This window comes from Schistocerca cancellata, chromosome 6 (assembly GCF_023864275.1).
Source record: "Schistocerca cancellata isolate TAMUIC-IGC-003103 chromosome 6, iqSchCanc2.1, whole genome shotgun sequence".
Classification (NCBI taxonomy): Eukaryota; Metazoa; Arthropoda; class Insecta; order Orthoptera; family Acrididae; genus Schistocerca; species Schistocerca cancellata.
Window position 1 is genome coordinate 335143190 of NC_064631.1, and position 144179 is coordinate 335287368.

The window sequence follows — 144179 nt, forward strand, 5'->3', positions numbered from 1 at the left end:
AACAGCACAAAGAATTTATAACTGACAAACATGTCACTATATGCCACTGACGATGGGATATAAATACCCGAATACAAGTTTATCTATTAAACATTTTAACTGCAGCTCATGGTGTTTAGAATATGTCCTTTACCGAATATCGTTTGTCTGCTCGTAGACGTGAGATTTGTAAGCGATCTGTAGAGTATGTAGAATTCTATATAGTTTCAGTCACGAGACATTGGCTGTTAGACGTGTACAGATATGTAGTGCAGTAATACAATGGCTGGCGAGGTTTCGAGTCGCTCAGTAATGAATACGCAGATTGCGCAGTACACGATGAATAGAAGTTTAGAATCGAATTTCGATGAGAGGAATTGCGATGCACGCACTGCAACAGCAAGAGTGTTGTAATAAGTATAATGAATGAAGCGTGTGGAGTGGTATTGGCGAGTAACGGTTCGCGTAAGTAATAATCAGCCACGATGCGAACGGTTACTTAAGTTCTGAGTACGCTGCAAAATTAGTAATGAGTTTCTGCGAACGATAACTGCGAAACTTTGTGCAGACACGCAGTAGATAATTACCACGACATTTCGGTTTATTTAATGGTGTACTGACCGAACTGAACTGCCGTTGTAACCTGTTAATCTTTCTGTGGAAGACCGTCTGCGGTTTAATCGGAAACTAGTCAAAACGTGAACGTTGAAGTGTGAACAGTGCAGTTAAACATTGCTTCTTTGATATCACTACGAAGAGCAGTTTCTTTCCGAGCTGTGTATGTTTTATTAACTTTCCCTTGCCGGTGTCTGTTCTAGAAATTTGTTCCTAGCAGAAGCAAAATCGAGCAGGTACAGAGAGCTGGCTAAAGCCGGAAATAAGTTGAGCCGAAATTTTTTCAAACGATCTAACAGTGTTCAGAAAGGATAGATTAAATACAGTTGGTGGTGGAGTATTTATTGCTGTCAGAGGTAGTTTACAGTGCAGCGAAATCGAAGTAGACAGTTCGCGTGAAATAGTATGGGTAGAGGTTATACCTGACAATCGGACAATTGGATCGTTTTACCGACCTCGCGACTCAGAATATAAAGTTGCTGAACAGTTCAAAGAAAACTTGAGTCATATTTCAAGTAAGTACCCTGCTCATACAATTATAGTCGGTGGTGACTTCAATCTATCCTCGATATGCTGGAAAAATTATACGTTTAAAGCCGGCGGCAGGCATAAAACTTCATCCGAAATATCTGTACAGTGCGAAAAGTGGCAATTGACCCTGAATAAAGAAAAGTGTGAAGTTATTCGCATGAGTACTGAAAGAAATCAGCTAAATTTCGATTACTCGATAAGTCACACAAATCTGAAGGCTGTAAATTCAGCTAAATACTTAGGGATTACAATTACAAATAACCTAAATTGGAACTATCACGTAGATAATATTGTGGGTAGAGCAAACCAAAGACTGCGATTCATTGGCAGAACGCCGGCCGGTGTGGCCAAGCGGTTCTAGGCGCTACAGTCTGGAACTGCGCGACCGCTACGGTCGCAGGTTCGAATCCTGCCTCGGGCATGGATGTGTGTGATGTCCTTAAGTTAGTTAGGTTTAAGTAGTTCTAAGTTCTAGGGGACTGATGACCACTGCGGTTAAGTCCCATAATGCTCAGAGCCATTTGAACCATTTGAACCATTGGAAGAACACTTAGAAGGTGCAAGAGGTCTACTAAAGACATTGGTTACACCACGCTTGTCCACCCTATTCTGGTGTACTGCTGTGCGGTGTAGGATCCGCATTAGGTGGGACTGACGGATGACATCGAAAAAGTACAAAGAAGGGCAGCTCGTTTTGTTTGATCGCGAAATAGGAGAGATAGGGTTACAGACATGATACGTGAATTGGAGTGGCAATCATTAAAACAAGGCGTTTTTCATTGCGACAGGATCTTCTCATGAAATTTCAATCACTAGTTTTCTGCTCCGATTGCGAAAACATTCTGTTGGCACCCACCTACGTAGGGAGAAATGATCATCATGATAAAATAAGAGAAATCGGGACTCGCACAGAAAAATTTAAGTGCTCGTTTTTCCCGTGTGCTGTTCAAGAGTCGAACGGTAGAGAGACAGCTTGAAGGTGGTTCATTGAACCCTCTGTCAGGCACTTTATTGTGAATAGCAGAGTAATCACGTAGATGTAGATGTAGATTACAGGAAGAAGAAATAGCTGACAGTAAATACGGCCAAATTATTATAGGTATAGGTCGCAGAAATCTATCGATACCCGCTTGTAGAACAATTAGGTCAGAATAGAAAAATAGCAACGAACAACAGATCCTGTCCCGTTCCGAGCAGCGGCAGCTTACACACCTACTTCCAGAATAAGCATATCAAGAAATATGAGTGTATTTCCCGAAATACACTCATAGCTAATTAGCTAAAGATTGAGGTAAGGCTTAATCAGAGACATTTTATGTAGAGTAGTGTCCAAGAATGTGATCCCAAAAATTATGAAACAGAAGATAAACGTTTCAAAAATAGTAACGAAGCCGGAAGACAGCTTGATCAGAACAACTATTCAGCAGGAGCCACGGTTTCTCTAGGTCGCTCGCATCTTCAGCAGTGACGTGGTGTGTGCTCTAGGTGGTGGTTCCAGAACGCTAGGGGCGGCAGATCCCTTTCCTGAGAAGCGGCTGTGTGAGAATCTGGAAGAGTACTTATGTGGAGCTTCCAGGCTGCACTTCGTGTCCTCACTGCGCCTCAAATCTCAGACGTGTTCCACATATTTCAGATCAGAAGTACCAGCATCAGTAAGAAATTCATCCCCCACTGAAGATATATGTGGACCGGCTTCTTTGTTTTCGGGCTCATTGTTGTCTCATGGGTTTTATGCGAACCACCTGTCCGTCCCGGTAGCTGAGTGGTCAGCCGGCACGGTAGCTCAGCGTGTTCGGTCAGAGGGCTGCGTGCTCTCTGCAATAAAAAAAAAACTGAGTAAAGGAACCAACGATCAATTTGAACGGATGTCTTGTGACGTTGTGATGTCCGCCCCGACCAAACGCAACGAACTATATCGAACAAAATGAGAAAAAAAAAAGCTCAGGTACTGGGTGTTGTATTGTCCTAATCATCATTTCATCCCCATCGACGCGCAAGTCGCCGACGTGGCGTCAAATCGAAAGACTTGCACACGGCGAACGGTCTACCCGATGGGAGGCCCTAGTCACACGACATTATTATTATTATTATATGCGAACCACCACGAATCCCTCTCTTGCGTCAACCTCTTCATTTCACAGTAGCTCTTACACTCAGCGTCTTCAATTACTCTTTGTGTATAACCTAACACACCGTGTTTAGGAGTAAAATGTCCTCGGTCTCAAGTTCGATTTTTTTTTTCTTTATTGATTTTCAATTCCCCCCGAAGGGGGCGGGCCGGCAGCAGCTTACTACGCTGCTCTACAGCCTACAGACGTTTTGTAAATAAAGGAAGAAGAAAGAAACAAGGAAAAACAGGCGATAAAATGGCGATTTAAAGTGAAAAATGGCGTAAAATTGCGGAAAGTTAAAACAGAAAGCAAAGGGGGTTGGCAATGTAGATAAAAGACACAGGAATCAGACAAGTAACACAGTAGACACACATTTAAAAAACATGGCGACAGTCTGGTTTCTGTTCGCAAGTAATAAAAAGCACACCCAGCGACAGTATGATGGCTGTTCGCTACACTTCCCAAAAGACACAACACGGAGCACGCACTGGAAAAACACACTGGAAAACACTGCACGAAAAGGCGGCACAAAGATGGCACTCCTGACCCAAGGCAGATGGGGGGGGGGACCTGGAGTAGGGGGAAAAACAAGGAGGGAGGAGAGGAAAAAACGAAAAGGGGGGGGGGAACCAAGGACTAATAAAGGGGGAGAAGGGCAGACGCTAGAGGGAATGAGAGGAGGCAGAGGAGGGAAATGTAAAAGGACGCGGGGCAGAGAAGGGGGCAAAGAGAGGGGAGGTGGGGAAGAAAGAGGATGGAAGGGGGGGAGAGGGAGCCCGGTAATAGGACAGAGGAAAGGAGGGGGAGTGAGGATCAGAGTTGATAGGACGGATAAATGGAGGGAGAGAGGGCGTCATCCGGGAGGGGGAGTTGATGGAAGCCACCTTGGGAAAGGAGATGTAAGGTGTAGAGATGGAGGGTAGGGGGGACACAACGGTGAAGACGTGGCAGGGGGCGGGGATGGGAGAGGAGAGGAGCAACCAAGGGGTGAGGGGGTTCAAGACGGCGGGAGGTGTAGAGGATGCGGATATGTTCGAGGAATAGGAGCAGATGGGGGAAAGGAATGAGATCATAGAGGATCTGCGTGGGGGACGGGAGGTGTATACGGAAGGCGAGGCGGAGTGCATGACGCTCAAGAATTTGGAGGGACTTATAGAATTTGGGGGGGGGGCAGATATCCAGGCATGACTGGCATAACAAAGGATGGGACGGATTAAGGATTTGTAGGTGTGGAGGATGGTAGAGGGGTGCAACCCCCACGTCCGGCCAGAGAGGAGTTTGAGGAGTCGGAGGCGGTTGTGGGCTTTGGATTGGATGGAGCGGAGATGAGGGATCCAGGTGAGGTGACGGTCAATGGTGAGGCCAAGGTAGGTGAGGGTGGGGGTGAGGCGGACAGGACGTGCGCAGACAGTAAGAGAGAAATCCAGGAGCCAGAAGGAGCGAGTGGTACGACCTACGATGATTGCCTGGGTCTTGGAAGGATTGAGTTTCAGGAGCCACTGGTTACACCATACAGCAAAAAGGTCAAGGTGATTCTGGAGAAGGCGTTGGGACCGTTGGAGGGTAGGAGCGAGGGCGAGGAATGCGGTGTCATCAGCATATTGCAAGAGGTGTACTGGAGGGGGGGGGGCTGGGGCATATCGGCCGTGTACAGGAGGTAGAGGAGAGGGGAGAGGACAGAGCCCTGGGGCACACCTGCAGAGGGGTAGAAGATGTGGGAATTGGCATTATGGATGGTAACATAGGAGGGGCGGTGGGAGAGGAAGGAGGCCATCAGACGGATGTAGTTGATAGGAAGGGCGTAGGTTTGGAGTTTAAACAGGAGACCGGGATGCCAAACACGGTCGTAGGCCTTTTCGAGGTCAAGTGAGACAACAATGGCGGAGCGACGGGAGTTAAGCTGGAGTGAGAGGAGATGAGTGAGGCGGAGGAGTTGGTCATTGGCAGAGAAGGAAGGTCGAAAGCCACATTGGGTGTTTGGGAGGAGGTGGTTTTGGTGGAGGTGGAGATGGATGCGCTGGGAAAGGATGGATTCCAAGAGCTTGCTGAACACCGATGTGAGACAGATAGGACGATAGGAAGAGGCATCAGATGGAGGCTTGTTGGGTTTGGAGAACATCAGGATATGGGAGGTTTTCCACAGGTTGGGATAGAAGCCAGTGGCAAGGATGACATTGTAGAGGGTGGCAAGGAGGGAAAGGATGGAGGGAGGGCAGTGTTTGAGGTGGTGGTAGGTAACGCAGTCATGGCCGGGAGCAGTGTTACGTTTAGTGCGGAGTGTGAGGCTGATGTCCTGTGTTGTGATGGGAGTGTTAAGTGCAGATGGTGGGGTATGGCCCAAGTACTGGAAGCTAGGAGCAAGGGGAGGAACAGAGGTATTCGTACGGTCTATGACATCAGGGAAGAGGGAATAATCAAAGTGGGGATCATCTGGGATGGAAAAAACATCAGAGAGGTGGGAGGCAAAGTGGTTGGCCTTCCTGAGGTTGTCAGGAAAGGGACGGTCATGAAGGAGGAGAGGGTACTGGGGGGTGGGGCGGTTCCCAGTAAGGCGGTGGAAAGCAGACCAATACTTGGAAGAGTTGATGGGGAGCGTGGTGTTGAGTTGTGTACATGTCTGGCGCCAGGCACGGCGTTTCTTCACAGTAAGCAGGTTGCGGATGTATCGTTGTAATTGCCAGTGGCGGGTAAGCATATCCCAGTCACAGGTGCGGAGAAAAGAGCGGTAGAGGCGGCGGGACTCTCGAAGGAGAAGGACAGCCTGTGGAGGCAGGGCAGGGCGGTGAGGGTGGATGGGTTTGGTGGGGATATGGGTGGCGACGGCGTCAGACAAGGTCTGGTGCAGGAAGGCAGCAGTGCGAGAGATGTCATCAGGAGACTGGAGGGTAAGGTCGTGGCCGTCAATCTGGGTGTGAATGGAGTCCCGGTAGGCATCCCAGTTGGCACGGGAATAATCATGGACAAGTTTAGGAGGGACAGCAGGGCGAGGAGCGTTGCGGGGATAGCGACCATTAGAGATAGTGAGGAGAACAGGAGCATGGTCACTGCCAATGAGGTCAAGGACATCCGCGGTGATGAGCCCAAGGAGGTTGGGAGAGGCAAGGACCACATCAGGAGTGGTGTTGCATTTGGGCCGGGTGTGCTGAGGCAGGGGAACCATGTCTCCCTGGAGAGTGGTGAGAAACTGACGCCACCGCTGGAGGTCGGCAGGATCACGGCTGTGGATATTGAGGTCGGCGGCAATCATGTAGGTGGAGAAGGTGCGGTCAATGTGGGCCAGGAAATCGTATGGGATGGGGGTGCGAGGGCGGACATAAATGGTGGCACAGGTGATGCTAAGGGTGGGGAAGAAGAGGCTGAGGGTGAGATGCTTGGCAGGATTGTTAAGGAGAGGTTGGGGCCGGACAGGGAGGTGCTTGAGGTGGCCTATAGCAACTCCGCCACGCGCCGGAGGGTACAGATTATCGGTGCGGTGTAGGGAGGGTAAGGTCGTGGCCGTCAACTTGGGTGTGAATGGAGTCCCGGTAGGCATCCCAGTTGGCACGGGAATAATCATGGACAAGTTTAGGAGGGACAGCAGGGCGAGGAGCGTTGCGGGGATGGTGACCATTAGAGATAGTGAGGAGAACAGGAGCATGGTCACTGCCAATGAGGTCAAGGACATCCGCGGTGATGCGCCCAAGGAGGTTGGGAGAGGCAAGGACCACATCAGGAGTGGTGCTGGATTTGGGCCGGGTGTGCTGAGGCAGGGGAACCATGTCTCCCTGGAGAGTGGTGAGAAACTGACGCCACCGCTGGAGGTCGGCAGGATCACGGCTGTGGATATTGAGGTGGGCGGCAATCACGTAGGTGGAGAAGGTGCGGTCAATGTGGGCCAGGAAATCGTATGGGATGGGAGTGCGAGGGCGGACATAAATGGTGGCACAGGTGATGGTAAGGGTGGGGAAGAAGAGGCTGAGGGTGAGATGCTCGGCAGGATTGTTTGTTAAGGAGAGGTTGGGGCCGGACAGGGAGGTGCTTGAGGTGGCCTATAGCAACTCCGCCTCGCGCCGGAGGGTACGGATTGTCGGTGCGGTGTAGGGTGTAAGGAGCCGTGGAGATGGAGATACAGGGTTGAAGGAAGGTTTCATTTAGGACGAAGGCATCCATGCGGTGCTGACGGAGGGTGTGGAGGAAGAGGAGTTTGTGGGTGGGCAGGGAGCGAATGTTGTGGTACAGGATACGGTAGGGTTGTTGTACCATGGGAGGGGAGAGTTAGACGAGGGTGGTGAGGGGGGTGAAGGTGAAGTGGGCCTGGTTGTGGGAGTATGTGGCATAGGTGGTAAGATGGAAGATGGAACGGGCAGCGAGGGCGATTTGGGAAAGAGTGTGTGAGCGCTGGAAGGGGTGGATGTTTTGGAGCACAATGGTGGTGAAACGGATGATGTCCTCGGCAGTAGGGGGAGGGCGGAGCGAGTTGTTGGGGTGGATGGGGTCATCAACAGAACGGACAGGGACGGTGAGCTCAGGGGTGACTGGTGGAGGTTTCGCTTTACACTTCGAGGAGTAGGTAGGGTGTGGTTCGTTGCAAGTGTTGCAGGAGGGGGGAGAGGTGAGGTTGGGGCAATTCTTGAGGAAGTGGGAAGCTTTGCAGTGGGGACAAGTAGGGGGGTTCTTGCAGGCAGAGGTAACGTGGTCGTTGTAGGTGAGACAGCGTTGGCAGCGGTAGGATTGGACTGGGGAACGGGAGGGGTCCACCTTATGGCGCTGATTGTAGATGAGGGCTCCCTCGGTGAGGAGGCGGTCAATGGAGGAGGAGGATTCGGTGAATATCCACATGAGAAAAGTCGGCCCGGCATCATTGAAGATGCGACGGGCTGAGCGGATTTCAATGTCGGGCCGGGAGTTGAGTTCCGCCAGCACCTCAGCCTCCGTGATCACGGGGTAAGCTTCGTGCTCACAGCGGTGAAGGTTGGCGGACGTCGGGGAGGTTGAGGCTGACGGGTAGAGGACGGGGTGTGGTAGGGGGTGAGGGTTGCACGTTGGCCAAATTGGATATGAGGGATGCGGGAGAGGAGATCGGTGTGGAAGGAGGCATTGGGGGATTTAATGAGGACCGAGTCCTTGCGAGGAATCAGAAGGGAGATGGGGGCATTGGGGTAGTATTTCCGGATGGCGAGGGTGAGGGAGCGGGCATCAAGGAATTGAGGGTCAGGATTGGAGAGGACAAAGGTGTGGGTGGCAGGCATGGCGGGGGCGGGGGTCGGGGCCGCGTCCATGGGGGTGGGTGGGTCACGGGGATTGGGGGTTTTTTGGAGGAGACTTCGGGGGAAGGGTCAGCATTCGGGCGATTTGAAGGTTTCTCGGTCACGACTGGGTGGAGAGGGGGCAGGGGGATGGGTTGCAGGGGGAGATGGCGGGGGGCAGGACCACCCTGAGCAGTGGATGACGCAGACGGAGGGGGCGTGGGCGTCACAGAGACTGTGGAATTGCGAGCCGAGATCCGTGCTGGCTTGGAGCCTGTCAGAGGCGGTGCAGGGAGCGGTGGGAAGTCAGTAGCTGTCGATGGGGCGACAGTGATAGGGGAGGAGGAGTTGGGGGTGGTTACAGCCGAAAGTGGCGCAGGGGTGGGGTGGACAGGGAGAGAAGGAAGGACGGGAAGTGGTGTGGAGGATGAGCTCCATGTGATGGTGGTTGGAGCAGCAGAGGGAGAGGTGAAAATGATAGTGTTGGTGGTGGTGGGTTGGGACATGGTGGCGGCGCGCGAGAAGGGCGGCGTCGGCGACCAGACGGCGGCGGAGGCGGGCACCGGCAGGCGGCGGCAGCGGCGGCGAGCACCGGCAGGCGGCGGCGGCGAGCACCGGCAGGCGGCGGCGGCGGCGGCGACGAGCACTGGCAGGCGGCGACGGTGGCGGCGGCGAGCACCGGCAGGCGGCAGGCGGCGACCAGGCGGCGGTGGCGGCGGCGGCGGCGACCAAACGGCGGCGGCGGCGGCGGCGGCGGCGGCGGCGAGCACCGGCAGGCGGCGACGGCGGCGGCGAGGAGCGGCAGGCGGCGACCAGGCTGCGGCGGCGGCAGGCAGCGACCAAACGGCGGCGGCGGTGGCGGCGAGCACCGGCAGGCGGCGACCAGGCGGCGGCGGCGGCGGCGGCGGCGGCGGCGGCGAGGAGGACCGGACGGCGAGCAGTAGTGACGGCGAGGAGACGACACGGCAAGGAAACGGTGGGGATCTTCCACGTCGAAGTTGCACCCTGAGAGTAGCCCAGGCAGTGAAAGCCTTCGATGAAAAAGAGAGGGAATCCAACCCTCGAATGTCAAGTTCGATTTTTTTTTTTACTTTATTGTTATTTTAAACCTGTACAACAGGCAGGCTGTCAGCAGCACACTACGCTGCTCTTCAGCCATAGAATATACAAGGAGCAAAAACAGTGAGAAGACACATAAGTGACAGAACGGTGGGCAATAAAACAGGAGACACATAGAGACAGACACGGAGCCGTTCACACTCGTCGATAATCCACACTGCCAACTGATGAAACGACACACAAACACTGAAGATGATGATGGCACTGGTAAACGATGGAGTGTGACGGTGAACACTGAGCACTAAACACGACGGCACACACGAAACACTGATGGTGGTGATCTCCGGCGCGCGAATGACCACTTAATGTGTGCGAGTCCGGGGGCCTGCCAAGGGGGAACAGGGGTGAGGTGGGGGAGAGGGGAGAAAAAGGATGCCAGTGGCCGAGGAGACGGGGGCAGGAGGAGAGGGACATTGGAGGGGAAGCCCAGGGGAGGAGGGGGGAGAAAAGGAGGAGGGAGGGAAAAGGGAGAGAAGGGAGGGAGGGTGCCCAGAGGAGCAAGCACAGGAGGAGGGCGGGAGGATCAAAGTTGGTAGGAGGGGTAGATGGAGGGGAGGAGGGCATCATCAGGGAGGGGGAGCTGGCGGAAGCCACCTTGGGAGAGGGTAAGGAGGGTGGAGAGATGGAGACTGGGTGGGACGTGCGAATACAGGCACGGCAGCGGGTGGGGGTGGGAAAGGATCGGGGAGACAAGCAGGTGAGGAGGATCAAGTTTACGGGGGGTGTACAGGATCCGTATCCTTTCAAGGAAAAGGAGGAGGTGGGGGAAGGTGATGAGATCATACAGGATCCGCGTGGGGGAGGATAGGCAAGGCGGAGAGCATGGCGTTCAAGGATTTGGAGGGATTTATAAAAGATAGGGGGGGGGCGGAGATCCAGGCTGCATGGGCGTAACAAAGGATAGGACGGATGAGGGATTTATAGGTGTGGAGGATTGTGGAGGGGTCCAGACCCCACGTACGGCCGGAAAGGAGCTTGAGGAGATGGAGGCGGGAACGTGCCTTGGCTTGGATTGTCCAGAGATGGGGAGTCCAGGAGAGGCCGACGGTCGAGGGTGACGCCAAGGTACTTAAGGGTGGGAGTGAGGGCGATAGGACGGCCATAGACGGTGAGATAGAAATCAAGGAGGCGGAAGGAAGGGGTGGTTTTGCCTACAATGATCGCCTGGGTTTTGGAGGGATTGACCTTGAGCAACCACTGGTTGCACCAAGTGGTGAACCGGTCAAGATGGGATTGGAGAAGGTGTTGGGAGCGCTGTAGGGTAGGGGCAAGGGCAAGGAAGGCGGTGTCATCGGCAAACTGGAGAAGGTGGATGGGGGCTGACGGCAGCGGCATGTCCGCCATGTACAAAAGGTACAGAAGGGGGAAGAGGACGGAGCCTTGGGGCACACTGGCAGAGGGGAAAAAGGTGTAGGAATCAGTGTTACGGATTATGACATAGGAAGGACGGCGGGAGAGAAAGGAGCCGATCAGACGGACATAGTTAATGGGAAGGGTGAAGGTTTGGAGCTTGAAGAGGAGACCAGAACGCCATACGCGGTCATATGCACGTTCGAGGTTCAGGGAGAGGAAGATTGCGGAACGACGGAAATTAAGCTGTTCGGAAAGGAGATGAGTGAGGTGAAGGAGAAGGTCGTCGGAAGAGAAGGACGGCCGAAAGCCACACTGGGTAACGGGAAGGAGGCGGTGCTGGCGGAGATGCTGGTGGATGCGTTGGGTGAGGATAGATTCCAGGACCTTGCTGAAGACCGAGGTAAGGCTGATGGGACGGTAGGAGGAGACGGCGGACGGCGGTTTGCCAGGTTTAAGGAACATGAGGATACGGGAGGTTTTCCACAGGTCGGGGTAGTAACCGGTGGACAGGACTACATTGTAGAGCCTGGCCAGGGTGGAGAGGAAAGAGACAGGAGCTTCACAAAGGTGACGGTAGGTGACATGATTGTGACCAGGAGCGGTGTTGCGTTTTGTGCGGAGTGTATCAATGAGATCCTGTGTAGTGATAGGGGCATTGAGTTCCGTGTGTGCAATGTGGTCCAAGTACTGGAAACCAGGAGCAAGGGGTGGGACAGAGGTGTCAGTCTGATCGCGGATATCCGGGAAGAGGGAGTAATCGAACTGGGGATCATCGGGGATGGAAAATACATCGGAGAGGTAGGAGGCAAAGTGATTGGCCTTACTAAGGGTGTCAGGGAAAGGGTGATCATCGTGGAGAAGAGGATAATAGGGGGAGGGTTTAGTTCCGGTAAGGCGACGGAAGGCCGACCAGTACTTGGACGAGTTGATTGGTAGGGTAGCATTTAAACGGGTGCATGTCTGTCGCCAGTCCCGGCGTTTCTTAGCCATGAGCAAATTACGAATGTGTCGCTGGAGTTGCCGGTGACGTCGTAGTGTGTCCGGGTCACGCGTGCGGAGGAAGGCACGGTAGAGACGACGGGATTCATGGAGGAGGAGGACGGCCTGTGGGGGTAAGGTAGGACGGTGGGGGTAGATGGCGACAGTAGGGACGTGGGCCTCCACGGCCTCAGACAAGGTTTGCTGGAGAAAGGAGGCGGCATGGGTGACATCGTCAGAGTGGTGGTAGTTGAAGGGGTAGCTTTCGACCTGGGTGGAAAGGGTAGCCCGGTAGGCATTCCAGTTGGCACAGGAATAGTCATGGACATACTTAGGGGGAGGGTCATTACGAGGGTCGGGGCGGGGGCGACGACCGTCTGAAACGGTGAGGAGGACAGGGAGATGGTCGCTACCAATAGGCTCCAGGACAGCCACTGTTATGCGGCCAAGGAGGTTGGGGGAGGAGAGGATAACATCAGGAGTGGAATTGGATTCGGGATGGGTGTGCTGGGGGATGGCAATGAGGTCGCCTTGAAGGGAGGAGAGGAACCGATGCCACCGCCGTAACTGGGCGGCGGAACGACTATGGATGTTGAGGTCGGCGGCTATCACATAGGAGGAGAAGGTACGGTCAATGTGGGAGAGGAAGTCGAAGGGAATAGGGGTGTTAGGGCGGACATAGATGGTGGCGCAGGTAACAGTAAGGCCGGGGAAGAAGAGACTAAGGATCAGGTGTTCAGTGGGGTCGGGAAGGAGAGGTTGGAGCCTAACGGGGACCTGGCGGTGGTGACCAATGGCAACTCCGCCACGCGCAATTGGGAGGGGATTATCGGAGTGGTGGAGGAGATAGGGTGAGGTGTGGATGGAGTGGTGGGGTTGGAGGAAGGTTTTATTGAGGAGGAAGGCATCCACGCGGTGGGTGGCAAGGGTGTGCAGGAAAAGGTTCTTGTTGGCGGAGAGAGAGCAGATATTGTTGAAAAGGATACGTTGCTGTTGCGCCATGACAGGGATTTAGACGAGTGTGTCAAGACGGGAGAAGGTGAAATGGGCCTAGTTGTTGGAGTAGGTGGCGTACATCTTGAGTTGGAATATGGAACGGACGGCGAGAGAGATCTGCTGGAGGGTGTGGGGGCGCTGAAAGGGATGAACATTTTGGAGGACGATGGTGAGGAACCTGATGATGTCCTCAGCGGTGGGGGGGGAAGAAGGGAATTTCCAGAAGGGGTGGGGGCGTCCAGAGGATGGACAGGGCCGGTGAGTTCAGGAGTGGTTGGAGGGGGTTGGGCTTTACACAGGTGGGATGGGGGTGTTTGCAGGTATTGCAGGAAGGAGGGGATTGGAGGTTAGGGCACTGCCTGAGGAAGTGCGCTTGCCTACAATGCGGGCAGGTGGGGGCCTCTCGGCACTCAGCTGTGGGGTGTGTGTTATAGCACAGACACCTCTGGCAGCGCAGGGATTGAGGAGGGGAACGGGAGGGGTCGACCTTGTAACGCTGGTTGAAGAGGAGGGCACCCTCCTTCAGGAGACGGTCAATGGAGGGGGCGTCGTCGGAGAAAACCCGCATAAAGCGGGTGGGGCTGGCCGAGTTGAAAATGCGCCGGACCGCCCGCACCTCCAGCGTGGGATGCGCCTTGAGCTCCGCCAACACCTCCTCCTCCGTGATCGACGGACTGAGCCGAGTGATCACGGCGTTGAGGGTTGGCGGGCGACACGGGGGTTGGGGTTGGCGGGTAGGAGATGGGGAAGGAGCAGGGGTGAGGGAGGCGTTGGGGTTAAAACGGGTGATGGGGAGGCGGGAGAGGATGTCAGTATGGAGGGTGGGACTGGGGGAGGAGATGAGAACTGAATCCCGTCTGGGAGTGTGGAGGGAGATGGGTGCACCAGGGAAGTGTTGGCGGAGAAGGAGGGAGAGATTCCGGGCCTCAAGAAGGGAAGGGTCGGGATGGGAGAGGAGGTATTTGTAGAAAGAGGGGGGGAGGAGGTGGAGGAGGAAGAGGCGGAGGGAGCAGGGCCAGGGGGGGAGACATCCATGGCACCCAGGGTGGGGGAAGGAGGACGGGGCGGGGCCTTTTTGGGAGCGGAGGAGGTGGTGGTGCCACTAGGGCGTTTGACGGCGGCAGAAGGGCGGGTTGTGATATGAGGGATAGGAGCTATAGGGAGGTGGTGGGAAGGGACAGGTCCTGGCGTGGACGCAGCAGTCGGCGCCGGAGATGGTGACGGTGAAGGCGACGGTGACGGTGACGGCGGCGGCGGTGATGGCGAAGGCGATGGGGAGAGTTGGGCATGGACAGTGGCCCGACAGGCCACCACCCTAGCTGGAGCTGCAGTGACAGGCTGTGGGAGTGGGGGGAAAGGATCAGAGGGACAGGAGCGGGAGGAAGAAGCTGGAGAGGGGGCGACATAGAGCGAGGGCGAAGGGAGAGTGAGAAGAGGTGGTATGGAAGGAGGGGGGTGGGACTGGGCACACCACGTTATAGTGGTGGAGGCGGCGGAAGGGGAAGTGTAAACTATGGCGGTGGTGGTAGTAGTGACGGTGGTGGGGGCGGACATGACGACAGGGAGAAACAGCAACGCACAGAACGAAAAGGAAAGGACACAAACTGGGGACAGACGCAGACAAAGACGGAGGAAGGCGAAGACGACCGAAGACCAGGGTCGGACTGCGACGGCGATGGCGACGGCGACGGCGACGGCGACGGCGACGGCGGGGGGCAGGAACGCCGCAGCTGCTGCTGCTGCTGCCGCGGACGGGGCCGGGGCGGCTGCTGCTGCTGCTGCTGCTGGCTGGACCGCTGCTGCTGCCTGGACCGCTGCTGCTGCTGCTGCAGGAGGACTGGTGGGCTGCTGCCGGCTGGACCGCCGCTGCAGACCGGGACCGGGACCGCTGCTGTTGCTGTTGCTGCTGCTGGCTGGCTGGACTGCTGGCTGGCTGGCACCTGCAATACCTAACGCTTCGATTAAACCGAATGGTCAATCGAAGGGCGGTATCCTACCGGATTACCGCCGAAGATGCACGTCAAGTTCGACCACGGTCACTGCTTAAATCGTACTAATAATAAAACTAAAACCACTGTGTCTGTCTGTTTGAAAACGCTAACCTCCACAACCGCTTGCCCAATTTCCGTGGGGTTTTCGTAGGCAACTTGAGCGTAGCTTGGTGCAACACATGGGTTTGAATTCTAATCAGAATCGGAACACGTATGAAAAAGACATCATAATTCAAAGTTTTATCTAAAATCGTCTGCTTAGCTTAGTAGTTCGGATGTTTAATCGTCATGGTGTAGTACACCAAAGAACCAATAGATGGCGCTGTTAGTCATAGTTTACCAATGAATCAACAGATGGCGCTGTTAACTTTTTTTGTTAATTCAGTGACAGATGTATTTTTACAAGTTTACGTTAGTCACCGAACTAAGCGCCGCCATCTTGTCTTTATGAATACAAGCCAACAGCTAATTTAGTTGGCTAGGATATACGGATTTATTAACTTCGCTTTGTGTATTTTTTAACTGTACTGCTTTGCTTCTTTCGATCAAGTTTTGTTTATATTTGCCTTCTTTCCTATGAAAGATTCTGTTTTTACCTCAGTGACAGAAATATTTTCGGAAGTTTACGTCAGTGTCAGAAATAGGGGCTTCAGCCTTTTCTTTAAAATTATGAACCAACGTCGAAATTGATTGGGTAGGATGTACGGATTACTGGTTTCGCTCTGTGTATTAAAAAACTTAACGACATTCCTTTGCTCCCTTCGATACGTCCCATTTCTATTCTTTACTAGGAAAAACGAATTTATGAAGTTTGCTTTGTGATTTAGGTGCCTCTTCATTATATTTTATTTCGTTTTCTTTACGAATTATTACGCCTAGAAAACGGTCGTGTCTTTTTGAAAACATAGAATGGCTAAAAGACTTTAGGTTACACCCTCTCAAGACCCCAGTGAGGACCGCGAGGCGAGGCTTGCTGCGACTCGAGAACGTTAGCCTCCAACTCACTCTTTGGAAACTCCTTCCAATACCGTGCAGCAACGTTAACTCTGATCGAGAGCGTCGTGCAATATCTCGCTCCTCGCAACCCTGCACTTACGGCGGCTTAATGTTACTTGTTTTCAATGTAACATCTTAGAAGCGGAATTTTTAACACGAAATGGCGCAGGCGAGCGAGTTTACATACCCAGGATCACAGTTTTTCCTAACATTTACCATTTCGCTTTAAACATATACTCTTCCCAGTGAGCTTATGTCACGAACATAAGCAAAGCATAAGGTCAGACCTTATTGTCAGCTGCTTTTCAAAGAAGCGAGAATATTTTATACACTTAAAGTAATATCAGTTGCAACAGAAAATGTTGTAAAGAGAATAAGAGGCAGAACAGAGGCTTAGTTACTTTGACCAGTTCAGTTGTAAACTGTTCTCATCAGAATTAACTGCAGACCAAAACCAAGAACAATAATCAATAAAAAATTTTCTAGCTTTGTGACCGCATTGTGAAAAATATAAAACTACCGATGCTTCGGTCACTGTTGCAACAGTTTTATATTATTGACAATGTGGCCACAAAGCCAGAAAAAATTTATTGACTGACAATGGCCGCGGAAACCTACGTTTATATTTAACCAAGAACAATAGTTTAGGTTACATGCCGACGTCGCAAGCAGAGTATAAGGCAGAGAAAGTATATGAGGATACTGAGGGTGTAAATCAGTATGTAAAGGTATATGGAAATCTAATAACCATGCGTGATTGGAACGCTGTAGTAGTGGAAGAAACAGAATGCAGAGCAACAGGAGAATATGGGCTCCATAACAGGAATGAGAGGGGAGAGAGACTAATTCAGTTCTGCAATAAATTTCAGCAGGTAATAGAAAATAAACTGCAAGAGGAGGACATATACTCCAAAATGTCCTGGAGGCCTGAAAGATTCCAGTCGAATTAAAGCATGATGAGACTGGGATTCCGAAGTCAGATATTCGTTTCCAAGGGGTTTTCAGGAGTAGATAGATCACAGTTTGGTAATGAGGAAGAGTGAAGTTTAAGAGAACCGTCGGGAAGTATCATTGTGGAAATACATGGGATAATGATGATAGGCATTGAAATTCTCGAAAGCTGTAGATACTGTGATAGTGAAAAATCACATTAGCAGTTCAGTTGGAGAGGAGTGAATATCTTTTAAAAGGGCAATCACAGAAATTGGACGGGAAAATGTAGGTACAAAGAAGGTAAGAAGGGAGAAATCTGGGGTAACAGAAGAAATACTTCAGTTGATCGACGAAAGAAAGAAATAGAAAAAAGTTCAAAATAAGCAAGGGATACAGCAATATAAGTCACTTGGGAACAAAATAAATAAGAAGTGTAGGGAAGCCAAGGAGAAATGCTGCAAGAAATATGTGAAGAAATCGAAAAAGAAATTATCGTTGAAAGTACAGATTCTCCACGTAGAAAACCGAAAGCAACTTTCGGCGAAATAAATAGCAACGCCGTCAATATTAAGAACGCAAGACAAATATCGTACATGTACATCCACACTGCGCAAGCCACCTGACGGTGTGTGGCGGAGGGTACCCTGGGTACCTCTATCGGTTCTCCCTTCTATTCCATTCTCGTATTGTTCGTGGAGAGAAAGATTGTCGGTATGTGTCTGTGTGGGCTCAAATATCTCTGATTTTATCCTCATGGTCTCTTCGCGAGATATACGTAGGAGGGAGCAATATACTGCTTGACTCCTCGGTGAAGGTATGTTCTCGAAACTTCAACAAAAGCCCGTACCGAGCTACTGAGCGTCTCTGCAGAGTCTACCACTCGACTTTATCTATCACCTCCGTAATGCTTTCGCGATTACTAAATGATCCTGCAACGAAGCGCGCTGCTCTCCGTTGGATCTTCTCTATCTCTTCTATCAACTCTATCTGGTACGGATCCCACACCGGTTAGCAGTATTCAAGCAGTGGGCGAACAAGTGTACTGTAACCTACTTTCTTTGTTTTCGGATTGCATTTCCTTAGGATTCTTCCAATAAATCTCAGTCTGGCATCTGCTTTACCGACGATTAATTTTATATGGTCATTCCATTTTAAATCACACCTAATGCCTACTCCCAGATAATTTATGGAATTAACTGCTTTCAATTGCTGACCTGCTACATTGTAACTAAATGATAAAGGATCTTTCTTTCTATGTATTCGCAGCACATTACACTTGTTTCATTGATATTCAATTGCCATTCCCTGCACCATGCGTCATTTCGTTGTAGATCCTCCTGCATTTCAGTACAATTTTCCATTGTTACAACCTCTCGATATACTACAGCATCATCCGCAAAAAGCCTCAGTGAACTTCCGATGTCATCCACAAGGTCATTTATACATATTGTGAATAGCAACGGTCCTACGACACTCCCCTGGGCACACCTGAAATCACTCTTACTTCGGAAGACGTCTCTCCATTGAGAATGACATGCTGCGTTCTGTTATCTGGGAACTCTTCAATCCAATACCACTGTTAACTGTCGAAAAGAGAGACGATAGTTGGAAAGAGTACTCTGAAAGTCGCTGCTGGGAGCAAGCACTGATGAAATAATAGAAGAAGAAATGGGAGGGGAGGAGGATATTAGTGTTTAACGTCCCGTCGACAACGAGGTCATTAGAGACGGAGCGCAAGCTCGGGGGAGGGAAGGATGGGGAAGGAAATCGGCCGTGCCCTTTCAAAGGAACCATCCCGGCATTTGCCTGAAGCGATTTAGGGAAATCACGGAGAACCTAAATCAGGATAGCTGGAGACGGGATTGAACCGTCGTCCTCCCGAATGCGAGTCCAGTGTGCTAACCACTGCGCCACCTCGCTCGGTGGAAGAAATGGGAGTCGATATGGAAAGCTTAGGGCGTACACTATCAAGAGTCAGGGTTTAACAGGGCTTTGGATGACTTGCGATAAGATAAAGTGGAAGGGATAGATAACATTCCTTAAGAATTTATAATACCATCGTGGGAAATGGTAACTAAATGACTATTAATGTTGGCTTGTATAATCTATGAACAAGGAGACGTACCATCAGACTTTCAGAAAAATATCATCTACGCCATCCTGAAGGCAGCAAGGGCAGATAAGAGCGAGATGTGTGGCACAATGAACTTAACATCGCATGCATCCAAGTTACTGACAAGAATATTACACAAAAGAATGAAAAAAGAAATCTGAGAATCTGTTAAATGACATTCAGTTTGAGTTGAGGAAAGATAAACGCGCCAGAACATTTCTGATGTTGCACTTGGCAGTGAAAGCAAGACTTAAGAAAAATTCAAACACGTTCTTAGGCTTTGTCGACCTGGAAAATTGTTTGGCAATGTAAAATTGTGCAAGATTCTCAAATGCTCAGAAAGATATATTGTGTACAAGAATCAAAGGGAAAATTAAGAATGGAAGACTAACAACGAAGTGCTCGGATTAGAAAGGTCATAAGACACAGTTCATCCTATACATAAAGAAAGTAATGACGGAAATAAGAGGAAGATTTAAGTGCGGGAGGATATCAATGATAAGATTCGCTGATAACATTGCTGTCCTCAGTGACGGTGAAGAAGAGTTACAGGATGTGTTGAATGGAATGAACAGATCTAATGAGTAAAGAATATGGATTGAGGATAAATCGGAGAAAGAAGAAAATAATGAGAGGTAGCAGAAATGAGAACAGCGAGAAACTTATCATCATAATTCGTGACCACGAAGTAGACGAAGTGAAGGAGTTCTGCTACCTTGGAAGCAAAATAACACATGACGAACGAAGCAAGGAGGACATAAATAGCAGAGTAGCACAGGCAAAGAGGGCATTCCTGGCTAAAAGAAGCCTAACAGTGTCAAACAAGGGCCTTAATCTGAAAACGCACATTGGAGCACAGCATTGTATGGTAGTGCAACATGGATTATGGGAAATTCTGAAAAGAATGGATTCGAAGCGTCTGAGGCTTGGTGCTATAGAAAGATGTTTAAAATTAGATGGCGTGACAAGATCGTGGCCTGACAAGATCGGTGGGTAGCGGAACACTTTAAAAACGACGAGAAGAAGGGACAAAATGATAGAACACCAAATAATAACCTCCATGGTAATAGGGGGAACTTCAGAGGGCAAAAAATGTAGTGTTAGGTAGGGATTGGAATGCATCCAACAAATGAGTGAGGACGCTGGGCGCAAGTGCTACTCTGTGATGAAAAGGTTGGCACAGGAGAGGAACTGGTGGCGGGACGTGACAAACCAGTCAGAAGATTGATGATCCTGAAACAAATAATCATTCTCACGCTTCTTCTCATTAGTATTTTCTACATATTCTAGTCCTCGCTGATCCCTCCGAAAATCCAATTTCTTATTTTTTCAAATCATTTAATTTGGAGGTACCTTCTGTAACATCAGTCCACCCCGATAGCTGAGTGGTTAGTGCGGCTGTATGTCACGCCAAGGGGCCCGGGTTCGATTCCCGGCAGGGTCGGAGATTTTCTCCGCTCAGGGACTGGGTGTCGTGTTGTCCTCATTATCATTTCATCATCATCAGTGGAAGGCAGCGGGAAACCACCACTGTAATCACTTCTCTCGACGCTCATGCGTGGACCTCTCTGACGAGGCTTTCCCCACGACAAGACCTGCCGTAAGACACAACACAAAGTTTTTTTTTCCTATAACATCACAGCCCAGACGTTTCCATCCTCTTCTTCTTCGGATTTCCCACAACCTATGATTTTCTTCCATACACTGCTGTGCTCAAGAAGCAGATTCTCAGAAATTTCTTTTATAAATCAAATCCCTTGTTTGATACTACAATAGTGAAACTGATTTAGCAATGAAATCCCTCTTTTTCTGTGCTTGTGTGCTCATATCCTCCTTACTGCGTGCACCATTGTGCTTTCAAGTTATCAGGATTCCTTCAATTCATCCACTATCCGGTCCCCAGCTTTGAAATTAAATCAGTCATCAATCTTATTTGTGTTACTGCTAACTACTTTCGTTTTACTTCGGTTTATTTTCAGTCTATATTTTGTCAGCATTTCACTTCATTCTATTCAACAGCTTTTCCAGGAATTCGCTTAAGATAGGAACGTCGTCAGTTTAATTTATCAGTTACGTCCTTTCACCCTCAATTTTAATCCCGTCCTGAAGCTCCCTTTAATTTCTTTCATTGGTTCTTCGTAACAAAGGTTGAACAGTGCAGGAAAAATACTACATCCAGTTTTGGGCCGCTTTTAATCCGAGATTTTAGTTTTCCCATCGTCTTGTTCTCTCTTGTGCATATTGTAGCCTTCAGGTCTAATTGAGGTAATTACATTTTTCTAAAAGTGCCTTTTTGAGTGGCTGTAATCATTAAGTCATCAACTATTTAATTATATTTGATGTTAGCATGTCCCTCGATCCACACAAATTTTACCTCATTGCCAGGGTTTTTGTTTTCCTTGGTTGCTTTCGTAATGCCCATTACCAGTGGATAAGTTTTCCTGACAAGGGCTGGTATGTGCATATCTTGGAAGAAGATTGCTACTATGATTCTACCGGATATGGCTTTTCCTCCACACGAATGTCACAGGAATTGATATATCGAAACTCCCAAATATCTACCGATCAGTAGACCGCAGTTTCTAGGGCAGCATACTGTTGTTCTGCTACCAGGAAAAATTCCGAATAACTCTGCCAAATATCAGAGACCACGACTTTGGATGCCATACAGAAACAGTTCAGCTTGCTCCACAGATGCCAGCACGGCTACGCTTACGGACAACGACATGGCTTCTCGCTAGGACAACGACAGGGTAGGACTTGGATTTTTTGTGCATTTCATTTGTGGACTCTGTATGTGGAGAGGACTTGATTCATTGACAGGTATTGCAAGCCCAGTCTGTATTCATTAAATGATTGTCAGAGGTGCAACAGTTATGTGTGAATCCTTAAATCAATCTTGTAATTGTCCAAATAGAAAAAGAATTCTGGAAACAGAACCACAACTACGAATAGTCATTTGGCTCTGCCGACGAAAACGTACGCGACTCCTGCCACCTGGAACTCTCTAAAATTTCCAATGTCTTTCGGTATACAACATAAAGATAAAATGCAGATGGAAACCTTTGTCCAAAACTATCATTCGCTAAGGCAACAGCGCATAGCAGCTACAAGAGACAAGGCCTTTGAAATACCAATCATTTGCTAATTCAAGCCTGTAGTACATTACGTGCCAATCTGATGTTTATGCAGCAACCTCCATAGCGTTGCATTTTAATGACTAGTGGTGTACTTTTTAATTAGAGTACTTGTTCAACCCATGATTTTTATTGAACATTGAGTGTCCACCGCCTATATAAACCGAGAAAATCTAAGGACTTGCGAGGCCGATTATGGCGTATGTTGTCCCCAATTTATGTGGACAGCGCAAAACAGATAGTATTAATTTTCGCAGCTTATTAAATTGCGCGTGGACATGGCGCATACTGCCGAACACACCTCATTTGTGACGGACTCTATCAGGGTTATGACCGACAAGAGCATATTGCATTTGGATTCTGTTTTCGAACGACTGGTTTAATTACGTCGCGAACTGAATCAGTCTGCAACAGCGTACTGTTTGGTTTATTTATCCCATATCGGGAGAAACAATCCAGCTAATTTCGGCCTGTTATCAATAAATTTTCTGGTAATGAATATCAACAAAGTCAAAGGTAAAATCGGTACTATGTTTACATCTGCACCGCCATTTTCTGTCACGTTTATACACGTCATGAACCGTGAGTTGAAGATACAGTTTTCCCGATTACGATGACATTAATTGCAACATAGTCCTTGTCAATACACATTCCACTTTCCACAGTGTTATTAACTGTTGAATTATCCAACTGGAGTTTCTTTATAAAAGTGGGTGTAATCATATGCTGCCATTCAAGTAGCACAAAGATTAATTTCAGTAGAAATCGCACTCGGAAATACCTTAATATAAGTAAATATGAGCAAATAGTGCTTTTAAATCATAAGACTTTTTTGTCTGTGTTTGCAAGACGTTGGAGATGTATAGGTGACTCGTAAAAATACTGACTTTAAAAAGATATCGTCATCCATTTGCCCTCTCACATTTGTACTTAGTCAAGCTAACTTTAGATTAGTGAAACGCTAAGAAAAGTCGCTACATTAAAAAAAATCGACTCTTTCTTCTTCAGTTGTATTAAATAGCTACTGTTTATGCCCCCATCGCTGGATTAATGTATCCAACACTAATGTTCGTGTTAGAAGAAGAATTATCTATGTGCCTCCCCCCCCCCCCTTTCCCAGTATGCATAACATTTTTTCATCTAATTTTTATAAGTTTTAGCTTTTTGTTTCCTTTTTCTAATTAACTGCAAAAACGTAACTAAAATAAACTTTCAATAAATAACGCAAACAGAAAGGTGCATCAAAAAATGTGGAAAATGGGAGGAATGGTGGGATTGGTTTATAATTTTTTGTTGTAACTGTGATTTGTAATACTGAATCTGAATTCAATTATTTATTCAACGCTATCTGCGACAATACTTGCACATGTTAAATATACGTTTCTTGTTGTTCATAAATAAAAGGTAATGAAGGATTTCACATTGACAGAACAAGCAACCAAATTTGAGAATTATTGTTACAATTATGAGGTGTAAGTATTACAAAATCATAAGAGAGGCACTTGCATTAATTTACGAAATGAAAACTTCTAAAAGAATGAAAACGGCATCTAACACCACAGTTTTTCCAGGAATTTCTTGAACAAAAAGGGCACTGAATTTCGATTGAAATTTGTGGCAAGTACATGTTCTTTCCAATCTGATCTCACTTCATCAGGCACATGCAGCTTTCCTTTTGCCTTTTGTTGATTTTATATTAGCGTATCGCGTACAGAATCATACTTCACCGGCACATACATAGGGTGTCCCATCTAATCCTGCGACCATATGTATTTCCGAAATGAAACACAATGTGAAAAATCCATTTGTCTAGGAATGCACCTAAGTCAGGGGCTCACACAATGGGCAGGAATACACAGTCTATAAAATTAGATAAACGTCACGTTCAACACAAAGTTACGTTTATTTAAATGGCACATTTATGTTTTTTTCTGACGAAATGAAAAATAAAGGTACAATTTAGTGATAAGACTTGGTTCTAGTTTCCTTGACACAGTAATTAGGCACCTATAACCCAGAGAAACTTCATGTTTGTGCAGTACATCAAGCTCGTAAAACGCACTATTAAACACCAGTCGGAGGTTCGAGTCCTCCCTCGGGCATGTGTGTGTGTCGTCCTTAGCGTAAGTTAGCTTAAGTTAGATTAAGTAGTGTGTAAGCTTAGGGACCGTTGACCCCAGCAGTATGGCCCCATAATGGTTATTAAAGATTCCAAATGCGAAATAATCCTGGGATAAGTGCCTAAGATGGCCAATCTTTGTAATCGGAAGCTTTTAAGATCGAGGTGTAGTGGCAAGACTTTGAAGATAAATGTAGAGAATATCGCACGTAAACATTCTGATCATCTTTTCCAAATAATGCTAGCTAGAGATCAAATAATGGTAGCTAGAGCAAATGAAAGGCACTGGGACTGCTAAACATATTTTTTAATGCAATTAATACCTTAAATTAAACAAAGACGACTGAATGACTTTATTCTCACAAGTGATCGATCTGGGTGTGAAGTTATACAGTAATGAGGTGGAGAATCTGAATGAAATGCCAGTCATCATTTATGCATCTCCCACACAGGATAACAATGACTGATGAGTCGGCAACAAAATTTTGCAGCGTTAATATGATGTTTCTTTTCCTGTCCATTAATCATTGTTTCCTTATGGTAGCACTCAAGTTGTCTTCTTAACTATGACTCAACATCGTATTTGGGCAATCGTGGAAATTAAGTTATTCAGTCGTATCAGGGGAAAATGTAATCATCTAAAGAAATCGTTACTACTATGACATCAAAAAAAGGAAATTATCCTGATCGCTTAGAGACACGACTTCTCAGGCCAATATTTTAAATACCTTGGTGATTAACAGACAACAGACCTTTCTTCTCGATTCAGTTAATGTAATGGTGAAATAGCATTGGTGACTACAGATAGGCATTTGGATCTGATGAGGTAACTGTTCGATTCTAAAAAGATTATCTGACAGAAATTGTTTCTCCTCTACTAGCAGTCTGTCGCAGGTTGGTAACATGCCAATCATTCGATTGGAGGAAAGCGTGGGTCATTCTCGTTTTTAAGAAGCGTCGTAGGACAGATGCACATTACTACAGATCGATATCACTGACGTCATCTGCTGTAATTATAGAATACGTTTTATGCAGTCAAGATTATTCTGGAGACCTAAAATCGCCGCTTTACGACTCATTATGGCACTCGCAGCCGTCTTGTGGGAGCTCACCCTGTGTTAGACAAAGTTTTGCACTCTCTTCCAGCGACTACAGGAGAAGCCTCGAGAATGAATTCATATATCAGCCGGCGCTTTTCATTTTGTGACACTTTTTAGTAGTATCGACTTCAGCACTATCTAATAGACACCACAGCTAGTCTTTATTTTTCCTGATTGTCTCTTGGAAATGGATACGGACTGCGCTTTTTGTGTGCAGACGTAAGGAGAAATGGCTTCTGTCGGGAGACCGCCTGAAGCTGTGTGGGTGGCACGTTACAGAAATTGGTTCCTTTCTTTTTGTCTGGGAGTTAGGGGAAGGTTGGTTGACTTTATTTACGCCTGCCTGGCGGGAACAAGTCTCAGTGATAGAGGTCAACGTTCTCGCATTTCTTAAAATCGAGTTCTTTGCCTGACCCCTTTAGAATCACCCGCAGATCCTTCCTAGAACTTTTCTCTGTTCGGAAAGAACGTGGGGGCAACGACAGCTTGCCCTTTTTCAGCTCCCCTCATTGATTCAGCGGCCGCCTCTTGGCACTGCGATTGGTCAGATGTCGCCTCTCCATAAAGAACTTACTCTGAACGCTGCATGCTCTGGAGGTTGTAATTTTTTCACGAGATACACTCGAACACTGGCAGCCGAGTCACTCATTTCCGATGAAACGTGGTGTTAGGCATAAGTCGGGTTGAGGTTTTATAATTTAGTTCTTGATCATGCCTGACGGTGTCACCACCATCATGTGTAGGAATTGATTCATATTACTTGTTATTACTTTTGCTTTTGGAAATCAATTCCTTCGTGCTGAACCTAGAATCACGAATTTGTGTTGTAGGGTGGCCTTGTAATAACTCAAAAAAACTGATATTAGTCTTGAACATTGTATTTATTGCTTTTATTCTGCCTTCGCCTTTCTCAAAGGCCCTACAAGAGAAATATACGAAAGGCTATCAGTGGAAACGAAACAAGCAAATCATTCAGTGAACAAACATTGATGAAATACATGAAGTAGAACTCACACAAATATCTACACTCTTAGCTGAAACGAAACTGAATTTGTCAAGCATGGAGATCTACATTACTTGATGACACATGAGTGCAAGCTGAATCGCTGTACACATCTAAGTATTAGGTGAAGACCCGCCAGATGGCTGTACTTTACGGTGTCTGTGAAAATTATATGTTTTGAAATCAGTGGTACTGATGCAATTGATTGGTACAATGTTGTTTTAAATGACAGTTAATATTATACTGTGACTATTACATCACCCAGTTTATTACTTGAGAAATATCCATCTGGTCCAAAGAGAGTGGCGAAAATTCTCACCGCAGGTGGACGTCAATGTATAAAGAATATGCTTGTCTACTTCTCTGACCGTTTACAATCCGCTGCTAAGCACTATAATAAATAGCGAGTTTTCTGAACACAGCCACAGTGTCATTTAAGACTGCTGAGTTTCCTTTCCCACAGAACAGCTATCAAAGATAGTAAACACTGTATGCAAGTAAATACTACGTTGCTGCATGATCGTGCCGGACCATAGCGTATCCACTGCGTTTATCTTGTTGTTTTTGTTCCTTCCGGTTAGACCATTTAGTAAATGTGCGGCCTAAATGTGTGGTTTAATAAATCCGGTCTATGTACGACTCTTGCACATGCAGTGAACGATTTATCCGCCATGAGATATGACCAGTGAAACCTTACCCAGCGTACCATTTTCCTGTAGAGAGTCTGTTCAAATTTCTTAATGGAGATAAAAAGCAGCACTTGACAACAAACTGATATAACCTCCATCATGAGCAGCTGTTTGTGAAAATATGTTGTCCATTTCTCTATAAAAATTAATTAAAAATGCTTTCAATCCCACGGTACCGACCACGGTTTTGGCGAATGCCGGCTCTCTCATTTATACCTGATCGAGAGATCCTCTGCCCCACTAACACTTCGCCTCATACGGAGGCATATAGGTGCTCGTTTTTCCCTCGCACTGTTTGCGAATGGAACAGCAAAGGAAATGTAGTGGTGTAGAGTACACACCGCCACGCACCACACGGTGGCTTGCGGAGTATGTAGGTGGATGTAAATGCAGAAGAGAGCCAAGACTCTGTAATGGGCCGGACCTCAGACAGACCGCGTTGTATGCGATTAGAAGTGTCATGTAAGGGTGTATTTACGTCGTAGGCCAGTGCACCGTCGACATAGTGTACAGAATCTACAGCAAAAGCGATATTTAACAGTGCGATGAAACTCAACGGTATGAACTGTTATCTTCAGAATCGCCTCGCAAATTGCAGTTTCCCGCCATAACGTGTATCGGAAGTTGGAAGCAAACATCTGTGTGTCAAACTTTCGATTACGTGCGTCCTTATAATGCCAATGCACAGACGAATCCAGCAACATAGATACTGGACCGTGAAAGAACACAGCTGACAAATCGGTGGGTAACAGATAACACCTCGGGGCAGCGCCTCCAAACGCAACGAACAGCTCAGAAAGCCGAGAGCAGACACGCTACTGGACTGCAACACTTGAAACGTCCCTGCACTAAAATTATTGTGTGTCAGTTTAGGCACAGTCATGTATAAATTGTTGAAAAGGGACGTTTCACACTGTGTAGAATAGGTATTCCTGGACTACACTACTGTACAACACTACACTACACAGCACTACACTACACGACACTACACTACACGAAACTGCACTACACGACACTACACTACTACTTGGCATCAGAACGAAGCAGAATTTCTCATTTGTCTGGGTTGTTAGCGCCAGCGCACTGGGATACTACTCAGGATTCACAGGGGCTGCACTGCTGTGGCACCCATGATGTAGAAATTCGGAGGTGACTGTCAGGGCCTCATGAAATATTTCCTGGTCCTCCTCGAGGGCCATTCCCTCATAAATTGTGGAAAGTTGTTATAGGCGGATGTTCTGCCGTGGCGCGTCTCGTTGTCGTCTTATATTGGTTCTTGTTGATGGTATGTCAGCCATGTAGGCTTGCAGTTCACTAATATTTTAGTTGTCAGCTAGTTCAGATTATGCCACAGTTCCTTTCGGCACAGGAGTTAAGGAAGTCCGATCCAAATGCAGATTTGAGTTTTGCCGCGTATTAACTGAGGGAAAACTGCTTATTCTTGGGAATAAGCTAATATTGTTAACAAGAAATGACAGTAACGAATATATATATATTGAGAGGCCAGTGACAAAATACCCAGACTCGTGAACAGGGGCGACAAGAAGTTCGTGAACTTACACAATTTATTGTCCGAACCGCCCGACTCTGAGCCAAAAATATCCTTTTAGCACGGGATGAGCTACCGCAAAATACACTCCTGGAAATTGAAATAAGAACACCGTGAATTCATTGTCCCAGAAAGGGGAAACTTTATTGACACATTCCTGGGGTCAGATACATCACATGATCACACTGACAGAACCACAGGCACATAGACACAGGCAACAGAGCATGCACAATGTCGGCACTAGTACAGTGTATATCCACCTTTCGCAGCAATGCAGGCTGCTATTCTCCCATGGAGACGATCGTAGAGATGCTGGATGTAGTCCTGTGGAACGGCTTGCCATGCCATTTCCACCTGGCGCCTCAGTTGGACCAGCGTTCGTGCTGGACGTGCAGACCGCGTGAGACGACGCTTCATCCAGTCCCAAACATGCTCAATGGGGGACAGATCCGGAGATCTTGCTGGCCAGGGTAGTTGACTTACACCTTCTAGAGCACGATGGGTGGCACGGGATACATGCGGACGTGCATTGTCCTGTTGGAACAGCAAGTTCCCTTGCCGGTCTCGGAATGGTAGAACGATGGGTTCGATGACGGTTTGGATGTACCGTGCACTATTCAGTGTCCCCTCGACGATCACCAGTGGTGTACGGCCAGTGTAGGAGATCGCTCCCCACACAATGATGCCGGGTGTTGGCCCTGTGTGCCTCGGTCGTATGCAGTCCTGATTGTGGCGCTCACCTGCACGGCGCCAAACACGCATACGACCATCATTGGCACCAAAGCAGAAGCGACTCTCATCGCTGAAGACGACACGTCTCCATTCGTCCCTCCATTCACGCCTGTCGCGACACCACTGGAGGCGGGCTGCACGATGTTGGGGCGTGAGCGGAAGACGGCCTAACGGTGTGCGGGACCGTAGCCCAGCTTCATGGAGACGGTTGCGAATGGTCCTCGCCGATACACCAGGAGCAACAGTGTCCCTAATTTGCTGGGAAGTGGCGGTGCGGTCCCCTACGGCACAGCGTAGGATCCTACGGTCTTGGCGTGCATCCGTGCGTCGCTGCGGTCCGGTCCCAGGTCGACGGGCACGTGCACCTTCCGCCGACCACTGGCGACAACATCGATGTACTGTGGAGACCTCACGCCCCACGTGTTGAGCAATTCGGCGGTACGTCCACCCGGCCTCCCGCATGCCCACTATACGCCCTCGCTCAAAGTCCGTCAACTGCACATACGGTTCACGTCCACGCTGTCGCGGCATGCTACCAGTGTTAAAGACTGCGATGGAGCTCCGTATGCCACGGCAAACTGGCTGACACTGACGGCGGCGGTGCACAAATGCTGCGCAGCTAGCGCCATTCGACGGCCAACACCACGGTTCCTGGTGTGTCCGCTGTGCCGTGCGTGTGATCATTGCTTGTACAGCCCTCTCGCAGTGTCCGGAGCAAGTATGGTGGGTCTGACACACCGGTGTCAATGTGTTCTTTTTTCCATTTCCAGGAGTGTATAATACCATACGATATAAGCGAATGAAAATAAGCAAAGTACACTAATTTTCGTGTCGAACGATCACTCACTTCAGATACCGTTCGAATAGTAAAAATGGCAGCATGAAGTCTTTCAACAAGATCCTGAACATGGGCTTTCCACAACAGTTTACTATCTATCCGAACACCTAGAAATCTGAATTGTCCAGTTTCACTAATCATATGCCCATTCTGTGAAATTAAAACGTTAGTTTTTGTTGAATTGTGTGTTATAAACTGTAAAAAAATGAGTATTAGTGTGATCTAGCATTAGTTTATTTTCTACAAGCTATGAATTTAGGTCATGAACTGCACTGCACTATTTGAAACCGAGCCAGTGGTGCACACAACATCCCTTACTACCAAGCTTACTACCAGCAAATAGAAATATTTTAGAGTTAGCCATAATACTAGAGGGCACATCTTTTATATAAATAAGGAACAGGAATGGCCGCAGCACTGATCTCTGGGGCACCTCCCACTTGACCATACCCCACATCACAGTCATTCTCAACACTGTGAATAATGACCTTTTGCTGTCTGTTGCTAAAGTAATAGGTGAACCATTTGTGAGCTACTCCCCGTATTCCCCTTATGGTCCAAATTCTGGAGCAATATTTTGTGATCAACAAAATCAAACGCCTTAGCTAAATTAAAAAAAAATTGCCTAGCTTTCGAAACTTTTTGTTTAAACCATCCAGTACCTCACAGAGAAAAGATAATATAGCATTTTCAGTTGTTAAACGACTTTTAAAGCTGAACTGTACATTTAATAGCAAATCGTATGCCAAGTACTACTCTACCTTATCATATTCGCCCTTTTTGAGTTTACTGCTAGGTTTACAGGTAGTAAGCCTTTTATCACCAGCAGCGCCTCAGTCGGTGTTGTTCCATAAGTGCCTGCCAAGCGCAGGAGTACCCTTCTCTGTGCTCGTCGTAGAGCTTGCGCTGTCTATACCTTACTGGGTCAATGAGCCCAAACGCTCGACCCGTAGCACACAATAGCGTGTAAAATTTATTGTGGTATGTCCTTATTGCACTTAGTGGCAGCTGAAAACTTCTTGCTGCTATTTCGTTTTTGATTTTACTAATTCTGTGGCAGATGATTTCTACGTGTGCATGAAAGTTTTGCGTTCTGTCGATGATAACATTATGTGATCAAAAGTATCTGGACACGTGGCTGAAAATGGCTTACAAATTCGGGGCGCCCTCCATTGGTAATACTGGCATTCAGTAAGGTGTTGGCCCATCCTTAGCCTTGATGACAGCTTTCACCGTCACAGGCATATATTCAATCAGGTGCTGGGAGGTTTCTTGGGGAATGGCAGCCCATTCTTTAGGAGTGCTGCACTGAGGAGAGGTATCTATGTCGGTCGGTGAGGCCTGGCACGAAGTCGGCGTTCCAAAACATACAAAAGATCTTCTACAGGATTTAGGTCAGGACACTGTGCAGGCCAGTCCGTTACAGAGATGTTATTGTCGTGTAACCGCTCTGCCACAGGCCGTGAATATGAACAGGTGCTCGATCGTGTTGAAAGCTGCTGTCGCCATCCCCGAATTGCTCTTCAACAGTGTGAAGCAAGAAGGTGCTTAAAACATCGATGTAGGCCTGTGCTGTGATAGTGCCACGCAAAACAAGAGGTGCAAGCCTCCTCCATGAAAAACACGGCCACACCATAACACCTCCGCCTCCGAATTTTACTGTTGGCACTACACACGCTGACAGATGACGTTCACCGTGCATTCGCCATACGCACACCCTGCCATCGGACCGCCACATTGTGTACCGTAATTCGTCAGTCCACACAACGTTTTTCCACTGTTTACGCTCCTTACACGAGGCGAGGCGTAGTTTGTCATTTACCGGCGTGATGTGTGGCTTATGAGCAGCCGCTCGACCATGAAATCCACGTTTTCTCACCTCCTGCCTGATTGTCATAGTACTTGCAGTGGATCCTGATGCCATTTGGAACTCCTGTGTGATGGTCTGGATAGATGTCTGCCTATTACACATTACGACCCTCTTCAACTGTCGGCGGTCTCTGAAGTCAGTAGTGGAGGTCGGCTTGTACGCTTTTGTGGTGTACGTGTCCCTTCAAGTTTCCACTTCATTATCACATCGGAAACAGTGGACCTAGGGATGTTTAGGAGTGTAGAAATCTCTCGTACAGACGTATGACACAAGTGACACACAGTCACCTGACTACGTTCGAAGTCCATGAGCTCCGCAGAGCGCCCTATTCTGCTCTCTCGCGATGTCTATATGCTGAGGTCGCTGAAATGGAGTACCTGGCGGTAGGTGACAGCACAATGCACCTAATATGAAAAACGTATGTTTTTGGGGGTGTCCGGATACATTTGATCACGTAGTGTATATACTACTTTTCTTTTCGTACAGGACTGATAAGGGTTCAAATGGCTCTAAGCACTATGGGACTTAACATCTGAGGTCTTCAGTCCCCTAGACTGAGAACTACTTAAACATAAGGACATCACACACATCCATGCCCGAGGCAGGATTCGAGCCTGCGACGGTAACAGCAGCGCGGTTCCGGACTGATGCGTCTAGAACCGCTCGGCCACAGCGGCCGGCATTGATAAAGGAAATAGGGAAGATGTAAGGAAGAGCAACGCGATGCTCAGCCAGTTCCAGTGGCAGATACTGCAAGAGATGCGTTCTACGGTAAGGTGTAGTTTATTGTTCATGTTTAGACAGCGTACGTTCCTAGAAGGATCAGCCAATAAATTGGTTCCTCCTACATATATCTCGCGAAAAGACCATAAAGGTAAAGCCAGAGAGATTAGAGCTCACACGGAAGCTTACCAGCAATCGTTCTTCCCGAGAACCGTTCGCGATTGGAACAGTAGAAGGGGGAAGCAGTAGTGCTATATAAAGGACGCTCCGCCAGACACCATAAGGTGGCTTGCGGGGATGTAGATGTAAAAGTGAACATGTTGCTAGTAAATGAGGCTATCATTCCTTGGATAAAATTTCACTGCCATGTCCGAATAAATTTGTAGTTTGTAATTCAACATTCACATGTAAGCACAATCAGTCTGAACAGCCAGCTTATGGCAGTCACCCCGTTACCATAGAAATACGTAAGGATTGTCTGGAAAAATTTGGAAATTTGTTGTAAGGTCTTACGGGACCAAACTGCTGAGGTCATCTGTCCCTAAGCTTACGAACTACTTAAGCTAACTTAAACTTACTTACACTAATTACAACACACACACACCCATGCCCGAGGAGAACTAGAACTTCCGAAGGAGGGAGCCGCGCCGACCGTGTCAAGGCGCCCCAGACCAAACGGCTACCCCGAGAGGCCAGTTGTCTGGGATTTATGCACACTCAGTATTCTACAAACTGTTCACTTCGAATTATCAGTTCTAGATTAAGATTTGTACAATACGCCACGCGGATTTAATTTATTAAAAAAGGATACAGTTTACACAGAAAATTCAGAATTTGTACATTTGTCTTTATCGTTCGTCCATTAACAATTTCCGACACTCGCAATCTTTTTACTACACAACTGCTCGGAACTGAAATATCTTTCCAGAGCTCAATGCTAATAAGTCTGATCGCCATGATGCCGGACCTCGAATCCCTTTTCATTACCAGAAAGCAATTCCTCTACCCCGCAAAAAGGGCGCGAAGTCTCTCCCCTCTGATCAGGTAAGTTCCGCATAGTCGGTCACCTTACAGATCTAAACCTCACTACCCTGGATTTTTAACCATGAGCCAAAGGCATTATCAGTACACATTTAGAGAGATTTATTAAATAAATAATTTTTTCCCGGGCCCTTCCTTACATAACTGAACTATCGGAATATATTTATCGTATTCCCTATACCATAAACTGGTGAAATACATACATTCACTCTAATCGTCCAACGCATGACATTAGCAATGATTAAAGGAAAACGTAATATACGGAGTGTGGTGTCACCGCCAGACACCACACTTGCTAGGTGGTAGCTTTAAATCGGCCGCGGTCCATTAATACATGTCGGACCCGCGTGTCGCCACTGTCAGTAATTGCAGACCGAGCGCCACCACACGGCAGGTCTAGAGAGACGTACTAGGACTCGTCCCAGTTGTACGACGACTTTGCTAGCGACTACACTGACGAAGCCTTTCTCTCATTTGCCGAGAGATAGTTAGAATAGCCTTCAGCTAAGTCCTGGCTACGACCTAGCAAGGCGCCATTAACCATTTCTAGAGAGAGTCTCACTTGTATCATCAAGAATGCTGTATACAAATGATGGATTAAAGTTAAGCATTCCAGCAGCTACGTACTTTTCTTTACAGCATTCATTACGTATCCTGTTTCAGACCAAACGCCAGACGGCGTGTGTAAACGCGTGCCTTTCGGTTACCCGTCACTGTGGACTGGCTGTCTTGTCAGTCCACAACACGGAGAAAATTAAATTATTTGTGTAAAATAAATTGTTTACATAAAAGAGTATTTTCCTGCTACTGAAAAGCTAAACGTACCGTCAGACTTCTTAATAGATGGTTATCTAACATCTATGTACATGACAAGAAGCTATTGATTCACGTGAACTTAAATTCTGCGTTTTTAAACTGCGTTTTGAATCTCCAAAAGTGTGACAAATGTTAGGCTGAAATTTACACTGCTTTTGATTACTGATGTATGACAACACAGTATAAAGTTTTATCCCATTTGGTATATGCCAAAGTTTACAATATCACGCTTAATGATTTCGTTGCTGTACGGTAGTGACACGTCTCTGCCGCAGCCGTAACTGCTAGCACATAGCTGGCTCGTATGGACGAACACCTGTCATGGGGTAGCCGTGACTCACCGCCTATATGAAGCTACCAACTATCTTACGATTTCTATAGGAGCGATATATGGCGCTGCGACACAACCTTCTTCTAACTTGACACTCCTGCGTAAAATTAAATAAGGTGTGTTAATAAATGTTTAATAACTAGAACGTGTATCTTATTCATTACCTTAAGCGTGTTCTATTTCTGACAATGAAATTAAAAGGACATTACAAAGTTTCACACGTGGGTAGATTGAAACTGTTGGTGAAGATATGGGCGAGCTTCCCACGTAGCCCGGCTGCCCTCTCGTGGTGACTGGCCTGCCCACATGTCTGCTATGTAGATCGTACAGTGTGAACATAAATCGGTCACGATCTCTTCCAGTGCCACCACTCGCCCACTCAAGACTCGCGTTGTCGTTCCGTGAAGTGTGGTGTACAACAATCTACCGCCACCAACAAGTGCGGGGATGCGTCGCGCCTCAGAACGTCAAGTGCTTAGAAACGTGACACAGTGATTAGTACACGGTACACAAATTTGGACCTGTTCTGGTTCAAGCTTACTAGTGGCGTCCTGTAATTGATTTACGGTTGTGTTATGTTACGTTAACCGGGGACCTAGAAACGACGGAGCGGGTCCGTCCCGGCTGCAGCCGCAGTGGTCCACAACCCCAAGACGACTACGGCAGTCCACTTCACCTCTCCGCCGCCCCACACCGAACCCAGGGTTATTGTGCGGTTCGACCCCCGGTGGACCCCCCAGGGAACATCTCACACCAGACGAGTGTAACCCCTATGTTTGCGTGGTAGAGTAATGGTGGTGTACGCGTACGTGAAGAACTTGTTTGCGCATCAACCGACGACATAGTGTAGCTGAGGCGGAATAAGGGGAACCAGCCCGCATTCGCCGAGGCAGATTGTAAACCGCCTAAAAACCATCCACAGACTGGCCGGCTCACCGGACCTCGATGCAAATCCGCCGGGCGGATTCGTGCCGGGGACCGGCGCTCCTTCGCAACCGGAAAGCCGTGCGTTAGACCGCACGGCCAACAGGGCGGACTTGATTTACGGTACTCAGCCTCGGACTTTCTTCTTTTTTTGCATCATCAGTCTTCTAACTGGTTTGATGAGGCCTGCCACGAATTCCTCTCCTGTGCTAACCTCTACATCTCACAACAGCGCTTGCAACCTATGTCCTCAATCATTTGTTGGATGTATTCCAATCTCTATCTTCCTCCACAGTTTTTGTCGGCTACAGCTCCCTCTAGTACCGTGGAAGTCTTTCCCTGATGTCTTAACAGATGTCCTACCATTCTGTCCTTTCTCATTGTCAGTGTTTTCCATTTATTCCTTTCCTCGCCGATTCTCCAGAGAACCTCCTCGTTCCTAATTTTCCACATTCTTCTGTGGCACCACATCTCAAATGCTTCGATTTTCCTCTGTTCTGGTTTCCCACAGTCCATGTTTCACTACCATAAAATGTTGTACTCCAAACGTACATTTTTAGAAATTTCTTCGTCAAATTAAGGTCTATGTTTGATACTAGTAGACTTATCTCGGCCAGGAATGCCCTTTTTGCCAGTGCTAGTCTTCTTTTGACGCCCTCCTTTGTCTGTCCGTCATTGATTATTTTGCTGCCTACGTAGTAGAATTCCTTAACTTCATCTAGTTCGTGACCATCAATCCTGATGTTAAGCTTCTCACTGTTCTCATTCCTGCTACTTCTAATTACTTCCTTCTTTCTTCAACTTACTCTCAATCCACATTCTGCACTCACTAGACTGTTCGTTCCATTCAGTAGATTATGTAATTCTTCTTCACTTTCGCCGGTCGAAGTGGCCGTGCGGTTCTGGACGCTACAGTCTAGAACCGAGCGACCGCTACGGTCGCAGGTTCGAATCCTGCCTCGGGCATGGATGTGTGTAATGTCCTTAGGTTAGTTAGGTTTAATTAGTTCTAAGTTCTAGGCGACTGATGACCTCAGAAGTTAAGTCGCATAGTGCTCAGAGCCATTTGAACCATTTGAATCTGCTCTTTCACTCAAGATAGCAATGTCATCAGCGAATAGCATCTCTGATATCTTTTCACCTTCAATTTTAATTCCACTCCTAAATCTTTCTTTTATTTCCACCATTGCCTCTTCAATGTACAGATTGAACAGTAAAACTACATCCTTGTCTTACACCTTTTACAATCCTAGACTTTCTTTCTTGGTCGTCCACTCTTATTATTCCCTCTTGGTTCTTGTATGCAATGTATATCACCCGTCTCTCCCTGTAGCTACCCCTTTTTTTCAGAATTTCGAACATCTAGCACCATTAAAAATTGTCGAACGCTTTTTACAGGTCCACAAATCCTGTGAACGAGTCTTGATTTTTCTTTAATCTTGTTTCCATTATCAGCCGCAACGTCAGAGTTGGGGCTCTCTGGTGTCTTTACCTTTCCTAAAGGCAAATTGATCGTCATCTAACAAATCCTCAGTTTTCCATTCTTCTGTATCATTTTTGTCAGTAACTTGGATGTTAAGCTGATCGTGCCATAATTCTCGCATTTGTCAGCTCTTCCAGAGTTCGTAACTGTGATGATGATATTTTTCGGAAAGTCAGATGGTATGTCGCCAGAGTCATACATTTTACACACCAACGTGAACAGTCGTTTTGTTGCCAATTCCCCAATGAGTTTTGAAATTCGGATGGAATGTTATCTATCCCTTCTGCCTTCTTTGATCTTAAGTCTTCCAAAGCTCTCTTAAATTCTGATTTTAATACTGAATCCCCTATCTCGTCTAAATCGACTCTTGTATCGTCTTCTATTACATCAGACATGCTGAGTCAGTCCTTCTAACAATCATTTATTTTTCGATTTCTTCACATTTTTCATGCAGCCATTTCGTCTTAGTTTCCCTGCAATTCCTACTTATTTCATTCCTCAGCGACTTGTATTTCTCTACTCCTGAATTTTCCTGAACATTTTTTTACTTCCTTCTTTCATCGATTAGCTGAAGTATTTCTTCTGTTACCCATGGTTTTTTTGGAAATTCGTGACTACAGTTTCGATTGTGATGGTTCCACTGACATCGAGAGCATTTTATGATTGTTCGTATTGGGCCCAGGGCACCAGCGACTGCTGAGAGGGAAGTTTCCGTCCAGTGCGTAGCTGTGAGATATAGTTGCGAACAAACAGATAGCCGGCCGAAGTGGCCGAGCGGTTCTAGGCGCCACAGTTTGGAACCGCGCGACCGCTACGGTCGCAGGTTCGAACCCCGCCTCAGGCATGGATGTGTGTGATGTCCTTAGGTTAGTTAGGTTTAAGTAGTTCTAAGTTCTAGGGGACTTATGACCTCAGCAGTTAAGTCCCATAGTGCTCAGAGCCATTTGAACCATTTTTGAACAAACAGATGGTTTTGCGCATGTTGTGAACAGTTTAAGATGTCCATACTGGATCTGAGTTTAAGCGTGTGGCTGCTTAAGATTAAACTGAAAATAAAATCACTGCACTGCGTAATATTATTTATTTTGTTTCCAAAATGATTTTAGGGTTTTAATCTTTCATCTTCATGTGGGAAGTCCTATAACAGCAATGAGATGTGGTGCAGGTGTCAGGAATGGAGTGTATGTGTTTTATCTTGGCTAGCCATGTTATCCTCCCACTTGTTGCAAGTAAATAAGGAGAAAAATTGCTCTCAGTACCTTCGTAAAATTAATTTCCAGGGATAATTAGGAATTATTCTGATATTTGGTAGTAAAATTATTCAAAATGGACATAAAACTGCGTAAAATATGACGAAATCTACGTCACTTACAGTTTAGGAACCCATCAAACGATGGGGCTTACGACCCTCCAAAGCTATCGTGAAATAAAGAAATAATATTACAGTACTGTATTTCTTTGTGATATTATCACTCAGTGGAATAGCACATGACGTGAAGACATCATGGTTACAAATCACTCCTAATTATTTCACTACCAGAGGTAGAGCTTTGCTATATTTCCAAATTGAAAGCTACGCCATAATTGTCTCCCACTGCGACGTCTAAGTTTGAAATTTGACAACCTTCCTGTGTAATGGTATAGAAGTGTGGCGTCCTGCGGTGTCACACTCGAATTCGCCGATGTTTCAAACAGCAAAGTGTCGACATATTAAAGTCCAGAGTTCAGAAGCTCACGTGAGGTGTAAAACGTGTTTATCATGTCACATTGACATAAAATTTGACCACAATTCTTCCCAACGACACCGTTTACGTGTCACACATTGGGAAGGCCATCACACCCCGTATTACCCACATTTCACACCTTCTTTCGCTGCCTCTGCGATGGAGGTCACAACCACGAGGCCCAGTCTTGAAATCACACGGTTGTCTTCTGGGTGGCCGAGGAAAACGTTTCAGATATACCGGCACTAAGAATCGACACAAAAAGGCCTTAGGTGGTGGCATAAGGAGTGTCGATGAAACCACCTTTTCCCATAGGGCGTTGATTCCCACATATTTCAGGTCGAAAACAACAGTTCTCAGTGTGAAGAGCATCAGGTTGATACTCTTGACAAACTTTGACATTGTTAACATCCTGTAGACAATTCAACCTCTCTTTAAGTTAATCTTTGGCCAGCAATCCCACTAAGATCATACCCCTTCGGAGTGCAGTGCGACCACGGCTTTTTCTCTGGTGTACTGGTTGGAAACAGTAGGGACCTTTCAAAATCAGACGACGAAATTTGAACGCGATGCGAAGCAGCAATGGGTGCTAATGCTATTTCGGCCTTTCTGTTTTGCGACCTCCTGTGGCAAGATGTAGAGGGTTGTGACATTGACACATAAGTGAATAAAGTGGCCAAGGGTCCTCATAAGACCCCTCAGTTCAGCAACACCCTTGACGTGACCCACCTGCCTTTGTTCAGCACTTTGAATATGTATCTGAACAGAGACGACCTTGGACAAAGTCCTAGGCACTGGCAAATAGGCAACTCTTTCAACACCCCTCTGACTTCGGACAGCCTATTAGTAGGCACAAGGGCAGCAGTGTAGCCTGCCTGCAGGCTCCTAGGACTCTTGTCACTGTTTCTGTAAAAACAGGTATATTTTGAAGGAGCTCAACAAATGTGGGTGAGTGGCACGGAGGCTGTTCTAAACTGGCTGGTTTTTAAGGGACACTTTGTCCTTTTATTCATGCTTGTGTCAATGTTGCGCCCCTTTGTGATCATACCACAGGAGGCCACGAAATGGAAGGCCTGAAAAACCCTAAGCACCCTTTGCTGCCTCGGATTGCATACAAAAGTTTTGAAACGTCTCTAATGGCTCCATCCTGTACTCTAGAGCAAAAATTGCGGTCCCACTGCACTCCAAAGAGATGCGGTCACGTTCAGTGGGATTGCTGGCCCACGATGCTCTTAGAAAAGGCTTGAACCGTCCTTCAGTGTTAGCAGTGTCATAGGTTGTCAAGAATGTCGTCCTAGTGTTCATCACACCGAAACTCGTTTTCGACCACGAAATGTGTAGGACTCAACGCCCCAAGAAAAGATGTGGTTTCGTTGACGTTATAACTGTCCCCACCCCTTAAGGACGACAGCGGTGAGTCTGAAATGTTTCTCGACCACCCGTAAGAATACTGCGTGATTTCAGAGCTGGGAATCGCGGTTCTGACCTCCATGTCAGAGATGTCATAAGAAGGAGTGAAATGTGGGTAACACGTCCATGGTACAGTTGTGAGGAATTGTGCTGAAATTTGGTACCAATGTAACATCATCAAAACAACTTACACATCAAATGATTTCTGAACTCTGGCCATTTTCTCACATATTGCGACAGCTTGCGCGTTTGAAGCGGCACCGAGCCCAAGGGTGAAGTTGCAGATCCCCACGCTTTTGCACCATTACAGATGAACGTTGTAGGCACTTTTGTGCCCAATTTAAAACTTACGCGTAGAACGGTAGACAATTAAGGTTTTTCGAAAAAGTGCTCCTTTAATTGTGTTGTACAATGTATATGTAATTCAGTTCCTCACCAATGCTGTGCTGGTGAATCAAACTGCTTACATGCATAAAATGAATCAGATTATCTTCGGGTATCGTCCGCTGTGTATTTTCACATCCCTGTATCCGGTGAACTATCTATGGAAGAACGCTGCTGACGCAGAAGAGGCATGCGGTTGCCATGTTCTGTGTATTGGTATACCTGATTTCTATTGGCGTGGGTTCATTCGTTCGGACAGCTTTGATAAAATGAGGCAAGAGAGCGAGTTGTTCAACTATTCATGTAGAGCGCATCTCATTTACATAGTACTGAATAGCACGATGTGTAGCGAACATTTGAAATTCTGCTGCAGAAATTATACCATTTTATCTACACTTTAGAACTGTGAAACAGCAGACGGGAAATAATTCCACCTACTCGAAATGTGCCACGTGGCGTTAGTAAACAGCATATTGTCTGCTGTACGCCACCGTCTCAGGTGGATAAAAATCCATCTGAGTGGATGCAAGTTGAGTGTTACAGAATGGACTGAGAGCTCTTACAGACTAGATACATTCGACAAGCTATTTTGTGGTAGCACTTTATAGAATTTTCGTGTGCATCAGAAATTATGCGCTCATTGGGGCAGAGTCGTCAGAGTGAACAGTAATCTACTTATGGAAAATTTCAGTGCTCTATTCTGAATATACTCCTTATCAGATATCGTGAAAGAGGATTTCTGATGCCATGCCAATTTATACTACCACGTGCACATGGAGAGGGCTGTGTAGGAGTGCTGCTTTGTTTTTGACTAAGACGCGATTAAAACTGAGTCGTGCGGTAGTGGTTCTGCAACTCCTTGAAAGTCGATAGTTGTTGCACCAGTGACACAGCAGTAGCGAAAGGCATATTTGTGTGTAAGTTCAGCTACTATTTGTTCCACATTTCCTTTGCTGACATTAGCGCCTCAGAAATAATTGGCAGCTGGGAATTTATAATGATTACGTAATATTTTCATCGTGAGTTGGTTCCTTCGCCTAAAGAGCTACGATTTTCTTTCTCTTAGAGCCATAATGTACCTTTATTCAGTATATGCTGGCCTCCTGTTGACGGTTACAGAATAATATTAGCAGTTCCTGTATGTTGTACTGAACGGGGTGATGACTTCTTCGTCTGTATTATCTCTTCAAGAGAACAAGCGCTGATCTGTAATCCGGTAACACGATGATCGATTAATTCCCTTGTTCCTGATGAGCAACACACAGTGGGATAGCTGCTAATTCAGCTATTAGAATAGTTATTTCAGGTGGAAACATAAATTTTTCTTGGATTTTAGCTACTGGATTTCTATAGACGCTCTCGCATTCTTCTTTGGTTAGCGAGTTATCCGTATAGATGTGTGTGACGCTGCTCCATTTGGACACATAGTTTTCCAGATTACCACTAGCGTCTCCTAAAATTTCGACAGAAAAACGGGACAAAGACGTCAATATGCAATCTTCTCACATTTTATTACTTAAAAGAGGGAAGCATTCGTTATCAAATTCATTCATTAGCCGTGTCAATAATCAGTGCAACAAAATAACTAGTTGCCCAATTTCGAAATTGGATATCGATGTAGGAATGCAATGCCGATTTGGGAGCAAATATGGACAGTGGGCGTCCTCAGACTATTGCGGGTGGATATACACTGACGGTGTCTTGGTCACTTGACATGCATAGGTTACCTAGATACAGAGGTAAGATGCTCTGTCACCATTAACCTGACACAAAGTTCAATCAGCAAAAATACTGCCTCGTCGTCAGTAATTTCAGCCTACATGTGCGTACACAGTATCGGAAATACGTAATTTTATTACCGATTAACAATGAAACTGCCAATCACATCTCAATATTTTTCTGGCCATGAAAATGAACAGTCGTCTTTCTTCTCTGGAATGCCCACTTGTCAGTGGGCAAAGTTTGTTGTATATAACGCACTTGGCGATTAAACGTTTCAATGTCTAAAATGTGTATATTATTTACCAAAATACACATGACACTACTGCTGACCGAACTTAGAGGTTAAGTTGTAGTTGTCAATGAGTATAGTTTCATCATTGTATCACAATTAGTGTTAAGGTACAATGGATCCTCAAATTAATTATTTCCATATTTAAAATTGTTCCATAACAGTAAAAAAAAGATGCAGCTAAAATAACATGCTTCTGTAATATTTGCCAGTTCCTTCTATGCCCAAATAACACTATTATTGCTCGCACAGAAATTATGAGTTATTTATGAAAAATACATAAACACACACAAAATCGTTATGTCAATGTAATTACCACAGCTAAAAATCTATATTAATGTTCTATAAAACTCATGTCAGCTACAATAACTTGCCAGCTACTGGAAGAGTGCAATTATTGTAAAACCGACAAGTGATGCCTAAAACATACCGTGGACTCTCAAATTAAGTGCCACAACTCTTTTTCAACGCATAAATTGATATATAACTGTAAAAACACAATTTACAGGAAACGCAGTAATATCTGACAGCTTGTCCGGCTCTTAGATGAAACTGTGTTACCGGTAGTATACAAAAAGGATGTATTATTTATGAAAAGTATAAGATGTCTCAAAAGGTACGCTACAGAATTGCTGTGTTATAGCATCTAAAGAAATTAAGTATTCACACCATCTCTGGCTTATGTGACAGACAAACGCACAAAGTTTTGTTTGTGTGTGTTCTAGTTTGTCGTGAGTGAAGCATAACGACAAAGCTTCAAGAAAAGGCTCTCTCTGTGGACTGGTTTATTAAGATCAAATTAAAGAGCTAACATTTACGTCAAGAAGACCTAAAAGACTTCCAAACACGTTGTAGGAAGTAAGCAAAACACAAAGTTTTCCAACGAAATGGTGCACCGTCACATTGAGCTCAGAGTATGCAAGACGTTCTAGACCAGGTGTCTCCAGCTTGTTGGATTGGCAGGGGTGGTCCCGTTCAGTGGCCGCCTGGGTCGCCTGACATTACACCGACGCACCTCTTTCTATGGGGATATGTCAAGGACGGAGTCTGTCAACAGCCTGTCAATCACACCAATGACTTAAAGAACTGAATACTTGCTGCCATTGCCACAGTTGATATGCGTATACTATGGCGAGTGTGAATAAAGCTTGAATACAGACTGGATGTTGTGGGTTCCATCAAAGGTGCGCATGCTGAAATTGATTGAATGTATTAAAAACGTTGTGAGAGTCTGTCACATAAGGCAAACGTGATGTGAATATCTAAAATAGTTTGGGCGCTGCAAAATATTGAATTTGTAGCATACCTATCGAGACACCCTTTACATAAGCACACGCAATTGTTATGTCAGTGTTATTATCACATCTGAAACGTCTGTATTAATGTTCTATAAAAGATGTTGAGACGTGGATGGCTCGTGTTATGCTTTGCATTAAACCTTGGTTGTATTCTGTGGTTAGTCTCCCGCGGTTATCGCGATTATACTGTTATCCTCTCTCTCCGAGAGTCGCGGCAGCAGCGCGTATAGATATTCGCACCCTTGTACTATGCACGGCCTCGCGCTTTTAGTTTCCACCTGTGCAGTTGATCGGTTGGCGTGGAGCAGCGAGGAAGTCTCCGTGGCGCTTTTCTGGCCAGCGCGTCCAAGCGCGGTTGGAGTGTGAGGGGCTGTTCCCATTGCTACGAGGTCCGTGGCTCACCGATCCCGGACACGAAAGTTGAGCCTTTACTTAATCTACCAGCCAGCCCCGACTGTTCACATTATGTCGTTTGAATTTCGTTGTGGGCTGTTGGGACATTCCCGCGAGCAACAACGTGTGTTTTCAAGTTGGCGAAATTCTAGACGTCCTCCTGTGGAGTTTAACTTAACTTTTTTGAATTGAAGTGCACCAGCGGAATCTTCTGCCTTGTGGCCGTTAACGTTCCGGTTACCAGCCCTGGCCGTCGACGTAAATTCAGGCAGTGTATTTTCCTCGTCGTGTTGTGGCTGTCTAGCACGGCGTGTAGTTTGGATATGTAATTCGTTGTGGGCGCCGATACCTTCTGCGTTGTTCCATTGAACTCCTTGTCGTGTGCTGGTCGGGTGGAGCGGAAGTTATCCTGTCGCTTGGTTCGTTGACTGTCTGTCGGTTGGGTTGCCGTCGGATTGAGAATTGTTGGGCCGACTGCCTGTCTCACCTAAGCGAGCGTTAGTGTTTGAATTCCAGGCCGACCCTTGGAAACTTCTGAGTTCCGTTTGATGTGCTACCTTTTCTTATTTTTCCTTGTTGTTTGTTTACTTATGGCTTGTAGCCGATTTTAAATTAAATTTGTTTTGCCCTTAAGGTGTGAGATTGTTTGGGCCTTCAGCCAAATTTAGAGAAATTTTTTAAGATAAGGCTTCTGCCTTTTAAACTCAAATTCCTGTTTTTGAGTCTTAAGTTATTGGCCTTCAGCCGGTTTTAAATTAAAGTTGTTTTGCCCTAGAGGCGTGAGATTCAAGGGCGCATTTAGCCGGGAATTAAGTTCTAAAATTAATTTTTGGCTTGCTTTGTTTTTAATGTTTTCTTTACTCTTGTAATGTTCGTCAAATGAATAAAGTAGTATGTTCGTGTGCGACTGACAGCCACTCATTTTGGCCCATTTCCACAAATTAAACTATTTGTCCTGTCCTGCAGGTATAGCAGGGGATCTCACATGTCTTAGCTAAAATGACTTATCAGTTACTAGAACAATTCAATTATTGCGTAACTAAAGGAAAAGATGCATTTGACACTTAAAACATAACTGTAGACTCTCAAATTATTTACCACAAATCTAAATTATTATATAACAGTATGAAACACATGTAGTACGATATGCATTAATATTTTGCACTCTTAGGCCTAAATGAGACTATGGTACTGGAAGTAGAAAAACCAAATGACAAAGCACAGTTTTAGGAGGAAAGAAGATAATGCAACAAGAAAATATAAATGATGTTACTGACTGACTAATGTTGTCTCTTTTATTATTATTTTTGATGTAGGACAAACATGTGGTAGGATGTTTATCCACTGATGTTATAGTTGGCTGCTCTTAAATACAATAAGATATACTAAAAATGGCGTGGTTTATGTTAAGTTTAATGTGCTGTATCACTGAAACTGCATATTTTGGCAGTACACAAGGATAACTTTGTAATACTCCAAATACGAAATTGTGATGCATCATGGCTAAAGACAATGATGAAGAAGCTACCTCACAAAGTTCAACATCTCGAAAATATGTCTTTTCACGAGAAACATTAGCTACCATAATAATTCAAAATAATAACAAATTGCTCTACACATCACTATGTTACAGTAAAACTGTTGCAAATTACTCCACACATTGCTATGTTACAGTAGATTGTAAAATTGCTCCTATTCATTCCTGTGTTACACCGAAAGTGCAACTACTTGCCCCATACATCACCATTGTTACATGAAATTGTAACAAATTGCCCGATATGTCACCATGTTTTCAGGGAGTTCCTTGCAGAATGGGGGAGTGGCCATCTACATAAAAAACAGTATTCCATTTGAGTCCATAGATGTATCACGGCACTACACTGAACAGATATTTGAACGTTGTCCAGGGGCAGTTGAATTTAGTGAAACTAAGCTTGTAATTGCTGTTGTTTATAGCTCCCCTAACTCTAACTTCAGAGCATTTCTGCTCAAGCTAGAGAGGGTTCTTGATTCACTTTATAGGAAGTACCAGAAATTAGTTACATGTGGTGATTACAATATTAATTTTGTATATGATTGTGCAAGGAAAACGACGTTGGTAGATCTAAATTCATATGATCTGATGCACGCTGTGTTTTTTCCAAATAGGATGCAGGGGAACAATAGCACAGCCATAGCCAATATTTTTATTCATTCTTCATTACTAGATGGGCATTCTGTTAATAAAAGGGTGAATGGCCTTTCAGACCATGATGCATAGATTTTAACGCTAAAAGGCTTTTATACTCAAACAAATGTCACATATAATGACAAACTATGTAGTTAATCCAGTGGCAAAAGAAAATTTTTTAAACCTCATCACGATTGGCAGGATGTTCATAGTGCCAATAACATAGATGACAAATATAATGCTTTCCTTAACAGATTTCTCATACTCTTTGAGAGTTGCTTTCCATTAGAACGTTCTAAACGGGGTAATAGCAGTAAAATGCAGCCTGGGTGACTGAGTAGTGGGATGATGATATCATGTAGAACAAAGTTGGAATTATGTCAAAATATTAGAAATAGTCACTATCAAGCTACAGTAAACCATTACAAACAGTACTGCAAGGTGCTTAAAAATGTTACTAAGAAGACAAAGAGTTTGTGGTACACAAATAGAATAGCTAATTCACAGGATAAAATTAAGACCATATGGTCAGCTGTGAAGGAAATGTCTGGTCAGCAGCACAAGGACGACAATATAAACTCAGTTCATAGCAAATATATTTCTATTACTCATAAATCAGGTATATCTACAGTATTTAACAATCATTTTCTGAAAACTACTGGTGAAGTAAATAAAAATTTAGCTTCTACAGGGATCATAGCTCTCTTGGCAACTGCCTTTCCGAGACTGAAGTCTGAAATACTCCTCTGCGATACATACAAAGCAGATATTGAGTCAATCATTAAATCACTCAAGATAAAGGGCTCTCATGGGTATGATGAATGCCTGTGCTGGACATGTTAGCCCTGTACTTAGCCATGTTTGTAATTTTTCCTTTAGGAATGGTCAGTTTCCTGAACGATTATAGTACTCAGTAGTAAAGCCGCTTTATAAAAAGGGAGAAAGAGATAATGTAGACAATTTTAGACCTATTTCTATGCAGATCAGTGTTTGCTAAAGTTACTGAAAAGGCTGTGTATGTAAGAATTATCGATCATTTTATATCACATAATTTGCTATCAGATGTACGGTTCGGCTTCAGCAGTCGTTTAACAACTGAAAATGCTATAGTCTCTTTTCTCTGTGAGATACTGGATGGGTCAAACAAAAGCTTTCGAATCCTAGGCATATTTGTTGGTTTAACTAATGCTTTTGATTTTGTTGATCACAAAATATTGCTCCAGAATATGGACCATTACAGAATATGGGGAGTAGCTCACAATTGGTTCACCTCTTACTTTACTTCTTCACAGAGTTGATAATGACTATGATGCAGGGTCTGAGTGGGGTACGGTCAAATGGGGGGTGCCCCAGGGATCATTGTTGGGGCCACTCCTGACCCTTTTTATATAAATGATACGCCCTCTAGTATTATGGGCAACACTAAATATTTCTGTCTGCTGATGACACTAGCTTGCTAGTAAAGATCGTTGTGTGCAACACTGGCTCGGTTTCAAATAGTGCAGTTCATGAAATAAGTTCATGGCTTGTAGAAAATAAACTAATGCTGAATCATAGTAAGACCCGGTTTTTAGAATTTTTAACAAACAATTCAACAAAACCCGACGTTTGAAATTAACAGAATGGGCATATGATTAGTGAAACTGAACTGTTCAAATTGCTAGGTTCAAAAAAAAAAAAAAAATGGCTCTGAGTACTATGGGACTCAACTGCTGTGGTCATAAGTCCCCTAGAACTTAGAACTACTTAAACCTAACTAACCTAAGGACAGCACACAACACCCAGCCATCACGAGGCAGAGAAAATCCCTGACCCCGCCGGGAATCGAACCCGGGAACCCGGGCGTGGGACGCGAGAACGCTACCGCACGACCACGAGATGCGGGCAAATTGCTAGGTGTTCAGATAGATAGTAAACTGTCGTGGAAAGCCCACATTCAGGATCTAGTTCAAAGACTTAATGTTGCCATTTTTACTATTCGAAAGGTATCTGAAGTAAGTGATCGTTCGGCAGGAAAATTAGTGTACTTTATTTATTTTCATTCGCTTACGTCGTATGGTACTATATTTTGGGGTAAATATTCCCATTCTAAAAGGATATTTTTGGGTCAGAAACAGTTGGTTCGAGCAGTAAGTGGTGTAATTTTGAGAACCTCTGGTCGACACCTGTTCATTAGTCTGTGTATATTGACATTGGGATCTCAATATATACGTTCTTTACTGTCGTTTTATAACCCTACCACTACTATTGTAATTTAGTATGCTGTTACCTAAATAACAGAAACCCTGTTTCTATGTTGCCACATATAACCCTCTTACTAAAATTTAGTTTAGTTTCTAAATAAAGTACATTATGGTAGGATAGTCCTGTTAATAGGAAAAGCTTATCAGTAGAGTTAACCTTTTTATAAGATTTGACTATGTGTTGTGTCTAATGGATAAGTAAATCAGATTATTCACTTCTTTTTCTAAGATCTTACCCAGTGGTTAGAAAAAACGGAGTGTGAATAGCATTATATTTAAGCTAGACAACTCATTTACAAATTCATTTAGTGGTTTAAAATATGTACTAACGGCGGTCAGCCTATCCATACAATGAAACAGTGAAGTATTGGAAAAGCAGAAATGAATTTCGCCTATTTTCTTGCTACTCTTTAAGTTGATTCTTCAAATAAATAAACGTAAACACTGTTGGACTACACCCTTATACATTACGTTTTTAAAAGAGAAAAAACTTAGTAGATAACTTCAAGGATTCTAAAAAAAATTTGGCAAGGGGGGATGTTTAGTCGTGTATAATTGTTCTAAGGGGACGTTTCAGTTTTTTGTTAACAAAATCAGCTTATTTCCCAGAATAAGCAGCTTTCACTCATTTAATACTCGGCAGAAATCCAAGCTGCATTTGGATCAGACTTCCTTAACTCTTGTGCAGGAAGGTGTGCAGTATACTGCTCCATACATTTTCTATAAGCTACCACAAGAATTCAAAAATCTTAGCAGTAATCCACGTGCTTTCAAATCAAAACTGAAGAGTTTCCTCATTTGTCACTCCTTCTATTCTGATGAGGGATTCCTTGAAAAATTAGGGTGATTCTTTTGTTATATTGTTTACTTAAGCTTATGACTTGATTTCTTTTTTCTGTTATTACTTTTATCTTGTAATTTAATGTACTGACACGTTCCATGTCCATGGAGATTTGCTCCTCAATTTGATTCTACGGAACTTGACGTGCAAATAAATAAATAATCAGCATTGGCTATCATTACCATGATTTTGGTCAGTTGATATGGTAGTTAGCCTTACCCCAAATGCCATTGTGGAGGGGGCAGTGATGGTCATTTCACAGGGTGTCTGCCATTACGCTGTGTACTATAGGGTGGAGCAATAATGGTCAGTTGTCACTGTTTGTTTGTTTGTTTTACGGAGCAAAAACAACTGGGGTCATACGCGCCCAAGTCAAAACTATAGAACACGAAGACAGAGAGAAGTTAAAAAATGACTATACGTCAATCCCAATGACATAAGAGAAGACAGTTAAGAACTGGGACGTGGGGAAAGGGCTACAAAAGACACCACACAGAAACGGAGGTCCAAAATTAAAAATTAAATGGCCTTCGCCGTAATGTCGACAGCCCGCGCGTCATTTGCTAAAACGGCCGATAACTCAGATGGCAAACCCAAGCGGGAACGTAAACGGTTAACAAAATGGGCATTCTATCAGAAAGTGGCGGACAGTTAAAAAGTTGGGCGCGATGTGTACAAAGTGATGGGGGAACGCACTTATCAAATGACGATGGCTAGTTAAAATGATCTCCTGCCGGTGGGAGGGCCGAGAGGAGGTCGTCCAAGCCGCTGGGAGAGGCTTAATAATCTCGAGCTTATTCCCATGAAGGGATGACCAATGGCGATGCCAAAAGGACGCCACCTTCTGATAGATGACAACACACAGATAATTGAAGGGAATGTAGGAACTAGTAGGCTGAGGTATGAGGACTGCAGCCTTGGCAGTAGTGTCAGCAGCCTCGTTTCCTGTCCGAACGACATGACCACGAGCCCATAAACATCGCAGTGGCTCCACCAAGAGTAAGCAAGTGGCAGTTTTCCTGGACCTGTTGCACTAAGGGATGGGCGGTGAAGAGCGCACGTAGACTTTGAAGGGCGTTGGGAGAGTTTAAGCAGAGGACACAATTGAAAAGTCTGTGTCGCCAGATGTATTCGTGGCCTGATACAGGGCGAAGAGCTGAGCTGTAAATACTGAGCACTGTGCCGGAAGCCGATATCGAAAGACCTGAGCGCCAATGACGAAGGCACACCAAGCACCATGGTCAGTCCGAGAGCCATCAATGTACACAAAGCTACTGTCGTGAATTTCCATGCAAAGGTCATGAAACTGAAGGTGAAAGAGCGAGGTTGGAGTAGCGTCCTTAAGAAGAGAATGAAGGCCCAGGTTATCACGGGCCACTGCACGAAGCCAAGTTGTAGATAGTGTGAAGTTAAGCCGCTGGAGCAAGTGTCCGTCCGAGAGCTATAAGTGTACACAAAGTTACTGTCGTGAAGTTCCATGCAAAGGTCATGAAACTGAAGGTGAAAGAGCGAGGCTGGAGTAGCGTCCTTAGGAAGCGAATGAAGGCCAAGGTTATCACGGGCCACTGCATGAAGCCAAGTTGCAGGTAGTGTGAAATTAAGCCGCTGGAACAAGTGACCAAAGGACTCCAGGAGGTAACAGAGAAGAGGGATGCACCCCATAGGACGCGCCCCGTACTGGCGATCAAAGGAATCATCGGAAACGGAGATAGGATGGGTGGCCACGCATGGCAGACAAACCGCATGCATACCTGCTGAGGTATGCAAGTCATAGCGATAGGACAGTGGTAGTTCAGCAGCCTCAGCATACAGATTCTCAACTGGGCTATTTGAAAAGGAGCTAGTGGCCAAACGGATGCCACGATGGTGGATAGTGTTGAGAGTACGTATGAGAGATGGGCGTACATATGTATAAATAAAGCACCCATAGTCTAGTTTCGAATGGACAAGTGACTGGTACAAACAAAGGAGGTTGGTTTGGTCTGCACCCCAGGAACTACCATTGAGGAAACGTAGGACACTGGACTCCATACAGAGAGCTACCAGGTAGGACACATGGGAGGACCAAGAGATTTTCCTGTCGAGCATGAACCCCAGGAATTTAGTAGTTTCAACAAACAGAAGAGCAACAGGCTTAAGATGTAAAGATGGTGGGAGAGACCAATTGCGCCGCCAGAAATTCATACAGACGTTTTTGTCTGTGGAAAAACGAAAGCCATTGTCGATGCTCCAGAAGTAAAGACATCGGTGAAGACGCTGGTAAGTGAGACAGGTTCGTGGAGAACTGCAATAGATGGCAAAATCGTCAACAAAACGGTAGCCAGAGATACCAGGCGGAGACAGGCCACTATAGGGTTAATGGTGATAGCAAAGAGGACGACGCTCAGAACGGAACCCTGAGACACACCGGTTTCCTGGATAAAGGTATCCGGCAAGGCAGAACCCTCATGCACATTGAATTCTCGGTCCTTTAAAAATTCCTGAAGGAAACAGGGCAGGCGGCCACAGAAGTCTCACGTGTAAAGGGTATGGAGGATACTATTCCGCCAACAGATGTCGTAGGCCTTCTCCAAATAGAAAAACACAGCCGCAGTCTGGGAATTCCGCATAAAACCATTCATGACATGGTTGGACGAAGTAACGAGATGGTCAACTGCAGAACACCGTGCTCGTAATCCACACTGTGCAGTCGTTAGTAAATTGCGAGACTCAAGCCACCATACCTGTCAGGTATGAATCATACGTTCCCTCAACATGCAAACATAGCTGGTGAGAGAGATGGGGTGTAGCTAGAAGTGAGGTTCTTGTCGTTACTGGGTTTAGGTATGGACATGACGGTGGACTCACGCCAACATCCGGGAAATGTGCTCTCCGCCCAGATGCGGTTGTACATGTTAAGCAGAAAGTGCTTGCCTGCAAGAGAAAGGTGCTGCAAAATCTGAATGTGGACAGCGTCTGGCTCTAGGGCAGAGGATCGGGATGAACTGAGAGCACGATCTAGCTCCCTCATAGTAAAGGCGGCATTGTAGCACTCACGATTGTGAGAAGTGAAGGGTATCGCCCGAGCCTCCTCCGGTCGTTTCCGATGGAGGAAGGCAGGGTGATAGTGGTAAGAGCACGAAATTTCCTCAAAATGGTGGCCCAAGGTGTTGGAGATAGTAATAGGGTCCACAATGACATCGTCCGTTATTGTCAAGCAGGAAATTGTCGAATGGATCTTGGTCCCAGAGAGCCGTCGGAGGTTGGCTCAAACGAAAGAGGAAGGGGTGGAACTGTTAAAAGAACCAGTGAATGAAATCCAGCTAGCTTTTTTGCTATCCCGAAGAATGCGACGACATGGTGCACGCATCTGTTTATAATGAGTGCAGTTTGTCATAGAATGACGGTTAAAAACGCGGAGAGCACGTCTCCATGCACGAATTGTGCACCAACAGACTGGGACACAGCGTAGTAAAGAGCATGTGTAGTAAGGATAACGTTTTTTAGATATTCCATCTTGCCATCACAAGTGGGGAAATCTTGTTCTTCGAAGGTCACCAGGGAGGAGTAAAGCTGCCAGTTGGCCTTAGTAAGCCGCCTTTTGGGCGTGCACGCAGGTGGGGTAGGAGTCAGCAAATGGATAGCATAGGGGAAATGGTCACTTGAGTAGGTGCCAGAAAGAACGAGCCATTCAAGACGATGGGCAAGCTGGGCAGTGCAGAAGGATAGGTCCAAATGGGAATAGGTGTGCGAGGAGTCGGAAAGTAATGTGGGTGCTCCAGTTTTAGGCAGAAAACTTTAATTAAGAAGATCATCCAAGAGGGCACCTCTCTGACAGGTTCTGGGAGAACGCCAAAGGGGATGATGCACATCAAAGTCACTGAGTAGCAGAAATGGTGGAGGTAGCTGCCCAATAAGCTGAAGGAAATCTGCTCTGGTGACATTGAATGACAGAGGGACATAATGGTGCAGAGGGAAAAAGTCAGGTGAGGAAGAAAAAGGCGAACTGCAACAACTTAAAGATCGGCAGTCAGGAAGATGGGTTGACTACGAACGTCATCTCATATGAGCCGCATGATGCCTTCATGAGATGGAATGCCAACCTCAGGGGGAAGGTCAAAACAAACTGGGAAGAAATGTAAAAGCTCAAAGCAATCGTGAGGACGCAATTTTGGTTCCTGAAGGCAGAGTACAAAGGGACGCTGCAATGCTAAAAGCAGCCGTAAATCCTCTTTGTGGGACAGAAGGCAACGAATGTTCCATTAGAAGCGAGTCAGGGTGAGGAAGAAATGAAGGGGTGCCGAGTGACAGTCTGCAAAGACTCGCTGCTACAGGCCACGGAAGCAGGAGGCTCCTGCTCCATAAGGTCCACAGAAGCATTGGTTTGCCTGTGCTGCCGGACCGTGGAGTCGAATGCAGAGAAACGGTTGCCGGTTCGCGCCAGTGACACAGAGGCCGGCCGGGCTAAGGTACCAAGTGTCAACACCATCGAAGAGGACCTTCGAGTCAGCGAAGGAGAAGACCGTTTGCCTTTGTTGGCCTTCTTCGAGTTTTTCCGGTTAGCAGAGGAAGACTTAGTTATTTGGCTGGAGGGACGTAGGAAGTCTTCATGGGAGTACTCCCTCTGTCCTTTCTGGCCCACTTGTTGTGTAGCTGGTGGCTTCGCCCCCTGAGGCGAGAGTTTGATGGTTTGTTGCACAGCTGGATGGGGTGATGGCGATGCTATCTTGACATTGGGCGATTTCACAACCTCAGAGCTGAATTGGAGGTTGCATGTGTGCATGACCATGTCCTTCATTGAGCAAGTGCCAGACGGGAGAATGCAGGGTTTGCGACTAGCGAATAACTTGTGAGCGAGTGGGTAAGGCACTTTTTCCTTTACCCGGATCTCCTTGACAGCCCACTTTCAAGACTCGAGACAATCATGAGAGGAGGCAGCATGGCTGCCATTGTATTTGCTATGGCTTGGAGACAGAGGCGGACAATCGCCCTTATGTATATCCCTGCACATTTGGTTGGATGTCGACAAGGCTTTCTAGTGTGGTTGAAACGATGACACTGCTAGTAGCGCATCAGTTTCGGAATGTACAGACGAACTATGAGAATTTAATAGCCTGCATTGATCTTGGATGGAAGCACCACTCTATCACACGTGAGAAAAAGAGCGCAGGTGGGCACTAAGGAGGAATCAGGAATCTATCTTTTTATCACCTGATGGATGGCAATGACACCATGATCAGAGAGGTAAGATTGGATTTCAGCCTCAATCAGACCGTCGAGCAGCCTTGAGTAAATAACATGATGGGAAGAATTCCAAGTTCTATGGGCCTCGACACAAACAGGATAGCCGTGGAGAAGTGTGGAGGCAAAGAGTTGTTGTGTTTAAGAATCAGATGTAGTCTCGAAAAGCAAAGTGCCATTCAGTAGACAAGAGAAGGATTTTACAGGGCCGGCAATGGCATCAACACCTTTCTGAATTATAAATGTATTTACCATTGCGAAGGACTGACAGTCTTCAGTACATGAAACCACAAGGAATCTTGGTACAGCTGGAAGGGTCTTGAATCGTTAGCCTGGACATGACGGTGGACTCACGCCAACATCCGGGAAATGTGCCCTCCGCCCAGATGCGGTTGTACATGTTAAGCAGAAAGTGCTTGCCTGCAAGAGAAAGGTGCTGCAAAATCTGAATGTGGACAGCGTCTGGCTCTAGGGCAGAGGATCGGGATGAACTGAGAGCATGATCTAGCTCCCTCATAGTAAAGGCGGCATTGTAGCACTCACGATTGTGAGAAGTGAAGAGTATCGCCCGAGCCTCCTCCGGTCGTTTCCGATGGAGGAAGGCAGGGTGATAGTGGTAAGAGCACGAAATTTCCTCAAAATGGTGGCCCAAGGTGTTGGAGATAGTAATAGGGTCCACAATGACATCGTCCGTTATTGTCAAGCAGGAAATTGTCGAATGGATCTTGGTCCCAGAGAGCCGTCGGAGGTTGGCTCAAACGAAAGAGAAAGGGGTGGAACTGTTAAAAGAACCAGTGAATGAAATCCAGCTAGCTTTTTTGCTATCCCGAAGAACGCGACGACATGGTGCACGCATCTGTTTATAATGAGTGCAGTTTGTCATAGAATGACGGTTAAAAACGCGGAGAGCACGTCTCCATGCACGAATTGTGCACCAACAGACTGGGACACAGCGTAGTAAAGAGCAAGTGTAGTAAGGATAACGTTTTTTAGATATTCCTTCTTGCCATCACAAGTGGGGACATTTGTGTTTCGTAGACATTAACTGGGCAGATGATTGGCTCGTTGCGAGAAAACTCACAATGAATGCTAGCATCTCCGATGGCAAGCTCCTTCCAACTGGGGGGCCCCCCTTCACAAGGGGCGGAGTCACCCACCTTAGGTGATTTTTTACACCTCAGGTCACACCTCCCGAACACCTGACAGAGGGACCAGTCGGCAGTTTGGGAAGGTAGCCGCCCTGGGCTGGGCCTTTACTAGGGGGTACATGCAAACCCTACCTGTCGACCCTGGGCTGGGAATTGTGCGTTACCCAGTCACCTGTTATGTATCAGATACGTGGGCCACCGGTCAGGAGCGCACAGGGAGGAAGAAAAAAAGAGTATCCTCAAACACCAAAGCGGAGGAACGAGGGGAAAAGGGAAACAAAGAAAGGTAAAGGGAACGAAGGACAGTAATGAGACTGTTCTTATGTCAGCGTGTAAGGTGTTAGGCAAATCCAACACCTTCCATGAAAACCCTGACATGATAAGCAAATCCAAGAGTATGTCACATAGCTCCGAATAACTCGTGACATTAAATTAACGAATGTAATACGAGTAACGAGTGAGCAAATGGAATACCACAGACTAACACAAGAATGCCTAAATGCATGTCATACCTTCCCACCGTGAGACAGGCGCAGTTCCGAGGGGAGAAAGAGAACAGAAGCCGAGAGCAGAACCGTGTTAAATTAGAAGGCCCTACGATAAGGGACGGACACTCACGTCGCCAGCTAACCGTTAGGACCACCCCCAGCCCATGTTAAAAGCTAGAGCCTTAGCGTGCGACTTTTTCGCGTCTCTGTTACGTCAGGACCATTCCCAGCCCATTTTAAAAGCTAGAGCCCTCCAGAAGAACAGTATAGATGTGCTCCCTGCCGCAGTTGGATAAGCAGCTGCAGCAGCAAGTCGTATACTCCTAGCTCACTCATTTGTTACATAGTTTAATTCTTAATTTCTTTGCGTGGTTTTGGTACTTGAATTGTTTAATTCATAAATTTCGGGCGTATTATAGTATTTGAGAGTTTTAGCATCGCGTTTTAGTACTTGAATAGTGTAAAATCGCGTAGTCTCCTTCCGCCGCCGAGCAGTGTGTCAGCAGTGCACAAGTGGCAGCATTACTGCATTTACTAGACAATCCTGTATTTTAATAACCATTTAAATTTTGTGTCGATTTGTTTGCGCTCTCTGTATATTAGTTCAGACGTTCTTTGCACAACAGTTTTTAGCATGGATAGGGACTGCAACTGCTGTGTTCGGATGCAGGCTGAGTTGGCATCCCTTCGCTCCCAGCTTCAGGCAGTGTTGGCTTCGGTCACACAGCTTGAGGCTGTTGCCAATGGGCATCACTGTGGGGGTCCGGATGGGGGTTTGTCGGGGACGGCCAGCTCGTCCCACGCATCCCCCGATCGAACTACGACTGTGGTTGCCCGGGATACTGCCCGCATTGAGTCTGATCCCTCACCTGTGGTAGAGTGGGAGGTCGTCTCAAGGTGTGGCAGGGGGCGAAAGACATTCCGGAGGGCTGAACGGAAGGTCTCTCCAGTTTGTCTGACGAACCGGTTTCAGGCTCTGTCTCAGGTTGATACTGATCTTCGGCCTGACATGGCTGCTTGTCCTGTTTCAGAGGTTGCCCCTCAGTCTGCAAGATCCGGGCGGTCGCAGAGGATGGGCTTACTGGTAGTTGGGAGCTCCAACGTCAGGCGCGTAATGGGGCCCCTTAGGGATATGGCAGCAAGGGAGGGGAAGAAAACCAAAGTGCACTCCGTGTGCATACCGGGGGGAGTCATTTCAGATGTGGAAAGGGTCCTTCCGGATGCCATGAAGGGTACAGGGTGCACCCATCTGCAGGTGGTCGCTCATGTCGGCACCAATGATGTGTGTCGCTATGGATCGGAGGAAATCCTCTCTGGCTTCCGGCAGCTATCTGATTTGATGAAGACTGCCAGTCTCGCTAGCGGGATGAAAGCAGAGCTCACCATCTGCAGCATCGTCGACAGGACTGACTGCGGACCTTTGGTACAGAGCCGAGTGGAGGGTCTGAATCAGAGGCTGAGACGGTTCTGCGACCGTGTGGGCTGCAGATTCCTCGACTTGCGCCATAGGGTGGTGGGGTTTCGGGTTCCGCTGGATAGGTCAGGAGTCCACTACACGCAACAAGCGGCTACATGGGTAGCAGGGGTTGTGTGGCGTGGGCTGGGTGGTTTTTTTTAGGTTAGATGGCCTCGGGCAAGTACAGGAAGGGCAACAGCCTCAACGGGTGCGGGGCAAAGTCAGGACATGCGGGGACCAAGCAGCAATCGGTATTGTAATTGTAAACTTTCGAAGCTGCGTTGGTAAAGTACCGGAACTTCAAGCGCTGATAGAAAACACCGAAGCTGAAATCGTTATAGGTACAGAAAGCTGGCTGAAGCCAGAGATAAATTCTGCCGAAATTTTTACAAAGGTACAGACGTTGTTTAGAAAGGATAGATTGCATGCAACCGGTGGTGGAATGTTCGTCGCTGTTAGTAGTAGTTTATCCTATAGTCAAGTAGAAGTGGATAGTTCCTGTGAATTATTATGGTTGGAGGCTACACTGAACAACCGAGCTAGGTTAATAATTGGCTCCTTTCACCGACCCCCCCCCCCCCCCCCCCGACTCAGCAGCATTAGTGGCAGAACAACTGAGAGAAAATTTGGAATACATTTCACATAAATTTTTTCAGCATGTTATAGTCTTAGGTGGAGATTTCAATTTACCAGTATAGACTGGGACACTCAGATGTTTAGGACGGGTGGTAGGGACAGAGCATCGAGTGACATTATACTGAGTGCACATCCGAAAATTACCTCGAGCAATTAAACAGAGAACCGACTCGTGGAGATAACATCTTGGACCTTCTGATAACAAACAGACCCGAACTTTTCGACCCTGTAAGTGTAGAACAGGGAATCAGTGATCATAAGGCCGTTGCAGCATCCCTGAATATGGAAGTTAATAGGAATATAAAAAAAGGGAGGAAGGTTTATCTGTTTAGCAAGAGTAATAGAAGGCAGATTTCAGACTACCTAACAGATCAAAACGAAAATTTCTGTTCCGACACTGACAATGTTGAGTGTTTATGGAAAAAGTTCAAGACAATCGTAAAATGCGTTTTAGACAGCTACGTGCCGAGTAAAACTGTGAGGGACGGGAAAAACCCACCGTGGTACAACAACAAAGTTAGGAAACTACTGCGAAAGCAAAGAGAGCTTCACTCCAAGTTTAAACGCAGCCAAAACCTCTCAGACAAACAGAAACTAAACGATGTCAAAGTTAGCGTAAGGAGGGCTATGCGTGAAGCGTTCAGTGAATTCGAAAGTAAAATACTAGGTACCGACTCGACAGAAAATCCTAGGAAGTTCTGGTCTTACGTTAAATCAGTAAGTGGCTCGAAACAGCATGTCCAGACACTCCGGGATTATGATGGCATTGAAACAGAGGATGACAAGCGTAAAGCTGAAATACTAAACACCTTTTTCCAAAGCTGTTTCACAGAAGAAGACCGCACTGCAGTTCCTTCTCTAAATCCTCGCACGAACGAAAAAATGGCTGACATCGAAATAAGTGTCCAAGGAATAGAAAAGCAACTGGAATCACTCAACAGAGGAAAGTCCACTGGACCTGACGGGATACCAATTCGATTCTACACAGAGTACGCGAAAGAACTTGTCCCCCTTCTAACAGCCGTGTACCGCAAGTCTCTAGAGGAACGGAAGGTTCCAAATGATTGGAAAAGATCACAGGTAGTCCCAGTCTTCAAGAAGGGTCGTCAAGCAGATGCGCAAAACAATAGACCTATATCTCTGACGTCGATCTGTTGTAGAATTTTAGAACATGTTTTTTGCTCGAGTATCATGTCGTTTTAGGAAACTCAGAATCTACTATGTAGGAATCAACATGGATTCCGGAAACAGCGATCGTGTGAGATCCAACTCGCTTTATTTGTTCATGAGACCCAGAAAATATTACATACAGGCTCCCAGGTAGATGCTATTTTTCATGACTTCCGGAAGGCGTTCGATACAGTTCCGCACTGTCGCATGATAAACAACGGATAAATAACGGAATATCAGTCCAGCTGTGTGGCTGGATTGAAGAGTTTTTAGCAAACATTACACAGCATGTTGTTATCAACGGAGAGACTTCTACAGATGTTAAAGTAACGTCTGGCGTGCCACAGGGTAGTGTTATGGGACCATTGCTTTTCACAATATATATAAATGACCTAGTAGATAGTGTCGGAAGTTCCATGCGGCTTTTCGCGGATGATGCTGTAGTATACAGAGAAGTTGCAGCATTAGAAAATTGTAGCGAAATGCAGGAAGATCTGCAGCGGATAGGCACTTGGTGCAGGGAGTGGCAACTGACCCTTAACATAGACAAATGTAATGTATTGCGAATACATAGAAAGAAGGATCCTTTATTGTATGATTATAAGATAGCGGAACAAACACTGGTAGCAGTTACTTCTGTAAAATATCTGGGAGTATGCGTGCGGAACGATTTGAAGTGGAATGATCATATAAAATTAATTGTTGGTAAGGCGGGTACCAGGTTGAGATTCATTGGGAGAGTCCCTAGAAAATGTAGTCCATCAACAAAGGAGGTGGCTTACAAAACACTCGTTCGACCTATACTTGAGTATTGCTCATCAGTGTGGGATCCGTACCAGATCGGATTGACGGAGGAGATGGAGAAGATCCAAAGAAGAGCGGCGCGTTTCGTGACAGGGTTATTTGGTAAGCGTGATAGCGTTACGGAGATGTTTAACAAACTTAAGTGGCAGACTCTGCAAGAGAGGCGCTCTGCATCGTGGTGTAGCTTGCTCGCCAGGTTACGAGAGGGTGCGTTTCTGGATGAGGTATCGAATATATTGCTTCCCCCTACTTATACCTCCCGAGGAGATCACGAATGTAAAATTAGAGAGATTAGAGCGCGCACAGAGGCTTTCAGACAGTCGTTCTTCCATCGAACCATACGCGACTGGAACAGAAAAGGGAGGTAATGACAGTGGCACGTAAAGTGCCCTCCGCCACACACCGTTGGGTGGCTTGCGGAGTATAAATGTAGAAGTAGATGTAGATGTAGATAGATCTTACGATAACACAAAAAGGGCCACCCCAGCCGCATGTTTTAGCGTGAGACTTTTTTGCGTCTCTGTTACGTCAGGACCACCCCCAGCCCATGTTAAAAGATAGAGCCCTCCAGAAGAACAGTATAGATCTTAAAATAACATTAAAAGGACCACACCAGCTGCAAGTTTTAGCGTGAGACTTTTTCGCGTCTCTGTTACGTTGCAAACTTTAAAAACATTGCCCCACCACGAAAAGTATAACGTTTCTCATTGGATAGACAGAATTTTTGTAGGCGGAGCTTAAGGTTAACATAAAGGTAATTCAGGGTCACTGTAGACCATTTTGATAGTTTTCTCTTTTGTGAAACTTAATTTAAACCTAGATTATAGATGTGATATGGCATAGGTCATCCTTCGATCCATTGTAGAACTTGGAAACCCATTCAGGGAATATTCGTTCACATTTTTGTTGAACGCAGTTGGTTTTTACCATCCTGTATTAAAACATTTCCTTTTATCAATAGTGCAATTTATAAACAATGTTTTGTGAGTAGAATAAAATTTCCAATGGTAAACTTAACTGCTTTTTCGACGTTATTTTACCAGCTAACTAAAGAAAGGAAAGCCTTGAGCCCCTTCCACTAAGTTTAGTTAGTATTAAGATTCTTTTACAGGGAGTGCAGTCGAGCTGACGCTGAAATCATTAAGTATTTGGTTATATCATCGCTAGTCTCACTGAACTCTTCTGAATTCTACATGTCATGTGTGGTCTGGCGTCTCCTTACCAGCAACAGGTCCCAGGTTCAAACTAGTCAATTCCCTAAAAAACACGCTCAGAGCGTCGTTGCGCGAAAGTGGTAGGGAGACACGATATAGAACAAACAGACACCACGCAGAATGTTAGAAGCGACAGACAAAAATGCAGAACACTCCCAGTAACACCTCAGACATTTTTCCCAATGGCGAGGAAAAAGAATAGCAAGAGGATAGACATGCAGCATGGAGGGGAAAAGATGCTGCAAAGGCTGGGGACCCATGGGAGCCAAGCAAGAATCCACCAAAGAGTGGCGAGCCCCCTTAGGGGTTCAGTTGATATAGTGACTGCCATTACCCCAGCTACTATTTGGTTGGGCAATAATGGCCAGTTTATGGGGAGTAATGGTCAAATGATGACTGCCATTACCACAGACACTGTTGCTTGGGACAATGATGATCAGTTGACTGGTGGACTGCCATTAGCCCATATACTATGGGGTGGAGGAATGATACTCAGTTGATGGGGTGACTGCCGTTACCACTTGATCTTGGTGACTACTGTTACTTATCGGTACTGCTGGAGGCAATGAAGTTTATCTCAACTTCGTGAAACATGACATGCTTGGCAATTGCGTCGTTTAGAACAAGTATTTATTCATTTGAGAGCTTGCAGACTGGGCATATGTAGACATCTTGGTACAGCAACTCCTGACATCATACGCATGCAGCCCTCTCCCTTCCTTTCTCTCCCTATTTACCTCAAGACTTTGCTATGTAAGAGGTACAACACGTTAAAAAGCTCATTGAAAAGCCATTTTTAACACAGTTTGTTCTGTTAAAGTGTCGGAAATGTAACTTTTTGCCGATAAAAATGCTACCATAGGTGAGTCCCAATGCAGAAGTAATAATATAAAAAGGGTTATCAGTCAATAACGTTATTTACGTTTTCGCGATGCATTATTTTCTTTATCTCTTAAATGGTGCTTGTTCAGTTCGCTTTAGAAACAATAATAACACAATCTTATTTAGGCCTAGTAGTAACTGTTTAGTATTACTGCATAGCCTGCAATGTGTTTTTGTACTGTTATAAAACAATTTAGATGTGGAAATAATTAATTTGAGAGTTCATCATGCGTTACATGGACTGGTGGTACAATAATCGAACTATGTTCATTGTGCATTGTGTGCGTGCTGGTGAAAAGTGTGTGTCTGTTAGTAGTAAGGCTGTGTTAGCATGCTCTGATGACACTGAACCATCAGCTGAAAGTCATATCGAAGATGGCCTTGGCAGAAAATTAAAAAAAAAATCCATGATGGCACTAGCAACAAGTATAAACTTCAAGATGGTGTTAAAAAGAATCTGAATGGTATGAAACTTGTGTTAAGATGAAAAAGACCCAAAGACCTGTATTATTTGTCGAAAATAATGATCAGTATGCTATTTCATCCGAGTGTCATGTAGTCTCCACTGTGTGGCAGCATGATTTAGCTTATTGACAGAGTGTGACAAATGTTTTGAAATGCAAGATGAAGCCAACACCCTAGCATGGGGGGTGACTATAATGTTTGAGTAGCTTTAACATGAGCTTTAGATCAACAAAAAAGAGTTTCTGACTGATTTAGACATGGTAATAACGTTGTTTAGTTTGGTATAAGATCATACTAGTCTCATCGACAAGCGCACTTTAAACCGTAAGTTAGACCAGCAGTACCGTCCATGTGTGTTTTTGAATGTTATAAAACAAATTTTAATGTATTTTAATGAATAACGAAGAAAATAATTGGTAAAAAGAACGAACTGAGATAACCTGTAATTATCATTAGCAGTGCTACTATGTAAGCCATGTGCATTTTTAATGTTACAGAACAAATAGATTATGACTGAAGTGCCACATCTGTTTTGTGCCTGACTTCTTACATGTTTTACTTCTGTGCAATATCTAATTTTTGTTTATATTGACAGAGCTGACATTATTCTTGCTCGTTATGATCAGCAACCTACATGTGTTGTGTGCGTACTTGATAAATAATTCTATCTTAGTGAAAAGATTTTGGACTTTCCCCCATGTGTGGTAGTTTGTTCCATCATTGTCTTTGAGCATGTATTTAACTCATTGTGAAGTTACCCTTGTGTATGATGAATATATGCATGTTAAGTGATAAACATCTCATCAAAGCACATCACTTAAGTATGGATAGTTGTCTAAAGAGACAGAAGATGTGACACTGGTGTAAAGAACATAACCACAGATATGTTCAAGATCAGAAGTGATTAAAAAAGCTATTCTAGTCAGGTAATACGTAAATTTTATTGTTCTAGTGTAGAGCATGATGTGATATATCATCCCCCTCCACAAAATGGTGTTTGGTGAGGCGGAGCGCTACTGAAAACTTCTTAAAAGTAAGGTGACAGAAGTTTGATCTTTGTACCACTAGTAACATCGTCTCAAGTATGCCTATGATCGGAATGGCAAAATCATTTTGATACATGTTATAGACAGTTTAAATATGGAATTAACATTGTGGTATTTAATTTAATAATTCCCAGTCATGCAAGAGGCATCAGGTAAAACGTGGTAAACATTATGTTTGTCGTTGATGTAATTTTTGGTATACATTTTAGCTGTGGAAATATCTTACTTACATTTTAGATGCGGAAATACCAAGATACATACATATTGGCACAGTTTACATATTTTGACATACATTTTGGATGTGGACATACTGTAAGTTACTCTACCCCACAAAAATTATGCTTGTTAAGGTTCGTTTTTGCACATAGCCTCGTTTTAGCCTAAAAAGAAGTGCCAACTGCCTGTGTAGCGTCTTATTTTTGGACATATCTGTTTATATTATTATAGAACAGTTTAGACATGGGAATAACACTGTGACAGTAAACTTTAGAATTCACAGTCATGTTCTATGTGTCAAGAGTTAAGTTACACATTAATTGCACTCTTGCAGTAGCTGACAGTTATACATTGGTAACTCAGGTTGCCTATTTGTATGTGTCAACTATCACTCCTTGTATGTTTAGTGTATTATTTTAGCCAACATGTGTTTTGTACAGTTGCAGGTTTAGCCAGGTTCGTCTTTGTACATAAACTCATCTAAAAATAACATAAAATGCCTACTGCTTGCTAGCAAGGCATTTTTAGCCACATGTATTTTGTATAGTCACAGAGCAATTACACACAGGAATAACAACGGAGCACTTAATTTGAGAGTCCACAGTATTGTTTTAGGTGTCAATTTTGATAGATATTTTAGACCTGGAAACAACACTGACATAAACGCGTGTGTGTGTATCTGTGTGTGTGCACACATATTTCTTACACTGTATCCACACAAATGGGGTAAAATTAGCGAAGAGGCAGAATTGTTTTCTGAAAAAGCTATGTGTCAGATTACTGCTCACACACCACCTCGCTCCTGTATCTAGGCAACCCACGTGAGTGACATCAAGCGGCCACATACACCTTAAAAGCAACTCCACCTGCCACAGTTTGAGGAATGGCCGCAGGGCATATTTGATCCCATATTGACATTGCAATCCTTCTATAGTGGTAATCAGTGAAACAAAAATACCATATTTGTATTTATGACTAATGAAAATTGGCACCAAACAGACTGGATCCCAGATATCCAACTTTTCGCAAACTACCGCATTAACTACAGCTGCCATTTTTATGGTGTTTAACCGAAGTAATCCCATTCGCATTTTAAAGTGAAACTAAATACACTCCTGGAAATGGAAAAAAGAACACATTGACACCGGTGTGTCAGACCCACCATACTTGCTCCGGACACTGCGAGAGGGCTGTACAAGCAATGATCACACGCACGGCACAGCGGACACACCAGGAACCGCGGTGTTGGCCGTCGAATGGCGCTAGCTGCGCAGCATTTGTGCACCGCCGCCGTCAGTGTCAGCCAGTTTGCCGTGGCATACGGAGCTCCATCGCAGTCTTTAACACTGGTAGCATGCCGCGACAGCGTGGACGTGAACCGTATGTGCAGTTGACGGACTTTGAGCGAGGGCGTATAGTGGGCATGCGGGAGGCCGGGTGGACGTACCGCCGAATTGCTCAACACGTGGGGCGTGAGGTCTCCACAGTACATCGATGTTGTCGCCAGTGGTCGGCGGAAGGTGCACGTGCCCGTCGACCTGGGACCGGACCGCAGCGACGCACGGATGCACGCCAAGACCGTAGGATCCTACGCAGTGCCGTAGGGGACCGCACCGCCACTTCCCAGCAAATTAGGGACACTGTTGCTCCTGGGGTATCGGCGAGGACTATTCGCAACTGTCTCCATGACGCTGGGCTACGGTCCCGCACACCGTTAGGCCGTCTTCCGCTCACGCCCCAACATCGTGCAGCCCGCCTCCAGTGGTGTCGCGACAGGCGTGAATGGAGGGACGAATGGAGACGTGTCGACTTCAGCGATGAGAGTCGCTTCTGCCTTGGTGCCAATGATGGTCGTATGCGTGTTTGGCGCCGTGCAGGTGAGCGCCACAATCAGGACTGCATACGACCGAGGCACACAGGGCCAACACTCGGCATCATGGTGTGGGGAGCGATCTCCTACACTGGCCGTACACCACTGGTGATCGTCGAGGGGACACTGAATAGTGCACGGTACATCCAAACCGTCATCGAACCCATCGTTCTACCATTCCTAGACCGGCAAGGGAACTTGCTGTTCCAACAGGACAATGCACGTCCGCATGTATCCCGTGCCACCCAACGTGCTCTAGAAGGTGTAAGTCAACAACCCTGGCCAGCAAGATCTCCGGATCTGTCCCCCATTGAGCATGTTTGGGACTGGATGAAGCGTCGTCTCACGCGGTCTGCACGTCCAGCACGAACGCTGGTCCAACTGAGGCGCCAGGTGGAAATGGTATGGCAAGCCGTTCCACAGGACTACATCCAGCATCTCTACGATCGTCTCAATGGGAGAATAGCAGCCTGCATTGCTGCGAAAGGTGGATATACACTGTACTAGTGCCGACATTGTGCATGCTCTGTTGCCTGTGTCTATGTGCCTGTGGTTCTGTCAGTGTGATCATGTGATGTATCTGACCCCAGGAATGTGTCAATAAAGTTTCCCCTTCCTGGGACAATGAATTCACGGTGTTCTTATTTCAATTTCCAGGAGTGTATATTCTGTCTTCTTAAGAGCGTTTTTCCCTTTTGATGGTGTTGGAAGACGGTATAACAGAACAATAGATGATGAATTAAATGACTTTCTCCTGTTTCTTTATGCTAGATGATATAAAGAAAACTGAAACTATAAAACTAAATCAATCTTCTTTTAAGAATGAAATAGCATCAATCTTCTCCTTCTGCGAAGCCAGAATCAGGCCTTATGACCTGTTCCAGACTCACGATCTCTTCATCGGCCTTCCCACACTCCTTCTTCTACTAGGACTGTATTCCTTCCTTTGTTTAGGGATTCTCGGTTGATATACGTAATACATGTTCTTTCCTATTCCGCTTTCGTTGGGCTGAATTTTCAATTAATGGCTGTAATACCAGTTCTTTCCTTATTTCTTTAGTTATTATCTTGTGCTCGCTTCTGCAACCTTTCACTGATTTGTATTAGCAGTGACGTCATAATTTTTTTCGCCTTCTTCCTATTAATTAGACTTTCAAGAACATTATCAGTTTATGTGGAAATCGTCACACTTGTGGGTTAGACGAAATAATACGTAAATAGTTCTGGAAAGTGTCTTTAGTTGTGCTGGAGTGGATTTGTAGTTTTCCAGTGCTAAACTGAGAGATGTATCATAAAGTCTTGGATATCTGGATTGGCAGTCAGGACAACCACACGTAGGTGCTCTGCTTGGCCTTCGGAAAATGCCCTCAATCGGCTTTACAATGTACGCCGTTTCGACCGTATGTAGTGCTATGCGGTTCATGAGCGTCAGCTTCTGTCTCGCCTATTTCGGTATGACGAATTGTCGTTTGCAGATAAACCTGTATGATGTCGACTCAATGACGTGGCCATGATCGGAAAGTGGGCTTGACGCGACACTGATCCGGTGTCATTTTTTCCTTTGTTATGGTCGTTTTCGTACCAAACGAAGGTTGGAAGCATCTTGTTATGCACGTTGTCCCAAGATTTTTTTAAGAACTTCTTTTGCAGTATAGCTCTTTTGCAGGTAACACAAGCATTCGAGTTGGGATTAATCGGTGGATCATTACTCTGTGGTTGAAGAAGGTGGAATTAACGTTGAGTTATTCACTCGTTGTTAACCGTCAGAATTTTATATGCTGTTTCAGATGCATGCCCTTGCACGGCATAGATACTGATTTCTGAGGCCTAAATGTAGGGTTACATATGCACGACTCCAAGGGCCTTAAACTTTCATTGTCACTCATGTTTCCACTTATGATTTCTAAACGCTGCTACCAGGGGTTCTTTAATGTGGTCCATAGCCCATTCATTTCGTTTTAGCGAAAATATTTGAGTTAGTAAATGTCATTTGTGCCGTTGCTTTTCCAAATGCCAAAAGTCGTCCTAGGATCAATTCCGTGGTATTCATACCATCACACCAATCTGTGTTTTTTAAAATCCTATCCAGAAACTTTCGGAAGCAGCTGAACAGTATTACGAATGGGAACGGAGAGCGAATAATTGAGTTCTGCAATAAAGATCAGCCAGTAGCAGTGAGTACTCTGTTCAAGGATCACAAGAGGAGGAGGTATACTTGGGAAAGGTGAAGATTTCAGTTAGTGTACATCATTGTCAGGCAGAGATTCCCAAATCATATACTGGATTGTAAGGCGTACACAGGAGCAGATATAGACACAGGTCACAATTTAGTAGTGACAAAGAGTAGACTGATGTGTAAGATTAGATTACATTAGATTTACTTTTATTCTAATTGATCCGTAGTGAGGAGGTGCTCCAGGATGTGGAACATGTAAGGGGCTAGTCAGGAAGAATCGATACTCAAAGAAGTGGGACACAGAAGTACTAAGCAATGAAGAGATGCTCTTGAAGTTCTCTGAGGCTATAGATACTGCGATAAGGAATAGCTCAGCATGCAGCTCAACTGAAGAGAAATAAACATCTCCGAAAAGAGCAATCACAGAAGTTGGAAGGAAAAGGTACAAAGAAGGTAACTGTGAAGAAGCCATGGGTAACAGAAGAAATACTTCAGTTGATCGACGAAAGAAGGAACTAAAAAATTGTTCGTGGAAATTCTGAAATACAAAAATACAAGTAATTTAGGAATGAAATAAATAGGAAGTGCAGGAAAGCTAAGGCGAAACCGCTGCATGAAAAACGTTGAGAAATCTAAAACGAAATGACTATCAGAAGAACTGAATCAGTATATAGAAAAGTCAAAATAATCTTTGGTGAAATTAAAAGCAACGGCGATAACGTTAATAGTTAAATGCAGAGAGGAGTGCGGATAGGTTGAAAGAGTATACTGATTGCCTCTATAAGAGCGAAGACTTGTCTGATGGCGTGATAGAAGAACAAACCGTCGATTTAGAAGACAGGAGATCCAGTATTAGAACCAGAATTTTAAAGAACTTTGGAAGACTGAAAATCAAAACGGCAGAAGGGATAGGCAACATTCCATCAGAATTTCTAAAGTCATCAGGGGAAGTGGCAAGAACACGACTGTTCACGTTGGTGTGTAGAATGTGTGTATGTGGCGACATACCATCTGACTACCGGCAAAACATCATCCACCCAATAGAGTAGACTGCAGGAACTGAGATTTATCGCACGATCAGTTTAAACAGCTTATGCATCCAAGTTGCTGACAAGAATAATATACAGAAGAATGGGAAAGAAAATTGAGGATGTACTAGATGACGATCAGTTCGGCCTCAGGAAAGGTATAGGCACCAGAGAGGCCGTTCTGAGTTTGCGGTTGATAATTGAAATAAGACTAAAGAAAAATCAAGAAACTTTCGTAGGGTTTGTCGACGTGGAAAAAGCGTGCGACAATGTGAAGTGGTGCAAGATGTTCGAAATTATAAGAAAAATAGGGTTAAGCTATAGGGAAAGAAGGGTAATACAGAAGACGTACAAGAGCCAAGAGGAAACAAATAAGAGTGGCGACCAAGAACGAAATGCTCGGATTAAAAAGGGTGTAAGACAGGGATGTAGTCTTTTGCACCTACTGTTCGATCTGTACATCAAAGTAGCAATGAAGAGAATAAAATAAAGGTTCAACGCAGAGTTAAAATTCAAGATGAAACGGTATCAATGATAAATTTCGCTCCTGATACTGCTACCCGCGCCTCTCGGGATACCCAGGCGCCAACGCCGCGCGGTCTTGTTACATGAATAGCCGTAGTTCTAGTGTATCGTGAATGCGCCTGGGTATGGTATTGTGTATTCAACGCTACAGTGTGTCTCGAGTGTTACTAGTGATTTACTGTTATCGAGTCAGCTCCAGAGTTACCTCGCAGCACGGTTGTTATTTTGGCCCTACATACTTGAAACAATTCGTCCACCAGTGTATTAAACAGGACCACAGAATCACAGCTGGGACGATTAATGAAAGTAAAGTTACTCCTTAACTAGGAAAGTGATTTTTCTCTCTTATGCTACATGGTCGCGAAGGAGTGTCCTGTGCATAACAGAAGTCTACCCTTGCACTCTATTTTTTCGTTGAGCAGTCTCCTAGTTTTTGTCTGTTACTGATTCAGGTTAACGTAATGTGGTTGGGAGGTGAAACTTTTGCAGATATCTGTGTCATCTTTTCGCATCGCCGCTTTTCCTACACATTCGACGTCCAACCGTGGCTGTGGGGTTTGGTTTGAGCTGCCTTGTCTACGAAAGTGATGTTAATGAAGCTTCTTAAACACAGATGGTAAAATTTGCATACGAACTCTATCAGTGATCTAAGTCCTGATATTTCTCGATAATGATTTATTCATACGTGTCCCAGTCTGCTCTTCCTATATTCTATCTACTAACAGTGTGGATTACATTATAATTATTTTGTTATTGCAGCTAAGATGGAGTGGATGAAATACACTCCTGGAAATTGAAATAAGAACACCGTGAATTCATTGTCCCAGGAAGGGGAAACTTTATTGACACATTCCTGGGGTCAGATACATCACATGATCACACTGACAGAACCACAGGCACATAGACACAGGTAACAGAGCATGCACAATGTCGGCACTAGTACAGTGTATATCCACCTTTCGCAGCAATGCAGGCTGCTATTCTCCATTGGAGACGATCGTAGAGATGCTGGATGTAGTCCTGTGGAACGGCTTGCCATGCCATTTCCACCTGGCGCCTCAGTTGGACCAGCGTTCGTGCTGGACGTGCAGACCGCGTGAGACGACGCTTCATCCAGTCCCTAACATGCTCAATGGGGGACAGATCCGGAGATCTTGCTGGCCAGGGTAGTTGACTTACACCTTCTAGAGCACGTTGGGTGGCACGGGATACATGCGGACGTGCATTGTCCTGTTGGAACAGCAAGTTCCCTTGCCGGTCTAGGAATGGTAGAACGATGGGTTCGATGACGGTTTGGATGTACCGTGCACTATTCAGTGTCCCCTCGACGATCACCAGTGGTGTACGGCCAGTGTAGGAGATCGCTCCCCACACCATGATGCCGGGTGTTGGCCCTGTGTGCCTCGGTCGTATGCAGTCCTGATTGTGGCGCTCACCTGCACGGCGCCAAACACGCATACGACCATCATTGGCACCAAGGCAGAAGCGACTCTCATCGCTGAAGACGACGCGTCTCCATTCGTCCCTCCATTCACGCCTGTCGCGACACCACTGGAGGCGGGCTGCACGATGTTGGGGCGTGAGCGGAAGACGGCCTAACGGTGTGCGGGACCGTAGCCCAGCTTCATGGAGACGGCTGCGAATGGTCCTCGCCGATACCCCAGGAGCAACAGTGTCCCTAATTTGCTGGGAAGTGGCGGTGCGGTCCCCTACGGCACTGCGTAGGATCCTACGGTCTTGGCGTGCATCCGTGCGTCGCTGCGGTCCGGTCCCAGGTCGACGGGCACGTGCACCTTCCGCCGACCACTGGCGACAACATCGATGTACTGTGGAGACCTCACGCCCCACGTGTTGAGCAATTCGGCGGTACGTCCACCCGGCCTCCCGCATGCCCACTATACGCCCTCGCTCAAAGTCCGTCAACTGCACATACGGTTCACGTCCACGCTGTCGCGGCATGCTACCAGTGTTAAAGACTGCGATGGAGCTCCGTATGCCACGGCAAACTGGCTGACACTGACGGTGGCGGTGCACAAATGCTGCGCAGCTAGCGCCATTCGACGGCCAACACCGCGGTTCCTGGTGTGTCCGCTGTGCCGTGCGTGTGATCATTGCTTGTACAGCCCTCTCGCAGTGTCCGGAGCAAGTATGGTGGGTCTGACACACCGGTGTCAATGTGTTCTTTTTTCCATTTCCAGGAGTGTATATTAGGAAATGCGAATATGATTAGACTTCTGCTGCATTACTTATTAGTAACAAAAGAAAATTTGTGCCAGACTGGAACTCGAACCGGATGTTGTGGTTCACGTGAGCGGTCGCCTTAACCATTTCTTGTCTCCATTTTGTTCATTATTGTTCTTGGCATTTGGTCTGGATGGACGTCGCATGATACCCCTTCAAGTTCATTGTTAAATATTTCACTCAGCTTTTTTTACTACAAAGGGCAGCCAGCCTTCTGATCGAACACCATGAGCTACCGTGACACCTACCACTTCGGCTACCTGAACACGCCTCCAGGGCAGACCTAACTCTATATGCCAGCACTCGCACAATTGCTGTGATTCCCTAACAAGGCACACTGCACTCGCATTCGGGAGGACGACGGTTCAATCCCGCGTCAGGCCGTCCTGATTTAGGTTTTCCGTGATTTCCCTAAATCGCTCCAGGCAAATGCCGGGATGGTTCCTTTGAAAGGGCACGGCCGACTTCCTTCCTCGTCCTTCTCTAATCCGATGAGACCGATGACCTTGCTGTTTGGTCTCTTCCCCCAAACAACCCAACCCAACCCAACCCGAACAAGGAGAGACTGCGGAAAATAAATTCTAAATTTGGCCACCAGGTGCCAATCTGGAGCTGTACAGCACCTCGTCGACGTCTCTGGTGCTCGTATTAGTAGTAGTAGTAGCTTTACTCTTCTGTAGATCTCTTTTTACAAAGATGTAGGACATGTCAAGGTATTTACAAGATTAGACCAATTTAAAATACGCTAATTCGTAAACACATACATTTATTCGTATACACATATGTTTACAGAATTCTAGTTAGAGACAATCATTAGATTTACTCCTGGTACACAATGCATCTCTTACAAATAATTTATTAAATAATGTAATGCCGCACTGTTGACTCATATCTCACTATCAGTCACTGCACACACTATACACAAATAGTTTCACAACACTTCACTCACTACACACACAAATACCCACACACTAGTGATCTATGGACCATTTTATGTACCACAACTTCCCATTTGCTATCCTGAAAAACCGAGTCAGCTTCCCTCTATAATGAGTGAGATGTTGAGATCATAAAGAGGAAGAGGTGTTAGTATTGTGCTATGCATAGCTTGGGGGTAAGATTTTCTAGAAAAGGAAAAAGACGAGAAAAAAACATAGTGTGAAGGTGTTATATTGGATGTTTTATAATCATTATTATTATTTATTTGTATAACATTTTTTTACCAAACCGCTACTCTGTTTTATCTAGGTAATCGTTCAATGTATAAAATGTATTGCATAACAGGTACTTTTTACCTGCCCTTTTAAATAAGTGTCTTTTTGCAATTTCTTTAATTTATTTTGGTAATTTATTGTACGGTTTTATTCCCTTGTAGAAAATGTTGTTTTGAGTTTTATGTTTATTTTTTCTTGGTAAATGTAAAAAATGGCTCTGAGCACTATGGGACTCAACTGCTGAGGTCATTAGTCCCCTAGAACTTAGAACTAGTTAAACCTAACTAACCTAAGGACATCACAAACAGCCATGCCCGAGGCAGGATTCGAACCTGCGACCGTAGCGGTCTTGCGGTTCCAGACTGCAGCGCCTTTAACCGCACGGCCACTTCGGCCGGCAAGATAAATGTAAGTTTAGTCTAGCTCTTGTTCCATGATGATGGACAAAGCTGTTTGTGCAGTAATTACCAATGTTATTTTTGACGTGTACAACTGACTGGTAAATGTATTCACAAGGAACAGTTATAATCTCCAGTGTTTTCAACAGATCTTTGTAACAGAACAGATTGTGTAAGCGGCGGTTGCTAATAAAATCAACATTATTCCTTTCTCACTCGTTTGACTTTTTCTGCCCATAATACATTACATATGGAAACATTACTCTATGGCTTTAGTGCATTCAGAGCGCCAGATTTGCACATTGTGGTCAAAATTGGAACTAATTTTTTCTAGCGTAAATCGGTTCCACATTAATGCATTCGAATATCTACCAAGTTTCACAACTGACACTGATCCTCTGTGAGTGTCTGCACTTTAGTAAGAAACCCCTGGTACATCGTTAAATGTAATGTCGCGTGTCTAGGGCCTTCTGTCGGGTAGACCGATCGCCAGGTGCAAGTCTTTCGATTTGACGCCACTTGCGCGTCGGTGGGGATGAAACGATGATGATTAGGACAACACAACACCCACTCACTGAGCGGAGAAATTCTCCGACCCAGCCGGGAATCGAACCCGGGCCCTTAGGATTGACATTCTGTCGCGCTGACCACTCAGCTACCGGGGACGGACGATACATCGTTAAACAAACACATGCTACGACAATAATAATAAAGTTTTCGCCTGTGCGAGTACAGGATGTAGACACTCAGTGGTATGTGGAGATTTGAGTCGGCTCTGTGGCGTGCTCTGATAACCGAAGCGATTAAAGTTATTGATCGTGTGAACCAGGAAATCCGGGATCGAGTCCCAGTCAAGCACAAATTTTCATCTGTCACTAATAAGTTGTAGAGCAGCTGTCTTATCGTATTCGTAATTCCAGATACATTTCTTCCCATAATTAAACATGCATGAATATCTGAAGGAGATTGCATAATACATCGTTAAATACAGACGCTGGAAACAGTAACGTGGACTGGCAGATGATCTGGTCTCAGGGCTTCCACTAATAACACCCATGGTCGAGCGGTTCTAGGCGCTACAGTCTGGAACCGCGAGACCGCTACGGTCGCAGGTTCGAATCCTACCTCGGGAATGGATGTGTGTGACGTCCTTGGGTTAGTTAGGTTTAAGTAGTTCTAAGTTCTAGGAGACTGATGACCTCAGAAGTTGAGTCCCATAGTGCTCAGAGACAATAACACCCAAGTGAAGTCAAATGATAAGGAAGCAGAAAAAAACTAAAGTCCATGACGTTTGTTCGAAGATGTTACTGATTAACAAAACTATTTGTTTTGTCCAGTTAATGGTTTCGGGCTGATAGTTTACCTGTTCTGTTTTCATCCATACGACTATTCTGCGCTGAGTGGTGACCATTAAAATCACCTTTTGCAGTTTTATGATACCTTTCTTCTTTGATTATCGCTTTCAACATCAGCCCCAGGTATTCCCTGCGATCTATACTTGGTGAGAAACTTTTCAGGTCTGCTTACTGTAGATAGTCATCCCCTCCACGTCAAGCGGGAAATCTAAGTCATGCAGGACATGTTTGAAGCTCCTGGAGAAGCATGTGTTGCACTGTGTAATTCTGTATGTATCTAATGCTGATCTGGACAGATGTAAGTTACACCACCGTCTAACACATGCAATCGCGACAGACACTGCTGCGAAAGTTTTTATCATTTGATAGCTGCAGGGATGATAGCGCTCCAAGCACTGAGATAGCAGACATTCACACGCGTTAAAATGTGCTTGTTTTTAATAATTTTTCAAAATAATTAACGAAATAATTACTATATTTTATGTTCCATGCATTACTCGTTTACCAAGAGACATTCATTATAGTGAAATAAATATAAAAACAGTGGAATCTCACTAAGTGAAGAACGTAAGTTACAAATTATTCGTTAAGAAAAACTTTCGAATATGTACAAAAATGCAGCATATTCCACTGAAAGCAAGGGGGTATAAATACATATTTCATGCATGAGAAGCATATATTTCTGTTGCTGTCTGTTCTGATTATGACAGGTGCTTCCCTTGACACGTAAAAATTTTGTGTAAAGTTTAATGATTCGCCTATTCTTATATTTCACTCAACGTTCAAATAACCGAATATTTTTGTAAATGTTATTACTTTTGCATCAAAAGCTAATGTGTTTAAGGTTCTCGCTATTCGTGATTCAGATGTAGCAACAAATGTAGAATTGCTTTTTCTGCACTGGGGAAAACGTTTCACTGCTTTTGACATTTTATTATCACGTCTGTGACTCCATTCCACTACAGCTGTACTGACTTATTTGTTACGTTAAATAATGTAGGTATTACATTCCGTACAAGTTTCCTACGTTCCAAGTTCACTGATTTGGCTGGAACTGTAGTGAACAAAACTTTGCGTTGTTGGGAAGACATACGTTGTCTTTCTGCAAAAGGTCAGACGTTCTGGTGATTACTAGCAATGTTTTGGTCTTAAAGGAAAACGACATTCTTCAGTAAAAAACTGTAAGTTACAAGAGAATCATAAATAAATTGTCCTTTAATGTAAAGTTTCACATCTCCCAGGGTCCTTAAGAAACAAAAGAAAGACAAATGTGGTGTCATTTTTAATTATTGTCGATTTTTATGGCACTACATAGGTAACATAAAAACTATGTTACAAATCAGTATAAACCATACTATACGCACCCATCTGGTATCATATTCAGAGGTGTAGTTTGATGGCCACTTGGTGCTCTGCTATCGCAATGGGTAACAAAAACGAGACGCAGTGTCACGACAGTTCGTTAGGGATTCGTACGGGTGCTGATGTAATGTGGCAGTGGATATCCAGAGCATACTCTACAGTTTGCTCATGACTACTAAAAATAAGATACAGGACGAAATATTCGTCAGCATCTTAAAAGAGCACACAGTTGCTTCGCAGCGCTGTAGTAGGGATGGGAAAAACCGACCCGTTAAAACCAATACCGGTAGTTTAGTTCCGAAGAACGGGTATTTTTCGGTGTTTGTTTGGTCGGTATCATAACAGATGGTTTTTATTTTTGCTAATAACCGAGTAAAAGACCGAAATATCAATTGGTCATAGTAAGAGTGCTATAATTTTTCGTTTTTCATTAAATATTTCTTTAAAAAGAAGTAATTTTTATAAATAAAGTTACCTTTATTTTAAATATATGTGAAATGGGAAAATTCCGACAGAAACGAGCAACACACACACACACACACACACACACACACACACACACACACACACATGACTTAAGAGCTGGTACAGCATTACTTAGACAGTAATGTGCCTGTTACTGTCTGTCGTTGGCTGAGGTGCACGAGAACATGCACTGTGCAAGACTTCCCCGCACCTGGTCTATTCCCTAGATTCTCACTGTCGTCACCGATCACCCGTTGTACTGGATAAATATTTTTTACGAAATGACATAACAATAAATTGCAATGCTTCATTTCCTTTAAAAGATTAAATATTTGTCTGCAATTTCTATGTAATAATAAAAGAGGAAGGAGATTATGATAACAGTAATAAATTAAAAAAGTAAAAACTATTCATTTATAATGCACAATAAAAATAGGAAGTGGCTGATCTGCTGCAGTGTCTACATAATATGTCTTTATCTGCTTGGCTCTTGATAACGGACATGTTAACACGAAAAACAGACTTCTTCAAACTCATTTTTCACTCTTTAGCACTGATTATTCGTAACGCCCAAGTACTGACATGATCCCTGATTACAGCATGATTTTTGAGCAGCGTTTCAAAAATTAGTCAATGTGAGAATACTGGTGATTTTTTCCTAGTATTGAGCCACTTACCACTTTCCTTTGTTCGAGTCTACGTTTATTACAGCAAAATAACAGGAAAACATCAAAAATTGGGAATTTCAGAAATTAGTTGTTTTGAGCGCTTTAACAATCAGGTTAAAGTGGCGTGAAAAAAAAAAGATTTAACCGAAAACCGATTGTTTCAGCGATAATACACTGTAGATGCTGTCGAAATGGTACCAAGCTGTCATGTGAGCATCCACCGCCGACGTAAGTCATGATAGAGACGTGTTGGGTATCTGTCAGTCGATTTTTGTGAAATCAGCGCAGCAAGATGAGTCGACGAGGATACGCGACAGAATGGCAGAAAGGAACTTCGGTCTTCAGATGTACCAATGACCACACCATGAATGAAGTTGCCCGATTTTTTTGGCGTATCAGCCCAGACTATTGTCGATGAGTATCGATTTCAAACCCGACAAGAATTACTGTTGCCAGTGGGCGCAGAGTAGCAATGTTGCCTCTCCCCAAACGATGCAAGGTGTCGAGTGCACCGACGGCTCAGTGGCGTTTCATCCACAGTGTACTACCTGAATATACGGCGTTGCCCTCATGTGCATTTAATTCTACTAGTCAGTCTCCTCCTTATCCCTTATCTCCTCTGCCCGCCCTCTCTGCCCATCTCCTCCTCGGCCATCTGTCTGTCCACGTCCTTCATCCCCACTCTGTCCATCTCTCCCTGCCCGTCTCTTAGTCCATCTCCTACACATCTCTCTGTCCATCTCTTGCTCTTTCCTTTTCGCCACCATTTTCCCTTCCACCTCACCGTTTTCATTTCCTCGTCCCCCACCTCTCTGTCCATCTCCTCCTCACAAATCTCCTGAAATGTGTGCCGTACAGTGACATGAATTTTTAGGCACGTTCAGCAGCATATGTGGATACCGTCTGCTAAATGTGTTGCGAATAGTGTTAGTAGCAACGAAGTAATAAATGCAAACGTCGTGAAGTCATGGGACGGTTTTACTGCATCAACAGCGAAAATGTAGTAAGCAATAAACTTGTTTCCTTACATCATTCTGTGGGGGTTGTCAGCGAGAAAAAGCTTCTTAAAGACTTGAAATTATGTTTAAAGTTTGTTGCAAGTAACTATGTTATCTCGTTATCAAATACTGGATAGTGCGCATAGTAGCTATACGTTGTACAACGTGTACATTGGCCAACAGTGTGGAATAAATACATTGGAGATTGATAATATTGTATTCATTATATTGAATTGTAGCACGTAGCACAAATCAACCAAGAAAGGCAAATTCACAAATATGATGAAGTCCAAAAGTCAAAGAACAAATACATTTTTCAGAGTAAATATTTTCCCCAAATCAGGTAATATAACTTCAAATCAATAAGTATCTTGCACTGCGTACTTTCTAAAATAGTCTATGTTCTTCCTCAGGGATTAAGTTAACTAACTTACAAAATTTTATCGACATCGGTTCAGTAATACACCACTGGCCATTAAAATTGCTACACCACGAAGATGACGTGCAACAGACGCGAAATTTAACCGACAGGAAGAAGATGCTATGATACGCAAATGATTAGCTTTTCAGAGCATTCACACAAGGTTGGCGACGGTGGCGACACCTACAACTTCCTGACGTGAGGAAAGTTTCCAACTGATTTCTCATACACAAACAGCAGCTGACCGGCGTTGCCTGGTGAAACGTTGTTGTGATGCCTCGTGTAAGGAGGAGAAATACGTACCATCATGCTTCCGACTTTGATAAAGGTCGGATTGTAGCCTATAGCGATTGCGGTTTATCGTATCGCGACATTGCTGCTCCCGTTGGTCGAGATCCAATGACTGTTAGCGGAATATGGAATCGGTGGGATCAGTAGGGTAATACGGAATGCCGTGCTGGATCCCAAGGGCCTCGTATCACTAGCAGTCGAGATGACAGGCATCTTATCGGCATGGCTGTAACGGATGGTGCAACCACGTCTCGATCCCTGAGTCAACAGATGGGGACGTTTGCAAGACAACAACCATCTGCACGAACAGTTCGACGACGTTTGCAGCAGCGTGGACTATCAGCTTGGAGACCATGCCTGCGGTTACCCTTGACGCTGCATCACAGACAGGAGCGCCTGCGATGATGTACTCAACGACGAACCTGCGTGCACGAATGGCAAAACGTCATTTTTTCGGATGAATCCAGGTTCTGTTTATAGCATCATGATGGTCGCATCCGTGTTTGGCGACATGGCGGTGAACGCACACTGGAAGCGTGTATTCGTCATCGCCATACGGGAGTATCACCTGGCGTGATGGTATGGGGTGCCATTTGTTACACGTCTCGGTCACCTCTTGTTCACATTGACGGCACTTTGAACAATGGACGTTACATTTCAGATGTGTTACGACCCGTGGCTCTACCCTTCATTTGATCCCTGCGAAACACTACATTTCAGCAGGATAATGCACGACCGCATGTTGCACGTCCCGTACGGGCCTTTCTGTATACAGAAAATGTTCGACTGCTGCCCTGGCCAGCACATTCTCCATATCTCTTACCAACTGAAAACGTCTGGTCAATGGTGGCCGAGCAACTGGCTAGTTACGATGCTCCAGTCACTGCTCTTGATGAACTGTGGTATCGTGTTGAAGCTGCTTGAGCAGCTGTACCTGTACACGCACTCCAAGCTCTCTTTGACTCAATGCCCAAGCTCATAAAGGCCGTCAATACGGCCAGAGGTGGTTGTTCTGGGTACTGATTTCTCAGGACCTATGCACCCAAATTGTGTGAAAATACAATCACATGTCAGTTCTAGTATAATATGTTTGTGCAATGAATACCCGATTATCATCTGCATTTTTTCTTGGTGTAGCGATTTTAATGGCCAGTAGTGTAATAAACGTAAACGTCATGCGTCATGCTGGAGTTTTTCACACATCTCACTGTTTAGGACACCAGATATCCTGAAGTATGAGTCGTACATAGGTATAATTTTGCAGATACATTCAGTCGTAAATGTGAACACCGAAACCAAAATGTGCCACTAATACAGGTAGAATTAAATAAGGAATAATTAAAATGTTATATCTGATGCGAAAATGAACAATGAAAATGTAATAAGCGATAAACTTTTTTCTTTGTTATAATACGAAGGTGTCGGCGGTAAAACGTTTCGTAAAGGTTTGAAATTATGTGTAAAGTCTGTTGCAAGTTATTAAGCACCCTGATTTTCAAATATTGAATGAATAAAATCTGTGTGTTCGCACGTCGTGTCCTACACTTCTTTTTCACCCCTCACCTCAACCTGTTAGGTAGGTGAGTGGTCCTTAACCCCACATCGATCCTTCCAGATAGTACATCATATGTGTACATAGTTTGGTTGAAATCAGTCCAGTGGTATCTTAATATATGTGGAACGTACATACATTTTTATAATATATATAATATATAATTATAATATATATTATTTAAACTGTGTATCAGCAGATAAGGTTGTTGAGATGAATATTTATGGTGATGATGGCTTATGCATTGATGTATTATTTCAGAAAGATGAAGTGTTTAACAGTGAATTGACGTGTAATTTTGTTGAAGCTGCAAGTGTCGATATTTTGGAGGGGAAAAACAATGAAGTTGTGCATGCTGTGGGTAGTGAATCGGCGAAATGTGTGGAAGAATTAACAGAAACGTTAGAGAGGGCTGAAGTAAATAGTGTGAATGGGGATAATTTGTGTAATGAAGTTCGAGCAAATTGGTATATGAAGGAGGAGTGTGATTCTAGTGAGACTGATTGGCGTTGGTACGGTAGAACGTTACGGTCGTTGGTGCCACTTATGTGGAAACTAGAGAAGTTTAAAATTGCTAAGGGTATGTAGAGAAAGGGCAGAAGTGAAAATCTGTTCTAATCTGGAATTAGTGGTAGTAATTTTGGAGTAATAATTTATATGTTTATTTGGGGATTAATTACTAATTTGTTAGTTTATTGTGGCACTGTATGTGTGCAAGATGGGGAAGTTTAGGCATTGAGGGTGCGTGGAGGTCAGTGACCTCATGGATTTAAGTAAAATATGTATTGATTTATGCTTTGTATAAGAGTGTGGCAAAGAATGTAGTGGTCAATTTGAAGGATATTAAAACTGTTAATTGTATATGCATGCATTTTTGGTGCATGGAGGTAGGAAGGATTTATTAAAGTCAATTAAATAAAAGTTGTGGGAATTTGAGCTTACTGTGATTCGGTCGTTTGCCTTGTGACTTTGTTCCTAAAGTATCGTTTTGCGCTGGAAGGAAACTTAAGCGAGGATCCTAGTTGGTTTGGAAAATGGTTTGTTGACGGGTTTATACATTTGGTTTTCGTTGTAGACAAATTTATCACGATAAAAGGGGACCTCGGAATTCAGAGGCAGACATGATTTCTGCGAGGCACTTCGTGAAAAAACTGATGTGAGTTGATCAATACTTCGCGCTAAAATCCGTGTCAGCGTGTGTAGTGCGACGGAAAAAAATTAGTGCAAAAAGGCGTCTTAGCCTTGAGTAAGTGGCACAAGAAGTGCTCACAAAATCGCACATAAGTGAAAGTGCAAAATTTATGCATAACTGAAATGCATGCGTTTATTTAATGTGCCATTTCGTTCATAATTTGTGTTAGTTTAAGTTTATTTCGAAATTCATGCTGCTCCTGTACCTCTACAAAAAAAATTGTAAACATTATTGGCCTGGCGCTTTAATCATTAAATTCTGTTCTTTGAAATTTGTTTTATATGTACTTGTATGAACTGAAGATTCTGGCAAGCGAGAATGTTAATAAGTGGAGGTGTGTGAGGTGACGGGCGAGTTGTGGCGCCCTGAGAATATTCTAAGTTTGGAGTTGGTGTGGCCGCAGGGTTTGCTCTGCTCGGCAAGCCGGGGTGCCGCACGTAATGTGGTGCCGAACGTTAGCTGTGCAAGCCCCAGCTCGTGGTGCAGCTGCGTGGCTGGGAATTCTGTGGGGACGCTGTGTCGATGAAAGAGACTTGTATGCTGGTAGTGCCAAAGATGTCGGACTTTGTGAAACCATAATGGCAAATATTTCGCAGTTCATATAGAAATTAATAGAAGCCAGATGAATCATGATACCTTAAAAACAGACATGTACATTACCATTATTTGCACAACGATTCTGATGGTGTAATCAGATTTTCAATATCTTTATTATTTCAAAGTTTAGTATCTGACTGTACATTATACAGGTAACACCCAGCAACAAATTTCCAGAATCTAAATGTTTCATCTGATTTTGTCGATTGATGTGTCTTTAGAAAGCTATTAGCGTAGACCTGAATTGGTATGAATTACAGGCATGTAACTTGAATAGTGCGTGAGTTATTGGAGGTCAAAGTGGTCGCTTACTATTAATCGCGTTAGGCCACAAGTACTCCACAGTTACACGAAATAACGGTAGCAGCATGCTTATAAATATAATTATTCGTCTATGTCTTTGTTTATATCCGATACATCCTGTTCATGACGAAATTGGTTAAATATTTACTGTTTTTTTAGAAAGCACAGAGACATTAGGCTATTGGCCTACTTTTTCTTGCTATTCCTTTGATATAATGTTTCTTTAATTTGTTTATGTATTTAATAATGTGTGTTAGAGCGTGTTTATGGTCCAGCCGTAGGAATACTTATTTAATTTTCAAATTATTTAAATGTAAATCCAGTATTTAGAATGTGTTTCAAAAAGTTTGTGAGTGTGCGTTGGCCTGAAGACAGGGCGGGAGCGCTCTAGCCAATCACAGCGATCGTTCCAAAAAGGACACGTGGAGAGACTGTATGGAAGGGAGGGGGGGGGGGGGGAGGAGCATCGTTTCGAGAGTCGGCGCGAGGGAAGTATGGGACAGGACACGGGGAGTGCTGGACGTGAAGGCTCGGGGCAGGCTTGCAGGAAAGACTTGAAGAGTGGAGCAATTTGTGTGTGGTCGCAGAAGATAGAAATATTTCGTAGTGTCGACTTGTGCGCTTGTGAGATTTCCGTGGCTTCTGCAGTGAAGGCGTAGTATGAGTTTAGAAGTGAATATCTCGCGAGCTATGTTGTTGCCCATAACTAATTACGTGAAGTAGGAAGCTATTGTTCCCCCGTTATTCAACTTATATTTTATTTAATTGCTGGACCATCGACACCAATGAGTGTTTTCAAGAAAAATACAACATTCTCAAAAGTACTTCAACTATCGTACTCATCATTTAAAGTCGTTAAGATAGTACCTGCAGATTTCATTTAATTGCATTCTTTCATTTATAAATTTCTACGTTACATTCGCAATTGCCGAGTGATAGGAACTTTCAACCATTCTATTCATGTGTATATTCATATTGTATACTGTAGACTCAGCAGTATTTGGCTTGTAATGTGGCAACTGCGTATCCCAGCCCCTAGACAACGAAACCAGCCAAAACTTTCAACATTTCATCACTGAATCGGAAGGTACGTAGTTGAGGGCCACAACACCATTTCATTTATCTCTTTTTTGTATGTCCGCAGTCTGTTGCTGTTAATCTTCAACATAATTATCTGATCAAAAGTATCCGGGCACCATTCGTAATGCGGAATTGGGCGCTACATACACTATGTGGTCAAAAGTATCCTGACACCCTCAAAAACATACGTTTTTCATATTAGATGCATTGTGCTGCCACCTACTGCCAGGTACTCCATATCAGCGGCCTCAGCAGTCATTAGAAATCAGTCATTAGACATCGTGAGAGAGCAGAACGGGGAGCTCTGTGGAACTCACTGACATTGAAAGTGGTCAGGTGATTGGGTGTCACTTGTGACATACGTCTGTAAGCGAGATTTCCACACTCCTAAACATCCACAGGTTCACTGTTTCCGATGTGATAGTGAATTGGAAACGTGAAGGGACACGTACAGCACAAAAGCGTACAGGCCGATCTCCTCTGTTGACTGACAGAGACCGCCGACAGTTGGAGAGGGTTTTAATGTGTAATACGCAGACATCTATACAGACCATCACACAGGAATTCCAAACTGCATCAGGATGCACTGCACATACTATGTCAGTTAGGCGGGAGGTGAGAAAACTTGGTCGGCCGAGCGATTCTAGGCGCTTCCGTCTGGAATCGCGCGACTGCGACGGTCGCAGGTTCGAATCCTGCCTTGGGTATGGATGTGTGTGATGTCCTTAGGTTAGTTAGGTTTAAGTAGTTCTAAGTTCTAGGGGACTGATGACCTCCGATGTTAAGTCCCATAATGCTCAGAGCCATTTGAACCATTTGAGAAAACTTGGATTTCATGGTCGAGCGGCTGCTCATAAGCCACACATCACACCGTTAAATGCCAATCGACGCCTCGCTTGGTGTAAGGAGCGTAAACATTGGACGATTGAATAGTGCAGAAACGTTGGGTGGAGGGATGAATCACGGTACACAATGTGGCAATCCGATGGCAGAGTGTGGGTGTGACGAATGCCTGGTGAACGTCATCTGCCAGCGTGCGTAGTACCAACAGCAAAATTTGGAGGCGGTGCTGTTATGGTGTGGTCGTGTTTTTCGTGGAGGGGGCTTGCTCCCCTTGTTGTTGGTTTGCGTGGCACTATCACAGCACAGGCCTACATTGATGTTTTAATCACCTTCTTTTTTCACACTGTTGAAGAGCAATTCGAGGATGGCATTTGCATCTTTCAACACTATCGAGTACCTGTTCATATTGCACGGCCTGTGGCGGACTGGTTATACGACAGTAACATCCCTGTAATGGACTGGCCTGCACAGGGTCATGACAACCCAATAGAACACCTTTGGGATGTTTTGGAACGCAAACTTCGTGGCAGGCCTCACCGACTGGTATCGATACCTCTCCTCAGTGCAGCACTGCGTGAAGAATGGGCTGCCATTCCCCAAGAAACCTTCCAGCTCCTGATTGAACGTATGCCTACGAGTGTGAAGCTGTCATCAAGGCTAAGGGTGGGCGAATAGTATACTGAATTCCAGCATTACCGATGGAGGGCGCCACGAACTTGTAAGTCATTTTCAGCCATGTGTCCGGATACTTTTGATCACATTGTGTATCATAAGATGCTGGCACGCTCTTATAAAAGTCCATCGGGGGCCTTCGAACCTTTCTAAAGTAGTCCATGTCGACAGCTGGTGATATGCTTATGAAGTGGAAACACGAAAGACAACCACATAAACTAAGACGAGGCAGACCTCAGGAATCGTCCAGCATTGCTGACGGTGGTTATAAAAATTTGCAAAAAAATCAGGGAAAGGAACCACTTGTAAGTTCCACAGTGGTACCAGCAGTCCAGCGAGGACAGTCATATTGCGCAAGCATTTAAAACAAGAGGTTATAGTGGTCGAACATCTCCTCAAACTATACATTTGTGTGGTCAGAGCTAAGCTATTTTTGAGGTGGTGTAAAACAATGACGCCACTCGAAAGTAGATTTCTGGAAACGTATGATTTGGAGTGATGAATTACGCATACCCTATGGTAACCCGACGGAAGGGTTTGGGTTTGGCGAATGCTGGTGAACGCTGGCTCCCATCATACGTAGCGGCAACAGTGAAATACGGAAGATTGGTGTTATGATGTGATGGTGATTTTCATGGTTAACGCTTGATCCCTTTATTGTCCTTAAGGAAACGCTAAATGCTGAAGGATACGAACGCATTTTTCAGCGATATATAAGGCCTACAGTAGGGCAACAGTCGGAGACGATGACTGTATCAGTACGTCAATGCACCCTGATATAAAGGAGCATCAGTGAGGTGGACAATAACACTCCTGAAATGCACTGGACTGCCCAGAGTTTTAAGAATCAAGATCATAAATGTGATCACTACTTGTTTCTCTCGTAACAATCTAAGCTGTGTTCCTAGGTTCGTACCTAACATATCTAACGACAAACGTTCCAAATTCAAAAAACAACTAAATATTTGTGGGAAACATGGTAATAAAACATCACAAACCGTTTCTCTCGCAACAATTTAAGCCCTGCCCTTCGTTTCCTGACTAACTAGCCTTACCCTCGGAACTCGTGCCACATACGGAAAGAAACAGCCAGACGTTTGGGGATTGGCGCATGATGTGATTCCACCAGTCGGCATTGCCCATGACTTCTTCTTTGGAACAAACAGCATATACAGCTTACACCCGTCGCTAAGGCCAAACCGCTCACATCCTTCGCATCCTAAACTCAAGACGTCAAGTAGAACGTCACTGGTCAAAGCAATGGACAAAACGCGGTATCGAAAATATGGCTTCACCAACACAGCGCAATTTAAAATAGCAAAATCAATTAGAGAGGAGTTGTACGCACTAATTTGGACCTGTAAATGGCGAATTACTATAATCTATCGCTCTTTACAGTCTTATCAGCTGTTCAACACAGGTAAGTCTGGTACACCCTTATACATCACTTTCAGTTATTAATATAACATGTTTTACACTTGCGTTAAAATAACCAATTATTATTTAGAATTAAATTTCTGCAGACTTACGCATTTCGTAATCATCGAAGTATCACCTTTTCTTATTTGAGTGGTATTACGATAAACGTTCATTAAATAAATTGAGAAGAATAAATTCCGACAGGAAGATGCATTTGCAAGTTATTCCAAGTACACATATGTTGTTAATTATTGTTTACTGTTGTTACTAAGATAATTATAATAAGATCAAAGACAATGTTTAAGCTCTGGCTGATTGGGGGTGTATGCAGAGTCACAGTCGAACATAAACAGTCGCGACACTCCACCTCGTTTCTGTTGCCCACCGCGATTGCAGCGCGCCCAGCGGCCAGGAAGTTATACTGTAGAGATCGCTGAGATTTTGTAAAAGCGAAAGTTAATCTTAACTGTTTATATTGGTCTGGAGAATGCACCGCAATAAATTGCAGCAACAACAAGAAGAAAGCAGTATATTTGCCATTTTTTAGGTTTTTTATCAACCCTAGTAGGTGTGAATCGCTATGTTACAGAACTGTTTATTTACGACTTTCTTCTAACCTAAAGATATTTACTTGAGAATGTCGCGTTCCTTAAGAACCGAAAAAGTGCTAGTAAACAGCAGCAGACCTGACCTTTTGCAGAAAGGCGTCGTATATTTGCTCAAAAACGTATGTTTTCTTTGCTACACTTCCAGTCAAATCAGTGAATATGGAAGAAGGAAACCAGTATGGAATACAATACGTACATTATTTTATGTAGCAGACAAGCTAACAAAACCGTAACTAGAGAAAAAACCCACACAGATGTGATATTAAAAGAAAAATAGCAATAAAACTATTTCCCAACACAGGAGAAACTAATTCCACAATTATTGCTGCATCTGAGCCACAAATAGCAAGAATCATCAACACATCCGGTTTTGCAACTAAAGTAATTACATTTACAAAGATATTTATGTGTCAAAAAAGTTCCATAAGAAGTTGTTATGTGTCAAGGAAAGTGTCTGGCATATTATGAACAGACAAAAGAATATTATTCTCATGCATGAAATGTGTGTGTGTATGGTGTTATCGGAAGTGGAGTAAGCTGAAATTATACACATATTCTAAAGTATTTCTTTATAATTATGTTGTAGCTTATGTCACTGAATCAAGGAGATTGGCTAATTTTTATATGTATCCCATGATGTTCCATGTCTTATAATAATTTCATAATTATTTAGTTAATTATCCAGAGAAATGATTAGAAACGAACTATAATTTTACTGCTGCTTTGTCGCCTCTTGGGGCGCTAGAGTTGCACAAACTTTCAGACGGTAACAATTTTCTCAGTAGTGAGTGTCGTGACTGTGTATATTAGACTGTGGCAGAGTGAAGCGTAAACTCATTATTTTCTGTTAGCTAGACTTGTGGATTAAATAACGTGCCCATACCATCAGAATTTGCAACGCTCTCTACGAACCCAATTCAAATTACAAGCATGGCATAAGCTAACTCTACCAGCACGCCTAAACAAAATAAACCATCGCTCCGCACAAGTATGTTATTCGCCACGCCAGTGCATCACAGCTCAAATCCGACGGGCTATATCGAAGTTTCCAGCTGAGCCAGTTACTATGCTGTCGTATTGTCTGCATCCTATCTTTTCTACGGCAAATCATTGTACTAGTGAAGCTAAAGCGAAAATTCTGTAGCTCAGCACCGCAATGACTTTGACGACTGCTGCGTGTCGACGGAAGTTTCTGTCCTGAAACAACCCCTATTGTTTGCAGTGACGTACTTTTTCCTTTCAGACCGCTGTAGACAGATATCGCCCTTGCTTTTGATTGTTTGAAGATAAAGGGAAGCATCTGATGAGAAGTATGTGTCCCGGTGAAATTCATAGGGCGGGCCGTACAATTTTGGCATTCCCGTACTTATCGCTTCGATCTATATGTTGCCGAAAGGCTCTGTACGAATAATTTTGTTTCTGTATTCAACGTACAACGCTTAACTCAGAATTTTTGAGCCTTTTTTGCATCATGTTGCTGTTTCTCCAACCATTTCTAGTGTTACCAACTTACTAACAAGTAAAGAATTCGAGAAGCAGGAAACAAATTTAACTTTTCTGGTATTATATAGTCGCTCTGTTTCAATATAAGCTTCCCCATTGGATCAATTTCTTACAACCGCGCAGAGCGGTGAGAACTTACTTATCGGAAGGAACCAAGGGATATCTTCACTGCATGCAAATTTTTAATACTTGTAGAACAGAAATCACACTCGGGAACACATTCAGTCGACAAGTTAATTACAGACGATACTTCTTCTTCTAACAGCAGCCTTTCGCAGGTCGCTATAGCAATGAAACGTGCTGTTCGACTGAAAAAAGGCAGGACTATCTGGTTTTCAAGAAAACTGACAAAACTTTAGGCCTATATCACTGATGTTATTTCGTTATAGAACTGTGGGGCATGTTTTACGGTCACCCGTTACGTCCATCTTGTGCATCAGGAACCCCTTCTACAGTAATCAATATGGATTCCGCAAACATAGATGTAGCGACATTCATCTCGCTATCATAGCCCGTGAGATCCAGAGCGCCGAAGAACGCGGTGCCCAGGTGAACGCCGCGTCCCTCGCCTTCGCTACAGCCCAGCACTGTACTTTAGTGACGAAAGTAGAGAGTGTCGAGTATCGGGCCAGAAATCTGGTTGCACCACGTGCTAGCAGATGAAGCTTCAAACGCATAGCTCTACAGGGCCGTTACTGTTTACAGGATTCAGGACATAATGGGTGTAAGTCCAGATATTTCTATTGCTGACTGTGGACGGTGTGCTGAAAGGCATTTCACCAGTACATACATAATTAACGGGATAGTATAATAGTTTATAATAGTAAAAGCCAAGAGCGCTCGATGTGAAATAGTTTATTTCATCACCAGAGTCGACAATACGTAGCTGTCATACTGTGATTCTCAGATCTCCCAGAAATAGAATTATACATGATTCAGTCGACGTTCTGAGAATACACTCAATTACAATAACAGTTCCGCATTTGTTTGTAAAATACATAAAGCAAACCGGTATATAGCTTTCTTATTATATTTGTAGAAATTTCGCAGTATATCGATGAGACGATTTGTAATTATGTTCCTGGGAGATCTGAGGATGGAAGGATGACGGATGGGTACTGTCAAAAACTGATCTTGATATAAACTATTTCAAATCAAGCGATCTTATCTTCCTTCATTGGGCCAAACAGATGGAATTTGGAAGGTACATGGTCTGCGCTGGAGGGTGGATGAGAAGAAACAATGAACTGTTCTGAGTTTTGAGTTCTTGTATTGTTACGGAGAAGGAGAATATAGTTAGCATTTTTGTGGCGATGAACATCCTGATGCCGTTTCTTCAATTTCCTGATGGTAGCACAATACAGTTCAGAGTTGAACGTTGCAAAATGAGGGAGGACATCAAACAGAACAACAGCTTCAAAAATGCCAGAAGACCGTGCTGCTTTGAACTTTTCCGGAGGAGAGGTGATGTATTGCCCCCCCCCCCCCCATTGAATTCCAGGTTTGTTTCCGGATCGAACGGAAGGAGATTCGTCTGTGTTAGTCTCATAACGGTCAAACAATTCTGCACAGATGGTCTTCATTGATCTTTATGGTTTTCTGTTTGGCAGAGAGGCTACTGGTGGCGCCACACCTTCGAGTATCCCAACTGGTGGATGAGAGTTTCAGCACTATCAACAGAGGCGTCCAGTTGTGTAGCGACGTGTTTGATTGTGCTCTTTCAATCTCCTCGAATGAGAGTATCCACCCATGCCAGCAATGCAAGAGTCACGGCTGTGTGCTTCTACCCGGCTAGTGGAAGATCGGACAGACTTGTGTGACATTGTTGGATGATGACAGCCGACACGCCCAACGACTCACCACTCTTTTGTTCACTGGCAGGTCTCCATAGACATCTGTAAGCAATGCCCTGATATTCCAATAAAAAAAACCCACTGACAGTTTACTGCTTGAAATGCACCTACGTTATGCCCGCTGTTTTGATGGCTGCTTATACCTCTGCGACCTATAGGAAATACACGAAACTATAGGGGCGGGAGTGGTAATATTCCACAATGTTCCACAATAAATTCTTCGTTTTTTTTTCAGAGGAAACCGGCTGTAAGAAATGTGTTGCACGCCCCTCGTTGATATTATAAGCTGTTTCGAGGCTGGTTAGTACCGCCAAATATAGGTGACAAGAGCGAACTGTTAATGTCTATTTCCCCCTGGGCAGCAGGTCAGGTGTTGGAGTGTGACCGCATGGACGCGAAACGAGTTATCTATATGACTGACGATGTCCGTTTGGTGGTGGAGTTACTGCAAGCAGAAAACATCAGGTTGTAAAGTTTCTTACGTGTTTGTGGAAAGACTGTGTGATGCAGAGAAAAACAACGCACAGGCTGATGCGTGGACATATTAAGGTATCACATACAAAATTATCTGGACTTATACCTATTACACCCTGTATATAAATGGTGTAGTCGATAATGACGAAAGTTCTACGAGGCTGTTTGCAGACGATGCTGGTTGTCTATGGAAAGGCTGTAACACCAGAAAACTTTAATTAATGCAGGAAGACCTGCCAAGGATTGAAGATGTGAGACTCTGATGACACAGAAATGTAATGCGTAATTCCAGATATCCATTACTTTTCTATTGCGATAAATCACTGGATACAGGAAGAAATGGAAAATACCTGATAATAGCCAGCAGATGACAAGCTGAGGTCTGTAGGAGCAACCTGAAAAGAACGTTAACTCATCAGTGAAAGAAGTGGATTTCAAAACATTATAATGATCATTTCCTGTGTGTCACTCATCAATATTCGAAATGACTCTAAGCACTAAGTGACTTAACACCTTAGGTCATCAGTCCCCTAGACTTAGAACTACTTAAACCTAACTAAGCTAAGGACATCACAGACATCCATGCCCGAGGCAGGATTCGAACCTGCGATCGTAGCAGCCGTGTGTATCCGGACAGAAGCGCCTAGAACCCCTCTACCACAGCGGCCAACCAACAATATTCGATCACTACCAGTTGCGAGAGTTACGAGAAAAGAGAAAGAAGATGCAGTGGAGAGCAATGCGTTTTGTTGGCAAACGTGAGATTTAACTGAAATACTTAGCAAAATGAAGTGGCAGACATTAAAAAAGAGTCGTGTGTCACAGAGAGGTTTACTGTTGAAATTCTGAGAGCGTACATTCGAAGAATAGTCGTGCGCCATATATTTTTTCAGATAGAAGCGTAACAAAAATACGAAAAATTTAGAGTAATTAGGTTTGACGAAAGGCGTTCTTCCCATGCACTATTCGAGAATGGAACAAAGTAACCTCCGCCACACACGATAAAGCGGCTTACAGAGTATAGATTTAGCGGCACAAGGTTCGTTCAAGTTTCTTTGAATTTCCCGCGTTACTCAAAGAGCAGACAAATGGTCAGATGACGTGGGCTCAGAACGCCACTGACACGTAATTTTGTTTAACGATTGTTACCTGGCGATGTCCAAAATTATCTTCCATACTTCAAGTGAAGTGTTGTTGTTGTTGTGGTCTTCAGTCCTGAGACTAGTTTGATGCAGCTCTCCATGCTACTCTATCCTGTGCAAGCTTCTTCATCTCCCAGAAACCACTGCAACCTACATCCTTCTGAATCTGCTTAATGTATTCATCTCTTGGTCTTCCTCTACGATTTTTACCCTCCACGCTGCCCTCCAATACTAAATTGGTGATCCCTTGATGCCTCAGAACATGTCCTACCAAAAGATCCCTTCTTCTAGTCAGGTTGTGCCACAAGCTTCTTTCTCCCCAATTCTATTCAATACCTCCTCATTAGTTATGTGATCTACCCATCTAATCTTCAGCATTCTTCTGTAGCACCACATTTCGAAAGCTTCCATTCTCTTCTTGTCTAAACTATTTATCGTCCACGTTTCACTTCCATACATGGCTACACTCCATACAAATACTTTCAGAAACGACTTCCTGACATTTACATCTATACTCGATGTTAACAAATTTTTCTTCTTCAGAAACGCTTTCCTTGCCATTGCCAGTCTACATTTTATATCCTCTCTACTTCGACCATCATGAGTTATCTTGCTCCCTAAATAGCAAAACTCCTTTACTACTTTAAGTGTCTCATTTCCTAATCTAATTCCCTCAGCATCACCCGACTTAATTCGACTACATTCCATTATCCTCGTTTTGCTTTTGTTGATATTCATCTTATATCCTCCTTTCAAGACACTATCCATTCCGTTCAACTGCTCTTCCAAGTCCTTTGCTGTATCTCACAGCATTACAATGTCATGGGTGAACCTCAAAGTTTTGATTTCTTCTCCGTGGATTTTAACACCTACTACGACTTTTTCTTTTGTTTCCTTTACTGCTTGCTCAATATACAGATTGAATAACATCGGGTAGAGGCTACAACCCTGTCTCAGTCCCTTCCCAACAGCTGCTTCCCTTTCATGTCCCTCGACTCTTATAACTGCCATCTGGTTTCTGTAGAAATTGTAAATAGCCTTTCGCTCCCTGTATTTTACCCCTGCCACCTTTAGAATTTGAAAGAGAGTATTCCAGTCAACATTGTCAAAAGCTTTCTCTAAGTCTATAAATGCTAGAAACGTAGGTTTGCCTTTCCTTAATCTAGCTTCTAAGATAAGTCGTAGGGTCAGTATTGCCTTACGTGTTCCAATATTTCTACGGAATCCAAACTGATCTTCCCCGAGGTCGGCTTCTACTGGTTTTTCCATTCGTCTGTAAAGAATTCGCGTTAGTATTTTGCAGCTGTGACTTATTAAACTGATAGTTCGGTAATTTTCACATCTGTAAACACCTGCTTTCTTTGGGATTGGCTTTATTATGTTCTTCTTGAAGTCTGAGGGTATTTCGCCTGTCTCATATATCTTGCTCACCAGGTGGTAGAGTTTTGTCACGTGAAGTTTAAAATATAAAAAAATAGAGTGAATCATCAAGTGATATAAGTACATATATGAGAATAATTCCATTAACTGAGAACATTCTCTGTATTGTTTAGTTAATTAATTTCAATGATACATAATTAAACACACGACACCGTACTACTTTTACAGATTCAGTTCATCACAAAACAATCACAACACTCCGAGAGTATAAAACACACCTCAGCAGTGTCCTTCACTACTAGTTCTCGCAATTGGTTGGATAACACACTTAAAGCGACACCATATACGTAAATAATAGCAACAGAAAATGCGAATAGTTAGTGAACAACAATGAAGTGCCGGTTTCTAAATACAAGGACGCGGAGCCTCCGAATATTTAATGTGATAACTCTTGAAGCTTTTTAAATAAAACAAATGTTATTAACATTCTAGATCTTTATTCTTCATTTATACATATTTGCAGAAAATGCGAATAATTAGAGAACCAGAAATAAGGTACAGGTTTCTAAATACAAGGACGTGTTGCCTCCGAATTTTTAATGTGAAAAGCTCACGAATAGACTCAATAATTTGAATTACGTAATAATACACTTAAAAGGTGTATTTTTACGTTATGTATCCCGATGAAAATAAGTGTAAATAGATTATATTCCTACTTGCTTATTACTCGTGCTTCTCGATGCTTTCATCAAATAATAAAACGAAAAAGTAAAAGAGAAAGAGAGAACGAGAGACAGAGAGAGAAAACAGAAATGTATTTCAAATATCAGCTTGGTGACGACATGTTCGTCTCGTGATGTTAAGCAAGTGTAATGTTCCCACAGCAAATACTCTCTACCACGCACCAATTAATCATTTTCAATCAAACTATCCACATTCATTCACTTTGGAAAAGTTATCTGATCTGATTTTCTCGTAATATATGCGGCGACAGCTCGTCGACGCCAAAGTATTTTCTAGTGCATTTATTCTTTGAAATAACAGAGATGCATATATGCATTCTCCATGGTTGTTAGAGTGGTAACTAGGACAGCTTCTGGAGTATCTACTGAGGGATTGACGTGTTTCTGAGATACATGTTCCGCTTTTCTTCTCGCTAAAGCGAGCCAATTAACATTTGTGCCGCTAGTGGTTTGTTTTGAAGAGAAAGAGATTGTAAAAGGAAAATAATTAAGGCGTGGAATCACCAGAGATCTGGAAATGTAATGGAGATGGATTTAATTTCCTCCATAAATAAGGTTTTTGACTTTTTTATTCTGAAGTGAAAGAACGAATGAGTTTTTTCTGAATCATTTGTTGATCACGTTGGCCCTGTAATTAGTGGGGAAGTTTCAGATGTGTCGAAGAGAGCCTGCAATCACTGAGTCTGTGTTAAATCCTCCAATAAGGCTTTGTACACATCTGGAATTCGCAATCTTTCGTAAAAGGAACAAATTGTACAAACGATTGATTCTCCTGACTGACTGCAGTGTTTAACAGTAATAATAAATGTAAAGATCTCTTACAACAAGCCAGCCGCTGATTACCAAGACGAAGGACTCCACCAAAGATTCTATTTGGCTGATTCTTTTTATCACCATATCACGTAATGAAATCTTGTATTAAAAACTATGCATAGATAAAGGAGAGAAAGAGAGAGAGCGAATGAAAATAGAGATAATACTAATAATCCTCCATTAGTCTAATTTTTCGCCTGTCTTATCACGGATCAGCCAAGAACTGGGAGGGCCTTACTTTACTGTATAGACTTATGTGTGAAGGTGAAGGGAACTAAAAGACAACAGATACACGTTTATACAAACAAGACATTACACAGAGATAGCGGCTAGCTGCATTGATCGTCTATTCTTAGATTAAAGAGACGGCAACTTATTATCCGAACATTAAAATGTTAAACAACAATAGTTGATAGGTAAATATCTCGTAGTACTATCGATATGTATGGCTACAGGATTCTTTCTTTTCTCTCTGCAAACAACCAGAACAGCATTCAGTAACAAAGTTGTAAGAACACCTATGCAGTGCGCCAATTAAACACTCAGTATTTCTTGGTTATTTTGTTAATCGTTAACAATTGTCTGTAATGCAGTAAATATCCTTGAGTATTGATTTGTTATTACTACCATTGTTATTGTTATTCATCACCTCACAACAGCTTTCCTATGACTCATTGCTGCCGATGCACGTAACAATGGATCAGGATGAATGGAATGTGGGATGTTTCGTCACGGAGATTATACACATTTATCTCGGCGTCTTGTGTTCAGGGTAATATGAAAATCGCAGTAATAGATGACGACAACAGGATGCCGGTGATGCAGGCAATAATACCCAACTATTTCTTTCCACTTAACACCATGATGACAGACAAATTGGCGTCTCAGTGTATTTTGATTATAATTCGTTAGCCTTCTTGCGACCTCGTTCTAATACCTCGTGGGAGCAGGTATGATATTTTGCTTTCTGAACACCGAACAATAACACACAAAGATACTAGATGGAAGGATACAAAGAAACAGACTCATGGGTGTGGATACAGTTCATCATTAGAAGACGAAACAAGAGGGAAACATTACGGGTTCGATTCCCGGCGGGGTTAGGGATTTTCTCTGCCTCGTGATGACTGGGTGTTGTGTGATGTCCTTAGGTTAGTTAGGTTTAAGTAGTTCTAAGTTCTAGGGGACTGATGACCATAGATGTTAAGTGCCATAGTGCTCAGAGCCATTTGAACCATTTTGAAACATTACGAAAGCAATGAATACGCTGGTTAGTAGACATTATTTGTATAGATCTGAAGATGAAAAATGGCAGATCTGCACAGTGTCCGCATCTGCACTTCAGTTTCTGTCTCAATGGGCATAATTTTTAGTTTTTCCTTTCTTCTGAATTTTCAAATGAATTGATTATTATGTGGCACAGAATAATTGGTTAACTGTGTTTCTTATAGCTTCCGTTTGCACCAACGTTTTTCTACATTCTAGTGAAATTCATGAAATTCTACTTGTATGATCACAAGACTGCACATAGATGCAATCGATTTCGAGATGCAAAGTGTTTGTTATCTTGCTTTTCGTGACAGGTGGGCAAAGTTGATTTCAAAGACTTTTCATTGTATTGAAATAACCTTTTGTAACAAAGTAACAAGCTAAATGTTTTATACGTATATATTTTGTGGGAATCTGTAATCGTGATGGAAGATTATACACCTGAATGTTTGACACAACTGGTAGGAGAAAACGCTGCATATCAAGCAAACCCCGCACCTCCTCTGCGTATCCTCCTATGACACGAGCACGGGATTCTCCTCGCATACCGCTAGAGAGCTGTTACTAGCACAACTGAGAACTGGCAACATCATCACAAACATTTGGCAACACTGTGACAGTGCAATCACTTCCAGGTATGGTACTGAATTGACTCGCTAAATTCACTTGATAATCCCTTTCCATTTGAATAAAAATGGTTCAAATGGCTCTGAGCACTATGGGACTTAACTTCTAAGGTCATCAGTCCCCTAGAACTTAGAACTACTTAAACCTAACTAACCTAAGGACATCACACACATCCATGCCCGAGGCAGGATTCGAACCTGCGACTGTAGCGATCACGCAGTTCCAGACTGTAGCGCCTAGAACCGTTCGGCCACCCCGGCCGGCCCATTGAATCACTCGTGCTATATAATCCTCATGTAAACTAAGATGCTGAGACTGAAAATTCAAGTTTTTGGGTAAAGAAATGTTTTTCTTCACATAAGTGACAACTTTTTTTATCTTTCACAATGCATTATGAGGCTGAGCGACCAATACCATGATGAGAGTGGCGTGCTGGCAGCAATGTGTCTGTAGCCCCGTGGTACTGCCCATGTCTCGTGTCGCAATGGCTCATTGAGTCATCAGTTCTAACCGTATTAGGGGCCAGCGCTTGCGAGCTTTTTTTTCTGATTTATTTTATGGAGCTGCGAATTTCCAGAAAAAATTCTGTAAAGAAATCGAAAGAAAACCTTTACACATCAATTCCTTTTGGTAGCTCGACTCAGGAAGTTGTGTTAATGGTCATAGATCTTGGCTTTCTGACTACCAAGCTGCTTCACAATACATGCGTCTCTGAAGAAATTCGAATCGACCGTCAACAATACAAATTTCAATATTGTTCTTCACTTAAGACTCACATACCAGTGTGATAAGTATGAAGGAAATAAACCTTTTGGTTACTATAGGGCTTCTATGCTAAATTTCCATGGTAGCAAGTAGGAACTCTCTGCAGACATTTGCTAACAGCAGCTCTAGCAACTTTCTTTCACTCTGGGTAGCTTCAAATATGGGCAATTTTGTCGCCTTAAAACCAATTGAGTATTTTAAATATCACTTTTGAACAGCATTCACTTCTCCATTAATTAATGTATGGACCACAAAACAAGCAATTTGCCTGAGTAGCTATAGAGCAGGTTCTGAAAGGTATTGACACAATGTTTTACATCCGTTTACCATAGGGAATCAAAGAAAGCAACCAAACACATTGCACTACATTTACTCTCTGTGCCTTGACTAACACTATGAATTCACGACAAAAATAAATTATTTGAAGAATCTCCTGTGAAAGGAAAAAGAACAGGATGTGACGCTTTAATTATAGCACACTGGATCAGAAACAATGAAATTAATTCAGTGCCACTTTGATGTATTGCATACTAGTGTAAAAACGGTTTTGTGCCTCCGTTGCTATAGAGTGAGAAACACAAATCATAGACAGATTTTATAGGTCACCACTCAACAACATTAAAGCATTTTATACCGTCGAGAGTGAGGAGTGTAGCAGACGTTGTCGGCAGAAAGCGAGGCAGCGCAGTGCCTCAGCCCCCGCCGGTAGGCAGCAAACAGGTCCCAGAGAACTCAGACGTATGCAGTACTCAGAGGCAGATGGTCGTCCAAGAAATCACCCGCTAAAATGTTGTTGAATCCAACTGTTATTACCGATGTGACAGAAAGCGAAATATATTGTAAATTCGCTTGAATTACGTACTCTCATAGCTTGAGCACCGAGAGGAAAGGGGCGATAAAAATTTTGTTGACGTGTGCTTTCGGTTGCCAGACGTCGTATTAGCTGGTTTCGCGTTTTACCTCACGACTACAGTCGTATTCAAGAATGATGTACTCAGACTGCAGTCAAGACTTCCTCCAGGAAGTGCCGCAGTCTATAATGTTGCCAGATCGAGCATATTGCCGAACATAGAATTCTGAGGGGAGCACGACTGTATTGTCCACCTTACGTGAACGACTCGGCGGTCACTTTTTTTTTGTCTAAGACTGTATCTACAACACATATTGCATGCTGAAAACCCAGAAGAATTTAAAAAAATTAGTTTATGAGAGCAATGTTAACTGTAGCGTTCGAAGTACTCATACGTGTATGTAAATACCTTCCAATGCCCATTCAAGGAAGACAAGGATCACAGTCTAGCTTCAATATTATAAATACGCCTTAGTTTGTGGATGAATTCAGACTTAGGCTGATAATCATTTTGAATATTTAGCAGAATATTTAGCAGTACTGTACCCATTGGTGTTAAACTCGTTTCCAACCAATGATTCCCACAGCTACAGGAACACTACTTGTGATACTTCTTAGACAAAATACTTACGCAGTGGTATCAGACGAAAAGAAAAATCTGACACAAACTGTGGGAAGTTTGTTTTACAACCTTTGTACCTGGATAAAGAGCTTTTCCTACTTGAGATATCTGTGAACGTTGCTGCATAAGACGATTTAAGAAGAAACGAAATTCTTTCAGCTACGACTATATTTAAAGAAATCGTATTAACGGCACTAAATCGTGGTTTGTGAATCGTTTACTGGCCGTGCTCTGTCGCAATTCGCTGGTTGGAAGGCAGAAATTTTACTGACAAATTTCACAGAGGGAAAAGGGGGACGAAATGTCTCCCACTGGAAGGTCATGTTGTTTTATTTAAATGATTACAAAATCAAGAAAAAAGAACAGTGAGGTTGTCAGTATAAGCACATAACTGTTTTCAGTATGATGTTGCACTGCCCAGGGCCTGTAATGATAAAGGGCCCATTTAGGTCAGGCATATTGTATACAGAAGTGGAAGAGAGACCACCATTAAATTCTACAATCTGTAAGCATTGCAACACACAGAAATTACTGTTACAGTGTACTTATGGGGCCCAATGAGTGAATTGTGTATTTTCCGGTGAGAAAGATGTGACGGTACGTCACATAAATAGACATTTGGAGAACAGGAAAAGAAAGGTTTTTGCTTGTGTCACGTGTGAATTATAAATTATTTCAAGACATGCGCACGTCTGCGGGATGTATAAGGAAGATTAAAAAAGTTAAATACCACCACCAAAAATTACAAACAGCGATCTGATATAAAAAAAGAACATTTCTTTTATCTAGGTAATGAAAATGAACATGGCCAGAGGCTGTGGCTTTTTGAAAACTCTCTCTTCTGTTTTGTTTCGTCTGGCGTTAGGCTGCCATTGTACTGCTGTCTGATAATTAACGTAAGTTTTATCTCTATTTTTGAAAAATATAATAGAAATTGTTATTGGAAAGCGTGTATTATTGCCTTAGTTGTCACCTCTCATGGTCCCAACCATTAATTCTTCCCTAGCAGCATTTGATCGGCCATTGCGCTGACGATTCATGTTATTAAATGTAAATGCGAGAGACTTCTCAATTTTGATCTTTCATTAATTTCAAAGTTAAAGAGAGTAGTGATGGATTTCATTTACCAAAATTCACAGCACTGAACGAGCTCAGTATGTTTCATTTTGGCCGCCTAACGGCAAATGAGATACTCTCCAGTTATCAAGAAATATTGAAAAACTTTCCATTCAATAAGCTCGACAATATCTTAGTTAATCCTTGTGACATTTGATACATAAATAACCAGTAGCCCCGGAGACCCATATTAATAATTACAGTTTGCGTAAGAATACGCAAATTTTCTTTTCTAAGTAGCAGCGCTCGCGCAAACTATTTAATAGAAGGCGGTGAGTCACTCGTTGTGTTTGAAACATATTATATAATATGTACATTGGGGCAGTTGATGTCCGTACGAGTGTTGTCGCGGTAAAAGTTAATTAAAAGTCTCATGCTAGCCCACAATATTTAAAGACATCACCAACCAAAATCATAAAATATAATTATAAAAATATATAACTATCCTGTGATAGGTGGTCCCACACACATACACACAGTTATACCGTGATAAAGAGCACTGACAAACAGTCTTCGCTACATTAGGTGTGATAACTGGTGTGACTCTGAGCTAGAATTTATGGTCAGCGACTAAGTGTAAGGTCAATGAGTCCGATGCGGGTTTTGCAACTGTGAAATACTTTCTTACATTATAGAAGCGAATATTAAATTTGAACTACTATTACGAAAATTTTGAACTTGGATAGCTTAGAATGAAAATCTTTTTGTTTATTGCAAAGGAGAACAATCGATTTTCTAAAACATTCTCTGTCATACACAACTTGAAACAGGTGACGTCGACCAAAACATATGGAAGAACTGACAGAGACGTATATCGGAGGGCAGTAAGATCCCTTGGCTTTTGGATTCGCAGTATTCGACAGCCATTTCTAGGTGAATGTAAATGAAGAAAGGCAGCGCGTTTTTGTTATCAAGCAACGTCTTCATCAATTACTTTAGTTTTAATGTAATCTACGAGTAATTGCTGATGTATGATATTAACATGCAAAGGATCCCTTAAATAGGGGAAGGAGATGTTCTTGGGCAACTACTTCTATAATGACCAAAAGGTATTAAATGATCTTCAAGCATATGTGTTCCAGCAGCGGTATGAAGAAAACGATAGTAATAATGACGGTAATAATCGAATTATCCGGTAACTTCACACTTCACAGAGGATTTTCTAGAACTATGAAATTTGCTGAAATAGTGAAAATTTGAAAATGGCTTCACATCGAGGCTATGATGCCTAGAAGAGTCTTTACATCCTGCTGAAACGAGACTAGCGTAATCTCCGCGTCAGAAGCTTGCTTCTACTTAACCACTTAATAGACTCGCATCTTTTCCACCGTGACTAATTTTGTAAGCTAAGCACATCATCCGTTACAGCACACTCCTGGGGCTGGGAAATGTGGCCGCAATAGTCTGGTGGAACTATCACAGGTGCAATGCGTGGGTTCAGGCATTTACTTTTATGAGGCACAAACAGATTTACTTAACCTCTGCTAACCTCAAGAGAAAGACGTTATAATCCAGAATCCGCATGAAACATCATGTTCCTACAGTACCAACCGGGCAGAGCTGGTTTACGTGGGGAAATGACTTAGGCGGTAGTCATGGTAAACAGAAATACTGTCGCCAGTAAACTTACTGACATTAGAAAATTGTAGTTTATTTGATGAGCCGATAGCCATTTAAATTAACAGGGCTCTTACTTTACTTGTACTTGATTGAACAAAAGACGTTGAAAAATTTGGTGCTGGACTGTGATTCCAATTCTTATCTCCTCTTTCGAGGATCTGAATCTCTTGGAACAGTATAGTTCAATCATTTCGTTCCTTTTCCCAAGTCTGCAATCTTCTCTAGGTGTCCTCCAACGGTAAGTATGTGGGTCCGAATCCTGCTCCAGTACAAAAATATTCATAATTTCATTTCAAGCACTATCACGTACACACTGGCCTGCTAGTGAAAATTAACGTGCATTTTCAATGTCTATTCGTGTGTCACCAACAATTGCAATAGGTGTCGTTATTTCTAGTCAAACATGCACACACCTTACTGTTGGTGAGTAAGGTATTGATACTTAAGCTATATTCGTGGATGACAAAGAAGGACGGTAGGCGTGCAGTTCGATTGTTGCTCAGGCACCAAAATTTGTATCCTTATTTTAGAATCAAACACCTAGCGGCTGGTAAGAAAAACCGAAACGTAACATTTGATTTTACTTAGTTAACAATCCGATTACGTGTTGGGTTCGTATCTCCGTCACAGAACTTCACATCATGCGATTCATTTTTAAATGCATACACACTTTGTTGCTTCTGAATCGAGGTATATGAGACATCTTTCGTGGATAGTTAACAGGGACGAAAGGGTCTTGATAGAAGTCCCGGTTTATTACAAAAACTGTCGTCTTTTATTTTCAAGTTTAGATTTTGTTACTGATATTGGCGAAAATTTCGGTAAATCATGACTCTTCATGGCTAGTGAGCAGTATGACATGATGAGATTAGATTAGATTAATACTTGTTCCATAGATCATGAATACGACATTTCATAATGATGTGGAACAGGTCATTTTAATGAAAGATTTCTTCACATACCATGATCCAATTTCTTTACAAAAATTTTTTACAATTTTATTTTTATCTCTCTCTCTCTCTCTCTCTCTCTCTCTCTCTCTCTCTATGTCTCTCTTCTCTCTCTCTCTCTCTCTCTTTCTCTCTCTCTCTCTCTCTCTCACACACACACACACACGCACGCACACACATACATACGTTCTTGTTTTATTTTTATTTGTTTGTTGTTCTCGACTAACGGTGAGGCACGGAAACGTCCGTGAATGAGTTTCTTATTTTGAGTATACTTACGAAAGAAATATAAATACAACTATGAGAGTTACTGATTTATGGTGCTTAATTTGCAGTCAGTTCTGAGTTTTATTAGTAACTACACTCCAGTCCCTAAAAGTAGTTACAGAAATGCGAATCAGACGCATTACGTATTCCAGGCCGTAGCAGCCGCATCTTTGAGACGCCAGCTGTGGTCACTTCCCAGCCTGCTGTAGGATCACATCATTTCGTCTTCTTCCTGCTGGTACTGTAACTGAGATTTGGCAACAAGGCAAGGTATGTTTGGCAACTCTGTGATCGACGACTTGATTCCTCCTGTGCACGGAACTAAGCCTCAAACTTCAGTTGATTTTTTCTGTCATTTCTATTGAATAATCTGAGTTATTATCGCTTGAGGTGTAACAGAAGATTGTAAATTTACGGTTTTCAACCCAGGAAAGTCGTTACACGGGGAAATCGCAACTAATATCGTCCTTTAAATAGCTGTTTACGAGTTCTACTCACTATTGGCCATGTAAGCGGAAACCAAAATACGTATATCTTCCCTAGCTGTTTGGTTACGTGCTAACCTGTGAAGAAGCGTTTGTTATGGTTCGCGGGTCCAGTCTTGCTGACAGTAACATTTTTATCCCTTCTGTGAAAGAGCTACAAGCAATCAGATCAAGCATCGATTAGGAAATCGCAAGAAAATACTTTCGGCTCATAGTGCAGTGATGAAAAACTTACAATGCTGTATAACAGGTAACGCCTCTTTCCGCTACTGACAAGCAAGTTTTGGGTTTCTAGGAATACATAACTTTATTTATAAAATGCCACGTTTGCATACCTCTTGAGTATGAGGCACCATACCAATTAAACACAGACCCAATCGAAATCTAAGTGAGTAGTATTTTACTAATTCGTCCCGATAGGGGTATGCTTGTGTACAGATACTCATTTTTATTAAAACAGACTTTCCTTGTAAGGTTATCGTGGGTAGTTTTATTTCATTTCTTATAGTACAGTGCACAATTTTCGTAAGGTTTCTTTTAAAGTTGTTAAAACAATAGTAAACATGAGAGAGAAATTAATCATCAACGATATATGCGAATTCTCTGATGTTATCTATAACAGCTTGACAATGCACATGTAGTTTACTTATTACATTCATGTAGCAAACTTGTTCTGAGTTACAGCTGTCAAACAAGGTTTGAAGAAGAATTAAATGCCACTACCACACGACAGATAATGTAGAAAATACTTTTCTGACGTATTTTGGCACGATGCGCACTTCCCATACATAATACAAAAGTTTCGAGATGCATTTGCTGCTCTGGCCGTCTATTAAACCAGAAAAGAACAAAATGTCGCAGAAGTTAGCCCTTTATCCACATGCTAATATTTTGGGTTGAGAAGTGAAGGGAATTATGCTCAAGTGCCATTAGATTGATAACTTCAGCAAACAGCAGAATTGCGTTTTAAAAAATTGTAGTAGTGAATGTACTCAAACTCGCGACCTGTTTTCTAAAGTGCGCGACGTTTACCGTTACGCTGCTAGCTGACATGTAGCTACAGCAGCTCCAGAAGTTAACAACAATTCCTCCAGATCTTCCGCATTCCACAGTGCTGTGAGATGATGCATATGGCTCGATCTAGACTTCTAAGAGACAGACAGTTACAGCTTTTCTTTTGCACTGCACGCTATTTTCAGAAACAGATAGCGCAATAGAGTAACCCTAGTGGTAAGGAACACTTTCTTTTTGTTTATTTGGCCTTTGAGAGTGTACTCAATTTAGCCATCGGCAACTCATAGTGACAATGTACACATAATTGAATAAAAAATACAGAAATGCATATTTACAAGAATAAAAAGCTTAACTGCTACAGTTTTGACATAATGTTTTAAAAATTGAATTGGAAAATAATTAAAAGTATCTTGGCTTACAATTCACACCAATTCTGAAATATCTTCATCAGCAAGACATATTTATAATTTACGTACACCATTAAAACTTACAGATTGTAAGCAGTACTCTTCATGAAGTTAACTATCACTTTATATAGACGAACGTCTTTAGTACACAAAAGAGAAGAAGCTGATTGAGGAAGATGGTAGCCCATACACAGCAATGTCTTCAGAGAGACCAACCGTTCACGGTCAAATTTGGGGCACATAAATAAGATGTGGTTGACATCAGCTTCCGACTCAGGATCACACTCACATGCTGGTGAACTGTAAACGTTGATCCGATGTAGATGTTGTGGGAAAGAGGCATGATTGAAGCGGAGTCTTATGATGGTAGAAATCGTGGATCGGTCCAGATGTGTCCTCATGAACCATGGCTGTGAAGGAATCCGAGGTTGTAGCACTGTGTAATAACCGCCTTTTGTCTGTTGGTCTGTTGAGAAACGTTCCACATTTCCTGCCATTGTTGTCTTGCGTGATCCTTGACTTCACGTAAGTAGTCTGTATAAGGAAGGTGCAGATCCAGGACGATGCCTAAGGTTGCCGCTTGTTTGGCTAATGCATCAACTTCATCATTATAGAGGATACCAGAGTGGGAAGGTACCCACAACAAATGGATCGTCCGGCCCGTGCGTGTGCTGCGAATATATTCAGATATCACATCCAAGATATAACTGTTGGTTGTTTTGTTCCATCGACTGTACTGAATGTTTTTAAGAACGCTTTGCGAGTCAGATACTATCAATATCTTGGGGAAGGAAGACAAACTTAAGTGCTTCCAAAACTGCCACTGTCTCCGCCGTAAAAATAGAAGTGCTCGTAGGAATTTTGAAGGTTTTGCGGATCTGGATCTGAGGGCAGAAAAAAGTGCATCCTGTACACTCTTCTTGCAGAATTTTGGAGCCATCGGTATATTCACAGAGAAAACCCGGCCATTGTGCTTGAACGAGACGACTGAAGCCAACGTTGACATTAGTACTGTACAGCCAGGTCGCACTTAAATAATGGACTGGGATCTGGGAGCAGAGCATTTGAAGATCATATTAAAAAACAGGTAGATGCGCTGAACGCCCTATAGAATGTATGACAGGTGAACAAGTGTCAAAGCTGGCACAAACGGCTGGCACTTTATTCCTTCTGTGGGATGCAAGCCACAGTCGATAAATGCAGTCTCTACTTTGATAGACGGAACTGTCCATAATGGCCATGCCTTGAATGTAGAATTCGTCCGATAACATTTGATGCCTAATGCTCAAGGGCATCTCCCCTGCTTCTACTAAAAGGGCGTTGGTGGGCGTCGATCGCATGGCTCCAAGACAGGTACGAATGGCTCTATATTGAAGAGTATCTAATTTGGAGAGATGAATCTTTGACGCAGTGTGGTAGAATTGACAGCCATAGTCTAATAGAGATCGAATTATCCCTCGGTACATGGTGAGTAAAACACTCTGGTGCGCTCCCCATCAGACACGAGTGAGTGATCTGATTACATTTAAACCTTCTTCACACTTGGTAACGGTGGATCGGATGTGGGACGCCCAGCTTAACCGAGACTCAAAAATCATCCCCAGAAATCGAACGTGAGATTTTATTTGGAGGGTGTACTTGTCACAGGTAATGTGATCTTCAGTGCGAGCTGTCGTCGACTTGGAGAAGGGAACGACTGCTGATTTCTCAGCCGAGATCTTCAGCCCATTGATAGAGAGCCACTCATCGATGTGTGCGATGGTTGGGGTTAATGCCGTTTTGGCCTGAAGATATGAAGCAGCAGTAGAATAAACATATATATCATCAGCATACTGTAGGATTTTTGTGGGGGGAGTAAGTATGTGTTCTAGGTCGTGCGTATATAGAGTATACAGGAGAGGACTTGAAATTGCACCTTGCGGCAAGCCCTGGGAGACATAAAAAGGTCCGATCATGGTACCTTTGAAACGGACGTAGATCGTTCTTTGAGTAAGCAGGGTACTGATACCGTAGATCATCCGTGAAGGAATTCCGAATCCTGCCAGCTTGTCCAAGAGTATCGGTATTTGTACGTGATCAGATGCACCCTTAACGTCAAGAAAAGCTGCCACTACTGTTTCTTTCGTTTGAAAGGCTGACGTGATATCCATATTAAAAACAGGTTGTCCATGGTCCCTTAGCCTTTTCTGAAGCCGTATTGACTCCGAGGCAACAAATTACTTTTTCCAAGCCACCATTCTAGTCTCCTTTTTACCATTCGTTCCAGTGTTTTTGCAACACACGACGACAAGGCAATAGGTCTATAATTAGTACCGACATTTGGATCTTTACCACTTTTGAGAATTGGGATTATTACTTGCGTCTTCCATGTTGATATGAGGTCTTTCTTCATCCGGTACTGATTAAAAATGTTCAAGAGAAAGTCTTTCGCTTCTATAGGCAGGTGTGCTAGCATAGAGTAATGTATATGATCAATGCCAGGGCAACTGTCGCTCGATACTTTAATAGCTTCGTTGAGTTCTTCTTTAGAGAAAGGACGAAGGAGAACACGATAGCGGTCTTCTTCAGCAGGGAACCGATGGTTTAAAAACGGCACCGTGGGAGGAGCGATTGGATCTATGAATTCCTCTAACCAGGCCGTGGTAGCAGGAGGGGAGGAAGGCAGTCTTCTTGTTCTAAAAGCTTTTATTTTATGCCAGATGCTTGCCATATTGGTTTCTTTATTTAGGGACAGGCAAAATTATTTCCAACTGTCCTTCTTGGTTTTCTTCAGGAATTTGTTAACTCGCGCATTCACTTTTTCTATTTAAATTTCGGCATCCGACACTGTTGGCAGTTCTGTGTAGGTGGCAGTTACGTGATTTTATTTCGGTGATTACAAAAGTAGAGTCGAATGTATGCACTGGGTAGCCGAGGCACCTAGTTCAGGGCGATTCGGTCAACCAAGTAAATGAATGTACTGAACATGCTGCAGACCAGTACAGGGAGCCTGTGTATCAAATTCTCATCCAGTGTGGCGCAACGATACTGCATGAAGAGCTTGACAGAGCACTGAAAGACCTGAGTCGAAACAAGGCCTGTGCGGCTGATTCTGGCTGAGGTTCCAATCCTCCCTTGGGCATGGGTGTGTGTGTTTGTCCTTAGGATAATTTAGGTTAAGTAGTGTGTAAGCTTAGGGGCTGATGACCTTAGCAGTTAAGTCCCATAAGATTTCACCACACACATTTGAACACTTTTTTGAAACAAGGCCCCGGGAGTAGACAACATTCCATTAGAACTACTGACGGCCATGGGAGAGCCAGCCCCGACAAAACTCTACCACCTGGTGAGCAAGATGTATGAGACATGCGAAATACCTTCAGACTTCAAGAAGAGTATAATAATTCCAATCCCAAAGAAAGCAGGTGTTGACAGATGTGAAAATTACCGAACTACCAGTTTAATAAGCCACAGCTGCAAAATAGTAACAAGAATTCTTTACAGACGAATGGAAAAACTGGTAGAAGCCGACCTCGGGGAAGTTAAGTTTGCATTACGTAGAAATATTGGAACACGTGAAGCAATACTGACCTTGCAACTTATCTTAGAAGAAAGATTAAGGAAAAGCAAACCTACGTTTCTAGCATTTGTAGACTTAGGGAAAGCTTTTGACAATGTCGACTGGAATACTCTCTTTCAAATTCTAAAGGTGGCAGGGGTAAAATACAGGGAGCGAAAGGCTATTTACAATTTCTACAGCAACCAGATGGCAGTTACAAGAGTCGAGGGACATGAAAGGGAAGCAGCTGTTGGGAAGGGACTGAGACAGGGTTGTAGCCTCTACCCGATGTTATTCAATCTGTATATTGAGCAAGCAGTAAAGGAAACAAAAGAAAAAGTCGTAGTAGGTGTTAAAATCCACGGAGAAGAAATAAAAACTTTGAGGTTCACCGATGACATTGTAATGCTGTGAGATACAGCAAAGGACTTGGAAGAGCAGTTGAACGGAATGGACAGTGTCTTGAAAGGAGGACATAAGATAAACATCAACAAAAGCAAAACGAGGATAATGGAATGTAGTCGAATTAAGTCGGGTGATGCTGAGGGAATTAGATTGGGAAATGAGACACTTAAAGTAGTAAAGGAGTTTTGCTATTTGGGGAGCAAACTAACTGATGATGGCCGAAGTAGAGAAGATATAAAATGTAGACTGGCAATGGCAAGGAAATCGTTTCTGAAGAAGAGAAATTTGTTAACATCGAGTATAGATAGTATAGATTTAAGTGTCAGGAAGTCGTTTCTGAAAGTATTTGTATGGAGCGTAGCCATGTATGGAAGTGAAACATGGACGATAAATAGTTTGGACAAGAAGAGAACAGAAGCTTTCGAAATGTGGTGCTACAGAAGAATGCTGAAGATTAGATGGGTAGATGAGGAGGTATAGAATAGAATTGGGGAGAAGAGGAGTTTGTGGCACAACTTGACAAGAAGAAGAGATCGGTTGGTAGGACGTGTTCTGAGGCATCAAGGGATCAGAAATTTAGCACTGTATGGCAGTGTGGAGGGTGAAAATCGTAGAGGGAGACCAAGAGATGAATACACTAAGCAGATTCAGAAGGATGTAGGTTGTAGTAAGTACTGGGAGATGAAGAAGCTTGCACAGGACTGGGTAGCACGGAGAGCTGCATCAAACCTGTCTCAGGACTGAAGACCACAACAACAACAACGTGGCGCAACATCGTTACGATAGAAAAATGATTCACAGAGAAGAGGATTTGGTGGTCTGTTGGGTTGATGATCGGTTCACATACTTATGGTGTGGGTTCGATTCCAAGTTCTGCTGTTGGTTTTTGATAGGGAGAGACAGATACTATCCTCTTCTGGCTACACCAAGTGAAAAAGGTATAATGGCGTTGTGGTCTGAAATTCACGTTAAACATGATATTCCTTAGTTCTGCAAGGTTCGCAGGAGAGCTTCTGTAAAGTTTGGAAGGTAGGAGACGAGGTACTGGCAGAAGTAAAGCTGTGAGTACCAGGCGTGAGTCGTGCTTCGGTAGCTCAGGTGGTAGAGCGCTTGCCCGCGAAAGGCAAAGGTCCCGAGTTCGAGTCTCGATCGGGCACACAGTTTGCCAGGAAGTTTCATATCAGCGCACACTCCGCTGCAGAGTGAAAATCTCATTCTGGATGATATTCCTTCTCTACGAAGTAGACATTAGGTTGAATCACTATAAAGTCAGGAGTGGCGACATGTAGAAAATCTACCACCAGTAACCTTTCTTATACTAGTTATTTATTTCTAGTGACGAAACAATCGGTACGTAGAGTCACAGGACACTTATTCCATCTTTTATTTGGGTTTCTGTATGTCGATAAAATTTGTTCTGAACTGGGAATGGAACTCAGACCGCACTTAACGCGGAATCTGATCCTTTCGTGACAATACAGCTTGACTATAATTTGTTGTTTGCTCAAAACTGCACTTTCCTCAACATCTCCACATATTGCACGTGAATGGGTTCGAATCCTCGCCCGGCACTAAAGTTTTCATTACGTATTATGAAGCTGTAGCATGAAAACACCTATCTGCTGGTGGATAATAATTTTGATTTTTAATGTATTTTCATTCGTTGTCAACAATACCGATATCTGACGTTTCTAACTCCCAGTGAGACGCAGAACTATTTCCGAGATCACTGTAAGTTCAAGGATGTTATTGCGAGCTGCTGGTGGAGAAAAATTCGGTAGCTGACGTCTCTTTGTGTGTAGTCAACAACGATATGAGTGGAGTTCGATTCCCAATCAGCACTGAACTCTTCGTCATATTATTTCTAGTTCAAACATGCTCACATGTCGCTGCTGGTGTAACAAACCCATACTTAACGTTCGTTTTGTCCAGGATATAACAGTGATAGTTGCCAGGTTGACGTCCTGGGAAGGAAAAAATTAATGTTTCGTCTCGTCATTTCAGTTAAAACATGTAGCTACTGCCGAGAAAATCCGATATGTCACCGTTGATTGTGCTTCGATAACAATCCGATTAGGTTCTGGGTTCGAATTCCTGTCGAACACAAAGATTTACCTCACGGCGCTTCAAGTAAGTTACTTGTGAAGAAGCAATATTTAACATCTCTCGTAGTTCGTTAACAGGGACAATAGATGCTGGGTAGGAATTACCGTCCATTAAAAATGTTTACGTTATGTAATTTAAAGTTGATATTTGCTAACTGATACTGTCTAAAATCGACGTAGATCACTCTCTGAGTGCCTAGTCAGGAATGACTGTTAGTTTCCGTCAGTCATGAAATCTTTGCTTAGTCTACATGACCTGGGTTTGAATCCGTATGTAGAACGAGACGGTTCTTCGTGTGATTTTAAGTTCATACATATTCTCAACTAGCTGCTCGTGAATAACTTAAATTCTTAATGCCATTTTGTGTTAAATAATAAGTACCGTATGTTACTTTGAGGAGGAAATCATGAATACGACGAACTTACTACATGCATTATGTATTTAACCTAATAATGAGAGTGGTAACATTTCAGGTATGTCATTTATTGTAATAAATGTGAACGTACAAGCCTTAAGGACAGTCTTATCTGTGATAAGGTGTTCCCTGACATTTGTAGTATCGTAGTATTACTTTACATCTTGAGTTATTGCGATACAGAGCGGTGTTTCCTAGTGGTGACTTGTTGGAACCATTTTCAATAGTCAAACGACTGTACCTGGGAGCCGGCCGGAGTGGTCGAGCGGTTCTAGGCGCTTCAGTCTGGAACCGCGCGACCGCTACGGTCGCAGGGTCGAATCCAGCCTCGGGGATGGATGTGTGTGACGTTCTTAGGTTAGTTAGGTTTAAGTGGTTCTAAGTTCTAAGGGAATGAATACATCAGATGTTAGTGGAATAGTGCTCAGAGCCGTTTGAAACTTTTTGTACCGAGGAGCGATTAGAGGACCTGCTAGACAGCTGTGTTATGCGGGTTGCATGCGAATCAGGCGAAATGCAATTCAGGTCGTTCGGATACTTTTGAGCACGACTGTACCGGTGAGTCGCAGCCCATTTAACAATATAGGAAATGGTTCTGTTGCCAGGTGGGTTGCATTTGAGTTGCTGCTTGTGCGGACTTCGCCCCAGACCTTAGCGTCCGACATTACTACCTTCTTGGTTTCGCTACTTGAGGAGGCATTCAGGCATTCACATACCTCATTGAAATTGACACCAGAATAGTTCAAGTCGTCATAAAGGCCAAAGGTAGACACATCCCTCTTACAGGTGTCCGAATACTTTTGATCTGGTAGTGTAGGTATCTCAACACTACTAGGCTGTTGAAATTAAGGTTTTTGATCAAAGCTGGGTTTGTTATCTCTTTAGCTCACGACAAGATATCTTCGTCAGCCCACGGAGTAGATGCATAGAAACACACACACACACACACACACACACACACACACACACACACACTCACACACACACTATTCACATTTTTACGTAAGGTGAGCATAGCAGTTTTACGTGTCGTCCGGTCACCATAAAGAAACATATGATGTTTCATATTGCACAATTCTAATCATCGTATAAATACTTCGGGCAGCTATTCGCGTCAGCGGGTGGCTACACCCGACTTGTTAACTCCATGAGCAGATCTCGCAAACCACGTATGTACGCACCTTTCCAGCAGACGCCAATAGCTCACCCCACTACCTATTGCAGGGGGGTTCCCTCCGCCGCCTGTGCTGTGGGATTCAGCAAGGAGGGTCAAGGTACGATTCGATACATCGTAGTGGTATCGATATCTGTACCTTCCCAATGCGCCTTGCACTTGCTGTTCTTTCCGTCAGAGCACTGGCGCACCGAACAGTTCTGACGCATTATTTGAGAGCGGTTAATTTCATTTAAGTATTCATTATGTTGGGCATGGAGTTAGAGGAGGCCACCTGTACCCATTTCGCCTCTCATCGCACCGTTGCATAAAACTGAAATGGCCAGCGCGGGCGACAGATTCGAGCACTCCCATCACAGCGGGCGGCACGCTGTTAGTGATTTACGCGCATCAGTGCGAAGGCAGTGAGCCGCCCCGGTGTCGCCCGTATGTTGGCTGCCAGCGCCCACAGCCCGGCGGGCGCGCGATGATGGACGCGCGGACCAACAAATTGCGCGCACTCTGCAATTACATCAATGGCGGCCAACGAATTTGCCGGCGCGTCCGCAGCACCTGCAGTTCATCAGCGCGCTCGCCGTGCTAAATATAAACCCGCGACAATGGCGGCCGCCGAAATGGAACGCCCGCTGATTGTTTTACGGCGCTGTTTGGCTTCCTGTTTGTCCTGCGGGTTGCGGCTGGTTTCAAATATTTGACGCCGTTTGTCGTGATACCTTCTTTGTTGGCCCTGACGGCGAGAGACAAATGGACGCCTCGGTTACCATCAGATGTTCTCGTTATCAGCAACGCCAGCGACAGAACGAAACCGCGGCAGTGCGGCAGCATTCACCACTTTTTTTTCGAAGAATAGGTTTCAAAGACGCGTTGTGTTGTGCAGATTTTGCATTGGCATGAATTTTCAACGCAGATCAAGAAGAATGCCCGCGTGACTGGGTCAACATGGCCACAGGCGCAAGCCTTTCCGGTACATATTCGTCCTCGATCCCAAACGACGTTTTATTTACTCGAGCAGTGACGTTACTGGCACCCATAAAAATTTCTACTTTTGTGCATTCCCATCATTTTCCTTCTTCCCTTGTAGACAACTGTCCATTTTTGTTCATTACTCGTCGCTGTTTAGCCTGTTTATTCGTTTATTGAGAAAAATACAATTTCACAATGACGTAAATGGTGCAGTTAAAAATTATCATATTACCACCTTGAGATGCTGGTAAAATATTTTTTTTGTGCAACCAATCTCAGTCGTCTGACCATCATCAGGTTCGTCAAAGAAACCGCAGCGTCATGTTAGGTGAAATATAAAATCGGTATCGTCAGCTGATAAAACCATGAACATGAATATGTACACCCTGTACCACTGTTTTTATAGACTGAACACGAAATTTATATTACGACATGATAACAGTGGATTATTCATGGTTTTATCATCTGAAAAGAACGATATCACTTAACATGATGCCGTGAATACTTGTATGAACCTGATGACGGTCAGACGACCGAAACTAGTTCGATAAATAAGGTATCTTACCAGCAGCTCGTGGAGTAATGACATTTTCCAAACATGTAAGAGCCATGGCGCACCATCTCCTGAAAATGAATGGTGCCGCTTTAAATTATTCTTGTTTCTAGAATACAATTCAGAGTGTGCCAGATACACAATCCAAAGAGGCAATGCTTGCAATAAAAATCCGATTTGTTCTTCGTTGTTTCCTTGACGAGCAGTGCAAAACCCTAACAAACAAAATAAAAACATATGGGGCGTTGAAAACTCCAACACCCAAACCGACAGCTAGGTGACTGGAGCACTGAGACAACAAACATATTTCGTTAAACAACCAAGTGTCGGAAACGCATACTGTGTTAAGTGCGGAGTATCTCGGATGTTACTGGGTGTGACTGAGAATAAAACAACGTTAGATGTGTTTCAGTATTTCATTATTGTCATCAGTCGTAGAACGAACATTCAGAACGAACACCACCTAACCTAACCTAACCTCTTTTACACAGAGCCGGTACAGATGTATCGGGGTGTCCCGTGTGACACTGCTGTGTGAGACAGCTATTGTTGTCTGCTGTGTTATTTTGTTGCACTTCACTGTACGTGGAAGCGTTTCCTTTCCTTGCGATAAGTGTACGTAACTGCTGTAGTTGGGATCTTTATTGAACATATCAATACGTCTAACGATTTCAGTATCAAATGTGTGTGAAATCTTATGGGACTTAACTGCTAAGGTCACAGTCCCTAAGCTTACACACTACTTAACCTAAATTATCCTAAGGACAAACACACACACCCATGCCCGAGAGAGGACTCGAACCTCCGCCGGGACCAGCCGCACAGTCCATGCATGGCTGCAGCGCCCTAGACCGCTCGGCTTAACCACCGCGGTCCGATTTCAGTATCGATTACTAACAGCATTGAAGCGATTTTTTACTCCTGTGTGTGACTTATGCTTTCGCTGCAGCATGAATTGCGTCGTAGAGTAGGTTTTCACCATCAGTGACGATGGCTGCACAGCAACACATATACCATCGATTCACCTCTGCTAACAGCCTCTATAAATTTGAAGATGACATCCTTCCTACGAGACTTTTTTTAAAATAGTTATGTAATGGACGATGAACTGGAAACTATAGCCTTTTTAAAATTACTTTACAGCTGACGTGTGTCACTTAATGCGTAACGCAGAGCAATATTGGAAGTGGTCACCCGCAATGTATACCGGAAATGCTAGTCGTTCTGTCGACAGGTGGTTTTAACTGACTAATGACTGAACTGTGGTGGGAGACACGTTTCGTAGGCCTGAATTTAAACTCATGTCCTAAGCTAACCACAACTTCGTGTTATGTAAAGTATCCCGTATCCGAGAAAGCGGTGGTCAACAGTCTGCGGCAGAACTAAAATCACGATCGCATTATTCACGGCTATCAAAGCTAACCTCAACGAGCAACCGCGAGGCAGAAAAAGTTCAGTTTCAGCGCCAAAAACCTACTGTAATTTCTTGCTATCATTTGTTACGTAAAACTATGCTCCCGCTGGTTACACGAGCTACAACGTTACCAGCCGATGAACAGTCCTTGTTGGCACTTGTTTGCGGATTATAGACAACACAGGCAGATTGAGACGAAAACAGGATGACAGGTAGAAAAATAAGAGCAAATGAAAATGTCAGGACGATGATGAAAATGACATGGCAAAGAATTAAAAACATAAAAATAAGTATAAATCAATTAACTGAATAAAAATGATAATCAAACTCTTTTGATTAGATTTAGAAATAAAAAAAAAATCACAGGACGCGACGAGACTCGAACTCCACCACCGTAGGTTATTAGTCAAACCATTGCGCTAAAATACAATACGAAGTCTATCATCCAGTCAGAGTAATAAATTGTAGTTTTCAAAAACTCAATTTCATGCAATGTCGTGCGAAACTTACCTACTGTAAGTTTTTTTTTCTTTTTTTTAACTGGCTAAATCCCCGGAACTTAGTAGCAGCGCAGGTCGTAAAGCAACATCAGAAACTGATGACAGCTATCGTCATATTTAATAACATTGTCACCGTAAAATATGATAGTACTGTCATGTTTATACATCATGCTGCTCAACAGCCAGAGCTTCAGTGATTTCAGTTACAAGATAAGTTATTTTATTTATCATTCACGACTGAGCTATTTATTAAAAAAATTAATCTCATCAGATGCTCTAAGAGAATTAAAAGAAAAATTAACCGTCACTACAGAGGCATCGCACTACATGAAGCGCTAAATCCTGAAGGAATAGAAATAAAACTTCTACTACATAAATAATGAAGTCAGAAGTCTGTTATCTTTCTTTTGGCGCTAATCCCGCCATCAATACAAAGACGCCGCTGTGGTAGCTCAGGTGCGACCAATAACGTAGCGGCTGTAACTCGGTTTCATGGTGTTTCGTGTCTATGGGCGGTTTGTTAACAGACTGTCGGCAGGTGACAGTGAAGGCGCATAAAGTGATCAGGTTATTATGATCCTGCAAAGTGAACTTGTTACTATGCGGTAACAAGGTGTGAGAGAATGTATCCAGTACGGAATCTCCCAGATATTGCTGTCAGACATAACTTCGTACGTGGGGTAACGGCGTACCGTCAGCAGCGCTAAACTGTATGCGATCTGTACGTTTGCTTGTAAATAAAGCACGTAGTAAAATAAATTAGTAAAGTCACTGGTGCTTAAAATTCCTAGGAAATATTACACAGTCACGTCACATTAATGTGGCCACCGCCTATATTCGATGTCAAACTGCAATAACCGTTCACAGACAGCAGGTGTCAGCGCTAGCAGTGGAGGCAACATCAAGCGTGTCGAGGGGATGCGGAAAACGCTGCAGTCGCGATTGTGATGCGGAAACGGAGCGATTTATCTTATGTCCAAAAGGGCATGATCATTGTCTTTTGGGACAGGGTTGAAACGTCCCCTTAGAAAAATTATTGAATTACTGTGCTGGTAAACCCCTTACGTTATTTGATTTTCAAACAGCTGAGCAGAACTGAACGACTGACATTTCGCTGTTTACTTATTCTGATCCTCACTAAACTGACACATAATATTTTTAGCGCAACGCAATCTGACTTTAAAAAATCCCTACAAAAGAATGGCCCTGACTAACAATAACCTATACCTTTCACAAATCACTTACCTCACAAATATCTTCGTTACTCGAACCACTGCAATACAGCGAGCTCCAATACTGCCAGCTAAATAAAAGATTCAAACTACTGAAGTCACTAACTACTGATAGGCATAGTTAGCAAATGAAAGATTTTGATAAAGAACAAACAATGTATTTATCTTAATAGTGTTCAAAAGTCATTATATATATATATATATATATATATATATATATATATATATATATATACTCCTGGAAATGGAAAAAAGAACACATTGACACCGGTGTGTCAGACCCACCATACTTGCTCCGGACACTGCGAGAGGGCTGTACAAGCAATGATCACACGCACGGCACAGCGGACACACCAGGAACCGCGGTGTTGGCCGTCGAATGGCGCTAGCTGCGCAGCATTTGTGCACCGCCGCCGTCAGTGTCAGCCAGTTTGCCGTGGCATACGGAGCTCCATCGCAGTCTTTAACACTGGTAGCATGCCGCGACAGCGTGGACGTGAACCGTATGTGCAGTTGACGGACTTTGAGCGAGGGCGTATAGTGGGCATGCGGGAGGCCGGGTGGACGTACCGCCGAATTGCTCAACACGTGGGGCGTGAGGTCTCCACAGTACATCGATGTTGTCGCCAGTGGTCGGCGGAAGGTGCACGTGCCCGTCGACCTGGGACCGGACTGCAGCAACGCACGGATGCACGCCAAGACCGTAGGACCCTACGCAGTGCCGTAGGGGACCGCACCGCCACTTCCCAGCAAATTAGGGACACTGTTGCTCCTGGGGTATCGGCGAGGACCATTCGCAACCGTCTCCATGAAGCTGAGCTACGGTCCCGCACACCGTTAGGCCGTCTTCCGCTCACGCCCCAACATCGTGCAGCCCGCCTCCAGTGGTGTCGCGACAGGCATGAATGGAGGGACGAATGGAGACGTGTCGTTTTCAGCGATGAGAGTCGCTTCTGCCTTGGTGCCAATGATGGTCGTATGCGTGTTTGGCGCCGTGCAGGTGAGCGCCACAATCAGGACTGCATACGACCGAGGCACACAGGGCCAACACCCGGCATCATGGTGTGGGGAGCGATCTCCTACACTGGCCGTACACCACTGGTGATCGTCGAGGGGACACTGAATAGTGCACGGTACATCCAAACCGTCATCGAACCCATCGTTCTACCATTCCTAGACCGGCAAGGGAACTTGCTGTTCCAACAGGACAGTGCACGTCCGCATGTATCCCGTGCCACCCAACGTGCTCTAGAAGGTGTAAGTCAGCTACCCTGGCCAGCAAGATCTCCGGATCTGTCCCCCATTGAGCATGTTTGGGACTGGATGAAGCGTCGTCTCACGCGGTCTGCACGTCCAGCACGAACGCTGGTCCAACTGAGGCGCCAGGTGGAAATGGCATGGCAAGCCGTTCCACAGGACTACATCCAGCATCTCTACGATCGTCTCCATGGGAGAATAGCAGCCTGCATTGCTGCGAAAGGTGGATATACACTGCACTAGTGCCGACATTGTGCATGCTCTGTTGCCTGTGTCTATGTGGCTGTGGTTCTGTCAGTGTGATCATGTGACGTATCTGACCCCAGGAATGTGTCAATGAAGTTTCCCCTTCCTGGGACAATGAATTCACGGTGTTCTTATTTCAATTTCCAGGAGTATATATATATATATATATATATATATATATATATATATATATATATCAGTTTGACATCCAGTCTTACAAATTTACTGTCTCTGATGGACACACGTCCAGATCATCCGCTCTCAAAACTCCGCTATCTCTCTCCCCACATCCACCACTGCTGGCGGCTCACCTCCAACTGCGCAACGCTACGCGCTGTTAACAGCCAACTGCCCAACACTACAATAGCATATACTCCAACAATGCAAACCAACCACAGCCTTTACACAGCACAGTCAGTGATTTTCATATAGAGCGCTACGTTGCGTTACCAACATAAAAACCTAAACAGCCTACTTACAGGGTGGAAGCATTTCCAAACGGCTGTCTGTAAACTGTTCGCATGCCGCCGTCGTGCTGGCGTCGAGGAAACTGTGATGTACCCCGGATCATAGATTACGCAGGTGAACGACTGCTGTAAAGATGTAAGTTGCTGTTGAGCAACTAACTGCCCAGATGAACCACGGGGCTACCAGCACTGTCTCCTCAACGACCGTTCAGCGAACGCTTGTGCGTAAAGGCCACTCCAGCTGGCGCTTGATTCATAGACGAAGGCTGGAATTTGTACACCAATACACCAACTGGACGTCCACAGAGTGAATGTTCCACCAGGCAGGTGGTCGATGGCGTGCACGACGTGAAACGTCTGAAAGCAAACACCTTGCAGGCCGGAGGAGGGAGCTTTATGGACTAAGGATGTATTCGTGGCATTCTCTGGGTGATGCCGCCATTCTGAAAGGCGCAGTGGATCAACACAAGTGTGCATCTATCCTTGGCGTCCATGTCCCCCCCCCCCCCCCTACATGCAGTTTGTTTGTCCTCGGCACGATGGCATCTACCAGCGGGACAATGTACCGTGTCACACAGCTCGCAGTATACGTGTGTGGTTCAAAGAGCGCCAAGGTGAGTTTCCCTTACTCCCCTGACCAACAAACTGTGCAAATTTAAACCAAGTGTAGATCGGGCTATTAGCAGCGTTGATCCTCAACCGAGAAATATAACGCAGTTGCACTGGAGTGAGCAAGGGTCAAAGTCCCCTGTAGGTACTTTCCAAAACCTCATTGACTCTCTCCTCGTAAATGTCGCAGCGGTTCGTGCTGCAGGAGGTGGTTATTCAGGCTTTTGTTCAAATGGTTCAAATGGCTCTGAGCACTATGGGACGTAACATCTGAGGTCATCAGTCCCCTAGAACTTAGAACTACTTAAACCTGACTAACCTAAGGACATCACACACAATCATGCCCGAGGCAAGATTCAAACCTGCGACCGTAGCGGTCGCGCAGTTCCAGACTGAAGCACCTAGAACCGCTCGGCCACACCGGCCGGCAGGCTTTTATCGAATGGTCACAGTGTCAGTGGACAGTTTATTACAAAGCACAAGGAAGTTTTCCTTCCAACTAATTTTAGTACTACGAGGCAAGAGAGGCAAAAACGCATTACGATTACAACATTTTGTGCAGTATCATCCAGACCACTGGCTACCCTCTCATGAGCAAAGTGGATGCACTCTTTCGACGTGTGGTGCACTAACGTACGCACAGTGTTAGGTGTTCTCCGCGGAGTACGCAATCTGGACGTGATTTAACAGAATCTTCAGTCCAAGTCTAAGACTGAAAGGTGATTGTTTCTCGAGAACAATATTTCGTCTCTCACTTTCAGTGTATCCTCCTTCAACAAATATTACATTCAAATTTTTGCACGCTAACTACATTGAAAAATACTTTTGTATTCACAGTTAAGTTGATCGCATTTGGTGGAATTTTGACACTATTAACCTTTAATAAGTTATAAAAATATTATAAAGTGCAATAAAAATAAAAGAATATACCGAATATCTTATTACGAAAGTATAATAGGTGTCGGGATGGTTTGTTGTGGGCGAAGATGGATACGAGTGAAGGAGAAGTAGGGAGCCCTTGGATATAAATGCCCTTAATTTTTTGTTATTTACGAACATCGTCTTCTTGGCCAAGGCAGGGACCTCTGAAAGTTTGGCAAACACGCTGCCAGGGCGTCTCCCGGCGCATTGCCCTGTAGTCCACTACTAGCCAGTAACCTTACCCTTGAAGTTTCGCCACTAGAATCATTGGCGAGGCGTAGGGAGATATAGGTATAATTACTCCCTCTGCGAGCGTCTTATATACAAGCTTCCTCAATTCCCCCATTTCAGGCAGATATAAGCAATTTGGAGACTGACAGACTGGCACCCCATCTGACAACTGGATTCGGTTTCCATCTTATCGGTGACCCCACAAACGGTTCGTCAGAGCTTCCGCAAATTTCTATTAGTTTGACAGAGCCTCCCTCTGTTTTGGACTCAAGTGCAACGTGTCAAACTTGGAACTGCTGGTTTGGACGGTATATGATTAAGGGCGACAATGACGTTGACACCATAGTTATTTGAGATCAGGTCAAAATTTAAACACCTGTTCTCTAAGAAAATCATACCCAAGGAAACACACATAACCAACCCACTAACAATTGTAAATTGAATAATACAAATTAACCCCTGAATTTTAAGATAAAGAGCAACCCTTACTGCCACTGGAATATCATTGCCATTAACACTTCGACAACGTAAATCCGACTTCTGAACCTGAGCACCCTTGGAAAGACACAACAGTGTATTGATACCACTGTTCGTCAACGAGTGAAAGGCTAGGTCCAGAGTCCAGGAAGGGACAAACAGACTCCCCGTGAATAGTGGCACAAATAAAGGCTAGAGTGGTGCAGGCGGTTCCTTTCATCGTCCGTGTCTTTCTGATTGAGGTATTGATATTATTACACCACTCCATCTTCCTCTGGCGTCAACTTTTTTTCCCTTTACTCCAGTTTTTGCTGTAATCACCCACAAAATGCCCTCCTCCGTGACACCGAAAACACACATAACCGTTTCAAAACAGGATGTTCCATTACTCTGACCATAGCCACTATCATGTTCTTTTTTATAACATCGAAAACACCCGAAACTGTTTTTAGCATTAAATTTAAATTGAAGGTGCCTACTTACAGAGCCTACTTGTATGTGTTAACACAAGCTTCGTCATCCTTACGCTTCTCTACATCTACATCTACGTGATTACTCTGCTATTCACAATAATGTGCCTGGAAAGTGGTCCAATGAAACTTCAAGCTGTCTCTTTACCGTTCCACCCTCGAACGGCACGCGGGAAAAACTAGCACTTAAATTTTTCTGTGCGAGCCCTGATTTTTTTTTCATTTTATCGTGATGATCATTTCTCCCTATGTAGGTGGGTGCCAACAGAATGTTTTCGCAATCTGAGGAGAAAACTGGTGATTGACATTTCATGAGAAGATCCCGTCGCAACGAAAACCGCCTTTGTTTTAATGATTGCCACTCCAATTCACGTATCATGTCTGTGACACTATCGTCCCTATTTCGCGATAATACAAAACGAGTTGCCTTCTTTGTACTTTTTCGATGTCATCCGTCAGTTCCACCTGATGCGGATCCCACACCGCACAAGCGTAGTGTAAGCAGTCTCTTTGGTAAACCTGTTGCTCGTTCTAAGTCTTCTGCCAGTGAATCGCAGTCTTTGGTTTGCTCTACCCACAATATTATCTATGCGATCGTTCCAATTTAGGTTATTTGTAATTGTAATCCCTAAGTATTTAGTTGAATTTACAGCCCTCAGATTTGTGTGACTTATGGCGTAATCGAAATTTAGCTGATTTCTTCTAATACTCATGTGAATAGCTTCGCACTTTTCTTTATTCAGGGTCAAAAATGGTTCAAATGGCTCTGAGCACTATGGGACTTAACTTCTAAGGTCATCAGTCGCCTAGAACTTAGAACTACTTAAACCTAACTAACCTAAGGACATCACACACATCCATGCCCGAGGCAGGATTCGAACCTGCGACCGTAGCGGCCGCGCGGTTCCAGACTGTAGCGCCTTTAACCGCTTGGCCACCACGGCCGGCTATTCAGAGTCAATTGCCACTTTTTGCACCATACAGATATCTTATCTAAATCATTTTGCAAGTCGTTTTGATCATCTGATGACTTTACAAGACTGTAAATGACATCATCATCTGCAAACAATCTAAGATGGCTACTCAGATTGTCTCTTATGTCGTTAATATAGATCAGGAACAATAGAGGGCCTATAACACTTCCTTGTGGAACGCCGCATATTACTTCTGTTTTATTCGATGACTTTCCGTCTATTAGTACGAACTGTGACCTTTCTAACAGGAAATCACGAATCCAGTCGCACAACCGAGGCGATATTCCATAGGCACGCAGTTTGGTTAGAAAACGCTTGTGAGGAACGGTGTCGAAAGTCTTCTGGAAATCTAAAAATATGGAATCAATTTGACATCCCTTGTCGATAACATTCATTACTTCATGAGTATAAAGAGCCTGTTGTGTTTCACAATAACGATAGTTTCTGAATCCATGCTGACTATGTGTCAATAAATGGTTTTCTTTTAGGTAATTCATAATGTTCGAACACAGTATATGTTCCATAACCCTACTGCAAATCGACGTTAGTGATACGGACCTGTAATTCAGCGGATTACTCATACACTCCTGGAAATTGAAATAAGGACACCGTGAATTCATTGTCCCAGGAAGGGGAAACTTTATTGACACATTCCTGGGGTCAGATACATCACATGATCACACTGACAGAACCACAGCCACATAGACACAGGCAACAGAGCATGCACAATGTCGGCACTAGTACAGTGTATATCCACCTTTCGCAGCAATGCAGGCTGCTATTCTCCCATGGAGACGATCATAGAGATACTGGATATAGTCCTGTGGAACGGCTTGCCATGCCATTTCCACCTGGCGCCTCAGTTGGACCAGCGTTCGTGCTGGACGTGCAGACCGCGTGAGACGACGCTTCATCCAGTCCCAAACATGCTCAATGGGGGACAGATCCGGAGATCTTGCTGGCCAGGGTAGTTGACTTACACCTTCTAGAGCACGTTGGGTGGCACGGGATACATGCGGACGTGCATTGTCCTGTTGGAACAGCAAGTTCCCTTGCCGGTCTAGGAATGGTAGAACGATGGGTTCGATGACGGTTTGGATGTACCGTGCACTATTCAGTGTCCCCTCGACGATCACCAGTGGGTACGGCCAGTGTAGGGGATCGCTCCCCACACCATGATGCCGGGTGTTGGCCCTGTGTGCCTCGGTCGTATGCAGTCCTGATTGTGGCGCTCACCTGCACGGCACCAAACACGCATACGACCATCATTGGCACCAAGGCAGAAGCGACTCTCATCGCTGAAGACGACATGTCTCCATTCGTCCCTCCATTCACGCCTGTCGCGACACCACTGGAGGCGGGCTGCACGATGTTGGGGCGTGAGCGGAAGACGGCCTAACGGTGTGCGGGACCGTAGCCCAGCTTCATGGAGACGGTTGCGAATGGTCCTCGCCGATGCCCCAGGAGCAACAGTGTCCCTAATTTGCTGGGAAGTGGCGGTGCGGTCCCCTACGGCACTGCGTAGGATCCTACGGTCTTGGCGTGCATCCGTGCGTCGCTGCGGTCCGGTCCCAGGTCGACGGGCACGTGCACCTTCCGCCGACCACTGGCAACAACATCGATGTACTGTGGAGACCTCACGCCCCACGTGTTGTGCAATTCGGCGGTACGTCCACCCGGCCTCCCGCATGCCCACTATACGCCCTCGCTCAAAGTCCGTCAACTGCACATACGGTTCACGTCCACGCTGTCGCGGCATGCTACCAGTGTTAAAGACTGCGATGGAGCTCCGTATGCCACGGCAAACTGGTTGACACTGACGGCGGCGGTGCACAAATGCTGCGCAGCTAGCGCCATTCGACGGCCAACACCGCGGTTCCTGGTGTGTCCGCTGTGCCGTGCGTGTGATCATTGCTTGTACAGCCCTCTCGCAGTGTCCGGAGCAAGTATGGTGGGTCTGACACACCGGTGTCAATGTGTTCTTTTTTCCATTTCCAGGAGTGTATTTCCCTTCTTGGGTATTGGTGTGACTTGGGCGATTTTCCAATCTTTAGTTGGGATATTTCTGTGGGCGAACGGTTGTATATAATTGCTTGTATTAGCATACACTGAAAGGAATCTGACTACAATCTGGACCGGAGGCCTTGCCGTTATCAAGTGATTAAGCTGCTTTGCTACACCGAGGATATCTACCATGTTTCTCGTCTTGGAAGTTGTTCTTCATTGAATTTCAGGAATATTTTTTGGTGAGGGAGTTTCGGAAAACCGTGTTTAATAATTCTGCTTTTGTGGCACTGTGATCAGTGACTTCACCGTTGTTATCGCGCAGTAAAGGTATTGACTGTGTCTTGCCACTGGTGTGCTGTATATATGACCAGAATCTCTTTGGGTTTTCTGCCAGATTCCGAAACAGAGTTTCATTGTGGAAACTATTATAAGCATCTTGCATTGAAGTACGCGCTATCTTTAGAACTTCTGCAAAACTTTGGGGTTCTTGGGGACTTTGCGTTCTTTTGAATTTGGCATGCTGTTTTCGTTGTTTCTGCAATAGCGATATGACCCGTTTTGTGTACTTCGAGGGATCAGAAGAATCACTTATTCATTTATGTGGTATAATCTCTCAATTGCCGTCGACACTATCTCTTTGAAATCATTAGACATCTTTTCTACGCTTACGTGATCAGAACGGAAGGAGTGGAGACCTTCTCTTAAAAAGGCGTAAAGAGGATTGTTATCAGCTTTTTTTAAATAGATGTACTTTGCGTTTCTTTTTGATGGTTGTGAGTGTTACGGTATTCAGCATAGCAGCAACTGCCTTGTGGTCGCTAATCCCTGTAACCGTCATGATACTCACTATTTGTCCAGTATTATTTGCTGCTAAGAGGTCAAGTAGGCTTTCACAACCATTTACGCTTGGAGTGGTGTCATGTACTAATTGTTCAAAATAATTTTCTGAGAAAGCATTCAGTACAATTTCGGATGTTTTATGCCTGCCGCCGGCTTTAAATGTATAATTTTTCCGGCATATAGAGGGTAGATTGAAGTCACCACCGACTGTAATTATATGATTGGGGTACCTATTTGAAATTAGACTCAAGTTTTCTTCGAACTGTTCAGCAACTATATCTTCTGAGTCGGGGGGTCGGTAAAACGACCCAATTAATAGTTTAGTCCGATTGTCAAGTATGACATCTAACCATACTATTTCACTACAAGGTAAACTACTTCTGACAGCAGTAAATACTCCTCCACCAACAGTATTTAATCTATCCTTCCTCAACACTGTTAGATCGTTTGAAAAAATTTCGGCTGAACTTATTTCCGGTTTTAGCCAGGTTTCCGTACCTATAACTATTTGAGCTTCAGCTAGCTTGGAGCTCTGATTCTTTCTCAACAAAGCTACGGCAATTTACAACTACAATATCGATCGCTTCTACAACTATCTCACTTTGTTGTACCCGCCCCATTTTAGACGGACGCCCTTTCTGTGGTTTCCCGAGACTCTGTAACCTAAAAAACCGCCCAGTCCCTTCCACACAGCCCCCGCTGCCCGTGTAGCCGCTTCCTGTGTGTGGTGAACTCCTGACCTGTTAAGAGGAACCCGGAAACCCACCACCCAATGATGCAAGTCAAGGAATCTGCAGATTACACGGTCACAGAACCATCTGAGTCTCTGATTCAGACCCTCGACTCGGCTCTGCACCAAAGGACCATAGTCGGTTCTATCGACGATGCTGCAGATGGTGAGCTCCGCCTTAATCTCGCAAGCAAGACTGGCAGTCTTTACCATTTCCGCTCGCCTCCAGAAACCAGAGAGAACCTCCTCCGATCCACAGCGACACATGTCAGGTGGTGACCTGCTGTTGGCTGCACCTTGTACTCTTCATGGCATCCACACCCGGAATGACTCCTTCTGGTATGCACACGGAGTGCACACTGGCTTCCTTCCCCTCAATGGCAGCCATGTTCCTAAGGGGCCCCATTACGCACTTAACGTTGCAGCTCCCAACTACCAGCAAACCCACCCTCTGTGAATGCCCAGATCTTGCATGCCAAGATACTTCCTCTGGAACAGGGCGGGCACAGCATCCGGCTCAGAGACTACATCAGCCACAGATAACGCCCGAAACCTGTTCGTCAAACGAACCGGGGAGGCCCTACGATCGGCCCCTCGGAAAGTCTTTCGCTGCCTGCCGAACTTTGGAATGATCTCCCACTTGATCATGGGTGAGGAGTCAACCTCAGTGCAAGCAGTACACGGGGTGGACACAGCAGTGGACCAATCGGGGGCTACATGGGACGTGCTCGACCCCCCACAGTGATGCCCCTTGGCAGCAGCCTCAAGCTGTGTGACAGAAGCGAGCACCATCTGGAGCTGTGAGCGAAGGGTCACCAATTCAGCTCGCAACTGCACACAGCAATCATTACTGAAGTCACTCCTGATTGAAGCTCTTAAAAATATGTGGCAAACGACGGTGTACTCGGCTTATTAGCAGCAGGAACTCGAGGTGCTCCTTCGCTGACGGTCTAACCGACACTCACGACTAAATCGAAACCGTTCAATGCGTGAAACTAGCTGATCGAATTGAGCGAGTGTCTGCAGTTTAGTAAAGCATAGTGCCCTTGAACTATCTTCTACCTGAATGCCTTCAACTATATTTTTCAGGACATCGACCTCTGAAATGTCTAAACACAGAGTTGGTATTGGTACCCGGAACTCTTCAACACAGTGAGCAACATTTTTGTAGTACTAACGTGTCTGACACCTGCAAAAGTTCACTCAAATTTTGTAGCCGCACTATCAGCCACACAATTACCTGGTCGTTAGCTTCTATTGAAAGACAAGAAATGCTTTCTAAGAGAGCGGAAAAAGGATTTTTTAACTTATTATGCCTCCCGCAACACTCTATACTATTGCCAACACTACTAGGCTTATTCAATATTTCAGTCTTACCAGAAGCGTTGGCACCTTCTCCACTTTCGTTAACTTGCCAATTCAGTAAACTACTTTTCAATTGTAATTTCATTACTTTATCGCTTAGTTTATGAATAACTTCTTTCTGTTTAGCGTTAGCAGTTAACAATTAAAGATCTTGAATATGTTTAATCTGTAACTGGGTTTTCTCTTTTACTAATAGTCAATTGTCAGGATGAGCATTACTGCAAAGGGAATTTGATTCTAAAGCATTATGTCAGGGTGAAAAACACAAAATAAATTACTTTTTCTCTCCTAACAACATGTGGGCAGGGTAGGTTCTTCCTTGGCTCGGGTATGAGGTAGAATGAAACAGCATTTTTACATAAGATAACTTTTATTGAAAGTTTTGTACAACTGTTTCCTTACTCGATTGTTTTGGCTGGGAAAGTGGCAGCTGTGTCGTTTGCGAAGCCTCTGCTGCAGCAGCGGCGGCGTCTGATTACGCCTGGCGGTGTGTATCTCGTGTCGCCGTCTCGCCCAGTAGACTGGAGACGTGCCTCGTGCGGTGGCCCGTTTAATTATTGAGAACGAAGTCGTGCATCGGATGGTGACACCTTGGATGTGGCGTCCCTGTGTTTCTCTTCTCTAAGCGGCCGCGTGTCAGTGTTGTGCGTCGGCCAGCGGAGGAGCGCGGCGGGGGAAGGCCAGTGTCCCGGACTCGAACAACGGACTTCAGCTTGCCAGTCTTCGGCTGTCTGACCTTCATCCCACCTCACAGGTGACTGCTGATGTGAGCCCTTCCCGTCCTCACGAGTCACCCAGGTACGTAAAAATCAGTCTTCAAATACCTTCTAACTTCTGTCTTCTGGCGCCGAGGCTGCTGCTTGCTATACCATTACAGCGGCGGACTTTGTGCTTCTGTGTACGATGTAGTCTCTTCCTGCTTGACGGTCTTCAGCTCCGAAACTGAACTGAAAACTAGTCTTCTCGTTGTGCCCACTGCGTCTCGCGTATTTATTCACTTCAGTTCACTGGAGGTGAACGATTTCACGGTCATTGCCTCTTCTGTCACGTTGAAAAGCTTCTCGAAGAATCTTCTTAACGTCGGTCATTGGCTCTTGGAATGTAGGCGAGGGCTTTGATCACATGTGACAATTGAGAAACACATGAGCCGATCGGGCGATGCACTGACGGCTGACTCGACAGCTCTGGGAATGTAGGTGAGGGCATGTGACAACTGAGGAACACGTGAGCCGATCGGGCGATGCCCTGACGGCTGGATCGACAGCGTCCGCTTATGTGGGGAGGGCGATGGCTTTACTTGAATGTGCTGACTTGCAAGCGCCGGACGTTGCCACTGCTGCTCTGTCCGCTGTTTGCCAGTGTGTAATTCTTCTAAACTAAACTAAGTTTTTCATTTATTTTCTAATTTCTACTTCGCTTCACATTGATTTCACTAATTTATTGGCCGGCCAGAGTGGCCGAACGGTTCTAGGCGCTACAGTCTGGAACCGCAAGTCCGCTTCGGTCGCAGGTTCGAATCCTGCCTCGGGCATGGATCTGTGTGTTGTCCTTCGGTTAGTTAGGTTTAAGTAGATCTAAGTTGTAGGGGACTGATGACCACAGCAGTAAGTCCCATAGTGCTCAGAGCCATTTTTGAACTAATTTATTTACCTATCTTAAGTACCACTCAACAAATCAAATGCCTGTATTGAAATACTTGCGCCCGGCTAGGAACACTCGTTTACAACAACAGTATACCAGCCTGTGCGCGTTAGCCACCTGGCCAACAGTTCCGCTGTTGATAACAAGGTCGCTCCCAGCATTGCGCAGACGCTGCTCCTGTTCTGCCATGTTACCAACAAAATTTCCTCTGCGGATGGTGAGCTCTTACTCCAGTTGCGCCTTGTTCAAATTAGATGTACACAGCACATTTCTAGCTTCCATACTTCATCCGGGGAAAACCTGAAATTTGACAAAGAGCTACAGTAAGCTCATTCAGCAATAGAGCATCGTTTAACCTAGTCCTACCACAAACCCCACCTCCCATCCCCTTGCAGTACCCTGCTTCCATGTTACCAAAAAATAATTTATTACACGGGGATTGGATTTCAATATTAAAGCTCAAAGGTTATTTTTCCCTTCACAATTAAACGTCACATTCCCTTACTTCGTATAACGCTTTCTAATGACACCATCCTACAAGAATAACAGCTTAACAGTTGGTAGGCAACGCACATGAAATAAAGCCCAAATTACAAGTTTTACATCCTGAATAATTCAGGAAGAGAAGGTATAAAAAGAATTTCCCAAAACGTAGGTAACAACTATTCAAGTTAAAGCTTGAGTTAGAAAGCTTCGCTGCGTTTTCACAAACTCTGAGGTAATCCAGTTCGAGAAGAATGAACTTGCAGTTACCATATAAATTATTAAAAATTGTTAAAGTCGTTGCAGCAAAGTTCACTGTAGTGAATAGATTTTTGGAAGTGCAACAATAATTACATCAGCTACTTCAGCTACTGACCACTTTGAAATTTATGCTTGAATACACAAATACCAAATAACGTAAATCTCAGACACATAGTCTTTTAGAACAGTATCTACTTATAGGAGCTGATGCGATTGATTACAAACAGTGATAGTTCCAAGAAACCAGTAGTAACAGCTTAGAATCAAACACGGATTTTCTGTAAGTAACACCAAGTATTAATTACCGTTGACTATCTTACAGCATGGCAAATATTGACGAGCTTACAACACGACAAATTAAAGCCCAGATTACTTAACTTTAGAGCCTAGCTCCAAATAATAACACAGGACAGGCTCCACTGTCAAATGGCTGCTTCCTGGGTTTTTAACAAAACATCAGTCATCAAGGTGGTCTTTACAGCACCTTAACAAAGAAGAACATTTGAGTAGAGATATCTGAAACACAGGTTTGTTACCACAAGCGGCCAACGTAAATAAAACGTAACGGATAGCTCTAGGACACTTGTTAGTATAATAGCTGTTGAAACGTCCCCTTAGAAAAATTAATGAATTACTGTGCTGGTAAACCCCTTACGTTATTTGATTTTCAAACAGCTGAGCAAAACTGAACGTGCTCAGACATTTCTCTCTTTACTTATTCTGATCATCAATAAACTGACACACAATATTTTTTGCGCAACGCAATCTGACTTTCAATAAACCCTACAAAAGAAAGGCCCTGACTGACAATACCTATACCTTTCATGAATCACTTACCTCACAAAAATCTTCGTTACTCGAACTACTGCAAAACAGCGAGCGCCAATACTGCCAGCTAAATAAAAGATTCTAACTACTGAAGGCAATAACTACTGATAGGCATAGTTAGCAAATGAAAGATTTTGATAGAGAACAAACAATGTATTTACCTTAATAGTGTTCAAAGTCATAATATATATATGAGTTCATGACATCCAGTCTTACAAATTTACTGTGTCTGATGGACACATGTCCAGATTATCCACTCTCAAAACTCCGCCATCTCTCTCCCAACATCCACCACTGCTGGCGGCTCACCTCCAACTCCGCAAAGCTACACGCTGTTCACATCCAACTGCCCAACACTACAATAGCAAATTCTAAGAATGCAAACCAGCCACAGACTGCACACAGCACAGTCAGTGATTTTCATACAGAGCGCTACGTGACGTTACCAACATAAAAACCTAAACAGCCTACTTACATAGCCCCAATGCTCCCCACAAAATAATTTTACAAATTGTTTTGGGCAGTGGCCAATACAGATTTGAAGATAACAAAGAAATTAAATGCACACACTTATTGATACAATGTTGGTCAAAAGCTAAAATTGTCTCACAGTCCATAAAGACAGTCCCGATCGTTCATCACAGTAAAATTGCAGTGTATTTTTCTTAAAGTCTGAACAGTGAAAGAAAATGCACACGGAAGTAATGGATTTCCATGCAGTCTTGAAGAAGTCCTGGAGATACTAGTAGGTATCAGATAGATTATATAATGGTAAGACGGCGATTTAGGAACCAGGTTTTAAATTGTAAGACATTTCCAGGGACAGATGTGGACTCTGACCACAATCTATTGGTTATGAACTGTAGATTAAAACTGAAGAAACTGCAAAACGGTGGGAATTTAAGGAGGTGGGACCTGGATAAGCTGAATAAACCAGACGTTGTACAGAGTTTCAGGGAGAGCATAAGGGAACAATTGACAGGAATGGGGGACAGAAATACAGTAGAAGAAGAATGGGTAGCTCTGAGGGATGAAGTAGTGAAGGCAGCAGAGGATCAAGTAGGTAAAAAGACGAGGGCTAGTAGAAATCCTTGGGTAACAGAAGAAATATTGAATTTAATTGACGAAAGGAGAAAATATAAAAATGCAGTAAATGAAACAGACAAAAAGGAATACAAAAGTCTCAAAAATGAGATCGACAGGAAGTGCAAAATGGCTAAGCAGGGATGGCTAGAGGACAAATGTAAGGATGTAGAGGCTTATCTCACTAGGGGTAAGATAGATACTGCCTACAGGAAAATTAAAGAGACCTTTGGAGAAAAGAGAACCACTTGTATGAATATCAATAGCTCAGATGGAAACTCAATTCTAAGCAAAGATAGTAAAGCAGAAAGGTGGAAAGAGTATATAGAGGGTCTATACAAGGGCGATGTACTTGAGGACAATATTATCGAAATGGAAGAGGATGTAGATGAAGATGAAATGGCAGATATGATACTGCGTGAAGAGTTTGACAGAGCACTGAAAGACCTGAGTCGAAACAAGGCCCCAGGAGTAGACAACATTCCATTAGAACTACTGACGGCCTTGGGAGAGCCAGTCATGACAAAACTCTACCATCTGGTGAGCAAGATATAAGAGACAGGCGAAATACCCTCAGATTTCAAGAAGAATATAATAATTCCAATCCCAAAAAAAGCAGGTGTTGGCAGATGTGAAAATTATCAAACTATCAGTTTAATAAGTCACAGCTTCAAAATATTAACGCGAATTCTTTGCAGACGAATGGAAAAACTGGTAGAAGCCGACCTCGGGAAAGATCAGTTTGGATTCCGTAGAAATGTTGGAACACGTGAGGCAATACTGACCTTATGACTTATCTTAGAAGAAAGATGAAGGAAAGGAAAACCTACGTTTCTAGCATTTGTAGACTTAGAAAAAGCTTTTAACAATGTTGTCTGTACTACTCTCTTTCAAATTCTGAAGGTGGCAGGGGTAAAATACAGGGAGCGAAAGGCTATTTGCAATTTATACGGAAACCAGATGGCAGTTATAAGAGTCGAGGGGTATGAAAGGGAAGCAGTGGTTGTGAAGGGAGTGAGACAGGGTTGTAACCTCTCCCCAATGATATTTAATCTGTATATTGAGCAAGCAGTAAAGGAAACAAAAGAAAAATTCGGAATAGGTATTAAAATCCATGGAGAAGAAATAAAAACTTTGAGGTTCACCGATGACATTGTAATTCTGTCAGAGAGAGCAAAAGACTTGGAAGAGCAGTTGAACGGAATGAACAGTGTCTTGAAAGGAGGATATAAGATGAACATCAACAAAAGCAAAACGAGGATAATGGAATGTAGTCGAGTTAACTCGGGTGATGCAGAGGGAATTAGATTAGGAAATGAGACACTTAAAGTAGTAAAGGAGTTTCGCTATTTGGGTAGCAAAATAACTGATGATGGTCGAAGTAGAGAGGACATAAAAAGTAGACTTGCAATGGCAAGGAAAGCGTTTCTGAAGAAGAGAAAAAGTTTGTTAACATCGAGTATAGATTTAAGTGTCAGGAAGTCGTTTCTGAAAGTATTTGTATGGGAGTGAAACACGGACGATAAATAGTTTAGACAAGAAGAGAATAGAAGCTTTCGAAATGTGGTGCTACAGAAGAATGCTGAAGATTTGATGGGTAGATCACATAACTAACGAGGAGGTATTGAATAGAATTTGGGAGAAGAGGAGTTTGTGGCACAACTTGACAAGAAGAAGGTACCGGTTGGTATGACGCGTTCTGATGCATCAAGGGATCACAAATTTAGCATTGGAGGGCAGCGTGGAGGGTAAAAATCCTAGAGGGAGACCAAGAGATGAATACATTAAGCAGATTCAGAAGGATGTAGGTTGCAGTAAGTACTGGGAGATGAATAAGCTTGCACAGGATAGAGTAGCATGGAGAGCTTCGTGAAACCAGTCTCAGGACTGAAGACCACAACAACAACAACAACTTGAAGAAGTAGTGTTGTCCTATAAATGGAAAGACAATGTTGATTCTTGACATGCAGACAGGTAAAGGGCCACAACAGAGCAAACCCACAGCTGAGTCAGTCGAAGTTTTGAAGAATATTGGTAGGTAGGTCATCACAGAGCAGACCACTGTAGTCCTGTTAGAGATTACGGTATTGGTGGGCCACCAGAGGTGCAGACCCACTGCAGGCCTTGTAGAAATAATGGTACTTGTGGGCCATCAAAGATGAAGACCCACTGTGGTCCTTGCAAAGACGGGCAGCAACCAATTGTTGCGACTGTGCAGATGCACAATCACCATCGAAGAGTTTTGCGGACAATATTGCAAGTCCATAAACCACCACTTGTGCACTCACAATGTTTTTGGAATTTTCCTTAGAACCAGCAATGCTGTAAACCAGTCCCTTGCTGAATTATTAACACATGTGCAAACACTAACATTCCCAACTTCTCAGATACTGTGCATATATTATGACCAACAGAAATGTGTGTACTGAAATGAATGATTACAAATTACTTAATTTGATGAACTGGTGTCAATTACAATTTTATAACATTGGAATACAATGTCCGCCCAGGTAGCTGAGTGGTCAGCGTGACAGACGGTCAATCCTAAGGGCCCGGGTTCGATTCCCGGCTGGGTCGGAGATTTCCTCCGCTCAGGGGCTGGGTGTTGAGTTGCCCTAATCATCATCATTTCATCCCCATCGACGCGCAGGTCGCCGAAGTGGCGTCAAATCGAAAGACCTGCACCAGGCGAACGGTCTACCCTACGGGAGGGCCTAGCCACACGACATTTCCATTTCCATTGGAATACAATTACAAAGGTACAGAAAACATAATTGAAAACATAATAATACAGATAACATTTTTAGTAAAAGAACGAAAGAATCGAAATAAACATATACATCAGTGTTATAGGAGTTATGACATAAGTAAATAAATAAATAATGAGAATAGTTTTCGAAACATTAATTACACACATGAGCATTAAAACAAAACAGAATAAATCATGGCTAAACATCTTTCAAAAGTAAATAGCATTATATTAGAAAAATTCTAAAACATAAATCTTATTAGCTAAACACATAAAGACAGCAAAAACACAAATACACAAGGGTACACAAACACATAGCGGAATAACACAAAAGGAAAGGTCAGGATTCGTTTTCAGTGTAACATTTGGTACTGCAGTCCAACCCAAAACTTCATGCCAGAGATGTTTCCTCTTATTTCAACATTTGTTCCCACAAAAAAATCCTATCCAAGCATGCTTTCTGTCTGTCTGTTTCATTTACTGCATTTTTACATTTTCTCCTTTCGTCAATTAAATTCAATATTTCTTCTGTTACCCAAGGATTTCTACTAGCCCTCGTCTTTTTACCTACTTGATCCTCCGCTGCCTTCACTACTTCATCCCTCAGAGCTACCCATTCTTCTTCTACTGTATTTCTGTTTCATTTACTGCATTTTTACATTTTCTCCTTTCGTCAATTAAATTCAATATTTCTTCTGTTACCCAAGGATTTCTACTAGCCCTCGTCTTTTTACCTACTTGATCCTCTGCTGCCTTCACTACTTCATCCCTCAGAGCTACCCATTCTTCTACTACTGTATTTCTGTCCCCCATTCCTGTCAATTGCTCCCTTATGCTCTCCCTGAAACTCTGTACAACGTCTGGTTTATTCAGTTTATCCAGGTCCCATCTCCTTAAATTCCCACCTTTTTGCAGTTTCTTCAGTTTCAATCTACAGTTCATATCCAACAGATTGTGGTCAGAGTCCACATCTGTCCCTGGAAATGTCTTACAATTTAAAACCTGGTTCCTAAATCTCTGTCTTACCATTATATAATCTATCTGATACCTACCAGTATCTCCAGGATTCTTCCATGTATACAACCTTCTTTTATGATTATTGAACCAAGTGTTAGCTATGATTAAGTTGTGCTCTGTGCAAAATTCTACTAGACAGCTTCCACTTTCATTTCTTAACCCCAATCCATATTCATCTACTATGTTTCCTTCTCTCCCTTTTCCTACTCTCGAATTCCAGTCACCCATGACTATTAAATTTTCGTCTCCCTTCACTACCTGAATAATTTCTTTTATTTCATCATACATTTCTCTCACACACACACATGAAACAACCGCTGCAACAGCCACACAACAGCCACAGGCAACACCTGAAACCCAACAAGCATCGGTACCAACACATATGCCCCCAAACAACACGACCCACTCCCGGAAATCACGTGCTGCGAAGAAACGCGCCATTTAAAGGAAAACACATCCACATCCACCCAAGCCCAGAGGAGGAATAGACGTACACGCAAACACAGGGCGGGGAACACGAAATAACCACAACAGGCCACGCAGCAACAACAGAACAGCAACACACAGGAAAACAGTCAACAAGACACCGAGACTGTAACTCACACTACCGTCCCCCTCACCACAGAAGTAACACAGGCGCCACAACCTCTGTCACAAAGCACAAATGCCGCTCCTAACAACACACCAATACCCGCACAAGCGGCCGCTAACTCCACAACAGCACCTCAGGCTGCCACACCCAACACCAACACACCACCTGGGGGAATACTGGAAACACTATTTCCCCGACACACGACCGTTCAAATCCTTACCAACGTGCTGACGGCCGTCGCTACACTCATCACCCAGCTCATGAGCGCCGAACCCGGGCAATACTGGGCTGTCATACACACTGCCATCACAACACTCTTTCACACTCTTACATGAATAATATGCCACACCCGGCCCATAACGCAGACCCGCACACACTATCACAGATCCTGTTCTGGAATGCAGACTCGATCCACAACAAAAGGGCAGAATTTGCCGCGTTCATGAAGCGCAAGGGAATCCTTGTCGCGCTACTGAGCGAGACTAAACTTAAACCGCGCAAACAATTAAACTTTCCTGGCTATTGTGTCTATCGTACCGACCGACCGGGCGACGCCGTGGCAGGTGGAACTGCAATCGTCATACACAAAGACATTGAGCACACAAACATAGAGCTCCCTGAACTGGAAAAAATCGAGGCTACGGCCGTCAGAGTCAAGTTCAACAGAGCCTACACCACACTGATATCGGTATACAACAGCCCTGTAGGCATCTCAACACGCGATATCAGCACATTACTCAACATTTCACCGCGAGTAATAGTCGCTGGAGATCTGAACGCAAAACACCCAGAATGGAATTCACGCATACGAAATCCCAACGGCAAAAAACTGTACGAACATTCACTAGGCAGAAACTACATTATACTAGCGCCGACTGAACCGACGCACATTCCCTATCAGAGGGGACACAGGCCAGACGTGATAGACATGGCCCTCATCAAGGGCATTATAGCGACACTCAACGTCGCCGTTGAAAACGATCTGCCCTCAAACCACCAACCTGTAATACTATACATTGAGGAAACACTGCAGCACACGGAACAACGCAAGGTGTTGGACTACGGGCGTGCGAATTGGACATTGTTCAAGCAACCGCTTGATAGCCACATCCCACCTATACACGAAATTAACGAAACAGCACAAATTGACGAGGCAGTAGAAACCCTCACTAACGCCTTCCAGGACGCAATGGCAGGCACCATACCTGATCGCACCTCACAACAACGCAGTGCGGCCCTGCCCCAGGAAATCCTGGGCCTAATCTCAATGAGGAATCGCCTCAGGAGACAATAGCAGCGCACCAGGCGCCCGTACTTCAAACGGCACATTAACAGACTACAGGGCATCATACACGATAAAATACAAACACATAGAACACAACAGTGGACACCACACGACCTGGCGTGTGGCAAGTAGCCCGACACTTCACCAGGGAGAAAATATACACCCCAACGCTTCAAGGGCCTGACGGACCTGCATACTCAGCGGAAGAGAAAGCAGAACTAATGGCCCGAACACTCGCAGCGTCATTCACACCGAACCTGGTACCATCAGATCCAGTGTTCACACTTGCTACTGACCAAGAGGTTACACGCATTCTAGCCCAACCATCGCGCGACGACATTCGACATGCTAGCACAGCCGAAGTCTCCTGGGCTATAATGCATTCCGCTGCTAGGAAAGCCCCTGGTCATGATGGCATTCAAAACCGTGTCCTCCAGGAGTTCACGGATAAAGCAACTGAGTACCTAACACACATAACGAATGCCATACTAAAACACCAACACTTCCCCGCCTTTTGGAAGACGGCTAAGGTCCTGATGTTCAGGAAGCCAGGGCAAGACCACAGCCTCCCACAAAATTACCGACCCATCAGCCTTCTGAGCTCGCTCAGTAAGATTGTTGAGAAGGTGATTCTCAAACGCATCACTAGGCGCTGCATAACAAATGACATCCTGAGACCGGAGCAATTCGGCTTCAGGAATCACCACTCCACAACACAACAACTCCTACGGGTCGTTGAACATATAACACATGGCTTCAACATAAACAAAGCTACAGGGGCATTGTTCCTGGACATCAAAAAGGCTTTCGACCGTCTATGGCACAACGGCCTCATCCGCAAACTCAGCGACGCGGGATTCCCCGACGGGCTGCTGCGTCTAATACACTCATACCTCACAGACAGGAGTTTCAACACTGACGTGCAGGGAAAACAATCAACACGACACGGTATACACGCGGGAGTACCCCAGGGAAGCATCCTAGGGCCCCTACTGTTTAACCTCTACATAAACGATCTCCCAACCACACACAACACAATGATGGCAATCTACGCGGATGACACAGCCATCCTTGCGCAAGATTGGAAACCATCAAACATTACGTCACGCCTACAGACTGCACTCAGAGTGGCCGAGCCTTGGTTGGAGAAATGCCGTGTTAGAGTAAACGTCGACAAGTGCGAAGCCGTTCTGTTCACTAAAAGACCGAAGGAACTGCGCCATCACCGCTACTGCAGACCAATAACTCTACATGCACGTCCAATACGTTTCCGAGAGAAAGTCAAATACCTCGGTGTCTGGCTGGACCGGAAATTACTCTGGGGGGACCACATACAACACATGACCAACAGAGCTAGCGCGAGGCTCAAACAGCTCTATCCTATGCACAACAGGCGTAGCACACTGCACAGAAGGGTGTCGAGATCCATGTACATGACACTTATCCGACCCCTGATGACGTACGCAGCTCCTGTCTGGGGATACGCTGCGCCTACACGCCTGCGCCGTCTGCAGCTCATACAAAACAACGTACTCAAAATCATAAGCAATGCTCCACGATACACACGCATCGCGGACCTTCACCGGGAATACCGACTTGAGACTCTCACGGAGGTAATCCACAAACTCACCACAAGACTATACAGAAACTCAAGACATTCGCAGAACCCGTTTATTCTGAATCTGGGAAACTACGACCACAACCATAGATGGAAACATAAAAGACCAAAATACATACTTGCAAGGACATAACATCTATGGCCAAGCATACGCAAACATAACGGCACAGGCGAGCCTCTGTTAATCAGATGCATTTACTGGATATCCTGCTGAAATACACTGTCGAATAACAGGCACCACACAGGGAAGCCGTACCGTACACTGCATGCAAACAAGCTCCACACATCCCCCACACAGTGAGATGATCTATGGCCGATCTCCAACTACTGTATAACGATCTTGATTGTTCCAGGAATGTAGCAGCTGCAGCAACTGGGACACATCGCCATCGCTTGTCACGGTAATGATGCATGATACCTATACTAACAAATCCAACCTTGCATGAGCTATCGCAGCTAGTAAGCCACTACTGCTGTTACTACCCATACCACTGTCGCAGAGGTTTTTTTTCCCACGGCACGGGCCATGGCACTTTTTTCCCTCTGCTCTTCAAATCGCTACCCTCAGTCGCGTTTCGTCCACTATCTATCACCTGATGGACCGTGTTAATGCGTAGCCTTACCCAGACACACGGACAACATCACAGCCCAGCATCCTGTGATCCACTTACTAGATAACTAACATGTTTACGGAGATGACAGTAGAACTTTTGGTTTGGTCACCACGTTGGTGCGGGCGTGGAGGGGCCCCAACTCTTATTTATTTATTTGCAGAGCTAGTTGGCATATGAACTTGTACTACTGTAGTAGGCATGGGCTTGGTGTCTATCTTGACCACAATAATGTGTTCACTTTGCTGCTTGTAGTAGCTTACCCGTACTCCTATTTTTTTATTCATTATGAAACCTACTCCTGCATTACCCCTATTTGATTTTGTATTTATAAACCTGTATTCACCTGACCAAAAGTCTTGTTCCTCCTGCCACCGAACTTCACTAATTCCCACTATATCTAATTTTAACCTATCCGTTTCCCTTTTTATATTTTCTAACCCACCTGCCCGATTAAGGGATCTGACATTCCACGCTCCGATCCGTAGAACGCCAGTTTTCTTTCTCCTGATAACGACGTCCTCCTGAGTAGTCCCCACCCGGAGATCCGAATGGGGGACTATTTTACCTCTGGAATATTTTACCCAAGAGGGCACCATCATCATTTAATCATACAGTAAAGCTGCATGCCCTCGGGAAAAATTATGGCTGTAGTCTCCCCTTGCTTTCAGCTGTTCGCAGTACCAGCACAGCAAGGCAGTTTTGGTTAGTGTTACAAGGCCAGATCAGCCAATCATCCAGACTGTTGCCCCTGCAACTACTGAAAAGGCTGCTGCCCCTCTTCAGGAACCACACGTTTGTCTGGCCTCTCAACAGATACCCCACCGTTGTGGTTGCATCTATGGTACGGCCATCTGTATCGCTGAGGTACGCAAGCCTCCCCACCAACGGCAAGGTCCATAGTTCATGGGGGGCTCTCTGTTATTACTTAAGGGTAAAAAATGTGTCAAGTGTCGTATTTATCGTCGTCCGTAAGCAAAGTTCTGTACTTACCTCACAATACACAAAAGTGAAATGCTACGCGTATAGATACTGTAGTTATTACGTACCTTACCATGATCAAGAAAGTACTATAATGTAACGTATTGTTGTGCTACGGAAAAGGCTGTCTCATTGTAGCTACACCACAAAAGTTACTACTAAAACATGTTTTACTTTCCAGAATAATACAGAAAAACTGTGCAGATATAAAACAGATACACCACAAAAGCAACTATGTAAATTGTATCACACATTAGTAGCGTTGTGATATAATCGTGTAGCTGTCAAATAAACTAACCACTGTGTCCTCTGTTCACTATAACAATGAATTTGTTATTAGTTGTCTAAATAAGTTCCCTAGGTTCTTGATTTCATCTCTCAATAAACGGTTTTGCATGTGAAATGTGGTGTAATTCTTTACCTTTCCTCAGTACGCAGCAAATCAACTTGAACGTAATTATCATGCGGTATATGTCAGTAAAGAATGCAAAAATTTTTCTCAAGGTTAGCGTCTATGTGATTTTCCTCTGAGCCAGCCGGCGCACGTGGCTGACTGTGGTGCAAGTCATTGTCTGTCTCTTTGTTGGCGCGCGTCGTTATTGGGATTAGGAGACCTAACTTCTACAAATTCACCTTGTCGAGAGGGCCCTACCCTGTTTGAATCCCGCCAGTTCTGATGCAATTCAGGACTGTCGTTACAATTGTATCGTCTGTCGTCATGTTGGTAGATTCCATAGTTTCTTTCTTGTCGGTCACGTAGTGGAGAATTTCTCCCTGAATCGTAACTGCGCGCTGAACTGTTGCGTCTGAAGTTATTCTGTCTCCCTTGATAATAATTGTTTTGGTTCCCATATAGTCTGTTTCTATCGTTATCTCTGTCGTATTCATTACATCGGAAATGCGATCTTTCTCTGTAACTATTATTATGCCAACGGTTGTCATACGGGTGGTGTCTGTTTTGGACACGGTTTGCGTTGTAAGAATAGCCTTGTCGTGTCCAGTTATTATTTCTTTCATCGCGGAATTGTGACAGATGTGACCTGTAATTGTTATGTTCCTGTTTTCGTGTTCCACGATTGTCAGTGTCAATTTCCAATTCTTGTAACAGTCCCTGAAAAGCTTCAATGTCGTCTTTGCAACGTCCTGCCAAAATAATATGTCGTAAATGTTCAAGCAATTTGATTAAACAAATGCGGATGAGTTCTGAGGGGCTGTATGGGTTTGACAGGTACTGATTCTTATGCAACAGGTGTTCAAAATATTTCACAAGACTGCAAAATTCAGATTGTTCTAAATGTTTCATCATTATGATGCTATGTTTTACTCGGTCTTGTGTAGCTTGAGACAATATACTGAGAGGAAGGCATGATAAAATTCTCCTTCACTGTGACAATCGTGAATGACCGATCGCATTCTTACAGCTGGTTCATTCTCTAAGTAGCCACACATGAATTCTAATCTGTGCTCCAATGACCAATTGGGAGGAAAACAGTGAGAGAATTGATGAAGCCATGCTTGTGGATGAATGTCGTTGCCAGAATTCTTAAATGTTTTGAATTTACGTGTAGTAATGAACAGCTTATTGTCAAAATCATCATGTCGGCGAGTCGCGTATCAGTCATTGTTACTTCGTTTCGGCGGTTCCATCTCAAAATTCGGTGTACCTTGCCAATTTCTTTCACAGTTTCTGAAGTGCCCTGTGTTATTATTTTGTGGCTTTTCCGTATTTCTAAGTCCCTCTTCCTGTATTGGAGCGCGAGTCTCATAAACTGATCCGAAAGTTCGGCTACTTTCTCCGATAATGAACTGATTTCCTCAGTGTGTTTTATGGACCAAGTTTCAGAGTGTTCATTTGTGTTGAAAACGTATCTACTATGTCCTTTAAGTTTCCTTGAGTTTTTGCAAGTTGTGTAACCGAATCGGTAGATGCAATTGAGTCAGTTTTAGCTTGCAAGGTGTGAGTTTCATGAACAATAGTTTGCAGTTCTTTTATGGCTGCTTCGTGATTCTGTAATGAATTTTCATGACGCGAAAAAATAGGTTGAAAATGCTCACAAATTTGTGTTTTTACGTAATTACAGACTTTTTGACATTTCGATTCGATTTTAAGTAACTCAGCAGTTAAACCTTCATGTGTTTGTTCAAGAGTTTGTTCCACTGAGTCTAACTTTTGAAGCTGTTGCTGTGTTTGAATCTGATTTTATTCCATTGTTGTGTCTAACTTTTGAAAATTTTGTTCCATTGTGTCTACCTTTTGAAGATATTGTTAAGATATTGTTCCATTGTGTCTAACTTTTGAAGCTTTTAACCCATTTGTTGCTTTAATTGTAATAACAATGCACTGGTGTCTGAAACATGTTCCGCAGTGCTATTCGGCAGTGCATTTGAACCGGCAATATTCGCATTTCGAAAAGCATAAAATGTGTCTTGACTTGATTGAGAAA